This window comes from Microtus pennsylvanicus, chromosome 9 (genome assembly GCF_037038515.1).
Source record: "Microtus pennsylvanicus isolate mMicPen1 chromosome 9, mMicPen1.hap1, whole genome shotgun sequence".
NCBI lineage: Eukaryota > Metazoa > Chordata > Mammalia > Rodentia > Cricetidae > Microtus > Microtus pennsylvanicus.
This window is the reverse complement of record NC_134587.1, coordinates 16,117,248-16,261,426: the sequence shown is the minus strand read 5'-3', so window position 1 is coordinate 16,261,426 and position 144,179 is coordinate 16,117,248. Positions and strand designations below refer to the sequence as shown.

Here is a 144,179-nt window from a genome sequence, read left to right as displayed (position 1 = left end):
GAGGATCAAGACATCTGCTGCAGGATTGTATCTTCTACATATGGCAGGAAAGCAGTGCCTGTGAAATCTCAACAGCGTAATGCCTAAACAAGACCTGAACAGTGGCAAGACCAGTTTACATGTCAGTGTAGATGAAGGAAACCTCAGAAGGCCCTACCCTAGATGAAGCACTCATATACAACTAATGACTCCAGACCCAGGGAGAATCAATCTTCCCCCAAGGGCAAAACTCCTAAATAGGTATCCTGCACCATATGGCTAGCCTTAAAAACATGTGTAAGGGCAACAAGAGACGAAATCAGCAGGTTGCATTTATAAGTATGTGTACATACATGTCTGCAACGATAATCAAGAAAAAGAGGCCATGAACTTGAGAGGGTAGGTACGCTACAGGACACTGCACTGGAGCAGTTGAAGGGAGGAGATGAAGGAAGGAAATGATGTAAGGGCAAGACTCATATACGCAATTCTCAAAAACAACTCTTCAAAGCTACTTGGAAGAAAAAGTAGTACCTTTACCGTTCCTTAAAAGATTCGCCAAGCTACGGACAGATTTTGTGCCAAATTGGCAATGGTTAGCCTTCTAGAAAAACCCCTTTCATCTGTCACCAACAAAGACAGGTGGCCTGGCTTTGGTCCTTGTTGGTGTGTGTCTCTGCACACCTGGCCTCAATTGTTCAGCCTCAGCTGGAGGGGTAGGGTGACACGGAGCTGTCATACAGCAAAGGAATGGACTTGGAGCTGTGGTTTGCTCCTGCCCCCCCTCCCGGCAGCCTGACTGAGTGGGTGGGCGGGCAAGGACTAAGGGAGGCTCAGGAGGGAGCCAAACAGAAGCACAGATAATGCAAACAGAGACTTTAGAGTCAGAAATAATTCCTGGAATTAAGACCCAGTAGTTAAATGCTGGTTAACACCAAGGCAGGTGCTCCATCTTGGCCGGACGATTGTAAGCACTTGGATAAGCATTGGTTGCTGATTTATTCTCGCTGTTGTAAGAGTGTCGGTTTCCAGCCTTCATGGTGAGTTCACTAATTGACTCTGTCCAGCCCCTTCTTTATTTCTTTATTTATTTCCTGGTAAGATTGCAGCTGAGAAGGTAGCAGCAAGAGGTAAAGGAAGATTTATGGCCCATGTTGTCTGTGTAGGCTTGGAAATACCAGTAAAAGGAGATAGCCTGAGCAGCTCTATAGCTTCCCTATGGAAAACGGGAAGAATTGTCTTTCATCTCTGAGGTTTGATTATCAGGAGAAATCAAAGGGATCTTTTCAGTGTGTTTTGTGGGCAAACGAAATCATGTATAAAATCACTGGGAAAGGCTATACCAAGTCAAGAAAATTCTTTTAAAATGCCAGGGAATAATTTCAGACAGCGACGTGGATGCCTTGAACATAATTTTTGAGGCATTCATTTCCTCAAAAAAAAAAACAAAACAAAACAAAAAACGATCAAATAAGTACAAGATGGTGGCACAGGAGAAAGAGTGGCATGTTCCCTGGTCCCAGGGAGCTTGCTGCACACAGAAGCGGTTGTCAGCCTAGCCAGCCAGACTTTCAACATGCTGTGTGTGGGAAGGCAGTGTATGCACAGGTGTTTCAGGACCCCAGATTGGGACTGCTCCTCCCCATGTGTTACAGGAACAGCCTCCAAACTGGGAGAGCAGACATAGAAAATGTAAATGTCCTGAAGTCCGAGACACCGCAAAGGATGGTGTCTCTAAGGCATAATAATGTGCACGTCTACAAAAACCGCTGAAAGACATTGCATGCGTCTATTTTTGTATCTGTTGTATTTAGTGGCTTTGTGGACTGTAACTGGCTGAACCTGGATGCAAAAGGAAGAAAGAGGAAAAGTTAGAAAATCCTCATGGAATTAAAAATGACAGGGAGGGGTTGTACCTTGGACACATTCATGTCCTACCCTCCAAATGCAGGGATCAAGAGTTTATGAAGGCACAAGCCTTTAACCCCAGCTCTCGGAAGGCACGTGCTGGTGGATCTTTATAAGTTCAAGGCCAGCCTGGTCTATTTGTCTACAAAGTGAGTTTCAGACTCTGTCACAGAAATAGATATCCATTTCTCCCCATAGCTGACTACATTTTCTCCCATGCTTCCTTAACTTTCTGTGCATGGAATATTCTAAAAATCATGACTGATATCCAGCAAGATTGAAAAACAGTGAAAAATCCTACAAGTTACTACCACATGCCAACTACAGCCCCAGGAAACACTCCAGCTGAGTCAGTCTCAGAGGCTAAGATGATGTGAGACTGGCTTCAGATGGCCAAGCCTGGGTCATGTGACTATTGCAGAGAAAGGAGCAGAATCTGCTCACCTGACCAGGTGTTTTACATGCAGATAGACAGTCAGGAACCTGTTGGGACTGGGAAACTCTTCTTATGTGAGAGTATTTATTGAATAGTGCCTCATGGGTTTATCTTAAATAATACTTTTGATTTAAGATCACGGTGCACTTATATAACTTTTTTAAAGGTCAAATCTATTTCTCTTGTTAAAAAAAACTGCCAACTTACTCGAACTTCCTCAGCTACTCTGAGAAACTATTGATTTAGTGATTTGTTAAAAGAGATTTCCGATGCGTATTTGAAGTCAACAGCTCCGCTTGGGACGCAGAGAGAGGTTATACTAGTCTATCGCTTCCAGAAAATTGAACTTACATTGTGGAAAAGACAGATAGATATAGGGATATATGGATAGATAGAGGGATAGATGATAGATAGATAGATAGATAGATAGATAGATAGATAGATAGATAGATAGATAGATAGATGATAGATAATGAGTGGCTATAGAAAAAATAGATCAAAAGGTCAAAAAGCAGACAGACAGAAGAACAGCTGATATACTGACCAGCAGGAACTAGTTTGTGCAATTATGGAGGCGGAGGCTCCAGAGGGACAGCAGTGGACAAGCTGGAGACTCAGGAATCCCACAGATTCTAGTCCAGAAACAGGAAAGGAGCCCCACCCCTTAGATATTTAGGCAAAGTCAAAATCTTTCTTACTCAGTTTCTGTTTAACACAGTCGTTAATGAACAAGGGGGGGGGGCACCTGCATAAGAAAGCACAACTGCTTTGCTCTCCCAGTTCAAATGCTAATGTTATCCAGAGTTATCTTCACTCACAGACACACTCACAAATAATGCTCAACCCAACACCGGGCACCCTGAGGTCCAATCAGGTGGGCGCATGCACTTAGCCTCACAGAACCCCGGTTCAATTCCAGAGTTGCTGTTAAATCCCAAACATGAAGGAAAAGCATGGGGTGAAGAGCAGAGATTTCGACGGTGTCACTTTCACACATTCAGGGCGTTGTAATTAGGCCGCACATTGTACCTGCAGGATGCTTCCATGATGCTGTAAATACGCAAAACAGCGAGAAGTAAGATCGAAGTCATTTTCCTAGAAGCCCGGTTCATCTGCTATGGTGTGACCTAGGAATCACCAGAAGCAAAGCCCCATGTGGATCAGAAAAATTAAAATGAAATGAGGCATGATTGACATGATTAATAAGCCTTATTTGTAACTGAAAAGAATCTCAGGTGCTAAGATTGAAACTGCCTTCCCATTGTCATCACTGATCTGCTAGTGTTTCCCTGAGCACTTGGAGAATAAAAGGAGTGTGTGTGTGCGTGTGCGTGTGTGTGTCTGTGTGTGTGTGTCCGTGTTTAATATTATGCTGTTTCATTTATGTGGTTTCCTCAAAGTCTGATCAATTACATTAATAATCCACATCACTTGGAATGAAAAGACATTTGTTAGCCAACCTCAACTTATGATTTATTAATTCATATACGGGGCTGTGGCTTCCTGCTGGAAAGACTGCCCACTCTATTCCTGGTTACCCAGAGGCATATGTCTCAGGAACAATGGCATAGAATTAGAATGCCATCCAGGCCTTGACATTTGACTCCTGACATCAACAAGTCAGGGCTTTTCTATCTGTCCCGCTTCCTTTCGCTACTACTGAAAGCATCCTAGACATGCCCGCCTCTCTGACTCAAGGTGGTTGGCAGGAGCTTCAAGTTCAAGTCTTTATAGGCCTAGTCCATTGAAAGGAGAGCACACCTCACTGGAGCTGTGCCAATGGGCTGCTTTTCTGACCCTTTGTCTTGGGTTGGGATTTATGTCCAAACGTGAACCAATCTTGGCAAACAAAGGAAATAGATTCTGACCAAGTGGAAGTTACTCATGAGTTGTCTGAAATTGGAGACAGTGTGAATGAACATCACTCCTATGGTAGGAAGGGAGAACTTGATGAAATTCTTTAAAGAATTACTATGGACTGGACATTAGAAGGCGAGGGGATGACCACAAGGCTTCAAGGTTATCAAATGCCATAAGACAATCCTGGAAGGAGACAGTGATGAAGACATGGCATCTTAGGATGACATTGGAAGTCCTCAGGAAATGCCCTTCCTAGAAATGGCTTCCTTAAAGGACTGTGGCCATAATAAAAGTGTCTGTGGATGTTAAATATGCAGGGGAAGTGGAAATGCCTCTCTTTATCCCAAGTTCAGGCAATATCAGTAATGATGCTCTCACATAATGAGTTTTCCAATGTCTTACAATACTTGCGTTTAAAATTTCAATAGAAATTTCTAGAACCTGTAATTTCTAATTTTGTACATTTATTTATTTATTGTTTGTGTGGACTTGTACATACTACACCATGCATGTAGAAGTTAGAGGACAACTTGTGGGGTCTGCTCTCTTCTTCCTATGAAATGAACTTTGTATGTCAAGTTCAGATCATCAGGTTTGGGAGCAAGCACTTCTACCTACTCAGGTATCTTACCAGAATTTATAGTTTTTTTGTGATCGTTTCCCATTTATTCTTTCATCTAGAATATTCCCCAGTAACTCCCATCTCATCAACCAAGGAAAATTAACGTTGCATGAATAGTGAGTGGATAGGGGATGGTCTGTAAAAGTCTTAGTTGATATTTGTGTTAATTATCCATAACCATATATTTTATTTTTATGATGTAATTTTATTAAGCCTAATTCGTGCCAGCTTTTTTGTCATTGTTGTTTAAGACAGGGCTTTTCTTTGGACAGACCTAGCTGTCCTGGAACTTGCACTGTAGACCAGATTGGCCTTAAACTCACAAATCTGCCTGCCTCTGCCCCTTGAGTGCTGGGATTAAAGGTGTGCACCACCACTGCCTGGCTAAGTCACCCCATTTTAAATTGAATATTTCATTTTACTCAAATGAAATATTTTACTCAAAGCCATAGGCCTATATTTAAACCATTGTGTTGTCATCTCTTCATTTAAAAAAAAAAGTTGACTCTTTGTCCCCAGCAACTGAAATATTTTGAAGTCTATTCTGTTGTGAAATTTTCTTCACTGCATATTGCATTTTCTGAGGTTAAAACAAAGCTTCGATGACTTCCTCATCCTTTGCCATATTCTTCTTCACCCAAAGCCCTCTGATGATGTGGGATTCCCTTCTATATGCTGTGAATACCATTGGTTAATAAATAAACTGTCTTGAGCCTAGAGCAGAGCAGGGCAGAACAGAGTTAGGCGAGGAAAACTAAACTGAATGCTGGGAGAAAGAAGGCAGGGAGTAGAGAAGCCATGGAGCCGCCGCCAGGGACAGACACGCTGAAACTTTGCTGGTAGGCCATGACCTTGTGGTGATGCACAGATTAATGGAAATGGGTTAAATTAAGATGTAAGAGTTAGCCAATAAAAAGCTAGAGCTAATGAGCCAAGCAGTAATTTAAATAATATAGTTTTTGTGTGATTATTTCGGGAGTGTGGGAGGCTGGGGAAAACAAACAAGCAGCTTCATACAGCACTCTGAGGCAACATAACTACCCTTCTCAGAGCCAGGCTTGAGGGACTGGATCCTACCATACTTCCCATATGTTACTCTCTTTTAATGATTTCTAGGAACAAGAGAAAGTGGGCAATATTTATAGTGCACTTCTTTCCTTGAAAGATTTCAAGTCATGGGGAAGACAGGTGTGCAGTAGCTCCTTTGTTGATTGCAGGTAGAGGTGAACCTCCTAAACCATCTCCCTAGATGATCTGTCTCCCGTGAATCTTAAAAAACCATTAGGAAGAAAAAAATAATGTTTCTTTCTTCAACCTTCAAATGAGAAAGTTTCCAAAATATTCTCAGAGACTGGGGAGATGGCTCAGCAGGTAAAGCATTGTTGTATGAGTCTGACAGAATACTTCTATCCCCAGAAACCACATAAAGATGGAAAGAAAGAGCTACTCTACAAAGTTGCCCTCTGATCTCTTCGCACACTGTGGCAGGCACGTGCACACAGACATCATACACATGAAAAAATAATAAATAAACAAATGGTTGGGCCGGCGCTTGGGCTGGTCCGTGGTAGGCAGAGGCAGGTGGATCTCTGTGAGTTTGAGACCAGCCTGATCTACAAGAGCTAGTTTCACGACAGACTCCAAAGATAAAGACTCCAAAGATACAGAGAAACCCTGTCTCGAAAAAAAAAACAAAAAACAAAGTCAAAAAGTTAATAAATGAGCAAATGGCTAAAGGGCAAAATATCCAAGGCTCTTTTGTTTCCATCAAAACTTTAAACCAAGTCTTATTGGGTTTTTCTGTTTTTAGGATTTACCAGTAAGCTATAGTAATCAAGACAGAATGGCAGCCGGCAGAAGGAAAGATGAATGTGTCAATAAAATAGAAGCAACCACCCTGACCCTGAGCGAGGTGTGTTGCACCATCTCATCATCCACCCAATCTGTGATCTGTTGGAGCACTTGAAAAGGTTGGTCCTGAAGACCCAAAGTTATAGATCTTCACAACACAGGTCAGCAACAGGATCCAAGAGGAGACCCAGTGAGAGCCCAGTGTAGTTGGCTGTTTTGCTCTCTTTAGCTTTTTGGGTAGGCCTGCCACCTATAAATACACAGAGTTTTATAATTACTTATAAATGCCCAGCCTTAGCTTGGCTTGTTTCTAGCCAGCTTTTTTTTTTTTAACTTAAAAAAACTTATGCCATCTACTTTTTGCTTCTGGGCTTTTTCCTTTTCTTACTTCTATAACATTATTTTCACTCTAATTTCGTGGCTGGCCCTTTATTTTCTCGCTCCTTGATCTCTCTTGTTCCTCCTTTTTTGTTCCTTCCAAGATTTTTCCTATTTATTCTCTCTGCCTGCCAGCCCCACATATTCTTTCTCTTGCCTAGCTATTGGCTGTTCAGCTCCTTATTAGACCAATCAGATGTTAAAGACAGGCAAAGTAACACAGCTTCACAGAGTTAAACAAATGCAATAACAACAAGAAAATGCAACACATCTCTGCATCATTAAACAAATGTTCCACAGCATAAACTAATGTAACACATCTTCAACTAATATTCTACAACAGCCCAGTATTGATGATGTAGCAAAAGTCAGAAACCTCAAACCAAACCAGTGACTCAATGCAACTAACACTTGCAAATAACAATATATGCACTAAAGGACTGTGTCACATTACAAGTTCCACGAGATGTTTCTTTTCTTTTAAATTTTATTTATTTTTTTTATTTAACCTGGGGAGGGCTGCAAGGGTAGAGGGCGGATGGGAAGGGACAGGGAAATGAGTGTGATTGAAATACATGATGTGAAATCCAAAAAGAATCAATAAAAAGTTACATTAAAAAAAAATTAGAGTTTGGAGCCCAGAAATATACCTACATGCTTTTGGTCAAATGATTGTTTTTAACAAAATGCCTTTATTTCCTTTATTTCAAGTAACACAAAAAAGTGAACAGTACTTATGGGGTATTTGATAGTCCATTGAAAAATCAGCAGGTTCATTTCCCATTGAAAGTTTACATAGTGGAGACAGACAAAAATCTGTGTGCTTTACTTACGAGAATTTGAAAGTCTTCTGTGTAATAACTTTCTTAGGTATAGTATTAAAAATGTATAATATGGGCCCATTTAGATCCAAGATTTAAGATCAGTTCCAGTTTGAGGATGGTGAATAGGAACTGGGAGCTAACACAGTAAGAGACCTTTGAATTCTTGCCACTAGGGAATGGTACAGGAAGAGCACAATATTATTAATTAAGCTTAGGAACAATGGAAAGAAAAGTAAAAGTTGTTCAGACTCACAGGTGTCGTCAACCCTATAGCACAAGGATTGCATGTACTCCAAGTTAGCTAAAAATGTAGTCCAACACAAAAATCAACCTTTAAAAATCATCAAGAGAAGTTTTTTGCGTTGTTCTGTAACTTTGAATGAATCCGGAATAGGACTTTTGTATATAACAAGGTCATATCCCAATGTCAAAACGTTAGACCCATTAGACAGACGTTGTCTTTGGCCTGAGTACCTAGACAAATTGCCAGGGGACGCAAAGCAAAATGAGTCATTGATATAGCTCTTGCTTAATCCTTGATTATTGCAATTTGATCCCATCTCTCCTGTCTCCAGAAACCAATTTCCCTTGCGTTGCCAAAGTGCTACAGTTACCAAGCACAAGGTCATATTTTTACCCTTATGTTAGATGACGTTGTTGTATTATTTTGTGCTCTTGACTCATCGTTCTATGTAATTCTCCTCCCTGATGGCTTTGGTGACTCCATTCATCTTAATGACTGTGTTTTATGTCAACTTGACACAAGATAGAGTTACCTGATAGAGAAAAACTCAATTAAGAAAATGCTTACATAAGATTGGGCTGGAGGGAAGCCTGTAGGACATTTTCTCAATTAGTTATTGGTGTGGGGGAGCTCAGCCTCTTATGGAGGTACCGCCTCTCGGCTGGTGGTCTTGAGTGCTTTAAAAAAGCAAGTTCAGAAAGCCACAAGGAACAAGCCTGAAGGCAGCTTCATTGCTTGTGTTTCCGTTCCTGATTCCAGAGATGGACTTAAAAGCTGTAATGTGAAATCAACCATTTCTTCCCCAAGTTTCTTTTAGTCATGGCAATAGAAACCAAAGACAATGATTTTTCTCCTGTTCCTATGATCTTTCATTTTCAGATCTTTTCACCCACTCCAGAAGTTAAAATTTAGCGCTTACATGTTTTACTTTCTAAACATGTTTAATTATTTATTTCCAGACAGGGTTTCCTCTGTGTAACCTTGGCTGTCCTGGAACTCACTCTACAGACTAGACTGGCCTCGAACTCACAGAGATCTGCCTTTCCTCCGCCTCCTGAGTGCTAGGATTAAAGGCGTACACCGCCACCAGTCACCTGCCTGATTTTATTTTTGACAACTTTAATTTGATATGATTTTGATAGCACAAAATTTTAAAGTATACACTGAAATTCTTTATTTATTCATGGATTTTGTTGTGGTCATCACTACAATCCACTTCACATTTCAATCACCTGAGTGAGAAAACCCCTTGTTAATTGTTTTAAGTTCTTTTCCATTTCCCCAGCTTTCTTCTCTAGCTCATCCCTAACAACCATCCATTTACTTTGTATCTCAATCAGTTTATCTCTTCTGCATGTTTCAAATGAGTTGAGTCAATTTGATACGTTGTGGTATTTTGTGAATAGCTTCTTCCACTTAGCAAAATAATTTCAAGTTCATTCATAATGTGATGTGATAATTAGTCCATATTGTGTATGTATGGGGGTGTGTGTTCATGTGTCAGCCCATGCATGTATACATGCATGATGAATGCCAAAAGTTTTTCTTTGTCCACTTTATTTACTGAGGAAGAATCTCTAACTGAACCTTACTGGTTTAACTACTCTAGCAAGCCTGGTTAATCTAGTTAGCTGGTTTGTTCCAAGGATCCCCTCTCTCTGCCTCCAGAGAACTAGGAATATAGTCAAGCTGCCACGGCACCCCGTTTGTTGTTGTTGGCTTGTTTGTTTATGTGGATGTTGACCATCTGAACTCAGGTTTTCATGGCTATGTAGCAAGTACTTTACCCACTTGTCCACCCCCTCTGACCCCCTTTTAAAACCATTGAATGATATTCCATTGTGTAGACATACCAGATTCCACTTTCTCATTTATCAGTTGATAAACACTTAGACTACGTCTTCTTGTCTATTCTGAATACGACTACCAGTATTTGTTTACAAGTTCTTCTATGGATGAGTCCTCGTGGGCATACAGCCAGGAGTGGAATTGCTGTGTCACATATTAACTCTATGCTTAGCCTTTTGGAAAAGTTGCCTAATTTTTCAACAAGGTCACACAGGTTTATTACAATTTCTCCATATCATTACTAATACTTGTTTTTATATATTGTTTAAGCTTTATAATTACAAACATCTTAGTGTGTGCGGGGGTAGTTTAGCCTTTTAGTTGGGCATTTTATAATGTATTAGTTACATTTCAATGGCCACGACAACTTCTAGAAGAAAGGTTATATTTGGGCTTCTGGTTCCAGAAGGATGAGAGTCCAAAGCCATCGTGATGGAGAAGCATGGCCATGCAGAGGCACGGTGGCTAGGGCTGGAAGCTTGAGAGCTCACATCTGGAACACAAACATGAAGCCGAGAGATCAAACTGGGGATGGTAGGAACTTTGAAGCCTCAAGCCTAATCCAGTGACCACTTCTTCCCCAAGGTCACACCACCTCTCCCTCCCAAACAGCACCACCATGTAGAGCCCGAGGAGTATTCAAATGTCCTAGAATATGGAGAATGCCTTTTTCAAACTCCAACATCTAATGATTAACATTGTCCTTCTTCTTACATTTAATGGTCACTTTTATATTTTCCTTAAATAAATATCTATTGAAATACTTCAATTTGCCCATTTTAAATAGTTAAGCTGTTTTTTAAATTATATGTAAAAACTCTTTATTTGTTCTGAACACAAATCTCTGGTCAGTTCTTTAGTTTCTGAAGGCCATCCTCCTCTGGGTGCCCTATTTACTTTCTTTGTCCTTCTTTGAAGGAAAAAGGGGTCCCATTCTCACAAAATCTAATCAATCTATTTTTCTTTTGCCACTTGTGTGTTGTTCCACCTAGGAAAGTAGTTAACAGAAGTTTGCTGTGTCTTCTTCTGTCCGTTGTTGAACTTTAGTTCTTCTATCTAGGTCTGTGGTCTCGCTTCAGTGTTTCTTCATAGAGGTAGGAGCTGACTTTGCTCTTTCAATTCTCATATACACAGCCACCTTTGTGGAAGAGAATCATTTTCTCCAACTGTGCTTGGAGTGTGCTGTTATAGTAACAGCAGGCATCACGTGTGCTACAGGAATTTGTTCCTGACGCCAGAACACTGGAAGTCCAAGAGCAAGAAGTGGAAGTATTTGCCCAGGGAGGGTCCATGACTTTACATGACATTAGTGGTGTGTGAGCTCTCTGATGTCTCTTTCATAAAGGTATCAATGAGTGCTCTGTCTTCAAAGATCCCATGTCCAGGATGAGAATTTCACACTATAAAGCGAGGCAGGTGGATAGAAACAGTGTGTCTACAGCCTATCTACCACAAACATTCTTTTGTCTCTGATTTAAAGACCTTATTGTTGGTTTTTTTTTGTCTCTTTGTGTGTGTGTGTGTGTGTGTGTGCATGAGCGTGTGTGCACACAAATATACGTGTAGAAAGACAGACTACATTTATATCTGTATCTGTATGCATATGTTGGAGTGAATGTGTATAGATTACCCCTACCTTTAATCCCAGCGGGGCACACGTTTAATCCAGAACTAGAGAGGATTATAAAGCTGGAGAGAGAAGACAGATCTCAAACACAGTCTCATTCTAAGATTCCCTGCAGGCAGGATTGCCTTTTTCAGACTGAGGTCGAGGTAGGAGCCAGTGACTGGCTACTTTGCTTTTCTGGTCTTTGGGTTGAACCCCAGTTTCTCTCTCTGAGTTTTTGTTAATCGCGCTTCAATCTAGGCTATCATCCACAGAGCTTCCACGCCACACTTGGTCAATGTTCATCTGCTCTGGGCACTCTACTTCATCCTTCACCAGTTCTTCACAACGGGGATTGTCACATGTCCCTGCCATGTCACCTGACACAAGGAATATGAACCAAAGCTCTCCGAGGCACAGAAGTAGTACATATCTGGGCCAAGATTTCTCCTGTTCCTAATTCATACTCTCCTAGTCTACACACACATTAAAGAATTAGTCTATTCTGTACGTGTCAGAATCAAGGTAAAATGGGGTTTTTTTTGGGTTTTTTTTCACAGTTTAATGTAACAGTTTATTTTTTTTAATTTATTTATTTATTAAAGATTTCTGCCTCCTCCCCGCCACCGCCTCCCATTTCCCTCCCCCTCCCCTGATCAAGTCCCCCTCCCTCATCAGCTCGAAAAGCAATCAGGGTTCCCTGACCTGTGGGAAGTCCAAGGACCACCCACCTCCATCCAGGTCTAGTAAGGTGAGCATCCAAACTGCCTAGGCTCCCCCAAAGCCAGTACGTGCAGTAGGATCAAAAGCCCATTGCCATTGTTCTTGAGTTCTCAGTAGTCCTCATTGTCCGTTATGTTCAGCAAGTCCGGTTTTATCCTGTGCTTTTTCAGACCCAGGCCAGCTGGCCTTGGTGGGTTCCCGATAGAACATCCCCATTGTCTCAGTGTGTGGGTGCACCCCTCGTGGTCCTGAGTTCCTTGCTCGTGTTCTCTCTCCTTCTGCTCCTGATTTGGACCTTGAGATTTCAGTCCAGTGCTCCAATGTGGGTCTCTGTCTCTGTCTTCTTTAAAAAACAAGGACTTCTTGAATTTTGCATACAAATGCATGGAAATAGAAAACACTATCCTGAGTGAGGTAAGCCAGACCCAAAAAGAGGAACATGGGATGTACTCACTCATATTTCGTTTCTAGCCATAAATAAAGGACATTGAGCCTATAATTCGCGATCGTAGAGAAGCTAAATAAGAAGGTGAACCCAAAGAAAAACATATAGGCATCCTCCTGAATATTAACCTTCATCAGGTAAAATGTATTGTATAGCTAAGAAAAGCAATATGCAGTAAGATAGTCAGGAATAGGACCAGAAAGAGAAGAGGCAGGTGGGAATGGGGCGTCTTAGCAGAAAGACTAATGTGGCGTAAGGATATAGTCACTAAGTTCATCCAGCTGGGCCTCAAAGGAAATTGTCTTTTTGCTTCATCTCTTTGGGACAAATGTTCCTGCCTGATTTGACAGAAATGGTATTTTCTCTACAGATACCTCTGAGCCATAGTCTGAGACACAGAGATATTACTTACTGGAACCAGCTCTGTCCGTATGCTTGAATAAGCAGGATTGTTCCTTTAAGCCATCTGAAACGGAGCTGACTTCCCAATAAGCAACTCATAACCCAGGCAAATGGAAAAGACAAACACTCATTCCCTGCAACTAGTGCTTACGTTAATCTGATTAATTAAAGCATGAATGAAAACTATTTGCTTGTGCCCGTTATAAAAGAGCAGCATTAAATTACTTCTTCACCCTGGGAGACGCACTGGGATTGCTGCCTCCCTTGCTGTTTTTAGCCACCCTGCTTTCTCATGTTTCCCACTAGTTGATGCTGGGCCAGTGTAGACCCCACTGAAGAGGGTTGGGCAATTTTGTTGGTGATAAAGTTCAAAGAAAATCAGCGTGCGTTTTTTTTTTTTCATGTCAAAACAGATCAGAATACTTTCACCCAAGGAGCTCATATGGGTGTCCCCAAAGACCAACTAAAAGAAAGCAAGAAGATGGGAGTCGTTTTTACCTTTCTGAGGATTTTTTTTCCAGGTTTTTAGTTCCCCACGCAGGCTTGTCCCATTAACTCTAAGAAGTACTTCCGAGCAGCAGCTGAGTTCCGATATCCTGCCTGCTCCTTCTCTATGAGGCTTGCTAACCTGCCACGGGAGATAAAACTGTTTCTGTCACTCTGCTTAAAAGATGGAAGCTTCTGTGGCCAGTTGCCGTGTCATGTGCTTATAATCCAAGCCTTGAAGAAGGTGGGCTTGCTGCATAACCAGGCCTTGACTCATAAAAAGAAAAAAGGAAAGAGGAAGAGAAGAAGGAATGAAGGAAGGGGAAGAAGGGAAGAGGCTTCTTAAAAAGTCTTTGAAATATAGGTACCTTATGCAATCTGGTCAAAACTGTTCAACAGATGTTTCTTTTATCAGGGTTTAGTGCCGTCTTCAGAATCAATGTGCAACTTGGCAATATGTATCTGTAATAACTATACTAAGTATGAGAATGAGACTTAAGGTCACCTCTTGTCTTCATTAAAAAAAATCTTTATTTTTCATAAGACCATAAAATTAGCAAATTTTAAATACACAGTAATGAAAATAATGGCATAGGAAGTACATTACAATTAGAATACGTTTAATTCATAATTAACTTTGCCACTGAATGCCATAGAATTGAAACTATTAGACTGTCAAACTTCTTTGAAAGAAAAGCAATATGCAAAGTCATACTTAAAAATACGGTCAAGGTTTATTTTCCTGAACATCAAGTTTATTTAAGACTTAGACAGGGGCTCCAGAGATGGTGCTGACAACTAAAACCCTGAGATTTGGACAAGATAGAGGGCAAGAACAGGCAGGGGAAAGTTTGTTGGTGACCTACACCATGTTGTGGCTTTTCCCCCAAGACTGCAAGCTAGTTCCGGTTAGTCAAGTGGCGAATTCAGCGAACATATCAAGGAGTTTGCACTGGACATTTCTAGAAGTACGCTAACAACTATGGGGTGTTGTTTTCTTTATTAGGGAAGTCGGGTTTTGATCTCTTTCTTTCTGGTAACCCCGGAAGCTTATTATGCCTACTCACGCTATAAAATTTGTCCTATTTGGCCATTCGGTTGGGTTGCCTTCTCATCCACCCCAAGGTGACTTGCTTCCCCTGGGGAAGCCTGCATAGAACACACTGATGTGGCTAAGCTCAGGCACATGACGAGACAGGAACAGTGAGAGACGGTTTGTTCCTGTGTCTCCGGGTTAACACAACACCTTACTGGCGGGGCAAAGAGAGGAAAGGAGAGCCGGGAAGCTATTCCTGGTGCCGCTCTGATCCTTTGCTGCTGCCCACAGTGTTAATAATACTTCGTTCGGCACCCACACTCACACTTGCAGCCCAGCTGGGACTCTTCTGACAAGCAGTTCGCCTTTTGCTTTCACAGAGATTGAGTAAAACGGGGGAGGTGCTGCAGGGACAGAATTAAATAAATAGTGATAACTCACTGTGACAGGGCCTTACCTCCATGCCAGCGGGAGAAAAGACAAGCAAGTTGAGCCCTCTAGCCACTGTTGTCAGACTCTTCCTGGCAATAATGCCAAGACAAGCCCAAAGCAGTTGACGATTTCAGAAATATCCCTGCAAGCACCCTTCATGTGGTGGATTCTCGTGGCATCCTTGTGCGTCTAGAGGAGAGAGGATCGATCGTACTGTGTGCCAAGTGACTTGGCTTTTAGGTGGTTGTGGCAAATCTTCAGAGCTTGCTAAATGGATGACGCTGGAAAAAAAAAGACATGAAAGAAAAGAAATGAAAAAAAATGTTTCAGAGGACAGAGAGGGGTGTGTGTGTGTGAAAATTGTTGTTGTAACAAGAAGGATTCACCCATCTTTAAGCTAAGGAAGCATTGTGGAGATGAGGTAAGGGTCTCTCAGCAAAGACCAAGAAAATAAAAATGTTCTCCCAAAGTGCATTGCTAAGCCCATACCCTTGGACAAAAATGAGTTACAGAATGGCTTTTAGAAGGGACACCTGTGATTAGTTCTTTACTTAATAAAAATTATTCTGAAGAATGAAAGGATAGCTCAGCCATTAAGAGCACTGGCTGCTTTCCCGAGGACACAGGTTTGACTCCCAGCACCCAAATGGTGGCTCTCAGACCCAGGGTATCTAACACCTTCTTCTCACCTACACAGACAGCAGGCATGTACCTAGTGCACAGATCCACATGCAAAAGAAACACCCATATGTATAAAATAAGATAAAATAAATTATTGGGAGTCTAGTTATTAGTGGTTAGCACACAGCGCAGTTTTTTTCTCCCCCCAAATTTGCAGCTGCCGGTGGAGAACCAGTCCCATCATCCTATCCAGAGTGCAGTTTCCAACTTGCCAACTGGAAACATCTTTTCCTCTCTCAAAGAAGCCACGCTGGAGGAAAGTGAGTGGGATTGGGGCTAATATAGGAGAAGTCTTTAAAATACGATAGTGGACAATGAGGACTACTGAGAACTCAAGAACAATGGCAATGGGTTTCTGATTCTACTGCACGCACTGGCTTTGTGGGAGCCTAGGCAGTTTGGATGCTCAACTTACTAGACCTGGATGGAGGTGGGGGTTCCTTGGACTTCCCACAGGGCAGGGAACCCTGATTGCTTTTCGGGCTGAGGGGGGGGGGCTTAATTAGGGGAGGGAGAGGGAAGTGGAAGGCGGTGGCGGGGAAGAGACAGAAATATTTAATAAATAAATAAATTTAAAAAAAGTGTCTACAACTATTAACTAGCCCATTGGATATGAGGCGTCGGATCAATATTGGCTTGGATCAAACACGGTGCTCTTTACACTCAAAAGGCCCTTCCCATGTGGAGCTAGTTGGAGAGGAAAGACAGAGAAGCGTCGGGAGCAGATGAGCAGGAGCCTGCGCACGGGCACACCGGGGAAACCTGAGCTTGCCGTGTCGAGGAGCACAATTGCCATTCTGTTTGTCCCAAAGGCACAACTCCCACTCCTGTATTTTAGGCTCTCTGTGCTGGTGCCCTGTTCTAAACTTACGAGCATGGATGACTACTAACAAGTGTTAAAAATACTGATGTAGCTTGGGAATTTTTTTTTTTAATGTGTGGGTGAAGAATCTTCCTTCTTTCCAACGTTCAATTGGAGAAGGCTTCTTAATGCTTGTTTTCAAACACACACATTTGGGCGCTATGAGATCTGTTCACTGAAGTCATATGGATTCACCTTTTTTTATTATTATTCATTTGGGACTCATGGCTATAAATTCACGAAGTATTCTGACCATGCTTGAGGTGACAGAGACAGCTGTAGATCCCTGCATCCTTTTCAGGGCAGCTGAGCTACATTGGCTGCTCCCTTTATAACCAGAGCAGCTCAACAGATCAATGTTTCCAATACAGCATGCTGTAAAACATTAGTCTCCAGAGATAGTTCAAAGAGGGGAAATGGCTTCTTAAAGACGGATCTCTGCTAAAAAAATTTCCACAATTCATGTTAGTCCTTTAAAGACCTGAAGCATATTCCAGGAACAAATAAGTTTTCAGTTGATTGCTTGCTCTGCAATTCTCTCTTCTTCCCATTGGCCAGGGTATGGGGTTGAATGCCAGGTAACCCCAAATATAAAATTGAGGACAACATACGAGGAAGGAAGAGTCAGAAAACAGGCCCCAGACAACCTCAAGAAACTGAACCTATCTTAGTAGTCTCTTCTCCCCAACGAAAGTAATATTTTATCCTTTTTGAGCTTGGGTGTTTTCTGGTTTTCATTGTTATACTATGCAGCTTGCAAATTTATTTGTTATGCTCAAAGTTCTTATTTTTATTATTTTTCTCATTTTGTTTGATATTTACACTAGTAGATATAGCATGTTATACCAATACACGCATTTTGTTGCCTAAGGGACCAGCCTCCAACAGCACAGGGCTCAAAAGGAATCCATGGAGCCGACATACTATGGCTTCTTTATCTGAGGTGGTAAGGGAAAAGATACTCACTTATTCTCTTGATGGTTTCCCTCAGAACTTTTCTTTATTTTTCTTTTGTGTTTTGGTTCTATAGTCTGTATTCTCTTTTTTTTTAATCTCTATTCAGAGATGTCCCTTCTGTCTCTCTTGATTTTTCCTTCTAACTCTATCGTTATTCTTGATGTCTTCCTTCTAAGACTATCTTTGTTCTTCCTTATTCTCTCATTCTTGATGTCTTTCTTCTCCTTCTATCTTTATTCTTTCTCTAACAGCTCATATACCCCAGCAAATTCTTTCCGGCAATATAAAAATGAAAATGTGGCTACATTCTATTTTTCAAGTGAATGATTACAGTGAACACAAGCAAAAAAGAGCATGTTTTCCATATCTCTTACACAATTAAACATTTTATATATGACAGGTGAAAAGCAAATTATCCCCAAGAACTCACACTCATACCCAAGCAATTTGTTATAGATTAACTGTGTAAGCAAGGAAAGTATTCTTCTCAGCCAGTTCTTTTTCTGGCCAGCTGTGTTTTGTGGTTACAAAGAAAGGATCAATCACTTTATTACTTATCTTGATAGGTAATCGTATAAGGAGTCTTAAAGAAACCAGAAACCTAAATATTTATATATGAAAAAGAATCAGTCATCTTTACTTTAAATCTTTAGGGTACATACCTGCTCATCAATAGTGGGATTTTTTTTAATATCAGGAGATTGAGAGCAGAAATGGGTATAAGGAATTAATCATCACCTTTGGTCATCAATCAATCCTGGTAAGAAAGGCACATCAGCTAACGATAATTGGGCTGCTTTGTTCTCGTTCCCTGACCTAACAGGTTCCTCACTCAACTATGTGGCTTTCTAAAACTTAAGATTGTCTTCTTGTGTTTTCACCTCAAAGCTATTTAACAAAAACATCTTAGTCTAACTTTAAGTTATTTTCAAAACTTTGTTTTAGCTATCCATGCACACCAAAACCTGGGACATCTCCCAACATTAAGGTTAAAAGAATTCAAGTCAATCTGGCTCCTGATACTCAATTATTTTTCTTAATCATTAACCTAAGCCACAGTCTATAAAACTCCTAGATAGAAACTCATGTGTTCCAGCTGTGTTATACTTCCTTGTTTTATTTTTTTAATCATCAAAATTCTATTTAAAATAATGTAACTGATGAGAGACAAAAATTGAGGGAGGGAAAGAGGAGGAGAGGGAGGGGAGATGAAAGGTGGTGATTGGTGGTGGATATGTAGATAACAGATAGCTATAGATGATAGAGAGAGAGGGGAGATAAATTTAAACAGATGATAAGTAAAAGGCAGATAATAAACATCCATCCTGGCTTAAGGTTTATTATGAGAAGTGACTCACAAAAGGTGGAAGCAGAGGAGCTCCTGGCAAGCCATCTTCAAGTTGGATAACTAAGGAAGGTTAGCATGACTTGGGTTATGGACTAGAGAAGCCAACAGTATAAGATCTTAGTATGAGGTCAGAGGTTTGATAATAGGGTAGACCACGAAATCAAGTCTCAAAGTCCAAAAGTTGTGGAATCTAAAAAAACAGATATCTAAAGGTAAAAGAAAAGGGGTACCTTAGCTCCTGAAAGAAAACAGAAAGTAGACATAGGAGCCACCTAGCTCTCATTTAGAAATCATTTTAGCACACCTCTGACTGGTGTTCAAATTCTTGAAAATCCTGGGAGATTTCTGTCTTCCAAGGCAGCTGTCCACTCACAGAGATATAATGGAAATTCTCTTGCGCTGTACAGAGAGTTATAGTAACAACAATCAGAACCATTGTGAACCAGAAGCAACCTCTCTGAATCTCCCACTGTCCTACTGTCTATATGTATATATATACATATATCTTAAAAAATGTTCAGTTATTATCTTTCATTGTCCAGCATTTTCATATATTCAAGTGTTTTGTGTGTATGCGTGTGTGTGTGTGTGTGTGCATGTGTGTGCTCCACTTCCCCAACACACGACCTCATCATTAAAACTCTAGTTCTCAGTGTCAATTCAATTTGAATTTCAAAATTGCTATCTTGTATTCTCGACTTGCCACCATCTTCATTTATATTTCGTAATATAGCTTTGGACTTTGCTGTAACCGTGGTTTAGGATATTTCTGGTCATTATCCTTTTACCTTTAGTATGTACTGTACATATATGTGTGTGGTATATGTGTATATATACATATGAGTATGCAGGCGCACTACCCTGTTACTGAACATGGGCATGCCAGAGGTTGAATTGGGGAATCTTCCTCTATCATAGACTTCTATTTTTTTAGAGACATGGTCCCTCACTGAGCTTTGGGTTCAAGATTTATTTTTAGATTGACTAGCGACTGAGGAAGAGGATCCACCTGTCTCTACCGTTTTTGGATTATAGGTGTATTCCACCATATCTGACTTTTATGTGGGTTCTTAGAATCCAAACTCAAGTCCTCATGTATGGGGAAGTGAAGCTCAGCCCTGGCAGCACGAGGGATGCTTGTACATGTGTCCACACATCTTGTCATTCTATCACTTTCTGGTCTGAAGCACAATTAATAAAAATTCAGGGTCAGAAATTGGGGTCCAACCTGAAGATCAGGAAAGCAAAACAGCCAGCCACTGGTTCTTACCTTGACCTCAGTCTACAATAGCAATCCTTCCTCTAGGAGTCTCAGAATAAGACTGTATGTGAGAGCTGTCTCCCCTCATCTTTAGTCCTCTCTAGGGTTGGGATTAAAGGTGTGCACCATGCAATTTCTATGGCAACTAGTAAGGCTGCTGGGATTAAAGGTGTGTGTTACCATGATCTTTTTTGTAAGGCTGAGCGGTGGGACTGTTTTACTCTTAGATCTTCAGGCAGTCTTTATTTATTAAAATGCATTTGAAATGCCACTATCCTGGTCATTGATGTGATGCTATTAATTTTATCATCCTGCCTGTCACATTTACTGATTTTGAAAGGCAAAATGTTTTATATGATCTTTGAACAGATTTGAAGCCTTTGCTTATCCAAAAGATCTATTTTCTTCCACTCTGTTTAGTGGCCTGGATGGTAGGACGGGAGTATACTGGGAGGACATTGTTTTCTCGGAAAAACCCTGTCCCATTTTATTTATTTAGGATGCTGATTCTGATGAGAAGAAGGTTCTACTAGAAATAAAGTCTTCTTTGAGACCTGGGTTACCCTTTGATCTGTGTCACTAATTGATTATAACTGGTCACAGTCTGAAGGCATCCCTGCTTGTCCAAGGCCCTCCTAGATCCTTTTCCTGTACCAGTGTATATATCTGTGGCTATATATCTTGATAGTGACATTTTATTCCAGGAACAGACCCATTTAAGCTATTTCTTTTATTTCAAAATCACTATTTCTACTTTAGTATTTACTGGCTGCTCTTACATGGGGATTTTGTGTTAACAATTTCAGACCAAGAAGATGCCCACTTTAATCAAATCAGCAGAACAAACGATCGATTAAATAGACGCGTCTTAGTGACCTTTCTGTCCCTGTAACAAAATACCTTCAATAGCTAACTTATGAGGAGGTAAGTTGAAGGCCCACTTAAGAAAACCATGCCAGGCAGTGGTGACGCACATCTTTAATCCCAGCACTCAGGAGGCAGAGGCAAGTGGATCTCTGTGAGTTTGAGGCCAGCCTGGTCTACAAGAGCTAGATCCAGGACAGCTAGGACTGTTACACAAAGAAATCTTATCTTGAAAAAAAAAAAACCCCAAGGGAAAAAAAGAGAAAAAACCATATCAAACCAACCAGTTCAGGCCTTGAAGAACTAAACGCCTGTGATTTCATCTCTTCATCCTAAGGAGACGCTTCCAGAAGCTTTTGTTGAGATCAATTAGCAACAAGATTACTTTTTCCTCTCTTGTGTTCTCTAGACCACAGAGAGCCGAAATTGCCAGAAAGCAAAAGCAGAGATTTACCTAAAGCACACTAATCAAGTGAGCCTTTTTTTTTAAAAAAAAAAAAGCGCATAATGACTATTGTCAGCAATAACAAGGAAGACGTGCTTAGAAAAACACTGTCAAATGTGACCACAAGAACGATCAGAGAAGACAAACCTGACAATCAGTCCTCTGCTGGCCAGGGGGATATTTGTGAGCCTTGCTGGGTCTATGGTGGTGTACGGGTCGGCCAATGTGAGTTTGTATGACTGGGTCTTTACGATGCCAGATTTAGTTGTTTGCTCCAGGAAAAAAACACACCTCCCAATTAGCAGTGTCAGGACAACCTAAACGTACTCACTTATCCACAGCAGGGAGCTGCCAGCCAGCAGAACTGTATTTCTGGAGCCACACACAGGAGCTTGCGAGGCTTATGGCAACTGTAAGAACTCGTGGCCCCTGAGTCCTGAAACGCTGCTCTCTTTTAGGAACTTCTAGAAAAGGAAGGAACTGGGATGGAGGTTCTCTATGGGTTTTGTGTTTCTCCTTTTCCTTCACACCCCCCTCCCCCGTCTCCCATATGATCGTCTTGTAAGACCGTCCCAAGTCTCCTCTCACCCTCATTCCTTCTGGTTCCTTTTCTGCTACTCCTTCCATCCTTGGCAAACCTGTTCTTAAAGGCCAGAGTGAAAAGAGCTGTTCGCAAAGAGAACCTTCCTTTGCCATTTCACCCTCCTGACTCACAAAGCCGATGAATAACTTAGATGAGAACGAAATTCTAAAGGTCAGTGGAATCATTTCCTCAGTTTGCTTCTTTGTCTCAAGCAGTACCCAGAAGGAACGCAAGTGCCAAAAACCAGAGCCTGAGTGAAGGTTAGCGTGTGTCATTTTCTAGCTTTCTCTCCCTGCTTTTTAAACAAAAAATAATAATTATAATGAAAATTACTTCACAGACCTGTTTGAGATTTAATGACACAATTTGTGCAAACTGCTTACTCAGCACCACACTACCGCCTCAAAAATATACAATAAACTTTTTTTTTTAACATTCTCTCTTTCAAAGACAGGAAAATATGCTGCTTCTTCAAATTTTGTTTATGGAAATTAAAAGATCTTGCTAGCCTAGCTTCTGTCCTGTTTTTGTTTTTTCATCTCTCTATGTATAATAGAGAAATCATGTATAATCAGCTGTGCTGATCAGGTTTTATACTTTCAGAGAAACTAGAGTCACTGGGAAGGAAAGACTCTCACTTGGAGATTTGGGTCTATCAAATTGGCTTATGGGACATGTCTGTGGGGCCTTTTTTGACAGTTGATTGCTGAGAGAGGGGCCAGCACCTTGTGGGTAGTGTCATATCTATGCAAGCGGTCCTAGGTTCTATAGGAAAGCCAACTGGGCCAGTCATAAGAGCAAGCCAGTAAGCAGTGGTCCTCGGTGGTCTCTGCTTCAGCTCCTGCCTTCAGGTTCCTGACTTGGGTTCCTGCTATGACTTCCCTTCATGGTGAACTGTGAACTGGAAGGGGAAATAAACCCTTCCTCCCCATGCTGCTTTTGACCATGCCTTCTTCTACAGACATAGAGAGCAAATTTGGACATACGCCGTGAAATGTCACTAACTTGTGCTAAGTGCAACTAGTGTGGTAAGATTCTTACCTCATCAATATTAGCAGGCTGCGGACATAGCATGAGAGAGCTCCTCCTTGAGGCCTAGAAGGATACTTCAGAATTAATAGCACTTTATGCTTTTACAGAAGACCTAAGTTTGGTTCCCAGTAGCCATGTCAGGAAGCTTCCAACCTCCTGTAAGCCTAGTTCTGTGGGATTGGATGCCCTCTTCTGACCCCCCTTGGTACCTGCATCCATGTGTACATATCTACACATAGACACACAAGCAGATACATAATTAAAAATAGAATAAATCTGTAAAAAGTCTTCTCCTTGTATTGTGAAGGTCTGTGATGCTCTAATGAATGATAAATATAGGAGAAGCTTTAGACATGGAATCAGATTTTTCGAACTGTCCTGAATTGGCAATGAAGTATTTAAAAGATGCTAGCAGACTTCAGTGTGACTAAAACTGTATAAATTAAACCATGGCTGGGAATTTCGCATTCACTTTTATTTCCTTGATGTATATATTTTACATATGGATAACCGAGGCAAGAAAAAAGGGAAACAACATTAGGTATAAACAAGACTTGGAGTTTCATTGTTTTCTGTATCAGATGACTGATATGGGTAGGTAAGTAAAAAGAAAATATAAAAAAGCATGCGTGCCTCAATCAAGGGCCAAAATTTGTTTGAAGCAAAATAGGAAAGTTTTTCTTCTAATCTTAAAATAATTTTGAAAGTAAAGATATTAAAAATAAGTATCTGGTATCTATGGTTAACTCAAAGCAACACAGAAGGACCGTGTCACTGGGAAACCACGTCATGGGCTTATTGCTGCTAGCAAGGTCATTCTCAAACTCAACCTGATTTCCAAGGGGGGAAAAAGGTGGACTCTGTATGTAAATATGGGTATATATGCACAAATTGTTGTGCATAAACACACAAATACCTAGCACAGGAAACAGCGTTGATATTTTGCATATTTTCTTAAAACAGATAAAATGTTATAGATGAGAATAAAGGTTCAATGGTCACCTCAGAATCTGCTTATTCCAGGAAAGTGCAGGCAGGAAGTAAAATCTGCATAATGCTAATTTACCCATATTTGGCAGAATGCTGCTGAAAACAGCCCAGGAATATAGAACTTCAGTTCCAAGACAGGCATTATCAATTCAATACACTTAGCAGATACTGTATGAGTGTCCACGTGTGTGTGTGTGCATGATACAAACATATAGTTTAGATAGCCTAATGAAAGTGAATGCCATTTACTTCATTGATTTCACACTTTATGCAGGCATATTAAGGTGAACATAGAAATTAAAACACAAAAACAGAAGCATTTGTACAATGAAATTACAAAAATAATGCACGTATCCTTTTTCTGTACATTCATTCATATTTGGGCATAATTCATGTTTCAGATATGCATTTAAGACCCAGTCTCAGAGATGTGACCAAATAGAGGTTACTATAAAGAGATCAGACTAGAGAGAGCAAGGATAAGACCAAACTCAGATGAGAGACAAAGGTGTGAACCACACTCTGAGCACACGGCTAGGCACTGGTTTTAACGGGAAGGATGCAAGTAGCCAGTGGGATGTTTTGAGAAACATGTGACACAACCCACAATTTAGAGAAATTATCCTAGCCATTGCACCACATAATACCATGTCAACTGAACACTGGATTTTTAAAAGCTTGTGATGTTATGTCTATAGATACACACAGCTCAAAGACAGGTTAGGCATGTGCCCCTAAAGAATAAAATTTGCTCTAAAAAGTATTGGAGAAACACCTGCTTGTTATGAAAATATTTAAATACTACAGAGGTTATTGTAAAAATCCCATGTTTAGTATAAATAATAATTAAAATATTTTAATAGTATTTCATGTTTGGGGCAGCTCAGTATTTGATCATATCAGATAGGAGACATATTTAAAAAAAACCAGAAAACTTAATTGATGATGGCAAAATCTATGTAACAGAACTTCGGCACACAGACAGTGAAACCTAAAGTCATTTTTTTAGACTCGTCAACATTACGACTTTTGATTTACATACATGTATATTTTATGACTACAACTAATCACGTTTTAGATACTATTATTTATCAGGCTGATTTGGAACATCTTACCTTTAACTTCTGAGTTATATGTATATGTGTGCACACATGTGAGTTTGTGACCAAGACTGCAGTGCCTGCGGAGTCTAGAACAGAGCATCAGATCATCTGGAGCTGGAATTACAGGAAGTTAGAAGCCCCCTGACAAGAGTGCTGGGCATCAAACTCAGGTCCTCTGAAAGAGAGGTGAATGCTCTTAATCACCAAGCCATCTTTCCAACCCCTAAGTCAGAACTCGTAAGACTAAAACTTCTATCACATTTTACCAAGATTTTAATTATGTCAGTTAGCTTAAAACCTAGGACACTCCAAGAGAGCCTGTAACTGGGTTTCAGGACCACGGACAGCACCAGGTTCTGGGCCCTGATTCCTGACCCTGCTTAATCACATTGGTGTTGACGAAACACAGACCTACCTTTTTTTTTTTTTATTTCAAGTGGATGATGACCCAGGATTTCACACACACAAAAAAAAATGTATAAAATTAAGTAAGTAACCTAATGCATATTGAACTGATCACATACATAGTAAAACTTTGGTTTTCTGACTTGTTTAACGATCAGAAAATTTTTAATTCTGCTCCTACCCTCCTAATGAGACCTAGTTTCACACTATAGCACAACACAATTGTCATATTTCAGACTGCCTGTACACTTTGAAATGTTTCAGAAATCTTACGTCATTATTCTGTTAAACACAGAAGAAAACATACCTCTCCACAAAAAGATGACCAATAACAGTAAGATTAATTGTAACAATTATTTCCATATAGCAATTTTAGTAATGTCATGATAATTTAATTCTTATTTTAACGTAATACAAACAAATCCTTCAAAAGTTGAACTATAATTTTTTGAATTAATAGTATAATAATGACTTTTCTATGTTTTATTTGTGGCTAATTAAGGTAGTTGAAGTCAAATACATTAGAATTCTGAATGATATATACCATTTAATCTTATTTGTTGAATGCTGTTCTGCCAAAAGAACTTGAATTACAGTGATTCCACTTACGGCCAGGAGATGGAGCTGTCCCGCAAGCGGCTCCCTTAGATTTATTTATTTATTTATTTTAATTTAGCACGCTGTTTTCTAACAGACTGTGGGTACCATCGAGTGAGTGAGTGTCAGAACAGAAAGCTAAGGCAGAAGCGAAGAGGATGCAGTGAGTGTCCTGTCTTGGCTCTTCTTTTTTAGTAAGGACATTACACATGTGAGATTTTACTTTCTGCTGTAGGCTGAATTCTAGAGACCCGCATTGGAGACTGCTAGATTCATCAGGCACATGGATTCTGTGCTATGATTACCATTCCCTTTATTTCAGGTAAGCAAGCATGTTTCTATTTTTGTCGCCTTGGTGAATCATTATCCTGCCAAATGATGGCATTTGAATTAAGATGTGCTTTGTAATCTTGTATTCAAACCCAAAAGGTTCGGATGCTTTAATTCTGGTTGTGCTGCATTTAAAAAAAAAAAATCTCCCTATGCCAAAATGATCACTGGCTGGGCCATGCTGTATTTTCACGTTTCCTCGGCTTCTCGGGCATTCGTGTCGGTGGCTGGATTTGTTTGACTTGGGAAGATAAAGCTTTCAGAGTGAGGGATGGGCCTTCTCCTCACAAGGGGAATACTGATGCTTAATGTGCTGAACAAATCATAGAGAGGTAACGAAGCCGATTAACATGGCAGTGCCTCTGCCGGAGCCAGCGACTAAGCCCCCTGGGCACAGCTTAAGAGGCAGTCCAGCGTCCTGAGCCCAAGGCCTTTGGAACCATCGCTCCCGCAGGGATGTTGGGATTCTGTGTGCTTTTGTTTTAACCTTTCCGAATGGTATGTAAGTCACTTCTCTCCCACGAGTGAAGATTGATGTAATGTGTTTAATAGACTCCTAGCGACAGCGTTTGACTCGCCCTCCCCCATATGAGCAGAACATGAAAACTCATTAATGGTTGGGAGAAATTGATTTTCCTTTTTTGTGAAGAAAGGGTGGTAGACATTTAGAATAGTTCATCTTGTGGAAAGTGTTCACATTTTAAATGATTTTAGGTCATGTGATGTTAGCTGTGCCACAGAGTGGAATGACTCAGGAGGTGGAAATGGCATGCAACAACCTTTCTTCCTCCTGCTCTTCATGATTTCTCATAAAGGTTCTTCTATGGTTATCAGTATAATCAGGGAATGAAATATAGACATGTCATATTCAAAAGCCGGGGTTAAAAATTTGACTCAACATTTGGAGTGATGTGAATGAATTTTTAAAATGCATAAAAAATATTTTTGTAAGCCGGTTAGCTGTGTCACTCCCTGTTGTGGAGACACGTGTGGTGTGTGTGTGTGTGTGTGTGTGGTGTGTGTGTGTGTGGTGTGTGTGTGTGTGTGTGTGTGTGGTGTGTGTGTGTGTGTGTGTGTGGTGTGTGTGTGTGTATGTATGTGGTGTGTGTGTGTGTGTGTGTGTGTGTAGGTGGCAGGCAGTGGGGTGCATGCATCCAGGATGTTTCTAGCTCAGTCATCGTTTTCCTGTAAAGAGGTAGTTGGCTGTGTCTGAGGTTCTGAAAGCTGTGGGGGTTTGAGATGTTTAGGAATACTGAAAAATATATATATAATTTGACTATGTAGAATCTACCCAGAGTTCCCAGTAATGCGTAGGCGAATACATAGGTTGATTGAATCACAGATTTTTATGTAGCATGTATCCATATCCCATGTAGAGAAGAGCAACTGTAGCTGACAGGCTACATGGACTTGACATTAGATGAGTTGTTACACTCAGAAGTCTGGGCTCAATTAACAGCAGCAGGAAAGACTAGTACCCTGACTGGCAGTTTTCAGTTTCTTCTACAGCAATTATCTTCACTGTGAACATATCCAAATGGTATATTCCAGATGTGCTGATGATATTGACTCTTGAAGATGTTGACTTGGTAAATTCTGTAAAATAGTTCCTTTCAGTGTATGTTGCACAAGGGATTATCATATACAGGGCTAAATTTTCTCAAAGTTCTTTCCAAAAGCCACAAGAAAACAGCTCAATTAAACTGCTATGGAGATTGTATTCCTTAATACTGTGTTTTCAGTTTATATTAGGGATATTGTCTACCTTGTGCTCATGAATGACATAGGCAGCCTTCGAGAGGCTCATCAGTCTGTTTCCTGCCCTATAGGATACTCTGTATACAGAGAGAATGATATGTGGATGCTTACTTAGGTGGTTCTGGGTACAAATTACATACTTCTTCATTATCTGGAGAAAAGAAGGGCATTGACATGTGTCATTTCTACACACATATTGGTGGAATGCCATGTCTTTATCCAAGAATGCTCCATGGTAGGAACTGAAAAGTCATTACAGGAACTGGAGAGAGGACTCAGCGGCTAACAGGAAGTTCTGCTTTTGCAGAGGGACCTGCATTTAGTTCCTAGAATCCACTCTGGGCAGAGTACAATTTTCGATAGCTCTAGTTCCAGGGAATCTAACCCTCTCTTCTGCCATCATTGAATGCTCCATTCACATGGCATGTTCATTCGCAGATACACGCACAATTTAAAAATAAAACAGACCTTTAAAAGAGAAAATTTGCTTCAGAGGATATGACACGTTATCCTGAACTCTGTGGAACATCTACCTATTTACTTAAACACCATTACCCCTCCACACACACACTGACACACACATAAACATAACTAAGAAGCTAAATAAACTGGGCATTGTGGTGTACACCTTTAATCCAAGTACTTGAGAGGCTGAGGCAGGGGGATCTCTGAGAGCTCGAGGACAGCCTGGTCTACAAAACAAGTTCTAGGACAGCCAGAGCTACACAGCCAACCCCTGTCTCAAACAAACAACTAAAACAAATAAGAAATAAAATAGATTTAAAATGGAAATACACATGTGCAGATGCTGTCATTACTTAACATTATAATTATATAATAATAATATATAATTAATATAAAATATTATAATAAAGAAAGGAGATGAAGAAAAGGAGAAAAATGAGTGGGACCAGGATGTGGGGGCCTGGTTCATGCTAGGTACCATGCAACAACTTAGCTTCAAAGTTTCTGATGATAGAAATCTCAGGAAAAATAAATTTGAAATGGATTAAACATCATTAGATATTTTTTAAAAGTTGACTATAAATTTAACAACATATTTTAGGCATAAAGGTGAGATAAGCATATAGAAAAAATTAAACAGGAAAATTTTGGAGAATGAGCAATAATCCAATATGTTTATAGCTTCTTGTTTGCTTATTTTAGTTTTGTGCTGTTTTATTTGGGGCTAGCTACTAAAATTAAAGGAAGAAATTTGGTTTTCAGTGTTAAACATTCAAAACATTCAAGCAAACTTTCATGCTGAGAGAAAATTTGATGTCAAATTAGAGTAAATGTTAATTTAAGGCTGAACTTATGACATATGAAGTCATAGGGATTATTTAAGTCTCACACAAATGCAAATCCACAGGGTACAGAAGTACAGCTAAATTATTGGAGTGTAATCTTCAGGTTTGGAGAGCAAGGGAAATCTAGAAAGGATATTAATTCATCACAGGAAGTGATGGGAAAGGCTAGACAACTATCAGTATGGTAAGAGACACAGTGTATAAACTGTATTTCTGAACAAGAATTAGAAACAGTGGAAAGCCTGTGAAGCTGTTGGTTGGCCTGGCAGCAGGATGAAGGCAATGAACTTAGTTTTGATTAGTAAGTCCTAGGTGAACATCAAGACATTAGAAAACTGACCATGATCAGGGTTTCTGTGGAGAAATGAGGCAATGGAGAAGTCTGTTTAAATATTAGGGAACTGACAAGTCAAAGTTAAGGTGATGGATGCTCTACAGGATGGAGAAGAAGGTTCCTTGGACGAAAATTCATTTCAGTTAGGACCACAGAAAAATTAGTCTATAAGTCATTGGAGAGATTGAGGAGAGAAGCAACAATCACAGTGTAAGGAGAGACAGGAAACAAGGTTCAGGGTCTGTTTAAAGCATAAGACCAGATTTATGCATAAAAAAAAAAAAACATGAGACCAGGAGGTGAGGGGTACCGACTCTTCTTCCAGAGGACCTAGGCTGGATTCCCAGCACCCACGTGGCAACTCACAGCAATCTAAAAACTCCAGTTCTAGAAGATCAACCACCCTCTTCTGGCCTCTGTGGGCACTGAACACACGTACACACAGACATACACACAAGCAAAGATTCCATACAAAAGCAATGAAAAAGAAACAAATCTTAAGAAAAGAAACAAATCACAAGACCAGAGGAGATAGGTGATGTTTCAAAACAATGCAATGGCAGTCCAAAGGAGTGGTTTGCCCTTGTCTGTACAATAGAACACATGATCTCTTTAAATCTATTGATTGCTCAGAATGGGTTATTTGTGGCATATGGACTTTCTTGAAGGAATAATTAATCCTCAGTAGCAAAACACTTTCCTGCAGAACACAGTTTGGTCTCCTTAATCCTTGAATGAGCGGCTTGTAACACTGCTTCACAGAAAAGTACAGCACACATATCTCCATCATCTTTCTCAAGGATCACTTAAAACTTGCTCTTGGTTGCTCCTGTGCACATCTATTGCACACATAGTGGTTTGTGTGGGATATCCTCCGTAGGCTCAAATGTTTAAAAGCTTCACCAGGTAGTCTGTTCTTTGTGGAGGCTGAGGAAGTACAGCCTTGTTGGAGGAAGTGTGTCCCTGGACAGGCTTTGAGAGTTTAAAGACCATCTCCACTTCCAGTTCACTCTCTTTGCTTCATGCTTGCAGTTCAAGATGTGAGCTCTCAACATCTCTTACTGTTGCTATGCCTCGCTGCCTTGATTACCCTCTGGAACCATAAGCCCAAAGAAAATCTTTTCTTTTATAAGTTGTCTTGGCCATGATGCGTTACAGTGGCAGAAAGGTAACTAATACAATGCATCAGTACTCTGGGCTAGTTTTCCCACTTCTGAATGAATTCTTTAAGTTCTTTTACTCAACTATCTCATGTCATTGGTACTTTAACAAGATGTGTGTAAAGAGAAAAGTCTCCGTGTTCACAAACATCTTTTACTAACATCTACAAAGCTTCCTACCAGAGCTCCTCTTCCTCCTGTCGGCAAGCCCAGAATTCTCCTTGTTCTTCCTTAGAGTTGCTCTCTAGTCAGTCCTAGTGGCGAGGTGATGCCTTGAAGATGTTGAGGAAGAATTTTATCCTTCATCTTGGAGTTGTTCTCCTTGTTCAACCAAAAGCTTGGTTCAGTTTAGAGCTGACTGGATGAAGTATGGCATCTGGATTCCAGACTCACTGCATTCTGTGGGGTGAGACTGAGGTCATAACATGGTGTGTGAGATGTAGTGTGTCTATGCATGCCTTTCTTTCCCTCAGGGCAGATGCTAGGAAACACAGTAAAGGCAGAGACCTCCAGCTGCTCTTTGTCCTCTGCCTCCCTCTTGTCTTCTCCAGAAGAGAGTGTAGATCTCCTCACAAATTCCTCAGCTAATTTCTAGCTCTTCTAAGTGAGAGTATCTTTAGTTTAGTACCTTCTTAATAAAATAAGATAAAATTCAAATTGCATGTGTGATTCCTAAATTTCTTAACAAGTTTTGGTTCTGCGGTCATCTACAGGATTTATATCCTTGTAATTATCTGAATTTTGATATGACTGTCTTCTTTGAAGACTAACATGGACGTTTTGAATGTATGGAGGGGATCTCACTGTGAGGAACGGAAAGACTAACTCAGTCTCATCCCACTAACATCTGCTGAGCACAGGCAGTCGATTCTTCAAAGATGCCTCCATCTGGAGCTTCTGGGATAAGTATTCACCACGGAGCAAACCCAGTGATCATTTCGCAGCTTGGAGCACTTCCAGAGGGTCTAATTGCTTGGCTTGGTTGTTATTTACCTTTGTAAACATCTACTTTATTTTATTATCTTATTTTTGGTGTTTTTTTTTTGAGAGTAGGTTTCTCTGTGTAACAGGCCTGGCTGTCCTGGACCTCTCCTTATAGACCAGGCTGGCCTCGAACTCACTGAGATCCACCTGCCTCTGCCTCCCAAGTGATGGGATGACAGGCGTGTACCACCACTGCCCTGCTAAACATCTATTTTATAAACCTCTTTCTTTTAGATGGATCATAGAAAATGCAGAACAAATCTTACAATGACTGCCTTCAGCTTGCTGTTCCAGGCAAGCCTACTAAGAATCATCTCTGGGTAGTCTGAAATTCCATTGAAAACTCTTGTAATGAAGGTAACACAACCCTTGGCCAATTCAGGATTCTACCAGCTGAAAGCAAAAGGCCCATTATTTTTCCTGATGTCATCACTTTGAGCATAAATTACTAATACTTTTTTGTTAGATGTGGTTTAAGTACCAAAAATGTTTGCAGGTGAGTTTATTTCAAAGGAAAAGCAATCTGTTAAAAAAAAAAAAACTAAAAGATTCAGATACAAACTCTGCATTTTAAGATGCTGTCAATGTAGAATTTGCTGATAACTTCTTCACATACCTGCTATCTCTAGAATACATGCTGTGTTTTCTTCTCCAAATTTAATACAATAGAAATAGAATTTATTTTAAAAGTTCACTGACTTTTGTGTGATGATGAATTCTAATACTTGGAGTTCATAAATAAAATCACTCATAATGTCAATGAAGAAAAATGAGAGACTTAATAACACAGCTGCATATTATACTTATTTCAAGGTATGAAAGTTTTATTTACATTTTGAAGATAAAAGGGATTATCATTGGCAAAAGAGTGATACCTATTGAAATATTGTTTTAAAGTAGGAAAATATCAATCGAATCAGGAGCATGGGATAAAAATCTTATGAAAACCGAAAAGTAGATGGCTTTTCTTTGCTTTTTTTTTAGAGTTACACAACAATGTCATCTTCCCTTATAATCCTAAGCTGATATTTTCATTAACTTTCAATTAAGACCTTTAATTGAAAATTAAATACTTTTATTATGAAGATAGTATCATTACTGGTGTCTAATATGGACAGTTTTCAAATTTAATTTCTGAAACTTTCAGAGAGTTTAAGAGGCACACATATCTCTAATTTGCTAAATTTTTTGCATTAGTTTTTGAAACTAGGTCCTGGTTGATCTATAACTCACTTTGGAGAGCAGGCAGGCCTGGAACTCACAGAAATCTTCCTTCCTCTGAGTCCCAAGTGCTGGGATTTAAGGTATGTGCCATCATCATACCTGGCCTTGATGCAAATTTATTTCAACCCATTTTCTGTATCAGATTGTGGTAAAAAGGTTTTGATGATTAAAAATATATCATCTGAATATGTTAACGTTGCTTAAGGGTAAAATTGTAATGGACTAAAATGACCTAAGGGGGGTAAAATCGCCCTCAAGAAGTGTTTTAACTCTTTCAATCACTCTTACACTTTTGAGATCTTTTGTTGCTGTCTAGAAACGGCTGAGATTCTGTGTTCTCCATGTGAGCATGCCTGGATGGTATTAGTGGATAAGTGTGAAATTGTGTGATTGTGTAGCTTTATCTTACCTGGGTCTTGGGTTGGGAGCTATGTAGGAGAGGGCAACAACGGAATAACAGAATGCTTAGGAGGCTTGTGTGAGAAGTTAGTTGGACTGTCATGATAAAGGAGAGACTTTATCGTTAGAGCTTTTAAAAGATAACATGAGGAATACTGAGAACTCAAGAACAATCGCAGTGGGTTTTTGATCCTACTGCACGTACTGGCTTTGGGGGAACCTAGGCAGTTTGGATGGTCACCTTAGGAGACCTGGATAGAGGTGGGCGGTCCTTGGGCTTCCCACAGGTCAGGGAACCCTGATTGCTCTTCGAGCAGATGAGGGAGGGTGACTTGTTCGGGGGAGGGGAGGGAAATGGGAGGCGGTTGCGGGGAGGAGGCAGAAATCCTTAATAAATAAATAAATTAAAAAAAAATTTTAAAAAAAAAGATAACATGAACACTATTTCCTTTTCGGGGATAATTGACGTCTGCTGTTAATAATTAACATCAAATGTGAAACACCTAAGACTTGGAGCTCGCCATCTGGGGAGGGTGGTGATGCTGTCTTTTTATTATCCAGCATCTTCTACTAACTAGGATGTTCTTCTCTTTGACCATGTCTCTTGTAGACTGAAGGCTTGAGAAGTCTAGTGTTAGCAAAAACTCCCGTAAAGAAGTCTGCAGAAACTGATAGGTTGATTTGAATCACAATACGGAGGAGAGGTTGAAATGTTGCAGGGTCGGAGACTAATTACCTATCTTGGGTTAGTTCTGGCCCTCGGGAACAGCCATCTTTGCCAACCTATGTACGGGTACTAACATCTTGTGGGTAGTGGATGAGAACCTATTGGAATCTATTCACTTAACTGAGCAGTGGCTTCCACCAACCCAGCAGTTAGAACCTCATCAGACAGCATCTTGGGCCTATAGAGAAGCTTCCCACATCTTGCTATACCTGCCTCTCTGATGGACCCACCAAAGTATTTTAAACTTGACTTGATTTATGGCTTTCTCTGTTCTGAGAGAATGTAAAATTTTGTGAAACTGGTTCTGTTTTAGAATACAGAATTTGAGGTTACCTAAATACTATTCCCAGACCATGGTCACTTGAAACAAACTGCCCATGACTTCCTTTAACATGAAAACCATGTGTTTTTTTTTTATTGACACTTGTTACAGGGAACGGGGCCCCTTGTTCCAGCCACCCCACTAGTTTACACCCAAAATAATCACACAGAAACTATATTCATTTAAACATTGACTGGCCCATTAGTTCTAGCCTCTTATTGGCTACTTCTCACATCTTGATTCAACCCATTTTTAATAATCTGTATGTTACCATGAGGTCGTGGCTTACTGGGAAAGATTCTGCATGTCTGACCTGGCAGCTCCATGGCGGCTCTCTCTCTCTGCCCTTCTTCTCAGCATTCAGTTCTGTCTACTCTGCCTACCTAAGTGCTGCCCTATCAAAAGGCCAAGGCAGTTTCTTTATTCAACCAATGAAAGAAACACATAGACAGAAGAACCTCCTACACCAGACACTAACAGCTTCCAGACCGCTCAGATCTGCTGGGAAAGTAAGCGTTCAGACTCCATGTGAACATTCTTAGTCAAGAAGGCTTAGTTTATAGAGAGGTGATACGCAATGTAGCAAGTACCCAAGAACGCGATTTACTAACAAGTCTTCAAGAAGAAAGTGTGAACTGGTCACAGAAAACTGTGGATGTTTGATGGTCTTATTTCTATGGACCGAGAGAAGAAAAGCAGAAGAGGGGTCTACCGTGTCTTAAATTGAATCAGTGAACCCAGATCAATGAGTCATGATTTTAATCCCTAGGTGTCAGAAAGTTCAAATGTAAAGTAGCTTGTCATTTAGATAAAAAACATTCAGACAAGCTATCCCAGCCACTGGCTATGATAGACCAGCAATGTCCTGAGGGACACTTGAGTCCTTAGTTATGTCACAAGGAAAGATACAGTTCTGTAGATTTTGAGACGGCTGCCTATGGAAGTCAATTCTGTATAGAATAATGGTTAGTAAATTGTACTGACTACTGATCTGGACCCATAACAATCAGACCACAGGAACTCATTCTTTACCTGGTATACCTTGTCTAGAGGCCTTTAAGAAGGAATCTGTAATTGTGACTTCTGGAACCAGCCTTCTGGCCCATGGCCGAAAGCTCCCTAGATATCCAGTAATTTTCCCCTAGCAAGTTTTTTAAAAAGTAAGTCTGCTAAAGTAAAAATAACAATTCACAGAAATCTTATCACAATTTTAATTTCCCCCTAGATCTTTTTATTTTATGTGTAGGCATGTTTGTATGCAAGATTTTTTTCTGTGTACCATACGCACAAAATGCCTGCAGAGGCAAGAGAAGATAGCAAATACCATTGAGAAGGAGTGACTGACAGTCATGAGCTATCCTGCTGGTGCTGGGATCTGAGCCCTGACCCCTACAAAAGCAGCAAACGCTTTTAACTATGAAGCTATCCCTCCAATCCCATAATTTTTAGATGGGGCAACTTGGTGAACTAAATGAACAATAAATACTTTTTATCAACATTAAAATAATTTCAATGAAAAGTTTTGAAATACAAATTTAAGCTCATAACTGTTATGCAAACCTCAATATACAAAAATAATAAGAGAGTTGACAACTTAGATGACAGTCATGACCTCTGACCCAGGACTATGGGCAGACAAAAGGGGTGGATTTGTTGTTTAATTTGATGAATTAAAGTGGGAATTAAAGTGACTTTATGCTCTTTGTGCTTCAATTTCTTAGTTCTAGTAAAATTATTTACTGCTTTATTTTTTTAGAAACTACCATTATTTAATCAAAATTATTCAACTGACTCTCTTAAAGAGTCAATATTTGTGTATTATTCTAAATCTCAGCTTAGATACTTTTTTTCCTATTGTCTTTGTTTGTTTGGTTTAGTTTTCTTGTTTTCTTTTTTTTAGAAAAAAAATCTATGTAGTACTGGCCGTCCTGAAACTCACTTTGTAAATCAGGCTGGCCTTGAACTCATATAGATCCACATGCCTCTGTCTTCCAAATGCTGGGAGTAAAAGTGTGTGCCACCACCTCCTGGGAACTAGATGCTTGTTTTTAATAAATAGAAAACACAGAACTTTCCTTGAGCAGGCAAGATGGCTCAGTTGGTAAAGACACTTATCACCTAGTGTGATCACCTGAGTACAATCCTGGGGACCCTGTGGCAGAAAGAGAGAACCACTTTGGTGTACACTCACCCCCAACACACAATAAATAAATTTGAAAGAAATTAAGAAAGCATAACGTGTGGGCATGTGTGTGTTTGTTTTCATGTGTGCACGTGTGTGTGTGTGTGTGTGTGTGTGTGTGTGTGTGTGTGTGTGTGTGTGTAGATCAGTTCTTTCTCTACCTTACACTTTGAGACAGGATCTCTCTCCAAATCTGAAGCCCAACACCTCCAACCTGTGTGGCTGAGCTATGTCTCAGGCCATTTCCTGCCTTCATCTCCCCGGTGCTGTGTGGGCACACACTGCCATGTCCCTCCCCAGCGCTGTGTGGGCACACACTGCCATATCCCTCCCCAGCGCTGTGTGGGCACACACTGCCATGTCCCTCCCCAGTGCTGTGTGGGCCCACACTGCCATGTCCCTCCCCAGTGCTGTGTGGGCCCACACTGCCATGTCCCTCCCCAGTGCTGTGTGGGCCCACACTGCCATGTCCCTCCCCAGTGCTGTGTGGGCCCACACTGCCATGTCCCTCCCCAGTGCTGTGTGGGCCCACACTGCCATGTCCCTCCCCGGTGCTGTGTGGGCACACACTGCCATGTCCCTCCCCGGTGCTGTGTGGGCACACACTGCCATGTCCTGCTTCTTCATATGGATATTAGAGGCCAAACTCAAGTATTCTTGCTTGTGTCTTTTACAGTCCAGCCCTGGAACATTTAGCACGTCCCATATGAGCATTTACTGAAAAGTTTCCATTGAATGTATTTCTCTGTCTTATAAACTTCAGAGAAATATCTTATGACCTAAAATATGAACAAAACTATCTCCTAATTATATGTATCTCAAGTATTGCTTCCTTTATAGGATTCTCTGTTACCATGTGCAGGTTAAATGTCCATTGCCCTAACCCATCTCTATACTTGTTATAATATAGATTAGACACCTGTGCAGCCAGGTTATCATCCCTCAAATGAAATTTTGGAGATCAGTGAGACAGATATTGTGTCTTCTGTTTCCACCAAACTACCCAGAACTGACACACATGGATCTGTTATTCTAATTGCTGTGGGGAATGCCTGATATAAACAATTTAAAAAGTGGAAAGATTTCTTCTGACTTAGAGTGCCAGACATTCCTGTCTATGCTGGGCAGGTTGGTGGAGATAGAGTAGTAGCCAATCTGTAGCAGCCAGGGAGCAGAACAGTGCAAGAGTGGGGTGAAGGGAGGACAAGATATAACAGGCAGAGACACTCCCCAGAGACCTGCTTCTTCTAGCCAGGCCTTACCTTTGAAAGGAATAGTTCTGTCAAATCTTTAATTCATCAGTGGATTAAATAACTCATTAGGTCAGAGCCCACATCATCTGATCGAATCGGGAAGGGCTTTCACTGCCACACTGCGGTGTGCTCCACTAGCCTCATAGGCATCGCTCAGTTCAATCAAGATGGCAATCAAGATTAATAATCACAGCTGACTTCCTTTGGAGGCCATTAGCGCGCCTGCAAAGCTGAGTTATGAGCAGCTGCAATCCAGATACTGCTGGAAATCGTGTGTGTGTGTGTGTGTGTGTGTGTGTGTGTGTGTGTGTGTGGTGTAAATGTGCCCTGCCTCAGGAAGGTTACTGAAATAAGAGTCATAGTAGTTCCTTCTTATGCCTGTGCCTTTAATAGTTTAAGAGCCTCTCAATTTGATTTTAGTTCCAGTTTACTCCTGTTTATATGGGCAGTGGAGCAAACATACTAAACATAAAATTGTCAGAGGAAACTAATAATTATTGTTCTTGTATTATCTGTCTGTCTCTTGAGTGTGCACATTCTCTCTGGAATTTTCTAACTCCATAATAGAGTAACGTTTATACTCCATGTCTCAGTTCAGTTTCTATCACTATGAGTGATAAAGACCATGACCAAAAACAATTTGGGGGAATGGGTGGTTTATTTGATTTACATTTGCTGGGTTACAGTCCATTGAGGGAAGCCTATGCAGGAACTCAAAGGAAGAACCTGGAGGCAAGAACTGAAACAGAGACCATGAAAAAATGCTGTGTACTGACTTGCTCCCTGTGGTTTACACAGCCTGATTGGTTATACAACCCAGGACTACCTGCCCATGGGCGTTACTGCTTACAGTGAGCTGTGCCCTGCCACATCTCCCACATCAATCATTAATCAAGACAATGCTTACGGAGTTGCCTACCTGCAATCTGATGGAGCGTTTTCTCAGCAGAAATTCCCTCCTCCCAAATGACTTTAACTTTTGTCAAGTTTTAAAACACAAAGTCCTCCCCCCAACCTAGCCAATCCATTCAGCAATAGAGTTAACCAATCACACACAAACACACACACATACACCATATGCAGCCTATATCTCCTACCCTCAGAATTGCAACCTAAACAATACAAATACCTAACTTCCATAGGGGGAATGAAACATAGATAGCAACACTCTTTTGACATTTTAACTGCAAAGACTGTGGATTTGGGCAATAATTTCAAATCTTTAATTGATAATTTATACCACACTTGACCATGGCCACATTTGACATTAAAGAATACAAAGAAATTAGAAGTTGCATTGCTCAGTAGTCATTCAGATCAGAAATGTTCCTAGGTAAAACAAAATGCATGGAGATAGACATCAGATCTGGGTTTAGACTTTGAAATAAATGAATTCACGTGATTTTAAAGTGAAACACAAAGAACTAAAAGAAGTACCACAGATTTGGCTACACTATTCCTAGGTATATTCCTGAGGGGTCTAAGTCAATACATCACACATTCAATAATTCTTGCACATCATGTTTATTGCAACACTGTTCACAGTAACCAAGATGTGCTGGGACTGGAGAGATGGCTCAGTGGTTAAGAGCATTGACTTCCAGGATCCGGGTTTAATTCCCAACACCCACATGGCAACTTAGAACTGTCTGTAACTCCAGTTCCAGGGAATCTGACACCCTCACACAAATAAAGATGCCAAAAAACCACCGGTCAATGAAAATAAGATTAAAAAAATAAATTAAAAGCAATATTAAAGATCTAAACAATCTACAAGCTATCAATAAATGAATAGCTAAAGAAAATGTGATCTCCACCTATCCTAAATGTAACCAAAAGCTTAAAATTTCTTCTGAAATTATGAACTGTGAAATCCAGCATCAACAATGAGCAGCAAACAGAAGAAAGCTCATTTACTATGTTTCAGATATATTAATCTTGGGGTTGATACTTTTGCATTCTTGCATTGCTCTCTCTGAAAATGTACAGTGGCAGTTTCTCCAAAATAAGGTTTTTTAACCTCCAAGAGAAAACAAAAGAAAATGTTTAAAAAAATAATGAAACTGTATCATTCACTGGGTAATGGCTGTAACTGAGGTTACTATGGTCAGGGGAACAAGCCAGCATCAAGAAGACACACGATATATGTTTTATCTCTTATATTATGCTTTATGATATGAGAGAAGTCATATTGTGAGTGTGGAACAGGGAGTTCCCAGAGGTAGAAGAAGAAAAGGATATAAAGGAGGAAAAGGCTATATATATATATATATATATATATATATATATATATATATATATGTGTGTGTGTGTGTGTGTGTGTGTGTGTGTGTGTGTGTGTACACATATATATAGTGTCAAAATGATACCTAGTATTTTGCAAGCTAAGAAAAATTAATTTTCAAAAAGTTATACAGAAAGAATCATGTTTTGATGTATAAACTCTGCAAACAAAATATATGGGAAAATAGTAAGTGACAAATAAAAAAAAGTAAAAAACATTGAGCTCACAAAAAGTAAAGCACAAAGATCTGGGTTTAGAAATAGCTTATGCACAAATTCTGCATTACCTGGATGCTTCAGGATATTATTAAGTATAGCTATTTCTGAAATAAATGGAAAGAAGAAAGATAGCATCTTCTTTAAAATGTAAACACTTAATGATTCAAATGTATTTCAAAAATATCCATCTACTCCTTGTGATCGTTTCTATTGTTCAAAATATATGACATACTGAGGGTTGAAAACTATATACTGTCTAAATATTTATAGTTTGGTTAAAACTAATAAATTAATTTTATTCAATTATTTTTCTGAAAATGCATACTGTTCTTACAGAATTGTATTTTCATTTTTAAAATCCATTAATTGTGCAATTAAGACAAAAAGTTTGAGAAATTATTTTGTATTAGGATGTTTTATTTTGGAATATTATTTTTTATTGAAAATAGATTTCTTTCAGACAACAGATTCTGATAACAGTTTCCCCTCCCCCAACTCTTCACAGATTCTTCCCCCAAATCCTGTTTTGTTTTCACAGACACACTTTTTCTATGGAATTTCACGTAATTTAACACAGTTTTTCAAAGCAAGTTTCATTATTGCATTTGGCTATTGTTAGCTTTCTCATTTGCTGGCTGCATATTTCCCTTGATTTTTAAGTTAAAACTGGCAGGATTTTCCATTTTTATTGGAAGTTTCATGGACTAAGTCTTAAGATATATTCTGGGCTTGTTTTGTTTACTGATTTATGGATTTCTTATGCTCTTAAGTTATTGCTCTTTATTTAAGGTGATTGGTTCTTTGTCTTGAAAAAATCATTAATGGTTTTTTGCTTTAATACTAAATAATTAGGGAGTCATATAAGGTCTGTAAATTGTTTTTCTGAAAACCACTATGACCATAACCCTATAAGACTATATCTGTACTATAATTCTAAAATATTCTTTGAGCAAAGATTTTTTTTTGAAAGATTTTGGGTTTGTTTTTTTTTTAGGTTTCAGATTTCAAGAAGTAGGTAACATTTTAGAGAATGTTGTAAGTTTGATTAACGTATTGTGGCCAAAACTCTTGGGTAAAGTTTCCAAAATATTGACTTTAAAAGCTATCATGAGTGTGGTTGGTAGAATACTTGCCTGGTAAAAATGCTAGGCCACAGAAAGGCTTGGGTTTGATCCTCTGCACAGCACACTCAACACTATGACACACAACACACACCTGTGATCCCAGCACTGGACAGACAGCCAGGGCACAAAGGTCAGAAGATCAAGGTCTTCTTTGGTCCCGTGTTAAGTCTGTGGCCCACTGGCATACAGAACCCTATCTCAAAAATCATTTGAAAGAGAGAGGAGGGGTTATTCTACAGGATTTGGGCTTTTATTACTTTATTCTTTGCTAACTGATCAGTTCGATAAATTATAAAGCGAATTTTCATAGTGGAATGCTATTTGATTCATTCTTAGTAAAAAACTTCAATCACATCTCTAATACTTACATTCCATGTGCAGAATTTATCTCTTAAAAACTGAGAAAGAAGAGTTTTTATATCTTGCAATTGTAAAGAATTTATAGTAGTTTTATATAATGAGCCACTGTTGCTAATTTTGTCACCTTATGGATACTTTTATTAAAAGTATACCATTTTAATATAAAATTATCTTATCTATACATGAATTTTTTTGTTCCTTGATACATATTTTGTCTCAAGTAACTTTGCAAAAACCTACATCTTTGTTTATATCTGACTGATGTATTTTTGCTCTCATCTTATTTTTAACTTTCGCAACTTGCTCCATGCCTCTTCGGAATAAACAGCATCTGCTCCTCTTTTGCATTATGATCTAATTTGGTGCTTTTTATTAGTTAATGTGAATCAAACAGTTCACAATTTATTATAGCCGGTTGGTATATTTGGTTTCCTGTCTGGTAATTTTTTTTATTGTTTCTATTTTTAGTTCTTTTTTTTCTCATTTTTTGATTACTCTTATGGCTCTTATCAACCAGTCTTTTTCTTACCTCTGCTTTTTTTCTGGTTATTTATAATACATTCATATATTTATATATATATATAATTTTGTGGTTTTTATCTTAAAAAGAAATTATGAGGACCATGAATGAAACAGTAGCTATTAGCCTCCACTATGTAAGATTAAAATAGTAATTATTTACTTGCTTACCCAACAGTTTTTGCATATATATGGAATGTACTTCAGTCCTTCGTTGGTGGGCTTGAAGCCGCTGGTATGATCCCCAACACTGCCAACTGCAACCAGTCAGTCAATCAATGTACTTTGACATTTTATACAAAGTTCTGAGAAACATCTTTTGTGATTTACCACCGTTGACAATGATTTGCATGCAGCTCTCTGTGGACGGCACACTTTGCTAAAGTTCCTGTGTTATCACGTTCCCTTTCCTCTGTCTTCAGTAGAACTAAGTGTGCTCAGACTCCCTTTATCACAACACGCGAGTCGGTGGTGTATTTCCTCAGCTGTGGGAGGAAATGCCTTTATCTAAGAAACACAATTTCATTTAGTGTACAGATATTTTACTACAGAAATATTCCAATGTTTTGCTCTCCGATGTCTAATATGGGAAAAATAAGACAGTAAACTCTTTCTCTTGCTTTTCCTTCCATTGGAAGCTAGGTTTTTCCCTACCAGAGATGAAACTTTTTGTGTTGTTTTGTTTTGTTTTTCATTAATTTCTACTTTCTCTAGCCACAACAGGATATGTTTACATGTGCGGTTTTCCATTAATGTGGGTGCTTTTCCATAATGCCTTTTAATTTAAAATTTTCCTTGGTTTGACAACTCCATTCTAGGGAGGAAAGAGTGACTCAGTGCTCAGTGGGTAAATCTGTGCTGCCCATAGATTTAGACACGCTATACCATTGTGTTCATGGCGCTGGTTGCGTTTTGAAATAGAAATGAATATGATGTTTCATTCACACTGGAGTTGCTTTAGCATCTGTGTGGCTCTCTGCTATTTTTCTGGGGACTGGTTAATCCCGAAATGGGAATGGCCCTTGAGCACTTTGGTTACCTCTCAGGTGAAATGACCTCTGCGTTAGTTTCTAAGTACTAATTGTTAAAAAAATATCCCAAAGGAAACCATAATGCAAAGTGATGTTTTATGCACATGTTAGTCCTGTCTGGAAACAGAAGAAGGAGGCTTATCTCATGGGTGTTCTGTGTCCATTTACAACATTGAACATAGTCTTCCACCCTATCCCTTAATTACAACATTCTGTTGAATTTTAAAATGTTGACTTTAAATGAGTTTAAAATTTTAAAAGTTTTGGTTTCTTTGATAAATCTATAATTGGTCTTTTTCTTAAATGAAAAGTATGTTAATAAAGGCTTAACTTTGAAAATAACACATTTTAAATATAATGTCTTTTGTTCTTTAATTTTTTAACTCATATTTTTGATGTATTTTGACCATATTCACCCCACCCCCTTATCCAATGTCTTCCAGGCTAGAACTAATGGGCCAAGCAGTGTTTAAAAGAATACAGTTTCCGTGTAATTATTTCGGGTAAAGCTAGCCGAATGGTGGGACGCAGCCCCGCCGCTCCTACTACATCCACCCCAACTTTACATCCACTCTAGTTGTGTTTGTGTGTGTATGCATGTGTGCGCGCATTGGGTGTTCAAAGAGACTTACACATCTTAAATGAAGAAAGGTATAATGGGGGCTAGGAAAGTCGAAGAAAGTTTTTATCTTATCCACATCCAGTCTCCAAACTCAAGAACCTTCAAGTCTTCTTCAGTTTCTTCAGCAACTTCCCCAACAAACTCTTCAGTTTTAATTAGAGGGACTCTAGGAATCATCTCTTCTTAATCTCTATAGTTTGTGAATGGATTTAGAACCTTATTGTTTTTTCCTGGACTTTTATTTTGCTTTGATTATGATGCTGGTTTGAGCCATGTTCTTTGAAAAGACCCCATCTCTAGCACATGTGTTTTATTAAACATCCACATGAGGCAACTCTGCTCCAAGGACACAATATATCAGCTTGAAGGTCACCTGAATAGAAAATCTAGGGAGATGACAATGGTTCTCATTTGATCTGATAGTCTACATGTAAAATAAAAGTCTTAATCAGGAGAGAGAAGACAAAGTTTCTCATGTTCATAATTTCTACTCAGTGCAGTATTTAGAGTCCTAACCAAAGCCACTGGACAAGAAAAAGAAATAAAATTCCTTCAAACAAAAATGGAAGTTACCAAATATCTCTGCTTGTAGGTGATACAATTTAATTTGTCGAAAACTTTTGAGATGGCATTTACGTTAAAACTATAAAATTAATAACTAACTAATTTAATAAAGCTACAGGATACATAATTAAAATATGAAAATCAGCAAATACTGTATACTAACAATGATTTATCTGACAGAATAATTAATAAACAAATCCTATTTTAAATAGAACAAAATATTTAGGAACAAAAATAAGGAGACAGATAAATGATATCTACCATAAAAACTATAAGCGTCAATAAAATATATTGAAGACACAAGTATATAGAAAGATATACCTTGTTCACAGATTTGAAGAATTTTAAAGATTCCATGTGATCCATATTACTATTACAATGAGGTTTAACATAAAAATGTTTTTAAGTCCTAAAATTTTAGGACTCACTACACCCAAATAAGCAAAGTAATCCTGGGCAGAAATATTAAAGCTAGAAACATTATAGTAACTTGTTTCAAAATATATTGTATGAAAAAAATCAGTTTTCAGTAAAAGAAAAATAAAATAAAATATAAAACTACAGCAACCACAGCATCATGCATCTGACATAAACTCTGACACACTGACTAGTGGAAAAGAACACGGGACCCAGGAGTATGTTCATATGTTTACTGTAACCAATTCTGGTAAAAGTGCCACAAAATAGGAAAAGGACAATCCATTCAATAAATGACAGTTGGAAATTGGTTATCCACATGCAGTGGGATGATATGAGATCCCAATGTTTTGCCATATATAAAATCAACCTAAAACAGATTTACTTGAACAGTAAAACTAGTAAAACATGGATCAGAGAAGAGGTTTCCTGGGAATGACCCGAGGAAGGATCCTGTTGGCTATGATGGCCAAACACATCAGAAAGGAAGCTAAAAATCCACAAGTAGGATTACAACAGGTTAGAAAGCTTCTGTATGCTAAAGTCAGCAGTTCACAGAGTAGAAAGTTTTTGCAGGCCAGCCATTCGATAAGGGGTTAAGAGCCCAAATATGTCAGGGATTTCAAGCCATTAACAGCTAGAAAGTCAATAACTTGATGGAACAGTGGATAAAAATACCAACATGTGTATGAATAGCTATCTAAATTGATATTTATTAAGAAAACCAATGTCTCTAATTGTTTGATTTAACATTATTGCTGCTGTTAGTTAATTCTACTGTAAGTATTGAACAAACTCATTTCTGACTGATGATAATTCAGATGGTCTTACAGAGCTGGAGAGCTAGCTCAGCCATTAAAGGTATCCTTTTGTCTTTTGAAGGATGTGATTTCATTTCCTAAGTGCCCTTCTTATTCTCTCCAGCATTTCTAATTCTATCGTGTTTCTTCTATCCTGTTTATTTAGGATCCTTCTCATGGTACTATTGAAAAGGCCGAGGTGCACGTTGATGTCATCTTTGCATTCATCTTCATCCAGCCTCACGTTTCATCTGCTTTGACTTCCCCCACATGCTTGAAGTTATCCTTCTTGGTTTCAAGGATCATCTTAGCTCTTGAGTTCATCCAACCGCCCTTATTTTAAGAGAAATTCCTCTTAAACACTTTCTTTTCCACGTGGTTTGCTTATTCTCATTAAGTCCTCTACTTCTGTCTTCAATAAAGTGTGATTCTCTCGCGCAGAGAAATGTGTGTTTTAGTTGAGATTTGCTTTCCATCCTAAGCGGAAAACCACCTAAACAAGCTGGGCTCATCTCCTTTCTTTACTTCTTTGTTGCCCACTCACCACTTACTCACTTTTAATCAGAATCATAGATACACTATAATATTAATTTAATCCTGAATACTTCATGTGTTCTGTGGTACTTGTGTCTTGTTTCACTGTCTTCCTTAAAAGCTACGGCAAATCACTAGTGACCTTCTGTGTCGCTTTATCACCTTCCCACTCAGCTGCATTCTTTCCTGACTAAACCTGCAGCTTGACCCTCTATCCCTATCCAACCCATCTCCTCTTGTCCCCATATGCTTCCTTTTCTATATGTCCAGAGCCAGACCCTGCTGAGACCTGGGCTTGCTTATAATTTTTTTTTCAACTGCAATATTCTCTTACCTAGGCCATCACTGGCAGCCCCGTATAAGTGCCACCTCAGCCAAAAAGCCATGGGAATCACTTTGTATTAATTTCCGTTTCTATTACTGGTGGGAACAATCTGGCTAATGCAGCTTAAAGAATGGTTTATTTTGGTTCATGGTCCATCGATGTGGGGTAGGCATGTCATCAGGAGTTTGAGGCAGCTGTTCTCATTGGATCCATAATCAGGAAGCAGACAGATGAACGAGGATGCTCAGCTTTCTTTTGTCTTTCTTGCTAAATCTAGAGCCTCAACCCATGGGATGGTATCATCTTAATTCATTGTGATTCTTCCCACTCAATTAACCCAATAGAGACTCCCTTAGGGCCATTCCCAGTGGTTTGTCTTCTAGATCATTCTAGAGCCTATCAAGTTGATGATCAATATTAACTATCACAGCCCTAAGTGCCTGTAACCTTTTTCAAACAGAAAACAATATAGCTCTATGTCCTTTTGGTTGCAATTGAGAGGGACAAAATATAAGAACTAGTCTTGTGGTCAGTGACATATTTGATAAAAACATCAGGTTCTTCATCTAAAATAATGATGCTCTATACCCCATCTTGATTTCCCTCTCAGAACTGAAGTGAATGATAAGCAAAATAGTGTATATAAAATCACACTGATCCATAAAATAATTTACAAGCTGTAGATGTCAATTTTGCAATAGTTTTAGAAATTATAAGCTCTAATGATTTTGTCACTATCAAATTGTGGGTGGCCTTGTTTTGCAGTATTGTGTCCTTTATGTCATGACTGGACTTTTTGTTTCTGTCCTTTTTGTAGGATTATTGTGGCTGCTTAGTTCACTAGATGGGTTAGTAGCTAGTTCTTTTTTTGACTTCTACTTTGGGAGATCAAATCTAGTATCTTGCACGTGTAAGGCAAGAATTCTGCTATTGAGACACCCCAACCCTAATTATCTAAGTTTTTAAAAATTCTTTGGAGGCAGATGGTGTGTTGGAGTGGGCTCCTGTTTATTTGGGAGCTAATTATCTCCAGGATATGATTGTGTGCACTTCCTGTTAAAGTGTGAATCCATAAGAGAGAAGCTTAGTGTGTTCCTACTGGTCACACAGAGACAGCAAAAGGAAGGTAACTGAGAGGCGAGTTTGGCCAATAGAAAGGGAAAGTAGAAAACTAGAGAATGGGACAGATGGCTTGTTGTCTTAACCTACTCAGACCTGGCTTAGTGTAGCCACAGAGTCTAGAAAACTGGAAGTAGACAAAGGTAATGGAGCTAGGGCTCATGTTTTCTTTCACTGAAATACAATTTCATTGAAATTAAAAAAAAAACATTTCTGAATATACACTAATTTGAACCTGACCATTGTATTCCTCATCTGACCACAATCCCAATTAAAATAAATAACCTTTGTGTCATCCAGTGAGCCCCTTTTGCTCCCGGACACATCACTGTACTGGGCTCTGTCACTGAAGCATAATTTGCCTGCTTAAAAGCTTCATATGAATGGTACCAAGGCAAAATATTTTTTCTTGGTTTCTTTACACTTGCCATAATATTATTTCAAGTTAAATATTTCTTGTGCATATAAGCAGTCATAACTTTTTATTATCAAGGAGTATCGTTACTTTTTCATCTCCCAGTTGATAAGATTTGAGCTGTTTGGCATTTTAGCTATTATTTTAAAAAAATTAAAAAAGAAAAAAAATTAAAAAAGGTTCGTGTGATCATTCTTAGCTAGTCTTTTGGGAAGAAGAGACTTTATTATTCTTGTGACTGTCAGACATGAAAGATCAAGCTCTAAAGCTATGCTTTTTCAAGCGATGTATTTTATTTATTTTTATTTCTATTTTTTAAAGATTTTTATTTATTGTGTAGACATTCCTACTGCCCGTGTATTTCCGTGCCAGAGAGGGCACCAGATCTCATTACAGGTGGTTGAGAGCCACCATGTGGTTGCTGGGAATTGAACTCAGGACCTCAGGAAGAGCAGTCAGTGCTCTTAACCTCTGAGCCATCTCTTCAGCCCTCAAGCGATGTATTTTAAATGTAATAACAGGAACACTTTGAAAGTTAAACAGCAAAAGATGCAGAATGCAAATATTAAGTAAAAAAAATGATAGGATTCTACTAGTAACAGATAATGTACATTTCTTGTCAAAAGACACTATACAAAATAGTCACTGGATAGGGAAGAAACAATGCATTTGTTTGTGTGCCCATGTGAATGCGTGAGGATATGTGTCTAATGATGTATGTCTGTGTGTGTTTAAGTATAGGTTTATTCGTGTGTGTGCGCTTGTGTGTGTGAGTGTGTGTGTGTGTATGAACATGTGCCACAGTGAGTGAGTGTGTGTGTTTGTGTGTGTATATATAAAATAGTATGTTTCCTGTAGCCTTTTCAAACATCCCTTATACTATTTATCACTCCTTCCTCACCCTCTATATTGCCTTCCCGATCCCCTTCTTTCCCTTCTCAATTAAGCTCCTCCCATCATTTCCTATTTCCTCCTTCATAGAAGCTATGTCTAACTATTCCCTTCTGTGGAACTCTTTCCCCTGGCCTCACAATGGTACCTTTTCACTTTCCCAGTTTCTGTGGTTAGTGCAGGTAACATACTCACATCTAAAGATTTGGAACTAAGTAATCCACAAATAATAGAGGACATGCAACATTTGTTTTTCAGGTCTTGGTTACTTCATTGAATATAATATTTTCTAATTCCATCCATTTACCTGTATTGGATTACATTTTTTTCCTTTACATTTTTTCTTTCGATTGCATACATGTACCACATGTTCATTATCCATTCAAATTCTTTTCAAAAGAACTTTTTGCCACAAACCAAAGCCTACCTATAAACTAAGTCTTGATCCATTTCAAAGATTGTTTTATTACAGTGGGTTTATTGAGAAGCCACGAGCAATAATAAATGTAGAAAAGTCTGCTTGTTAAAGCGGAGCAGCACATGTTAAAAGTAAGCAATCCATAGATTAAACGAGGAATAGCAAGACTTAAAAGACAGCCTGTCCTGAATGATGATTAAAACAAAGTTTGTTAAAAATTCTATGTTGAAGCCCTTAATCAACGTTGTGTCAGGAACTATTTAAACAAATTATCATTTTATTATCTTCAGAAGGCATGAGGAAAAGATAGGCAGAAAAGTAGGCGGGGGACTGAGAAAAACAGAAATGATGCCTATATCAACCCATGTCTCCATCTTACAGCACGTGTAATAAAGTCAGGAGGTCTTAACTATAACATTAGGTGAATGCAAACAGAACGGAGAATAAATCTTTGAGCAGGGTTTCTCTGGAAATCCTTCTAGCCTGATATACAATGATGCCAGAAATGTTTGCTGCATCATTCAAAAATGTATTAACCGTGACAGCAATAATGACGAGAGAAAAAGTTAGATGGTGATTGCAGAGTTGGATAGGAAGCCTAAGACAGCTTTGAGAACTGCTTTGAGGGATGAGACAAAGCCATCTGCTTCTGCTTCTAGTTTTAATCCATAATGACTGTATGAGATTTGACTAAACGATCTGGTGCAGGTCCCATCCAAACAAAACCCATTGTTTTCATTAGCATTGACTCTGGTGCCAACAGAAGAAAAACTGTGCACGATCATAAAGAAGGGGACGGCTCTGATTCCAAATCTGTCGTGTGTTCTGACTTACAAAATCTTCAATCTGCAAAAATATTTTCTTTCTAGAACTCAAACCATTTCCCTCCCTGGCTCTCTTTTATGAGATGCCAAAAGGAAATTGGTTTGCAGTTTGTGATCATGATTTGAACTTTTCAGAAAAGGTGTGAGTCACCCCTTGCTCTTTGATAATTTCCAAATGACGAGGCTTTGCTTTTAGGGATCAGCTCGAGGTTTTAGTTATTTCAGTTTATTTTTGCTTGGTTGGGGGTGAGAAAAAGAAATGAGAAATGCCACTTATGAGTATGAGTCCATTAATAAATTCAGAGAAAGCCAAGGGTCACCTTTTGGGGACAGAAAGATGATTTTTCTAAAGCCTTTGCCCTTTTCCTTTCTCCAGCAAACTTTTTTTCTTTCTTCCTTTTTAAGGGATCTGCTATAGGTTTAGGATGGGAATCACATAAATCTAACAAGGGGTTGCTGCAGCTCTGAACCAACGTAAAAGTGCAGTTCAAAAAATGAGTCACATTATGAATTCCAATCGTGCTTTTAAAATTAATGTATATAGAATTGCTTCCAAAATATTTAAGTATGGAATGCAGGAGATGACTTTTGTTTTAGGCGCCCTTCCTCTACTCACTGCTATGGGAATAAACAGGAAATTTAATAATAATAATAAAAGAAAAAAATGAATTCTCAAATGCTTTGCTCTTCAAGAGAATGTTCTTCTAATAATCTGGATTGTTTCCAGTAGCAGCCCTATGGAGCTAGCCAAGACCAAAGATACTTCTTAACCTGGAAAAAAAGCAGAAAAAAAATGCAACCAGGCCAAGACTGATGGTCTGTGCCTGTCATTCTAGTCTTTAAAGAGATGAGGCAGGAGGATCACAATCTGTTTTAGGCCAACTTACACTACATAGTTGAATTCCAGGCCAGCTTGTGCTGTAGAGAATCAAAGGAAGGTGCATGCAAAAGTACCTGCCAATATATGGAATAGATAAGACATTCCCGACATGGTCAACATCTGTTCACTCCAAAGAGCAAGCAAACACTGTGTGTCAGTACCTGTTTTGGAGCGAGAGTCTTTGCTGTTGCTATCATCTATTCTGAAAGCTGCATCATGGTTAAAAATAGCATCCCTTCTCCCCTCGAAGATGTTGACAGTGTTAAAGAAAGGCAACACTTTGTCTGTGTTTCCAATGTGCAGCTATTTCTGTGCTAAATTTGGCTACTGTGCTCCCCATATCTGTAAGGCTGGTCCTGGACACTGGCCCAGACAGCCATGCAGGTTTGGATTTTTTTTTTCCCCTCTAGTCCTGGGCAAGGCTGTCCTGCATCAGCATCTCCTATGCTTGCTTAAGTTGAAGCCAAGGCAGCTGAATACCAGGGATCTTTCTTTTATCCGTTGTTTGATTGCTGGTTCTCAGGGCCTGGCTTGGGCTCTGATCTTGACATTTATGTCACAGGTGTCACTGGCGCAAGTGCTGTGACTCCAGATGGCAGGCCTTCCCGAGGTTGGCAGCGTCTGCTATTGTCACGGCTACCTGTTCTACTTTCTGCTTCCTGCTCGTGTCCCATTGCCTGTGTTGCCATTCCATGTGTTCAGTGCCATTTGCCTTCCTTCGGGCCTTTCCAAAATGAACATGAATACCTTCCAAAAGTCCACTCTGCCTGGATCTCTCTCTTCTGGAAAGATTCACAACAAGGCTGCCTTCCTCCCCTTCTTCCTTAAGCCACAGCTCTTCAGCAAGAACCTCCCTGACCACCCTGCTTAAAATTGCAATCTGCCTGCTCCCTCTTCCCTGTAGGATTACTCTCATGTCCTACATTATTTTTTTTCTAAAGCAGTTACCATCAACTGCTGGGTTCTATATTTAATTTACAGAGACATTACATATACCTCGTATAAGCCCACAAGGGCAGGATTTTGAGTGCTTACTCAATATTCTGTGTTGAGACAAAGTAGTCGGGAGAATGATGCTCCTCTATAGATGCTTAAAATTTTGCTGCTTGGCTCACACATCCCCAACAACAACAAATAAAATATGAAAGTACAATAATATGTAAACTGCTGAATTATTAACTGGATTATTAATATTGAGAATATATAAAATGATCGCTTTACATTTAATTTTATTCATATGTTCAGCATAATGTCACATGCATAAGACCTTGAAAAGCACAGGAGTAAATGAATATTCATAGCATTCAGTATTTTATGTGCATCGTCGAGCTCTTTTAACCCCGGAAATGACCTAAGCACTTTCATCAAAGAACCACAGCCAGGAAGCAGCAGAAGAAGGAAGCGAACAGTTGCATCTGCAGTGAAGTTGTTGTCTTTGTCCAGAGGCGTGGTTCTACCCAAGAGCAGAAAGCAAACCCAGATCTTGTGGATGGAAGATGCTACATAGGCACAGCTGGAAACAGAATGGCAAAAGCACACATGACTCTCCCACAGACAAAAGCAGCAACTGCAAAAGGAGGCATGCCCAAGTTTGGAGAGCCATAGCACTCTGAATTAAAAGGCTGCACTTCCAAAATCGTTAATCATTAATTTTTGACATATTCATTGAAAGTACATGTTTATATATTAGTCAACAGTGTAAAGAATATATTTTACTCCAGATGCTGGAGAGGATATCAGAGGATCTCATGGCATTGCTCTTGAATGCTTTTCACAATATAGTCCAAAACACTCATCATTCATTTCATTTTAAGATGCATTCTTCTGTCATATATTACACCTCAGCCACAGTTTCCCCTCTCTCCTCTCCTCCCAGGCCCTCCCCACCACCTCTCCTCTACCCTAGATCCACTCCTCCTCCAAAGGCAGGCTTCCCAGAGATATCAACTAAGCTGCATAACATATTGCAGTAAGACTAAGCACATCCCCTCATATTAAGGCTGGATGAGGCAACCTGGTAGGAGGGAAAGGGTCCCAAAATCAGTCAAAAGAGTCAGAGACAGTCCCTGATTCCACTGTTAGGTGTCACACAAGAACATCAGGCTGCACAACCATAACATATATACAGAGGACCTAGCTCAGACCCCTGCAGGCTCCCTGGTTTTCAGCCTCTGTGAGCCCCTATGAGCCCTGATTAGTTATTTAGTGAGTGATGTTTACTGATGAAATAATCCCTTACTTTGTCTTCTCCTCTGACATATTTAGATCTAGGTACACACATGCGAATTTGAATTCATTGTTACTTCTGCACCGTGTGTTTATGAAGACCTCACAGGGTGCAGGAATCACTAGAGACTAGAGTGTCCCCACCAAGCCTGCACTTGTCATCTGCTCTGGAGGAGGGAGTGGGCATGTGGGACTCTCCACTGATGAGGAGGATGACATGTTCTGGGGTCACCTCCAGAATTTGACTGAGGTCTTACCCAGACTTTATATAAATGATCTTAATAACTATAAAATTGTATTTTGACTTTTTATTTAATATGAGACAAATTGCTGATAAATTATAGACTCTAGAAGTAAAAAAACAAAACAATTGTAAAGATATATATATATATTCTGGATAAGTACATACATATAGCCAAATGTCCTGATAATAGTATCTGCTTTGTTTCAAGCAATGGGGAATTGCTAAATATTTTTAACCATTCATTTTATTTTGTTCAAGTCTTAGTATTTATCCATTATTACCCATATTTCTTTTTTCTTTTACTGAAAATAGATATTTTTTCATACAATATATTCTGATGACAGTTTCTCCTTCCCATACTCCTCCCAGTCCTTCTTCACCTACCCTCCCATCCAGATCTGTACGCTTTCTGTCTATTGTTAGAAAACAAACAAGATTCTATGAGATGAAATAAAATAAATACAAAACAAACACATCAAAAAACGACAACCAAACAAGAAAAAGAGCCAAAGAAATAGAACATAGATGCAGAGTTACACAAGTTCAAACACACAGGAATTCCATAAAAATTCAAAATAATTAGTCTGTTGCATATGTAGAGTATCACAGAGCCTGTGCCTGAGAAGCTATCCATTACATATCTATATACTTTGTTCTATCTATATATTTGGTTCCTGTTAGAGACTAGAGATGGTTCTAAGAGTAGGTGACATAGAACAAAAGAACTTTTACAGTTGCCTCATTTTGACACCATGTTGCTCCACCCAGTGCAGGACCATGATGGTCCTTTCTATTTCTTCTTGTGATCTCCCACCTCTCTGTAAGTTAATGGTTTTCTTCTAGGAAGCTGTATTTGTGCCACTTTTTGGAGAACTGCCTTTGGATTATTTGACTTTCTGTTCTCACTTAATAAGAATGCAGAAAGTGCCTGGGAGTTTCTATTTCATACATAGTTATCAGATGACTAACTACTACAGTTTCATGAAGAGTCAGGGCAGGATTTGGAAGTCAAATGTTTGGTTGGCTTCCTCTTCATCCAGATCTGCAACTCCATGAAAGACCTTACTGTCTCATCCTCTAGAGACTACCTTCAGTATCTGCTTAACCCAGTTCAGTATTTGCTTCTGGAGCGACTGACCTAAGATGTGAACTTGGCATTAGAATTGAGAGAGACAAGAATTATAAGTAATTCACCCATATAATAGTAACAGATGAAACAATAGAGGGAAATAGGGGAGAAGATGCTGTCATGGCGTACATTTGAATGCGTACAGATGGTTTGCAATTTTATGCAGTATGGTTGGAGAAGGAATCATCATTGAGGAAAAAATTAGCAAAGATTATGACATAGGAGGGGAATGAGTCAAGCAAACGACTAGCACTGTGTGTGTGCATGCACACGCACTCATGCGTGCCACTTCAGGCAAAGAGAAAACCAGTTTATGCATATAAGCTGAAGTTGTGTCTTCAGTACTTGAGAACAGTGACCATGGAGGACAGCAGAGGGAACTGAATAAAGATTGTAGAAGGTGATAGTGGTGATAGACAGAGCTTAGCAATTAGCATGCTTTGATTTTTCCTTGAAAAAAAAAATGGATTTCATTTTAGAAATTTTAGTAATATAATGCCTTGGTTTGTCTCGCATTTTAAAATAAGCTGGCTTCTATACTGAAAAAGTAAAAAATAAATCAGGGACAGCAGTTGGTTGAGAGTTTTATCAAGCTGGATTTGCAGGGGATCTTACTGACCTCCGTGTTTCAATCTACACCCCTGTCCCAGGTATCCCAAACTGGTTAGGATTCTTGTTCTCATCTCCTCGCAATAGCTATTGCCACACTCCAAGGAGAATACTAAGCTGCTGATGGGAAGAAATTCATGTTCTACTGCCGCTAACTTTGTTGGAATTTGGGAGACACAAATGCAGGCCAAGGTGCCATCAAGAGCACACTCCAGCCTGCCAATGCGAGGGCAAGCAAGAGACAGGGCTTTGTATCACAACCAACCCAAGTGTGCTCAGATATAAAGGCAGCAGCCCACTGGAGGGGAAAGTCTACCTCAACAGCTGTGAGAGCAGGGGGCTCACAGAAAGAGTAAATTGAATTCCCTGAGAGACAGAAGAGGCACAATCCCATTTTGAACCAAAGGAGACTGCAGACCAGTGCTTGCCCTGTATCTTCCTGCTTTAAATCAGAAGAGTGGTCACATGTTTGTGTGTGTGTGTGTGTGTGTGTGTGTGTGGTCATGCTTGTGTGTGCTTGCACACATGCACAGGTGCACACAGAAGCATGTGTTTATAGTTAGTGTTTTATATGCATGTGTGTACATATGAGGGGGTTGCAGTCACCTCTGTGTGCATTTGTGGACGTCAGGGACTTTCTTAGTTAGGGTTTCTACTGCTTTGAAGATACACCATGACCATAGCAGTCCCTAAGGAAAGCATATACTTGTGGGGTTCATTTACTATTTCAGAGATTCAGTCCATTGTCATCATGGCAGAGAGCATGGCTGCATGCAGTCAGGGGTGTTGCTAGAGAGGAGTAGCTAAGCCAGCTGAGACACTAGACGGTATCCTGAGCATGGGAAACCACAAAAACTGCCCACACGGTGACTCACTTCCTCCAACAAGGTCTGACCCACTCCAAAAAAGCCACACCTTCTAAAAGTGTCACTCCTTATGAGATTATGGGGGCCAATTCCATTCCAGCTACCAGAGGGACCAACTCTGGGCATCTTCTTCTATTGCATTCTGTCTTATTTTGAAGGGCAGGGTCTCTCACTGAACATGGATTGTGGAAATTTTGCTGGATTGCCTTGCCAACAAATTTGCTAAACACACGTATCTCAGCTTCTCAATGCTTGATTTCAGAAAGCATCACCATGCCCCAATTTTATGTGGGTTCTGGGAATCTGAATTCAACACTTATCACTGATGCATCTTTCCAGTCCTGAATATTTCCCTTGATAATTTACTTTTTCAGAAAAATTGCACGTATAATGATTCTATTTCAATCGACATATCTCACTGAGTTCATCGTGGTACAATTTATAAGGATTCTGTAAATCAAAAAAAATGTAAAGACATAACAATCATAAAAATGAATGTTTGTCTTTAATAAAAAATATTCAGTGCATATAAATATGAAGTCAATGAACTGAAAATGAATTTGTTCCATATCAGAATGCGTCTAGTAACGAAAAAGAAAAACTGACAGTTTTCAACATGTACATCCTGCACTCTGGTTTTTCATGGTGCATTGTGCTCCCTTCCTAATCTACCACAGAAAACATGGAAGTCTGGTTGTCCAGAACTTTCTCCCCCTTGGGGAAATTGTTCCTTACAGAAATGGGCTGGATTCAGGCTGAATAAAGAGAAAGGAAGCACAAAAGCACAGCAGGAGTCCACTGAAAAGCACAGGACAGACTCCAACGCCAGGACTAGCAGCGCTGAGAAACCTGGAGGGAACAAAACTTCAAATAAGATTTAACAAGTGTTATCTGAATTTTTGCATATATTGAAGAAAACAAAGTCACTATTTAAAAACAGGACTTAAAGGGCACTGCTAGAAACCCGTATTTCTCAGATTTTTCCCAACCTTCTTCACACTGGGGTGCCAAAATCTCTAGGATCTTAAGTTACCCAGAGCTATTCATTATAAATTACTACATGATTACATCCTTATCTACAGTAAATAATAATAGTCATTTTCTTGCTGTGTTTATCTTTACAGTACTTATTACATCATATAAATGTCAATTCTTTATGCAGAGGAATTAGTTATGCAATAGCTACTACGTAGCCTTGAGTTTATAATTGTCCCTTTATGGAAGTATAAATGTATCATTTATGTTCATATCATTACGTATAATAAAATGGCTTAATTTGCATTTTTATTTCATCAATGTTCCTTTGTACATGTGTATGTTTATACACATATAGGTTCGTGTGTCTATATATGCATGGTATATGCAGATACATGTGCACACGGGTGTGGAGAACAGAGGTTGAGCCCCACGTGCCAGTCCCCTTGTTTTCTCTGTGAGATATGATCTTCCTCTGACATGGAGCTTGCCTACTAAGATGAGCTGGCTATCCAGGAAGCCCCAGGAATTTTCCTCTTTCCATCTTCCTAGCAAGCAGATTACAAGAAAGCAGGACTATACCTAGACTATCTCACTAACTTTTTATGCCCTTCATTTTTATGATTTGGAAAACCAAAGAAAATAAATCATTGACAGAGAAATAATAGAGCAATGACAATAGAATTTAGAAATACAATTTCTAGTTCTTTCTTTTTCCAAATTCTTTATGTAATATTGCTGTCTCTCCAGTTTTTTTGAGTCTTCCAAAAATAAAACCTCACCTAAAAAGTTAGTACAAAATATTCTGCATGAAGAGTGACACAAATGAGTATAATTGAAGTCCTCGGATAACGAACTGTGTGTATATTCTGATACCGATGTTATTTACCAGATTTCCAGGCATTGAAATTTGACTACTAGTATATTACTAAAGTACATATTTGTGTTAATATATCCTACTACACTAATCACAATTCTGTTTTTTAAGATTTTTTTCATTTTTGTTTGTGTGTATGTGTGTGTGTGCATGTGTATGAGAGAGAGAGAGAGAGACAGAGACAGAGAGAGAGAGGGAGAGAGAGAGAGCTGGAATTATGAGAATTGTGAACCACGAACATAGACATTGGGAACCAAACTCAGGTCCTTTGGAAGAGCAGCAAGTGCTCTTAACCACAGAGCTGTCTCTTCAGATCTCTCCCCACCCCATGCTGGTTTGGGGTACTTCCATTTCACCAATATGACCTTACGGTTCACATGCCTTAGGGGAGGATTTTCTGTTCCAAAGCAAGTAGCTCAGGAAAGGCCTGTTCATTGGAAAGATTGCTCTGTACAAACTGGCCCTTTAAGACCTATCTAGAACTGGGGCCAGTGAGAGACAATAACAGCTTTTTGGTTTTTGTTGTTTGGGGTGTGTGTGTGTGTGTGTGTGTGTGTGTTGCATTGTTGTTTTTCCTATTACACTTGAGTTTGGGAAGTTGGCAATCTGGACTTTGTGTAGGACTAAGAGTCTCTATAAAGTACCTCTCACTATAAGAGCCGAAACATACAGTGTAACTCTGTGCTGATGACATCACTTGAGGTCCTCCTGACTCCCCCTATACTTAATGTTAGCCTTGGACAATAAACTGCAAACCAACAAATCCTTACTTTTTTCCAAAACTTTTCTTTTTGCTGTAACCTATTTGAGTCATTTTATCTTACAACCAGAAGATATATGCTCCAGTGAGTAAAATACTTTTTCTGGCTAACTTTCCCCCTTCTTCATTTCCAACAAGTACTATCTCTGCTGAAAACAAGACAAGAAAAAAATGTGCAAATATGTAGCATTAGTAGATTAACTTGTATTGTTCACTTTTCATGGAAGTTACAAAATGCCCGATTTAAGAAGGTGCCCAATCCATCATGGTGGGAAGGGCACAGAGACAGGAGGTGGCAGGAGCATGTGGCAGCTGGGGACATTGTGTCTGTAGTTTAAAAAGCAGAAAATTCTGGTAGTCCATTGGCTCTCTCCTTTTTTTTTTCCTGTGCTATTCAATCTAGGACTCCAAACCCTGTCACGGGGCCTCCCCTCTTCAGTGTGACTTTTGGTTGGTTTAAACCTCCCTGAAAACACACTCCATAAACATGGCCAGAGGTGTATCTCCTAGGTGATTCCAAAACCAGGCAGGTAGACAAGAAAGACAAACTTGCATTACTGCCCAGTGTGTGGTTTCCTGTTCCCTTTAGGCTGAAGCTGTGTGAGTGTTTCTTTTCATGACTGTGGAAAGGTTACAGGTTTTGGTGTCAGACTTGGGGCTTGAGTTGTGTTTACATGACTTCAGGAGACTTCCTGATCTCAGTGTTCCTCTCTCTTTTCAAATACTAGTTTGGAAAGCATGAGTTCATAGAGTTATGGGGTCATGCGTGCAGGCATCTTAGCCCAGTGACTGGCACATAGGAAATCCTCCATCTTATTATGTTATTAGTTGACAGAGCGCCAGCTAGGGTCTCAGTCTCCAGTCAGAACTACTTTTTTTTTCTGGTAGCTCTTCTTTTCTGTATATATTTTTCCTTTTGGGTTTGTGTACCTTGATGTTCTCAACCCATGGGTCACAAGCCCTCTGAAGGTTGTATATCAGATATCCTACATATCAGATTCTATATTATGATGCATAACAGTAGCAAAATTACAGTAGCAATGAAATAATTTTATGGTCGGGGCTCATGACAGAATGAAGAACAGCATTAAGGCATCACAGCATTAGGACAGATGAGAACCACGGGTACGGAGTGTGTATTTCAATGTGTGCGCATGTTTGTGAAAAACGTACACGGAGGGAGGCGTGTGTGTCAAGGCCAGCGATTGTGCTAGGTATCTCCCTTGACTGTTCTCCTTTGTGTTTATTGACCAGCGTCTTTCAGTTGAACCTGGAGGAAGCTGCTTTGGCTAGTCTATCTAGCTCAGCTTGGAGATTCACTGTCTCTGCTTTGGTAGCCCTGGGACTGCAGGCGGGCTATAACATCTGCCTGCATTTTTATGTAGGTGCTGTGGATACAAACTGAGGCTCTCATTTTGGTGCAGCAAGTGCTTTCTCCCCACAGAACCATCTCTCCAAATCCCCTCTGGTTCCTCTTCAGTGACCTAGTCAGAGGGGAAAAAAAAATCCTTGTGCATTATTATACATTTCTTACTGGAGAACATTTGCTTACACAGCACAAGGGTTGCCTCTTCATTATATCTGCAAACAATCTGTTGGAGCCCAGATATTCTGGAACGGAGAGTAATGTTAAATCTGACTGTGTATAATGTGTCCATTAATATGATTTCATTAATAGAATCAGCAACCAACTACTGAGATTGGAATCTTTTTAACCCTTGGCTATTGGCTTCTTTATCCTTTTGCATTATTTATTTTTGATGAAATGACGTTCTGGCTTAGAAAATAAAAGGAACGCACGGAAGCGTTGCGGTTCAGCTAGGTAACTCCGCCACCTGTCGCGAAGCTTTAGGTCTCCTGCAGTTTACAGACCCTCCGGGCTCCACCCCTGAACTCTGCGGGCTGCCTTCTGCCTCCGCGGTGTTTTTCTGAGAAGGTGTTTTTCTTCACAGCTCCCAGCCCTCTAGTGGCAGTTACAAAAATGTCACTTTGTAGTCCCCAGACAGGAAATGCCCGTTCTTACTTCAGTTACCAGAATCCTCTTGCAGGAAGTTAGGTGTGGTCTTTAAAGGAGAATTTGAAAAAAAAAAATTCTTTTTCTTTCTTAATTTTTTTTTTAAAGCATGATGGAATTTTAGCTGCAGGCGCCTTGGTTCCAGCTTCCCAAACTCTGAGTATAAAAGCTTCTGCAGGGGTAATGTGTTCCTGTTCTTACTATGCTTGTTCTCTGTGAGGTTTCTCTACCTTTGCAGTAGAATCCTTGGGGAAATCTATAGGGGAACCCTTTGCATTTTGAAACTGCTGGCTGCATGTTTTAGCATGTCTGTCCCCCTAGGCAGGGGTACAGCAGTGCACCCCTTGAATGTGGAAGGACCATCTTGATGCCTGTGCCTACGGCTAGGCAGGAGAACCTCTGGGATGAGTGAAGGAAGATGAGGGATGGTTTGGAGACCCTGTGATGCTGATAGGGCAGACTGACACCCGGCACCGGAAAGGTTCTGGTTAACTTCATAAAATTATATTTATGTACATTTCTTAACGGAAAACGATTCAGCAGCTTGTGTTGTTCGGATTTTTCTTGTGTTTTCCTAGGTGGAGACTGCAGAAATGATTTGGCAACTTGTGTTACTCCTAGAAGAGGCATTTCACATATGACACTGGCAACTCATTTCTGTAGTGTGGAGGTTAAAATGGATTTTTTTTTTTTAGAAAAAATAAATAAAGTGACTTTTGAAGAAATGGCATTCTAGGGTCAAAAATGTTGCTGTATTCTTTAAATAGCACAGAAAATCCTGTAACTGGCTGAGATCACATTTGCAACCACATCTGCCAAGTTATCTACTTTAATAAACAAGATGTGATTTGAGCATCAGTTAAAGCCCATTTACATCATCAGGAAAGCCCATGCCATAGGGGCTATGCTTAAAAGAGAAACTGTGTTAGGCTATTTTATTTTTCAAGTCCAAATTCTGAAATGGATATTTGAACTACTCTGCTAGATTTTTGTGAAATGGGACTTCCTTGAAAACCTGGTATCCCCCTGTGGTGTTTCTTTGCGGACTGCGAACTCGTTCGTTTAAGAAGCAATTACACTAGTTGGCAACAGTTTGTTAAGCTAGGAGGCCCAAGCTCCAGACCTCTGATGGGAGTGACATCCTGCCTGTGTTGGCAGGTGCCTGGTCCCTTCCTGTGCAGTTTGCCAGCAGGTCCAAGCACAGCCGGGCATCTCCTGCTCCTCCTCACCCCACTCCCCTCCCCTCTTTCTCTACCTGTTTCCACAGGCAGGTCTTGCAGGATTTCTCAGGTGACACAGTTTTGAATGAACACTTAAAGGCGATAAATTGGGTCAAAAGAAAACTAAAAAAAAAAAGAAAGAAAGAAAGAAAATGGAGAAAAAGAGTGGGGGGGGGGGAGATTACCACACAGCCCTGCTTCTATGATTTTGTGTGATTATTTTTTTTTTGCTCTTGTTTTGAAACTGACATATTTCCAGAAAGAACGCAAGAGAGGGAAATGGCTCCCCCAAAAAATATTCACACAAGTGAAACAGCAAGCATGCACCAGTATCTTCCATTTGCAAGCTCTGAGCAGGGTGTTTTCCCCCAAGTAGCACAATCATTTCAAACATTTCAGGAGTGGGAGAACGGATTACCTCATACACACCTACTGGATGCGAGCGAAAGATCCCCATGCAGGCAGAGGAATGCATGCACGGGAGAGAGAGCTCATGATGCTAGATGCAGCTGCCTTTGCGAAGTTCCCTAGCCGTTTGCTTTACGTACGTTTTATGCTCGGTGTCCTGTGATTGTCGCCCTCACCTTCTTTCTTAATGGTCATTGCTTTTTCCCCTCCTGTCTCTGTAGCACTTTCTTATGCGAGGAGCTAAGCAGTGATTAAAGAAGCAGGATGAGAAGATGGCACAATCAGTGCTGGTACCGCCAGGACCTGACAGCTTCCGCTTCTTTACCAGGGAATCCCTTGCTGCTATTGAACAACGCATTGCAGAAGAGAAAGCCAAGAGACCCAAACAGGAACGCAAGGACGAAGATGACGAAAATGGCCCAAAGCCAAACAGTGACTTGGAAGCAGGAAAATCCCTTCCTTTTATTTATGGAGACATTCCTCCAGAGATGGTGTCAGAGCCCCTGGAGGACCTGGACCCCTACTATATCAATAAGAAAGTGAGTGTGTAGTCCAGTTGCTTTTATTTTCATGATTTCCTTAAGATGGTGAAGAAGGAACCTCCTTCCGTCTCTTTAAAGTATCTCTAGGATGCTGGGTGTGCCTGATCCAGCAATGGAAGAATTAGTTATCATAAGTGTTTGTGAAAGCACTTGTTTGAGCCTGCCTTCTTGGGACAGGCGGATACTGAAGAGGGATCCTGCAAGAGGGCATGTGAGGAAGACAAAGAAGTTTATTTTTATTAATAAATAAATATTGTTTATTTTTATAATACTAATTACACCATAAGTTGAGTGCAGATTCACCCTGGTTCTACTGCGGTATGATGAGGTGAAAAGTGGAAATTGGGAGCATATGATTTTTATACTTCTAAGGGCAGGATCTAAGATACCCCTCTACCCAGAACTTGACAAAAGGCTTACGTCCTTAGCAGGCTTAATTATGCCTCCATACCACAGATTGTTACTGTCCTGTGGCTCCTCTCAGAAGAAATAATACTAGAGCACATGCAAATGCCCCCCCAAAAGCCTAACAAAGAGCACATTTGGAAAACCCCAAGGTCTTCATGAGAAAATTCCCTAAATGAGGAAGTGACTGAATCAGCCTCATTGTTATGTTTTGTGAGAACTATAGACATAGTTGAAAATACGAGTGAATGCTTGTCAAAGGTGCCAAGAATTCCTGTGGCGCTAATCACAAAATCATCTTTGTATTCCTTACCTCCCAACGTCCCTTACCAAGTTTGGAATATTTTGCCATGCCGAAAAACGCAATGCCATGTGTTGGTAACTGTTACAACATGTGGTGTTTTAGAGGGGTCTCTTACTCTCTTACAGTGGCCATGATGTGTTTGGTAAATCATGTTCCGCCTGTTGTGTTTTCTTTTTCAGACCTTTATAGTATTGAATAAAGGGAAAGCAATCTCTCGGTTCAGTGCCACCTCTGCCCTGTACATCCTAACTCCCTTCAACCCCATTAGAAAATTAGCTATTAAGATTTTGGTACATTCATATCCTTTTAGTAGTATGGTCATATAAATGGTACATTTTTTTCTTTGACTTAATTATAAAATTGAGCCTTTTCAACATATGTGTGACTGTCAGTGTTTCTCTCTCTCTTTCCTCTTCTTTCAGCAGTAAGCCTGTGGCAAGGGGGACAGCGGGAAAGCAAAGCTCTTATCTACCTTCTGAGTAGCTCTCTCCTCTCTGATTTGATGCTTCTTTCTTTTCTCTTCTGTTTCCTTTCCAATCCCTTGCTACCTCCACAACTTCATTCATTTTAACTAGACTGCCAGGATAGCCTTTCATGCCTCCAAAGTGTTATATTTGAGCAGTTTCTATGCAATACTTTTCCTCGGTAATTTATTGTTGAAAACACACAGGGACACAGAATCTGTGCTGTGTATTCTGTGTCTTTTTGGTCACAGTTGTACAAATTTCTCTTGTTATGTTAGCGCTTGTAAACTTTGAGTTCTTGAGTATTTATAAGTGAGTTAACACGCGCATGCGCACACACACACACATGACTTAATGTTCCTCTAGGTATGCTCCCCAAAGGCATTTGTACTGACTTTCTCCCCAATTCTGGATGGAAGAGAAAATCAATTTTGTCTTCCCCTGATGGAAGAAGTGTTAACCCTTATATAAAAGAAGGAGGCAGCATTCTGTTTCGAAACGTAAGGAGATCATATCTTCTGTATAACATTTCATAAAAGTTATTATCCTCACTTTATGAAAGTCCTTGAAAGTTAAGAATCCCAGGAGACAGCCCCAGCCAAGACATCCCCTAGTACAGGGCACAGGCAGTTTCAGAAGTTTTAGGAGAGAATCTGGCTGTCGGGACATGGCTTCTACTAGGATCTCTCTGGAGATTCAGATGATACATGGCTTTGCCTTTTATCATAAGGAACACAGCTGCAAAACGGGTAAGCAGGCTTATATGTATTAATATGGCTAAATGGAACTCATATTTTAATTTTTAGATTTGTTTGTGTTTGTTTATTTGTGGGAGAGAGATTTGCACATATAAGAAGGTATAGATGTAGAGGTAAGATGAATAGGGGGAGCAACTTCTCTCCTTCCGCCTTGTGGATGCTGGGAATGAAAGTGAGGTCATCAGGTTTGATGGCGAGCTCTTTAACCCACTGAACCATCTGGTCATCTTCAAGATGAACTTTTGGGGCACCCAGGGTCTTTTAAGTGATGCTGAGGCATAGATTTTTTTCCCCTTCTAGGGAATTAAATAAGTTTACTCCCAATTTCATGAATTAAGATGTTATATTTCAAATGTACCATCTTGAAGTAGAGATCCATGAAGAAAAGAGGCAAGAGGGCTCATAGTAAATGCAGACAAAGTCTTCTATCTTTTGGTGATACTGTAAGAACTGGACAGAGATCCCACCAAACACGATGTATGCAACACTGACCATCTCTAGCTGGTTTTTAGAATGCTGTGTGCTTCACGCCACACACAAGCTCAAGCCTTGATCCTGTGGTTCTCATAGTACTGCCTTTCCTGTGTTAAAATGCTTGGGTGTGGCCACAGGACAGTAGTTGACAATGGGCGAGGGAATCAGAGAGCCACCAAATTTACACGTATATTGCAGAAGGGCTGACAGTTTCCAGGGCAACTGAACGCTGGCAATAATGTAGTAAAAGAAACTAAAGATGGCACCAAGTGCTTAGTTTGGACCAGAGAGAAAACTGGAGTTCCTATGGACTGATTCTGGAGCAGCTCTGAGGACAACAACCTGTAGACAATCAACTGCTTGCTTTTCAGCACCGTATTTGTGACACCTGTTAGATATTAGGGCAGGGACTGAGGATTTAGGTACATATGCGAGTCTAAAATCCAGAAAGGATGGGGCTAGAGATGGTACTGTGTGGATGTTATGTATGGTCATTACACCCGATTAAACCACCAAAATCCTGAGACCCTCCACAACTAACACTGAACTGTCCGTCTTTCACAAAGGGGAGGAGAAGGAAAACTATCCTGTTAGCGATCAGAAACCAGGACTCCAATCCTACCTGAGATGCATTTACTTAGCATACTTGTTAGCATTTTATCTCAGTTTCTCCATTGGTAAAACTGCAGCCATAGTATGTAAATCATGACAATAAATTCATTGTTGGCTGGTGGAACAAACCTGTAACCCACATGCTCAGACAGATGCAGATGGCTCACAAGTTCGAGGCTATCCTCAGCTACAATGTGAGTCTGGGGCCAACCTGAGCTACATGAGAGCCTGTTACAATAAGAACAAACAGATTATGTGACAAGGACCTAGTACCAGCATCCATGACAAGCATGTAGGAAGTTCTTGAGGAAGAGTACTTAGGACAGCTGCTGGTGGTGGCAGCTGCAAATCTAGCTGCCATGCGACAATCACAAAAGAAAATCTTCCCATCACCTAAGTCTTTCTGAACGAATCCTGCATGTATCATCACTCTGTTCCAGCTTGTACTTGGAAAGAAAAGGTTCTTAGTCCTGCTTGGCATTTGACGCTTGAAATGGCCAAAACGCAGGCAACCCCCCCCCCCACCCAATACCTTTCTTTTCTGATGAGAAATGCAGCCGAGCAGTTTCTAATGCTTAGTCCTTATCTGAGACATAGTTTCCTTGCTCCCTGCCTCTTTTTGTATCTCTCTCTTTCTCTCTCCGTCCCTCTCTCTTCATCTCTGTCTCTGTCACTCTGTCTCACTCTGTCTCTGTCTCTTTCTCTCTCCAAGCTCTCACTATGTAGTCCAGGCTTGACTGGAACTTTCTGTTGGTGCTCAGTCTTTCAGGTATTTCAGTCACAGGTGTGAGCCAGCAGCCCCACATTCCTGAATGTTTTCGGTCAGTCCTGGGGCTAAAGGTTAAAACAAGTTATCCATTCTCAGTCAAGTGATGTTGGATTTTTCTTTCAATGGAAGAAAACCAATTTTGGAATTCATATCTAATACATTGGAGGTATTAACAATACTCATCTCTGTATTTTTAAAAGTTCATTTCCCTGATTCCAAATATTATATTTACATGATATTTGTGTAGACTTAAAAAATGTTTTCTATATAAAACAATGATACTTCTCTGTAGAAAACAGAATGATTCAGCCTAGTTATTTCCCTTTCTTCTTCCTTTAATAGTCAAAGGTTATTGCCTGACTATCTTCTAACAAGTTACATGTTTATATATATGGATATATATTATTTATGTTTATTACATTAATCAGTAATTTTCCTGACTTAGAAATATGCTCATATATCAAAAGAGACCTAACCGACTGTTTAATCTTCACAACAAGTTAGAAACTAATAACATGAAACATTTTTCTACCCATAGATTGTGAGTTTTTTAAATTCCTCAATTTCTCTGGATATACGTAAGACTACACATTTTAGAACAGAGTAGTCTTGCCTTCCTTGAGAGCAACAGCAAGGACAAAAGTTCTCCATATTCAAAAACCCTGATGATGAGTGATAATAAAAATGGCTGGTAATTGTCTTAGCAGATAACAACTGCATCTTATGAGAAAAGTGTTGGTACAAGCACCCACATTAATAAAATAAAACTGAGCCTGCTACTTCACTCTGCTGCCAGTTCAAACTGAACCACACAACTTGTGAAGCCTGCATGGCTGGTGAAGATTGAGTCTTATCCTTGAGTCCTGGACTTAAGGCCTCGTGGTCATAGAGGTGGGCCTGCCAATGCTCCTTGTCGAAACTACACAATCACTTTCAATATACGCTTTTAAAAAAGCATTTTCTTACCACATACACATAGAAATTATTTAAAAATTGCCAACTGCTGAGTTAGTATCTATTAATAGGTCAAACTACTTTTATAAGTTTTTGGTACCAAGAAACCATTAAATCAAAAGGATTGGTTTTGTTTTTCTTCTGATAGGATATAGATTAGTCTGCTTGTATTTTATTTTTATATAGCCAAGCTGTTATGGATGTATTCTTTCAAAATAAGTTAGACTTTTGAAAACTATCTTCAGTTTATCTCTTGGCCTTTATATTTAGAAAATCATATAGGATGTCTATATTTGCTTCTGGTTTTAGCTCATAAAAATGTGCCTTGATTTCATAGTTTCATAGTTTTTCAATATGTGGTCTTGCCAATGTAATATACATATCTATACTATGTCTTTAATGTGGTTTAAATTTTGATGAATCCTTACTATTTCAGTACTCATTAAAATCCAGAAATTTGAAAATTATGATCAATTAAAAAATAATAACTGATAATGATTAATAAAGTAGTCAAATTTGAAATTTTGTGTTTGCAAATAATGCTCTGCCAGAAATATATGAGCTTGATTCTATCTCTTATTTTGAAAGGAAAATACTTGTGTTTGTTCAGTGTCTATTATGATTATTAACAAAAGTACATATTTTGCTATCAAAGTGATAACTATATGATATTTACAGTTATTTTAAATGTGTTTTAGTATCTGTAATTTATAAGATAGTAATCATTATCTCTACTGTTTATCTTGAAATTTTTTAATTTGTTACATATAATTGAATTTTCCTGTTAGGAATAGCATTTTCTAAGAATTATAAGACCATGTCTCAGTCCACTATGTGACATAATTTCATGAGGGTTTTGGTTTTCACTTTGTGTCTATTCTACATGTTCAAACATTTAACAGTAAAGGAACCTGTATCCATTGTGTATAGAGACTTTGGTATTAGACTTCTATGGTAAAATAACACAGATAGACCTAATCAGATCAATCACTGTTGTGAATATTAAACAGTGTTCATATAATATGCTCATCACATCCCATAACTTTAAAACGATTAAAAATGATTAGGATTAAGCTAGTGCAATGAAAAGCAAAAGAGCTGAAGACATTTTAGAATCCTGACCCTATGTTAATACATTATAGCATCACATAGTGATGGGATGTATAGGTTAGTGGGAAGCTGCCCAAATGATCCTAGTTACATTTGGTATAGTATGTAGAATGAACTAATTCAGAAAGATTATCTCTGAGGAAAGCACAATAATGTTCAAGCATTGTAGCATGTATTGTTGGCCTTGGTGAACACTTGGAAAACTCAGTAAGATGGAAATGGAGAGTAATGGACTGAATCCAGATATAGGCAACAAAGCTGTAAATGTTCTGTGGAAGTTAGATATGGAAGTTCAGGAAGAAAGAAAAATCCAAGCTATCTCCTAGGCTGCTGACTAAATCATGAGAATACAGAGGTTGTAAGGGAGCTGTAATCCACAGTAGCAGAGGGATAGGAAGGATGTGAGTTCGGTTTAAGAACTCAACATCTTTCAAATGGTTTGGAAGAGCCAATGGGATACCTAAATGCAGACGTCATACACACAGCTGAGTGTATGGACCTAGAGAGATGTGTCACCTGGAGAGAAGGATTTGGCTCCTGTAAAGACACAGATGACACCTACAGCTTCCTATTGCACTTAGGTAGGATGCTGAGAGCAGGCAACAGGATATGGATTAGATTCTGTTCACAAAGGACAAGGAAAGATTTCGAACAGCACAGAAACGCTGTTGCTCCTGAGGCAGACACCATCCGGCAACTGGATAGAAACAAAAGAAGAAAGAACTTAATGTAAAGAGGAGGGGTCATCTTTGGTGCGCTCAGCTGAAACGCAAGTCAGACAATAGCCATATTATAGCTGTAAATTATCATTTTCTTCTCAGTGCAACAACATAGAGGTTTTCATCTTTAGACAGAATAACTGGAGGGCTGAAGATGAGATAGGTTTGTAAGGACAAGAAAGATAAATATCTCTTTCAAGAACTTTGGATGTGAAGTGTAGAAAAAGATGTGAAACCGGAAGCTGTGATGAGGGTTGTGGGTAAGAAGGCCTTCCCTCTCTCAAGATGGGGGAGACATAACCAAGTTTATGTTGGTGGGAAGAGGCTGAGGGACACAAAAGGTGGGAGAATGGAGAGCTAAGATACTCCTAAAACATCTAAAAAGGTAGCTGTCCAGAATACAGGTGGAGAGATGGAAATCTCCCCACTGTAACGGGGGAAAGAGGGCAAGTCCCGACAGAGAGAGCTTTGCCAAGTTGGGGTGGCAAGCAGAATCTGATGTTATCATTATCTCTCTGTGAAATAAGAAATGAGGTCATCAACTTGCAATGGAAAGGGAGGGGAGGAGAGGATTGGAAATTGAAGGACATAGAGAATGTTTGGAATTATCTTTGTGGGGGGTAGGAAATGGATCCAAGTCAGAACACACAGGACTGTGTTTGGGACCACTGTGGTTAAGGATCATGCATTTCAAATGTTGCCCATCTGCCAAGAAATTGTGCATCCTCGCAGGGCCCAGCACAGAGGGACTTCTACTTCCTTATACTGATTGTAAATTTCCATGTGTATATATTAAATAATATATATAGGTATGTATATATATAAATATACATATATATACATACACACACATATATATATTGGCGTTTTCAGCAATGAAGGAAAATGTGTTTCCTCTTGAAAATTCTGTTTTCTATTTCTAGACTGTTCTGCCCTCATGTAGTTGATCCTCATCACTCATTTAGAATTACTCTTATGTAGATATTTTTGAACAAACTGAGAATTAAGCATGAGCAAGAATATTATTAAAACCCAAAATCTCAGTTATTGCTTTGACTAATGCCTGTTATAAGTAAAAGCTGTCTTTCTAGATTAATAGAACACTACAGACTCCCTGGCCTTGAACAAGGCCTTTTAGTTTCATAAAAGAGATTAAATGATTTATGATAAAAAAGAAGCAAGAAAGAATATGAACACCATTTTCTCATCTATAAGATTATTATGATCATGTGTGCATTCATAAGAAATGGTGTTTTATGTAACCTAAATGTGATTTATGTTAAATGTGGAACACCAATCATTTCAAATATTTGATTATTGACCCTTTTCATAAGAAACTTTTTTCTGCTTGTTTTCATTTAGCCAAAGGAATGTAAGATGAGTACTGGCTATACATTCAGTGGTAATGTGGGAAGCAAATCAGATTATTATTATTATAATCAGTGTTTTCTCTGTTTGGGGGGTAAATAAAAAGAATTGTTTGCTGAGTATGAGCTCTCTGTCAGGTATAATGAGTTATAGGATATTTAACATGCTTTGCTAGTTTGGTTTTCACAGAAATTCTGTGATATTATTTTTTTTCTTCCTGTTAAAACCAAGTTGATCAATACTGAAACAAACTAAGTAACCAATTTGACTTAGTTGCGAACCCAAGAGATAACAGCATTATCAGCAGCCATATTTTCTTATATTTCAGGATTTTTTGTTGGAAGTTGTGCCTTTCATTTAGAAAGGAACTTTGTGTACAACATTCTCCCAGGGGAGACCCTTAGAATAAACTCATAATGTATTTCACTAATTCTTTTCTTTTGTCAAACATTTACGACCCTAGTTTATTTATAAAGTGAACTTGCGATTCTGTTGTTTGGTTGATTCTATCCTGAAGAAAATTTACATTGATAAATTATTCACCAGTTACCTCATGTCTTTGCATTTTCTATACTTAATTATGTTTCTTACTAGTCTAAAGAGAGTTGATGGTTTCTTGAATGTACATTTTGCATGTGGAGTTGAAGCACAGACACGAAAGAAAGTTGACGATAAAATGTGTTATTTAATGAGCATGCTCGTTTTTGAGTTAGTGGGGTGAAGACAGGGGCTTGCATGAAGGTGGTATTCTGCTGACTTTGTTTTCCTTGACAATATATTTCTACTTTATTCAATGTGCTCATCATGTGCACGATTCTTACCAACTGTGTATTTATGACCATGAGTAATCCTCCAGACTGGACAAAGAATGTGGAGTAAGTATGAAGTGCATGTTTCCAATTACTCACTTAGTACTTCAAGACATTTCCGGTTTCCTTACAACATTTTTTTCTAGCCATTTGAATCATGAGTTTCATTCACATTCATGCCCACCCCCGACTTCCTCTACGACAGTGGTTCTCAACCTTTCTAATGCTGTGACTCTTTAATACAGTTCTGCATGTTGTGGTGACTCCCCCAACCATAAAATTATTTTTATTACCACTTCATAACTGCAAGTTTGCTACTGTTATGAATCATAATTTAAATATCTGGTGTGCAGGATATCTGATATTCAACCCTTGTGAAAGGGTCGTTTGACCCTCCCTAAGGGGTTGTGACCTACCAGTTGAGAACTTCTGCTCTAGGTCAAAGATTTCAGTGTCTCGAAGAGCTGCATTGATTTGTCTGTTGATATTTGTGGACCCTAATCTGCTTTTTGAATTTTGTACACTGGAGACTACTGATAGCTGCTACCTTACTCATTTATGGATTAGCATCTATCTGCTTAAATCATACTGAAAGTCAGCCAGAGTAGTTCAGATGCTATCATCATACAGAGTAGTGTTTTTTACATCCTTAATGTTGAATAATATAGCAAGCAAAACATCTATTAATTTACAGTGGATGAGAATATCATTTGGAATGTAGTGGTACTTTTTGCTTTAAGCCCTGCCTAAGCATGCTATTAGAAACCAAGGTGGAGCCTGCATTCATGTGTCAGCCAAGTCAGGTTTAGGATATGTACCATCATGGCTTGGGAGTACTTTCTTACTATGTGTGAGGCCTTGGTTTCAGGTCTGGCACCAAAACATCCTTTAAAAATTAAATATATCTATGGAAACGACCTATAAAATCTTTAATGTGAACTCGGCTATTTTTCTCAGGTATACTTTCACAGGAATTTATACTTTTGAATCACTTATTAAAATACTCGCAAGGGGCTTTTGTCTAGAAGATTTCACATTTCTACGGGACCCCTGGAACTGGTTGGACTTCACAGTTATTACTTTTGCGTGAGTATTTTTGTAATGTTTTCTCTCTTGGTAGAATGAATACAATCGGAGCCTCTGCTGTAGTTCTCGGTTGTTGGCTTCCTTTGACTTAAAAACATCCTTATTAGTTATCATATGAATGTGGAATACTTTTTCCAGTCTAATTAATCAGTTTAGAAAAAGTAGGAATGATCCTAATAAATTATATGGCTTAGTTTCAATTAGCTGTAAAGTAGCAATAACAATCCCCAAGTAACAGCTCATTACCAATGGCAATGCCATTCTCTTCTTAATTGGGAAATCTGATGCCAACACTCACTGAAGTTGAAACGGTCTTGCTTGAAGACCAACATAGACTTAGATTTCCCCAAATTCTGAATAACTCTGATTTAATCCTACAGGTATGTAACAGAATTTGTAAACCTAGGCAATGTTTCAGCCCTTCGAACTTTCAGAGTCTTGCGAGCTCTGAAAACTATTTCTGTAATCCCAGGTAAGAAGAAACTGGTATAAGGTGGTAGGCCCTTATATCTCCAACTTTTCTTGTGTGTTATTGTGTTTGTGTGTGAACTCCCCATTACAGATATGTGACAGAGTTTGTGGACCTGGGCAATGTCTCAGCGTTGAGAACGTTCAGAGTTCTCCGGGCATTGAAAACCATTTCAGTCATTCCAGGTGAGAGCTAGGTTAAACACCGAGGCTGACTTTAGCTGCATTGGTGCTCTGCTTACAGCTTTTTGGCAAAGGCCTGGCTGCTTGTTGCGTACCACAAGACATTGGTCAAAAGCAGAAACTGACCCATCCTCATTTGGATCGGTTTGATTACTTGCTTTTGAACGGTTGCTTTCTCTGAATTTGTTCTAAATCAGCCTTTGAGTTTAACGAGTTTAACGAGTTTTGCATGAGGCACTTACAGTAACAGGCTACCTGATTTGCATCTTACAGCATCAAGCTTTCCGCATAGAAGCTGAAATGTGAGCCACGTGGGCCAAGGCAAAATTGAACAATTAGCTCTAAAACTGGCTGTCTCCTTAACTGGAGTTAAGTAGAGAAGCAAGACGGAGCATGAGCGCTGCATGGGGCTCAGCTTGCAGATGTCTTCCTTATTTTGGCCCATTCTCAAGCTTTCAAAGTTCAGAGAAATCTGCACCCTCGTCATTCAGTGGCTTCAGGATTTTTCACTATTTCTATAGATTTGTCTAAAATCCAATACGGGGTTAGAGAGTAAGACATCTGCAAAGAAAAGTGAACTCTTGACACAAGGTTGATGGTCCAGCATGAGTAACCCGATCGTATCTTTTGCTGTAAGGAGCGTGTGAAAACATTTGATTCATTGCCATTTGATTTTCTAAAGACCATGTAAGTTCGGCTTTCATCCATTTCCACCAGCTAGCAGGCTTTTTGTGACGTTTTTATTGGGCCACAAACATTAAACTAATATTGTTGGCATTCTGCATGACATTCATACTTCTGGGACAAGCTCATGATATTTTTTGGTTGGTGAATTCTCTGTTGAATTGGAAGTGATAAGCCCCTCCCTCTGGTTTTCATTGCAGGCCTGAAGACCATCGTGGGGGCCCTGATCCAGTCGGTGAAGAAGCTGTCTGACGTCATGATCCTCACGGTGTTCTGTCTCAGTGTCTTTGCGCTAATCGGGCTGCAGCTCTTCATGGGCAACCTGAGGAATAAATGCTTGCAGTGGCCCCCAGAAAATTCTACCTTTGAAATAAATATCACTTCCTTCTTTAATAATTCATTGGACTGGAACGGTACTGCCTTCAATAGAACAGGGAACATGTTTAACTGGGATGAATACATTGAAGATAAAAGTAAGATATACTCTTATAGCCATTACATTGTTTGGTTCCTAAAATATGAAGAATTGTACGTGGTAGAAAGTATCTAAAGTTGGGTATGAACCAAATGTCGTAGACTAATTTGCAATAGTTTCATACATGTCTTAAGCATACCAAATTCTGTCGTTGCTTTATCCTAATCCAACAAGTGACATAATGACATTAGCCTTTTCAAAGTGTGTAGCCTGTTCCTAGACCAGATGTGAAAGTTATCCGACATCATGATGTATATCCTCAAAAGCTTTTTGTTATATAGACATTGGGCAGGAGTTTTCAAACATCTTTTTTATAAATTTTTTATTGAGCTATATGTTCTTCTCTGCTCCCCTACCTTCCACCCCCCCTTCCGTCCTCTCTCATGATCCCCATGCTCCCAACTTTCTCAGGAGATCTTGTCTTTTCCTACTTCCCATGTACATTAGATCTATGTGTGTCTCTCTTAGGGTCCTCTTTGTTGTCTAGGTTCTCTGGGATTGTGAATTGTAGGATGGTTTTTCTTTGCTTTATATCTAAAGGGCCACTTATGAGTAGTATATATGATATTTGTCTTTCTGGGTCTGGGTTACCTCACTCAATATGATGTTTTCTAGATCCATCCATTTGCCCACAAATTTCAAGATGTCATTTTTTTCTGCTGTGTAGTACTCTATTGTGTAAATGTATCACATCTTCTTTATCCATTCTTTGGTCGAGTGGTATTTAGGTTGTTTCCAGGTTTTGGCTATGACAAATAATGCTTGTATGAACATCGTTGAGCACATGTCCTTGTGGTATGGTTGAGCATCCTTTGGGTATATACCCAAAAGTGGTATTGCTGGGTCTTGAAGTAGATTGTTTCCTAATTTTATGAGAAATTACCATACTTATTTCCAAAGTGGCCATACTAGTTTTCACTCCCACCAGCAACAGAGGAGTGCTGCCTTTACCCCACACCCTCTCTAGCATAAGCTGTCATCAGTGTTTTTGATCTTGGCCATTCTGACAGGTGTAAGATGGAATCTCAGAGTTGTTTTGATTTGCATTTCTCTGATTACTAAGGATATTGAACATTTCCTTAAGCGTCTTTTAGCCATTTTAGATTCCTCTGTTGAGAGTTCTCTGTTTAGGTCTGTACCTCGTTTTTAAAATTGGTTTATTTGTTCTTTTGATGACTAATTTCTTGAGTTCTTTGTATATTTTGGGGATCAGCCCTCTGTCCAATGTGGGGTTAATGAATATCTTTTCCCCTTCTGTAGGCTTCTCTTTTGTCTTGTTGACAGTGTCTTTTGCTTTACAGAAGCTTCTCAGATACAGGAGGTCCCATTTATTAATTGTTGCTCTCAGTGTCTGTGCTACTGGGGTTATATTTAGGAAGTGGTCTCCTGTGTTAATGCATTCAAGTGTACTTCCCACTTTCTCTTCTGTGAGTTTCAGTGTGGTTGGTTTTATGTTGAGGTCTTTGATCCATTTGGACTTGAGTTTTGTGCATGATGATAGATATGGATCTATTTTCATTCTTCTACATGTTAATATCCAGTTATGTCAGCATCATTTGTTGAACATGCTGTCTTTTTCCATTTTATATTTTTTTCTTCTTTGTAAAAAATCAGGTGTTCGTAGGTGTGTGGATTAATATCCGGGACTTTGATTCTGTTCCATTGGTCCTCCTGTCTGTTTTTACGCCAATACCAGACTGTTTTCAATACTGTAGCTCTGTAGTAGAGTTTGAAGTCAAGGATTGTGATGCCTCCAGAAGATCTCTTATTGTATAGAATTGTTTTGGCTGTCCTGGGTTTTTTGCTTTTCCATATGGAGTACTGTTCTTTTGAGGTCTGTGAAGAATTTTGCTGGGATTTTGATGAACATTGCATTGAATCTGTAGATTTTGGTAAAATGGCCATTTTTACTATGTGAATTCTACCTACCCAAGAGCATGGGAGATCTTTCCACTTTCTGGTGTCTTCCTCAATTTCTTTCTTCAAAGATTTAAAGTTCTTGTCATAAAAGTCTCCCACTTGTTTGGTTAGAGTTACTCTGAGATATTTTATGCTATTTATGGCTATTATGAAGGGTGATGTTTCTCTGATTTCTTTCTCAGCACATTTATCATCTGTGTAAAGAAGAGCTACTGATATTTTTTTAGTTAATCTTGCATCCTGCTACATTACTGAAAGTGTTTATGAGTGGTAGAAGTTCCTTGGTAGAATTTTGGGGGTCTTCAAAGACTTAATTACAAACATCCTAATGTGACATTAGTTCGACTCATTCAGTGCCTTATACTGCAGTGTCTCATGAAGACGACCAGGAGAGAGGCTGAAAAACAAGCTTAGAAAAATAATAAAGTGCTTGCCTACTATGCAGTTTAGTCCCTAGAACAGCATGAGCTGGACATAGTGGCATACATCTGCAATACCAGCATTAAAAAGGTAGATGAAAGGTCAGAAGTTCAAGGTTATCCTTAGGCACATAATGAAGCCAATGCTAGCCTGGGATACATGTTATGAATGGACTTATATCTTTTTGGTTGATTCAGTCCATATACTCTAGCTGGATAGAGAAAACATTTGCCAAGGTGAAATCCAAAATTGTGTACTGATCAGAAAGGTAAGCAGCCATGATTTAATCACACAATTACTGATAATTTAATATTTATTCCTTGTCATGAGTCTTGATATTTAAGTTGTGTATCGTTATCATTTGATTTTGTTTGAGGCAAGGATGTTAGAATAGGTTAATGTTACATTGTAAGTTATGGTTTTCTCTTATTGAAGCTGATGTCTCTGTCACTTGATAACCTAAACTACTTCCCCATGAACTGCTAGATTAGCCAAATTACAATCACTCTTGGTCACCTGTATTCCAGGGAGTTTTTTTACTCTGTGATATCCTTCATGGTCATCATGGTTTTTTATAAGAATATGAGATTTTATCATAACTCACTTGATACCACATTTATAGAGTTTACATTCTTATGAAGGTTTTACTTGAAAAGATTCATTGGGAAAAAAAATGAGAGATTTTAACAGCCCGAGTATGAGGTTTTCTACTTACTAATAATATAATAGATGATGAAGAACTTTGCCCATAAATCTTTTCTCTGCGTCTGTACTGCTACAGATGGATTTCTATTTATAGTGCTTCAGTGGGAGGGGTTGATTGTAGCTAAGAATGCGGAGACACAGTGTCCAATTGCTCTCCTCAGAGGCCACACCACTTCATAGATTATCCCACTGGCAGGCTCAACCCCCTGAACTGCGATGAATATAGATTCTTACCATATTTAAAAACCTTTCGGGAGAGGAAAACAAAAATGAGTACTTGACTGTTCTTTTTCTTCATTCCTTAATTAATAATGTGGAGAATTTAAAAGTGTGTTTTCTAGCATCGGTCGCACGTGATGTATTTCCTTCCATGTGGGATGCCTGCTGATGTTTGTACACATTATTTTACCAGGTGGTAGCATTTTGAAGGAAGCCATAAGGATTTTTCATTAGTGATTGTCTTTTATCACAGCAAGTCTACTTTCCAGCGTATTTTCTAATCTTACTGCTTGTTTGGGGATCCTCGGTTATTTTTTTAGGCAACCCAATCACCATATCATTTGCACATTTTTTTCCTATTTTCATGCTCATAAAATGCTTCTTAATAAAAGATAAAAATGAGCATTTAAATATTTTACCCGTACAACAACCAAATACATTTTTGGCAGTGTGTTAGCCTTGCCATTAAGTGCATAACAATTTGGACTTTTTATGGTTTTATGTAAAGATCTAAAAATATTTTGTAAAATTATGACCTCGTTTTTCCTACACAATCTATTCATGTATTCCTTGAATACAAGACTTTAAGTATTCTTAAGTATCAACACAGTAAATTTTAAGGTATGTGTAAGTGTGTGTGTGTGTGATTGTGCGTGCGTGTAATTCCTGAAAACATTTTTGCAATTCCATGCATGTAGTTCCTGAAAACATTTTTGCAACTTCTTAAATTATATATGTTGTACCTTAAAAATAAATTGCATATATTTAGACAGCTTACATTTTCCAAGCTAAGAGTTTATTTTGCTCATTTCAAAGAGAGAAATCAAGAAGAAAAAAAAAAAGCTGAACCAGGCATGATAAGGAGGGAACTAAGCCCACTTTTCACAAGAAACTAAATGACAATTGGCGGGGGAATGTCTGCATCTATATCGAGTCTGGGCAAAAAGTACTCGGAGTAAAATTCCTTTTGCATTCACCACTAAGAAGAAAGAGGCATTCCTGTGCTCTCATCCTGTGCCAAGCAAGCCGCCTCAATGCTAAAGCTTTCTCTTGAAGTGTCCCTAGACAGTTTGAGTTTGTTTTTGGTAATAAATGATGAACAGAAAGTGCTATTATTATTATTATATTACTTCTGGAAAAAATTTTTCTAAAGTAATTTTTCCAAGCAGTATTTAATCATATAGTTGTTTGATATTCAGTTCCTATGAAAAAGAAATTTAACCTATGGCTGTCAATTATTTTATCTATTTTTTATTACAACTAAACACATTTATAAACTTCCTTGCCTGAACATAATGATTAAATATTTAAAGGCCTTTTAATGAGTCTATCCTTTGCTCTTTAAATAGGTCACTTTTATTTTCTGGAAGGGCAGAATGATGCTCTGCTTTGTGGGAACAGCTCCGACGCAGGGTAAGTTACTCTTCTTATTGACGCTCAGTTGACCTCAATAATCTGCCACCTCCCACACACCTGACCCCTACTCACTCCTCATTCAAAGCCCTACATCAATTCTACTTCATAGCCAGGGTAAGTGTGGATTCTCACCTCCTTTACACACTCAGAAGTAGCAATTACTTTTCCATACCAGGTCACAACTAATCTTCCAAATTAGCACAATGGAAAATAGATACTCAGAGCAAAAGCATTAGAATTCATAATCACATACCAGTGTGTGATCATTTATTTAAGCTAATCTGATCTCCATGGCTTAAAATATGAAATTCTTGAAGATCACATCACTGTCTGAGACACACGGTGACTGTATGCCTAGTATATTTCAGCAAAGCGAAGTGCATACAATAGACTTGAGTGTCAGCATGGGTTCAAACTCTGACTCTAGGCAATTTTGCCATTTCTGTTTGCCTTGTGTTTTTCCCAAGTATAAATGGGTATTGTAATAATTCTATAGATTAAATGTATTAGTGAATTATAGCTGCAATACAGAGTTTTTAGTTATGCTTAACATCGTGGAAATATTTGTAATTAAAAAACATTATACATGGGGAAAAAAGCCTGGAAAACTTCAGATAAATAGGTGGCTTTCCCTTCTTGGACTGATATTACAAAACACAGGCAAAAATCCCATGTGTTTTCTTTGATACTCTTGTAGACATTTGCAAGTGATACATTTACCAAAGTTCTCATTGACAACATGGTTTACATTTAGTTCCTATGATCAAAACTGTGCAGATTTTATCCACAGTTAGATCTGTGATAGGTAAGACAAACATTTTAACTCCCCAACCGCATGGTACCAAAGGCTTGCCACATAGTATCTTATTGAATATTTAATTGTTTTGAAGCAGGTTCTTTTATTAGTCCGTGATGATCTGTGAGGTCTCTGAAGGCTAACAATATAGGGAAATTAGCCCAAGTATGCTCAGCCCAGAAATGGCAGCCCCAATACTAAAGGCAGCTTTGGTTAATCAGTAAGGGATGAAAGAGATCTCCACTGCACAGTGACATTCTCTCCTTTCAGGATGCCAATACAATGGTGCACACATACAGACACACATAGACACACAAACACACACATACCACTTATATCTCAAAACATCTTCATTGAAAATCACTGATCCTGTCTATCATCCCAAAATAAGTTGTTGAACATAGGATTTTCTCATATAGATGTGTGGTGAATATACTAGAGAAATCCACAAAACAGACTTGGTAAAATACGTTACTACATAGGAAAGCCCACCGAGTGCAGAGTAAGTGCTAGGTAAGGCCAAAGATACAGACTTTTGCTGGAGCTTGTACAAATAATTCACATCAGGTAAAATGAAAAAACAGACCAAATAATTCACAGATGCTGAGTTCCTCTTTCCTGTCTAATATAATTACAGCCAGTGTCCTGAAGGGTACATCTGTGTGAAGGCTGGGAGAAACCCCAACTACGGCTACACGAGCTTTGACACATTTAGCTGGGCCTTCTTGTCATTATTTCGTCTCATGACTCAAGACTTCTGGGAAAACCTTTATCAACTGGTGAGAGCAGATGCAATGACTCTTCTGGGAAGCAAGGGATGCAGTGGCCAAGGAAACTGCTGAGGAGTCGTTTATTGCTTAGAGAGGGAGCTTGGAACTGCCAGTGTGAAATTTATGAACACGTTCCTTCCATTTTTACAGACCCTGCGAGCTGCTGGGAAAACATACATGATATTTTTTGTGCTGGTCATTTTCCTGGGCTCATTCTACCTGATAAACTTGATCCTGGCTGTGGTGGCCATGGCCTACGAGGAGCAGAATCAGGCCACCTTGGAGGAGGCTGAGCAGAAAGAGGCGGAGTTTCAGCAGATGTTGGAGCAGCTGAAGAAGCAGCAGGAGGAGGCGCAGGTAGAGTTGGCGAGCATAAAGACCGTTGTGTTTATCTCCATTCTCTGATCGGCAGGTTTCTGTTGACATTGGAAAAACAAAGGTGTGCATGGTGTTAGGGACCTGTTTGGTTGTAAGCAGAATATTGCTTGATTTTGGTGGTTATGGCAAGCACTAAGGGCATCAAAAATACAGACAGTTACGATTGCTTTGTTGACACTTTCCTCCTTGGGACATTTTGAGGACGCTGACTATTAGTACTCACACTCACTGACTCTTTAAAGTAGCAGAGCAATGTGCTGGCAGTGGGAGTGTTTCCTTACTACGCCAGCAAACAGGAACTCAGAGTGACTTCTTCAACACAGCACTGCTAGAGGTGAGGGACGCCAGGAAATTCAAGTCACGCTGCAATGATTTCACAGATTCTAGAAACACAAAACCCCATTCAATACGAAATCAGGGTCACACTAACATGCTCAGTTTCTTGTTCTGAAAACTCAGCGTAGACTCAGTGAGCATGCATGCAAGGTGAGTATTTTTCTAAACATGCTTGCTTGACTTAATGGCGTTCACTAATCCAACTGCCTGATTTTGTCTTTTATTGTCCATTGGATTTAGGTCCCTTATGTCACTATCATTCAGGGCATAATAAAAGCCAAAAATAGTAGACTGAGATAGTAGCCACTATACTATTTTTTAAAGCCACTCGGTTATCATTTACAAATCCATTCCGACAACCTGGGATTCTCTATTATATAATCTGTGACATGCTTGCACATATCCTAACTAAATAAATAAAGTAAAAGGTTAAAGGTTTAACCAATAAATATTTTTTTTTGGATTTTTCGAGACAGGGTTTCTCCGTAGTTTTGGGTTCCTGTCCTGGCACTAGCTCTTGTAAACCAGGCTGGCCTCAAACTCACAGAGATCCGCCTGCCTCTGCCTCCCAATTGCTGGGATTAAAGGCGTGAGCCACCACCGCCCGGCTCCAATAAATATTTGATTGAGTTTAATTCCACAACTCAGTTTGGAAGTCATTGTTGAGTATTGATGAAGAACAAATACCTTTGATGGGTAAATAGGAAAATGTAATTCTTACATTCCTCCTTAAACCTTGTTTAGATCTCATGAGAAATGTGTTTGTATTTGTTGTGTTCAGGTTGGTAGATAATTAATATGCCATATAAGATCAGAATTAAAAGATTTTTTATTTGTTCATATGTGTCTACTTCCATATTGATTTTTATCCTCTGGTTTATGAAAATGTTGTTTTCTAAAGTGTGGAACAGAATTACAGAACTGGATTTCAGGATCACATTTGTGGTGTTCTAGATAAATGAAGCAGTAAATGCATAACGTTGTAGGCTGTACATAACCTATACTCACTTTGTGCCCTTCTAGGCTGCGGCCGCAGCCGCATCTGCAGAATCCAGGGACTTCAGCGGAGCGGGTGGGATAGGTGTGTTCTCGGAGAGTTCTTCAGTAGCCTCAAAGTTGAGTTCCAAGAGTGAAAAGGAGCTGAAAAACAGAAGAAAGAAAAAGAAACAGAAGGAGCAGGCTGGGGAGGAAGAGAAGGAAGATGCGGTGCGGAAATCTGCCTCTGAGGACAGCATACGGAAGAAAGGCTTCCGGTTTTCACTAGAAGGAAGCAGGCTGACCTATGAGAAGAGGTTTTCCTCTCCACACCAGGTACATCTAGAAGGAGACTAATTGTTCCTTTCTGGGTTGCCCAGACTCAAATAGTGACACAGAAACCCTATTAATTACAACACTGTTTGACCTACTAGCTCAGGCTTCTTATTAACTAACTGATCCATCTTAAATTAACCCATTTCTATTGATCAGGATGTGGCCCACACGTAAAGTTCCTAAGGTTTCAGTGTGTCCTTTGGCAGCTATCTGGCATCTCTCTGACTCTGCCTACTTTCTCTCTATGTCTCTGTTTGGATTTCCTGCCTGGCTTTACTCTACTAAGCCATTGACTGAAAGAGCTTTTTTAATAATCAATAGTAATAAAGCATATTTGTAACATACAGGACAAATCCCACATCAGGCACAGAAACAAACAAATTTAAAAAAAGGAAGGAAGGAAGGGAAGGAGGGAGGGAGGGAGGAAAGAAAGGAAGGAAGAAAGAAGGAAGAGAGGGAGGAAGGAAGGAAGAAAGGAGAGGCAGGGAGAGAAGGAAAGAAAGAAAGAAAGAAAGAAAGAAAGAAAGAAAGAAAGAAAGAAAGAAAGAAAGAAAGGAAGAAAGAAAGAAAGAAAAAGGAAATAGATTGTATTTTCATAACAGCATAATAGGATTTCCTTAAAGTCTATGCCAGTGTTTGGTAGGGCTGAAGCTGCCTTCTCTGTGAACTTTGTTGTGCTTTGACCACGGTAATGAGCCATCTCAGAGATCCTGTGAGTTTGATTAACTTTTTTGGAAGTACAGGAAGGCATTTTTCTACTGAGCTTGGAAAGGTTTGAGGTTTTGTTTAAGACTTGAGACTCTCTGGGCAGTGTTCCACATGGGGAAAGATCACAGATGGTCCCCATCCCTTCTTAGCTACTGTGCCTGGACCCAGGGAGCTGTAGGTTTTCTGAGTGGCTGGTGCCCAGAAGTGGACCAGGGACGCTTCTATGCCATCTGTGCAGTGTTCCCGTCCATGTGAAAGCTCTCGTGAAGAGTGAATTATTCACTGTTTCAAAGGGGGCTGAAGCAAAGTCTTTTCTAAACTGACAGGCACTAACAAAGATGCATGCCACTAACCAGCAATGACGTTTGATTGTACTTGATTTTCTGTGCCTTGTGTGTCAAGTACGACTTGAATTCAGAGAATGCACTGATTTGCATATTGCAAAAAAAATGTTTTCTGCATGCCTCTGGCTTATGTACCCGATGAAGCTGTTGAAATTTTACTATTTATGTTCCTTGGTTTTTAAAAATTACCAAGAGAATTCCCAGAATACACGGTTCCTTAGAGGATAATTTCACTATGAGTGTAGCTACAGCATTCATGTAGTACTTATAACAATGACAACATTGTTTGTATTGGTACCTGCAATATAAATTCTTAAGCACCTTGTTACAAACCTAAATAGCTACTAATTTAATTATTATGGCAAATGTTCAGACAGGAAGAGGGGAGGCTGTGTGTGGAGGCCAAAAAATGTGAGCCTATTTCCACCTTGTCTGATGGTCAGAGAATTTGGCGGTTACTCAAAATGCTTGACAAGCATAACTGCATGTCCCAACTCAGGATGTGATTACTTGGTTCTTTTGACATTAAGATAGCTCATACAAGTAGATCCATTCCATCCTGACAGATGGTCAGGATATGCAAACGTACTTCTGCTCCTTCTTTTGTAACTATGAGGTCACCTGGAAGAGGCTAACTTCAGGATAGTGGTCTAGGATGACTTTACTGCCTAAACAACAGGATGCTAATGGTTTGATGTCTCAAAGTATTGAAGCAATTTACTGTTCGAGTTGTCCTTTGCTTCATGTTAAGTCTTTTGTTGCCTTTTTCCCTGTTTTGTAATGGGATATAAAAGCATATGGAAAATTAAACACGGATGAATTCAGTATTCACTGGAATACCCTCTGGTACTGTTATATGTTTTCTATTTTATTATTTTCCTACATGTCTTCACATTCTTTACTAATATTTCTAAATCCCCACATCCCTACACTGGTAAGAGGTGTTTTTGTTGATGCTGATCCCTGAGATATGGCAATCCAATGTGGCGCAGTCACCAACAGCAGTTTTGAACAACAGCTTTGTTGAACGACTATTTTAGGTACATGTCATTCACTCATTTTGAAATTTATTTTATTAGCTTCAATTAATTATACAAAAATTGATGAAAAATTTTAACTGATATGAGATTGGATCTCAGTGTAATTTTGACTTCATATTTCCCTGATAGCTAATAACACTGAACATTTTTTTCATATATCTATTGGCTACTTGTGCTTCTTATTTTGAGAACTAGCTGTTCAGTTTATTTGTCCGTTTACTAAGGGTTAGGAATATTTCCTAACCGAGCCTCTCCACCTATGCCAAATAATCCCAATCAAGCCAAATCAGACCAGATTAAGAAGATATCCAGGTTTAATTAGATACCTGCACTCTCAGGTGGTCCCGAGGGAAAACTGGAAGGTTACCAATGCAGCTACCCACCAGAGAGGAAGAGGGGAGCAGTTTAATTCTAATCTGTCAGTTATGCTTGGGATCACTGCTGCTGTCCCTGATCTTTCTGTAGTTTCTCACAGAGACAGCATTTCCCTTGGAGTGTCTGTACATTTCCCCCTGTGCCTGTTTCCCAGTTGCTTGGACATTTTAAGAGATCACTGCCATACATGGCATGCCTTCATTTTCATATTTGTTTCTTAAGCAATCTGTATAAATACAGTTAGCTGCTTTTAGAATACTTGCCTGATTAGTCCACAAGTTGCAGAGAAGATGGAGAGGTGTTTACCACTCTCAAGATAGTGGGACCTGGGAGAATGGAGCCAACAAATGAGGCAGAACAAAGTCTCATGCTATAGTCAACTTTATTTAGAGCATCAGACAATTTATACTCTGAGGGTTAAGAGGAGTCACTTGAGTAAAATGTACAATCACAAGGGAAAGCTGCACATGGGGGACCTAGCCACATTTGGCAAAAGCATGCTTTTCCAAAGAGGCAAATAAACAAATAGCCAACTGTAGTGAATAATCTGAAGTAAAGTCACGTGTATCTGCTATACCTGGGAAGGGCACAAAAGCACAATCCTAGAACAAGTGCATGTTTTTGAAGAAACTGAGGTCACAAGACTCTTGTCTTGGTTTCATGGAGTTTTCTCATAAGCACTCAATAATTCCTCATAAGATTCCATTCTTGGACGATGTTTTGACAAAGAGGGAACAAGATAGGAGGGGAGAGGTAGAGAAGGGGGGCAAATAAAGAGGGAGATAGGAAGAGAAAATACCCAGATATTAACACTAACCCCACTTTGAAAAAAGTAATATTGAACATGTGAACCCAAGTAAAGAAATTTTACCTGGGTACAGTGGCAGGAGCCTCTTGGGTTTTGTGAGATATTTTCAGAGGTCAAGGACCACAAACTATTAAAAAAGTGTGCTTTATAATGACATAATAGATTATGTTGGTAACCACTTCTGCTTTCATACTGAAAAAATACATAATATAAACTTTTCTTGCAAGATTATAATTTTCAGAACAGAGTAGGTGGAAATGTGAAATATTTCTTAGACATCTCTGACTTGTAAGTGTGGGGGAGGGAAGAAGAGGAGAAAGTCAAGAGTGCAATCTCTATCAAGTCTCAAGGGAATCTAGATGTTTCCTTTAAAACTTTTATAGGAATCAGGTCACCTCTTTGTGTCATGGTAGCTGTCTATATTTGTGATGTCAGGAGTTATATTTTTTGGAAATTCACTGATGGTGAGGATTTGTTTTCTCAGCCATCTTTAATTTACATCATAATATTTTATTACCCAAGGTTTATGAAATCATTGTAAGCATGTCTGTAGTGTAAGCAGTGGTTCAAAGAGAGACATGGGATTCTGTTTGGCCCATTAAGAACCTACATTTTTCCAACTTTTGGGAAAGAGAGATGCTTCTACAATTGGGGTTGTTGAGATTGCTGGCTCTAAGAGCTACAGTGGGCATCTTACCGCATACAAAGAAGCAACCTGAGCTGATATATGGAGAAAGACACGGTTTGGTTTTTTGTAACATAGCTGGACTTGAATGGATTAGTGTGCCTTTTAATCATGAGAAATACTGTGTGAACTTTTATTGAAAATATTTCTCTCTATCCATCTATTATGTACTCCAAGTTAATAGACAAACTCTACTAAAAGTGTTACATATACATTAATTTTTATTATATTTCCTTTTAATTTTCCTTATACCTTTCTTTTTAAGCTAATGAAAAATAATAGTTTATTCATTAGAATAGGTAGTATTGCTGTGGCGACTTGAATAGGAACAGTTCCCAAGGCTCCCATGTTTGACTACTTGGTCCCCATTTGATGGAGCAATATAGGAAGGGCTACAAAGTATGCTCTTGTTGGAGATGTGTAAGTAGGGGTGGAATTTAAGGTGTCCAAAGCCTTCCTCCATCTCCTGTATGCTTTCTGCTCCTCTTTAGGGTTGGAGATGTGAGCTCTCAGTTTCTAGTATTGCTGCTTCCAGTTGTTGTCTCTGTTCTGCCATCAGGAACTCTAACTGTTTGGAACCATAGTTCCAAATAAATTTTTTCTTCTATAAGTTGCCTTGGTCATGGTGTTTTATCACAATAGTAGAAAAGTAACTGAGACAGTTGGCTAAGGGGTAGGGATAGTGACAGTAAGAAATAACTTCTTCAGTGGGACAAAGGTGTCTTCTTAAATGTTATTCTTATGTGAACAATCAATGAACACATAACACAAAATAGTATTTAACACTTACAGAATGTGGTATAGATATTACAAATATCTTTGAAGAAAAGGTGATTAGTGAGAAAGAAAATTGGAATAATACTTAGTGATCAAGGAATATAAGAACTTCATAGGTACAAAATTTTATTTGACTTTAAATTCTTCCAAAAGGAAAAAAGATCAAACTCATCATATTAAGTTATGGAATTTATTTTTATTAATAATTATAGACATACAACCCAGAATAGTTTAAGGAAAGAATAGAACTATTAGTTTTTTTTGTCTTTCAAAATGGGGTTTTCTATGTAGCTTTGGAACCTGTCCTGGAATTCGCTCCGTAGGACAAACTGGCCTTGAACTCCTAGAGATCTGCCTCCCTCTGCCTCCCAGGTACAGGGATTTAAGGTATGCTCCGCCACCACCTGTCTTAGATTATTTGAATAAGGTCTGTGAGGAGTTTTAGGCAAGTGTAGTGGTTTGACTTTACAGGAGGTTACAGTTGCCTTTGGTCTCAGAAGAGATTTTGGACTGTGGATATTAAGCAGTCTTGAGACTGTGACACACTATAGCGAATTTCTTTTTTTAAAAAAGATTTATTTATTTATTGTGTATACAGCATTCTGCCTCGATGTATGCCCACACGCCAGAGGAGGGTGCCAGATCTCAGTAGAGATGGTTGTGAGCCACCATGTGGTTGCTGGGAATTGAACTCAGGACCTCTGGAAGAGCAGCCAGTGCTCTTAACCTTGGAGCCATCTCTCCAGCCCCCACTATAGCGAATTTCGAAGTTGGACTAAATGCATTATACATTTTGATATAACTATAATCCTGTGAGCACAAAGACGTAGAGTGTGGTGGTTTGAATAAAAATGGTCCTCCTAAACTCATATGCTTGAGTGCCATAAGACTGAGATGTAATCATGAGATTACATATACATATCACATGAAAATGCATGGTAATGGGGAGATGTCGTAGCTGCTATTGCACAAATGAAATTACAGTTGAAAGCTTTCAGAGTGGTCCACAGCCTTGCTGGCAGGGTACCCCATCAGGGAATACTTCCTCTGGTGGGTTGGCATCTGAATTATCAGTTGCTATAATTGTGCCATGGCCTGCAGCAGCTCGTGACACCCACGCCTGACAGTACCTGAGATGTTGCCTTTCTTCCCATGCCAGGAATTAGATTAGTACCTCCTAAATTAAATGATTCGAGAACTGAGGAGCTTTTCCTAAGGTACAAGGTACTATCAACAACAGAGAAATGGCTATTGGTCGGGTAAAGACATGAGTCTTAGAGGTTATACACATAGACTGGCATAGAGGAGGCAATTCATTCCTGTTGTGCTATGATGGCCAAGAGAAGAACTTGATGTAGAGATAGGCTATCAATTAGAGAATGCTAAGTGACTGTGATCAGATGCTTAGTTGAAACCCGTTTTTTTTTTTTTTCTAATATCAGTGTTTTTCAGATTCCTTGAGACAGAAGAGTGGAAATCAGGAAATGAATCATACAGTTATTTCAGCTTGATTTGTCTAATTTATTCATGAAGGCCATTATAAAAAATGCAAAGAGAGGGAGAGAAACTGCTCCTGTACTATAATTATGCAGGTCTACCAGCAAGCTGGCTTTGATTCTCCTCTAGGGAAAATCGGCCTCAGGGTGTGGTCACTTGTGAGCTCTTACTGCGCCTATTTTAGGCTTCAAACGGCCTAAATGTAGGTTTGTGTTTAATTATTTTTCATTCAATATTAAGTGAAATTCAGTTCTAAGAGAATGGTCTAGCAAGTACTGCTGTCCCAGGCACCAGTCATAAGACCAGACGATGTTGTGGGAGGGCTTCTAACTAGACGGAGGCAAAGAAAATGAGTGGAGAGGAAGAAGAGGAAAAATAAAATGGAAGGGGTGGGCACCTAGCGCAGTGAAGGGAACCTTCAGTTCCTGCCCGGTGACTTATCCTGAGATAGCCCGCAGCTGTGAACTAACAGATCAAGCTGCTTTCTTCTGGGTGCAGGTTCTTCATTCCTTCATCTGTTGTGTTTCTTTTGATTGTCCCTAGTCTCTGCTGAGCATCCGAGGCTCCCTTTTCTCTCCGCGACGCAACAGTAGAGCCAGCCTTTTCAGCTTCAAAGGTCGAGTGAAGGACGTGGGGTCCGAAAATGACTTCGCCGACGATGAACACAGCACGTTTGAGGACAACGACAGCAGGAGAGACTCTCTGTTTGTGCCGCACAGACACGGAGAAAGGCGGCCCAGCAATGTCAGCCAGGCTAGCCGGGCCTCCCGCGGAATACCCACTCTGCCCATGAACGGAAAGATGCACAGTGCAGTGGATTGCAATGGTGTGGTCTCTCTGGTCGGAGGCCCCTCTGCTCTAACGTCTCCTGTGGGGCAGCTACTGCCAGAGGTGAGGGCACAGAAGGAGGCCCTAGTGGAGTCAGGACTGTGGGTTCAATGTAATTTCCCTGCGTCGGTTATTCCCAGACCAAGAGTTTTTTTGGTATTACCAAGCTATGAATTTATCCCGTCAAAACCTTCTACACATCTCGACAAATTAAGATCATACAAGGAGTCCTTAGAAACAATTGTCCTTTATCATTACTACAACATGAAATTTAACAAAAAAAATCACATTTTTTTTGCTGTGCAAATATGTAATTAGTATGATTATTATTATTATTTGGTTTGTTGAGACAGGGTTTGATAGCCCTGGCTATCCTGAAACTCTCTTTGTAGACCAGGCTGGTCTCGAACCCAGAGATCTGCCTGCCTCTGCCTCGCAAGTGCTGGGATTAAATGCATGCACCACCACCACCAGCCTGGCAATATTAAGAAATTCATGTGCATGGTTACACAAATATGCATTTCAAAGGTTTTCCCATCCTGCTCCTTTAAAAACACCCCCACAATTCCACTGACTGTTAAGCTGTCACTAATTGTATCTAAATCCCTTAGTCGCAATTCTCTCTATTCTCCGCAGTGTGTTCTTCCCCCCAGCACCAACTCAGATGACCCGGCTACTCTACATCTCTTAATTTTTTTCTAGAGGATTTCAACTTTTGTATCACTGCCATAAATTCTTGTTATATGCAAAGGTGCCCGAAATCAAACATATGGAAAAGACTTTCAGATTAATAATGTATATCAGAATTCATCATTGATGGTTCCTGTTAGGAATTTTTCCTAATGCAAGCTCTCTGCCGACACAAAATCACAATCAAGCCAAATCAAAACAAGCCAAATTAAAAAAATATTCAGGTTTAATGGGATTCCTGTGCTCTCGAGTGGCCCCGAGGGGGAACCAGGAGGCCATGAACGTGACCACCAGGAGGAAGGAAAAGGGACTCCTCTTTGGGGTGTTCACTTAAATACCCTATGGGAGTGGCCCTGACCTCCCCCCAAGGGAGGGGTCAGGACCTGGCATGCTGGGATTTGGAGTCCAGACCAATACAGCTCTCAGGCCTAGGGGCTGGAGGCTATGCTCCCAACTTAATATTACCTTTATAAAATAAGACACTCTTCATATTGGCATTAAATAAAGCATCATTTGACCTTTACAAAATACTCCAACCATGTTGTCTGATCATATCACAGTGTCCTGAGCTGGGTTAAAATCTCCTTTGTATAATTACTTTTATGTAACTTCATGTTTTAAGGGGACAAGCCCCTTAGGACCCCATTACAATGGTTCAGTTAGCTCTCAGTCACTTTTTAGAAAAGCATCTTGCCTTGGAATACTGCCATCACTGTTGCTCACCACTCATTTCCCACGGTCTCTTCTCACCCTTAGCTCCCAGAGAAGTTTCCAGGTAGCCTGGGAAAATAGCAGGCCTCAAAGCCGGCAGAACTTTGTTGTGAAACAGACAAGAAGTCTAGTAAGGAAATGTCATATCTCCTTAGAAAAATAATCTTGGCCAGCTATGTGCAACACATTGCTCAGAACACTGCAGAGCTAATACATTGAACCGTCACAACTACTCATTATAATATTTACTAATTTATGTCTGAGGCCTGTGCATGGTACAGCTAAGATTCGATTCCAGGTGTGCAGGCTAGAGTCCTTACTACATTCCATTCATAGTGAACTATGACATCCCGTTGAATTTTTTAAATGGGAAGAACAGATGAGTAAGAATGAAAGCAGTTTCGTCTAAATCAGAGCCACCACCCAGCTTAACCAGTGTTTCTTTTCATTTCTAAATTCTCAAAAGTTAAAACACAGTTTAGTTAAAATATCAGAGACCTAAAACAAACAAAGAAATAAACCGAATGCATTTGAATGTTCCTCAAGTAGGATCCGAAGAGGAATGAAGTGGAGGCACTGAGAAAGGAAGGCCAAGAAGGCAGTAGCAAGCTGGTACCAACCCAGTCCTGCTACTCTCGTGGAACACGGAACTATTACCACTTTTATGGGTAGATAAAGAAAAACCAGGTTTCTCAAACTGTGTTTCAAACTCTCTCAGAATGAGTCTCAGAAACAGAAATTTCATATCTTCTCGCTGCACCCAGAGCTACTCTAACCGAAGCTTTGAAGAGGGACCCTAGAAATCTTTTTCTTATGAAACTTTCCACATGGTTCCTGAATACAGACGTAGGCTTATCACAGATCTTGATACCACTGGGGTATAATTCCTAATTTTATTGCATTAATATAAGTACAAATCCATTTATCGGAAGCGCCCTGACATTGTTCAGGAGTCAACATAGATTTATCCTATCAGAAAAGGTAGAATACACAAATGAAGGTCGATTGGGCCTACTTTGAAGCCAAACTTATTGTAACCTGATAACCTGCAAATTCCCACCCCTGCATTCTTTCAGCCATGAAGTCAATGCTTTGAAGCAAGATTCCATCCTACGGAAAGAGTTGAAGGGACACAAACATGCAACCAGGAAACAAATAGCAGCAGGCAAATGGCCTGTCCCAAAGCTCACTAGTTCCTGTTTATTGTACATACATTCCATTAAGACAATTAACTTCAGAAGAACTATCTGAATCATACCACTGAGGATTTTAGAATCTACCATTAAAACTTACGTAGGTCTGGAATTTTGAATGTGGTTTTGCCAGAAGCCAAAGAGGTGAAATGGCGTTTATATGACCTCCACATTTTCCTTAAAGGAAGTAAAACATTTCCATTTTGTGAGCCCACCTTTACTTTAATGGTGTTACTTTCATTGAGGGATTCTCTCTTTTCTCCTTGATTCAACTTCTCCTTTATCTTGAAATTAATTTGAGGTGACTGCATCTGCCTTTATCGCCGCTCATGGTAACATCAGCTGAGTCGAAAGCACTTTGAAAATGCATGATTATGCAGATGAGTAAACCCAGCAGTCTTGTCCCTTGCTCGCGTCACAGTGAGATCCAAATTAATAAGCAGACCCCATGCTGCTTTAAGCAATGGCAAAAACTCTTGTAGCTGATTGGTTTTTACTCTTTTAGCTCTTTAGTCTTTTAGGGGGCCCGCCACCCAGCCCCCTACTACTTCACCATGCCTTCCCTTCTGCCACCGTGTCTTCCCTGCTGTGGGGGGGGGGGGGGTATAGCCACTTGAACCTTCTGTGAGCCAATACAAGGAGCTGATCTCTTGTGTTGCTTTTGTTTGGTATTTTCCCACAGCAATGAGAAAGCAAGACACTGTCTACACCTGTGGAAGCCTGGGAAACCTTGGTTAGGTATAGTGTCTACAACCTGAATACTTTCAGGTTTGTTACCCAAAAGTAGTGATTGTTTTGTTGTCTGGAATTTTGGTATTTCAGGGCACAACTACGGAAACAGAGATAAGAAAGAGGAGGTCCAGTTCTTACCATGTTTCCATGGACTTGTTGGAAGACCCTACATCAAGGCAAAGAGCAATGAGTATGGCCAGCATTTTGACCAACACAATGGAAGGTATGTCAAAAGTTCCACACCGTCGCTCATGGGTAGTGAATTGGTAATGATGTGACACCCTTTGCCTAAGTTTCAAGGCAATACTTCCCGAGCCAGTAGCGTATCACTAGTTCTTTTAAAGGGTAAGGTCAACTCAGTGCACAGCACATGGACTCTACGGTTGTGTGTGGACTTTTAAACATACCGCTAGGAGAGCGACAAATGTAAGGTACTTTTGGAATACGACTATCAGAGCTTAAACTCTAAACTCTTGAAGCTTGATGATAACATTAGTAACAGTGTAATGATCTATGCTCATCATTCTGGTGCTAACACAGTTCACAAGTTATAAAATGTAACAAGCTATACAATTTATTGACTCAACCAGAATTATAAATAAAAAGTGTGAGTGAAGGTGTCAGGCCTCTTTGAGGCTATATTTAAAACCTGACAGTTCTACGTTTGTTCTTCTCCCCCCCCCCCCCCGCTCTCCATCTATATATCTCTGATGAAATATTAGATCAGCTTTGACTTTGTTCAAAGATTATATCTGAGTCATTAACAAACTACTGAGAAGTCTGGCTTTCATACTACCAAAATGAAAGTTTGGGGAAGAGCTTAACTGGATCACGTTCAGGCTCTGCCACAGGTTAAATGTACTAATTTATGACTTGAATTTCACTTTTCAGCCAAAATGTGGACTGTAATGTTTAGGCATAAAGTTGCTTTAAGGATTAAATAAGGCAACACGTGTAAAGCACCCCCGTCCTTTGCATGCTGAAGACTGTCAAAAGATGCTATGGTTATTAACTGTTCTATCGTGCTACCTACGTAAATTCATGCGGTGTTTTTTTTTCCTTTTATATTATAAGTGAAATCAACAACAACTGTCAACTTCAATACATGGAAAATATATTCATCTACACTGTGTTCATCTGCAATCCCCAACCCGGCTGTTCATGTCTTCCTTTTTTCCCTTCCTGCTTTCATACTAAACCCATTCTATCACGCCATCTTTTACAAGTCTCCCTGATTCCTGTTCCCACATCTGTAAACGTGTGTTTGAAAATGTTAAGTCAAAAGAGAACGCTCAGAGGGCACCTAAGGGTGAGAGAAAATGAGTGTGTGCATGACTTTATTCTTTAAAACGCCTCTCAAATTTTAGTAGCTATATACACTGTATCTTAATCCTATCTCCACTTCCTCCTTCCCTCCCCTGGCCCTCCTCCCAGTATATCTCCCTTCCCAATTTTAGTTTCTTCAGAGACTGGATAGATTCTTAGAAAGAATTTTTTTTTAGTCATAATGTTATAAACCTTATCATCTCAGTATTGAAAATCCTGAAAATCATAACCAGAAAAAATTACCATAATAGAAGACTCTGTCATCATAGACACGATGTTGTTACAAGACCCAGTTTTCCCAGAGTCCTGATCTTTTCATTGCCTTCAATGGAATATTAAACTCGAGTCCATTCTTTCCCAACCTTGCCTGCCTAGCTCACACTCCTTCTTCCCCCCAGTTGCCAGTAGCTTGCTCCTCCCTATCCCTCCAGGTAAATCTTTTGAAGAATCTCTGGTCTTCTGCTCCTTGCCATAGCAAAACCACTGAGAGGAAGGGGCCAGTGGTTCTGCTTCCGATGCCAGCAGCATGGCTGCTCCCCAAAGCAGGAAGTAGAGAAGGAGCCAGGGTAAGTCTTAAACCAACAGTCACACTTTGCACTTCTAGTAGCGTTAAGTTCGGACTAATATAAGGAGTAACCGAAGGAAAAAGCAATCAAACCATTACAAATTCAATCTGCCCATGAACTGACATCCAGAGCTCAGAATAAACACGCACACAACTTTCTACACAAAAACATGCCTCCCGGAGTTGGCTAGAATGAAGGGGCTGTTCCAGAAGTTAGAAGAACTTAGGAAGCGACAGACTACAATATTTTGTTCTTAATGTCTTCAGAGCTTTCTGTGAATGAAGTTCATTTTCGTGAGATAGTTGGTTAAACTTCATTCTTCTATTTTTCCCATTTGTGATAAAAAAAAAATGAAAGGCTGATATTTCTTTATTCGGTTACATCTGGACAGTTTGAACACGACATTGGCCAAAGTTAGTTGGCGGCAGTCAGTCTTCCGCATACAACTTGGACAGTAAATTTCCTTTGATACAGCCCTGTTCTATTCCCATTAATGGTGAGGCAGTTTCTTGGTTGTTATTACCTGTTTATTTAAATGTCGTTTCTTCTAAAATTTGGTTCATCTTTCCTTTCATGAACGAGGCTTGTTAACGCGGCTGGCAGCTTTTGCGTTCCTTCATTTCAACTGCAGCCAACTCTCCATTATCCAGAGTTATGAACAGTCATGCCTAATGATGAGCAAGAGTTATTATGAAATGTGAAGTTGCATAGAAATGTTTCCAGGATGTACTTTGGATGCTGTGTATGTTGGGGCATAAGCTAAAATTACTGAAGGAATTAAGACGAATCAATAGCAGATAACAACTTAGCAGCTGCTGCCTCTTAAGGTGGGAAACCCCCACAGGAATAATGGAGACATGGCTGTAGCTGTCTTGGGTGCTTTGTTTGTTCCAAAGTGGGAAATAGTCCCATGGGGAATTAATAATTGAATGATTTTATTTTAGACTTAAGACAACTTTGCTCCTGCTTTTCCTAGTGTCAAGACCATCAGCACCTGCTGACTTTTCCCTGTGAATGTTCTCTGACTTCTTTTTGGTTTTTTCCTGTGCTATGCTCTTTGCTTTTCTTTTTCCTCTAAATCACAGCTTGTATAAATTAAAATGGAACTTCTCTGGTAGCGCATATGCAGAAACTCTGCAGCTTCTCTTCTGTCATTTGTTGCAAATTATATGATCTTTCTTAGTTTCCTGGGAGACCATAAATGTGTTTGGGAGTCCTGAAAGCACATATCAAGTAATAATGCATCTATAAAGTAAATAAATAAAAGTGAATACTAATTTTATTTATGGGATTTTTTTTCACTGACTTAAAAAATATTCTTTATTTTTGACCAACTTACAAATCTTAAGAGATGGAAATAAAATGTCCACTTAAGAACTTTAGTATCCAAAGAGAAACTTAAAGTGTCTAACTTTAATAGAATTCCACTAAAGCAGTTAAGAATAAATTGACTTGATAAAATGATTAACTTTATAGCAGAAATAAGTAGCAAATGTTTATTAGGAGAACAGAAATCTGGCAACATACTTCTCTATTTTCTATGCTGCTTCCTCCCTCATGAATTTTACTCTGTTAGAAACTATATCAGTGGTGAAGAAATAACCCTAGTTGCTGCAAAAAAATTAGTACCAATGTGGCTGGTCAGAAACCACACATCAAGGAATGAACAAAGAGGGAAGTTGCCTTCTGTTAATGGTAAGAAGGGATGGTCACGTGTTTGGCAAAGCAGGTAATCTTCTAAAATGGCATTGGCAGAAACCAACAGATTTGGTATCCTTTCCCACCGAAGACTTCACTAAGTGAGCATTCTACCAAAGGAAGATAGAGACAATGATAATATTTACTAAGCACGTGACATTTAGAAGGTCTCTGAGTTGCTTAATTTTAGAAGAAATGATCAAAAAGCCTTGTAGACAATAGTCAGAGAAATTTGATACTACAATGCCATTTAGCTTAAATCCTTCATAAAAGCAATGTTTCCTTAACATTTTAACATGCAATTTTATGTCATGTGTTTGATACAACAGTTACAGATTCCAGTACCTTAAAAGTAAAAATAAATAGAAAAATGTAAGAATTCTATGAATGTTTTTTGTATTAAATCTTGTATTTTATTAACAGTACCTGGATCTCATTTTTGTAATGTGTTAGCATGCTAATAGTGAGGACCCCAATTTATTCAATCAATTATTTCCTTTTTTTTTTTGGTACTTTCTGGTTATTGATGTATAGAGAGTACAAGAAACTCGTTGAACTTAATATGCAAGTCCATGTAACTAAAACTTATTATTAGCGTGAGAGGTTTTTTTCTTTTTTAACTCAGAGGAGCAATTCCATTAAATGTCCCTCATTAGACTCCCTCCAATGATATCTGAGAGACTGAGGTTCCCTGTGACTCACTGAGGTCGTTAGGGTGTCCTCTGGGGAATCATTGGTAACTACTCTTTGTTCTACCTGGAATATAGATGGATGTGTGTGTAATGAAAGTTCTGCCATTTTGTTTCTTGTAACCTTGTAGACAATTTTTTTTAAAAAGAAAAAAATCAGTATTGAAAATAGAGTCTTAGAAACTATGTTTATCTGAGAATCCCTGGGAAATTTATTAGCCTTTCTGTGCCAAGGCTTCCTGTGACTGCAAACACATAATTTTTCCTCTTTCATCAGATTATCTTCTCTTCTGAAAATACATTTAGATTATTTTTAAAGAATTGCTTTCATCTTAAACCAAACAGTGGTGAATAGAAAGTAAAGAGTTTTCATGAATATATTTCCTTTTTCCTCCCCAGAACTTGAAGAATCCAGACAGAAATGCCCACCCTGCTGGTATAAATTTGCTAACATGTGCCTGATTTGGGACTGTTGTAAGCCATGGCTAAAGGTAAAACACCTTGTCAATCTGGTAGTGATGGACCCATTTGTTGACCTGGCTATCACCATCTGCATTGTGTTAAATACGCTCTTCATGGCCATGGAGCACTACCCCATGACGGAGCAGTTCAGCAGTGTGCTGTCTGTGGGGAATTTGGTAAGACTCCTTGAGGGTTCTTCTTCCTACTGGTTCATGAATGGTTATACTCATTTTATGTGTTACTGTCAAATAAGATAACAACTTTCTGATCATCTCCTGTATCTTTTTTTAAAGCTATAAAAATGAGTTGCTACACTTAAACATAGTGCAAATGATTCAAGTGTAATTTGATTTAGAAATGAATTTAAGTCACTTCTTTATTATAATGATAATTATGGCCAGGCATAATGGCACATAACTGTAATCCCAGCAGTTGGGAGATGAAGGCAGGGAGGTCACAAATTCTAGGGCCATCTGTGCTACATAGGGAGATCCTACCTCAAAGCAAAAAAAGGAAGAAGCACAAACAAAATTAGTGCCATCCAGATGACTAGCAAGAAAAGGAGATTTTCACCAAATCTGATGACTGATGTCCTAAGCTGGACACTTGACCCCAAAAGGTAGAAGAGAACCAGCTTCTATAAGTTATCTACTGGTGTGCCATTTTAAACATGTGGTTCTCCAAGCACGCATGATAAGTAAGTGAAAACATTATTAAGAAAAATAAGATTATACTAGAAATTTGAGAATGTACATTCATATATAATATAAAATGCGTATTAAGAGCCGGGCGGTGGTGGCGCACGCCTTTAATCCCAGCATTCAGGAGGCAGAGGCAGGCGGATCTCTGTGAGTTCGAGACCAGCCTGGTCTACAAGAGCTAGTTCCAGGACAGGCTCCAAAACCACAGAGAAACCCTGTCTCGAAAAAACCAAAAAAAAAAAAAATGCGTATTAAGTTCTCGTGAGCCTTAAACAAATACCTTAAAACATAATACAGTTCTTATATTTGAATTGAACACTACATATATTGTTTATTTTATTTCTGATAGATTACAAGTGACTCAATAAAGTATGTGCAATAAACATATTTTATATGAAGTTCTGTATTAAATATCATACACATTCCATTTTTTTCCTCCCATCTTTTCCTCACTTTCCCAGTGGAGACAGTTTTGATTTAACAAATCATTTGAGAAAAAAAGAGATTGTGTATCAGGAAGTTTTCCCAAGAAGGCCTTCTTCCAAGTGCTCTGCCCCATTGGGCACATGCCTTTTGTTAGCCTGAGGAAAGGAAATTTCGTGCAGAAACAGTCTGTTTGTCTTATAGTTGACCTTAGCTTGGATTAGTCACCTGTGTTTCATCATCATCTTTTCAATTATGATCAAGGTTTTTAACATCTCTAGGTTTTTGATTGGTTTAATAGGTATTCAGTTGCTACAATTAACTGAGACTCAGTAGCTTGGTTATAGGGTACAGTCTAATTTAGTTGACCATTTATTTACAAATCAAACTAGGTTACAGTTCACTATGTATGATGGCAACTTTGGGCCAAACTTGTTCTCAAAGAAAGAGACTGCTTTAGGATAAATCTACTTTTCACCTAACATAAACACAATAATTTGAAAGAGCAGAACTAGTGGATTTTGATAGCGCACAAACTCTTCAAATGTATTAGTCATTAAGAAGATAATAATGGTAGCAGCCAAAAGGGCAACTTAAGGGCATGGAGAGTTTATTGGTTGGTAGAGGTGGTATTTTTAATGTGAGGGAAGGACGGGGTCTCTGTTGTTTTCTGTAAAATCCTAACAGGGAAATAGCCAGTAGTAGGAACAGATTGAGACTACAGGCCACTTTAAAAAGCAAATACCTCATAAAGTTCAAGAGACAGCTACCACAAAGGGGGAAATTAGCTCAGAACGGGGTGCAGCTTCCATTTTAAATAGAAGAAAAATGTCAAGTAGGGATATAAACACAATCTGTTGGGTAATGAGAGACAAAAATCAGGTTGGCTAACTCCAATCACCAGTGAGAAATAATGAGTGTAAAGGGTAAAGAAGTCGAGATAAGTGGAAGAGAAAGAAGGATTAAAGCAATTGTAGAAAATAGAAATGGAAAAGATTGATTTTATTTTCCAAAATTAACAATTGTTAAAAATGTTTACTGTCTTTAAAAGCACAAGTGACTATGCTTGTTACAGTTCCCATGAAGTCTCCTTAACACCAGTTTCAACTGCAGATCCATGGAAGGGGGCCAACCTATTGTACTTTGGCAACCAAAGTCTGTGCTTCTGGGGAAGCACCTGGTGAAGTTTTGGAAGACAAGAGAGATTAGCCACAGCTGAGCTCAGTATGCCGGGTGCACTTTTTCTATCAAAATCAGAGTGTTCGTTAAATATATGAATCTATATACTTTTATCACCTGGCAAACCTTAAATATAATGAGGAATTAAATATTAGGTTGCATGTAAAACATGCGAAAGCATCAGCTTGTGGCATGCAAACCAATCTTTAAAATCCAGAATTTGTGTTGGATTTGCTATTAGTTGCATTGTTTCTTTTCGAGAGTAGGCATTCTTATAATCCGCCGCATTTCTCATTTAGGTCTTCACTGGGATCTTCACAGCAGAAATGTTTCTCAAGATAATCGCTATGGATCCATATTACTACTTCCAAGAAGGCTGGAATATCTTTGATGGATTTATTGTGAGCCTTAGTTTAATGGAACTCGGTCTGGCCAACGTGGAAGGATTGTCAGTTCTCCGATCATTCCGGCTGGTAACTAATTAGCAGTATCTGTACTTAACTTTGTAATTAATTAGTCTTCTTTCTTTCCTAATGACAGGCTCAACATATTTCAAAAATATAATAATTTGAAAACATATGAAAATGTAGTGCCCTTCCGTGAAATGCAATTCTTTCTTCATGATGGCTTTGATAAATATATTGTTCTATTCCAATAAACAACCAATAATGGCTCTCTCTCTCTCTTGCAATCAAATGATGAGTTTGGTGGAAGAAAATGGGGAGTGGTCACATATCAATCCAGATTACAATCACCATAGTCAACACAGTTATCTGATTTGTGTAACCAAGCATGAGGTGCCAATGGGTCCTTGGATTGTCTACTTTATCCCCTGAGAAACTAATACTTGGTATAGGGTGTGGGGAAAGAGGAGAATAAAACAAAATCGCTCCTTGAATATTTTTCCTTCAACCACATCGGAAAGTTATCAAACCTACTCTCTGAGAAGCACTACCTGCAGTGTATTTTGATTTTAAATTAATTATCTTTCATTTGATCTTTTTACTTTGTAACTATTGGCTTCTTCTTAAATTAAAAGTCTACACATGATTTGACACAATTCTGGTAAGGGTTTGGTATATTTTATTGTATATGCTCTGACTGGGGCTTGGTTCTATTTTTGAATAATAAAGGTTGAGTATAGTTACATAAAAATTCTTATAGGTGACTTATTGCACTGTTAATTAATCTCGAGACATTGATTTAATGTTTATTTGGTACTTCCCTTATGAATTTCAGAGTTCAAATTTGAGCTGAGTTCCTTAGAACTATGATATCTTTCCCTAGTCTTCAATGAGAGTTATGGATCTAATCAGAAATTAGAAGGATGCAAGAACTGCAGAAAACAATTAGAATAGTTATAATGACAGGTTAATACAGACAATGACTTTCTAGGAAGAATGTTTAGTAAACCTTTGTGATAACTGATACAATGTAGGGAACTGGGGATCCCAGTATCATTATAATCTTGCATAATGTACCAAGTGCTTTTTCATAAATTATCCCTTGGAATGAATTAAGCAATCTGGGCTTCTACTCGCTCCTATGAGGCTCTTAGGCGGCATTAGATACTGCACTACTGTCTGCCTGATGTTTACTTAAGCATCGGAAATAAAATGCTTCTGCTATTTAACTGATGATGATGCTTGAGGGACCTCTGCCAAACAACACCACCAATTTGCCAGGTCCAGTGGCAAGGGGACAGGTACCCTCTGTAATGACTTCATTCTTAACTTACCAAAGACATCAAGGTTGAAAAAGCCTCCTTCTAACATAAATCCTAAAAAAGTATAGTCTAATATTACAGCAACTAAAGATACAGCTAGATGAAAATCATGCAAACCCTCCAAGAAACGCATTCATCTTTCTATTTTAACTTAGGCAGTGTGTGCCATACATCTTTCAACTATACTGCAAAATACGGTCACTCTGGGCTGTTAAAAACTAGCTCTGCTTCTTTGAAAGTGAGTCGCTGTGGATTGACCTACACAACCTTTAAATGTCTTAGTTAAAAACAAACAAGCAATAACAATAAAAAGAATGCAAATGCTTCTATAGCGCCCTTTCCCTCCTTACCACCTGACCGTGTGTGTGTGTGTGTGTGTGTGTGTGTTTGTGCGCGCGCGCGCGTGTGTGTGTACAGTATACAATATCTGCTACATCTGGCAGACAATTCTTTGGCACACGAATAATCCATCATTCCACAGTTGATAAATATTTGCCATATATTTCTGCTGTAAATAATAATACAGATGCTTCTGCAGGGCAAGGTGTTCACAATATTCTTCCATTCTTTTTTTCCAGCTTAGAGTCTTCAAGCTGGCAAAATCCTGGCCCACACTGAATATGCTCATCAAGATCATTGGCAACTCGGTGGGCGCCCTGGGCAACCTGACCTTGGTGTTGGCCATCATTGTCTTCATCTTCGCTGTGGTTGGCATGCAGCTGTTTGGAAAGAGCTACAAGGAGTGCGTCTGCAAGATTTCCAACGATTGTGAGCTTCCACGCTGGCACATGCACGACTTCTTCCACTCCTTCCTGATCGTGTTCCGGGTGCTGTGTGGCGAGTGGATAGAGACCATGTGGGACTGCATGGAGGTCGCGGGCCAGACCATGTGCCTCACTGTCTTCATGATGGTCATGGTGATTGGGAACCTCGTCGTAAGTAGTAAAATCATGTTTCTCCTATTCAGTCACAAATAATATGGTCTTACAACTGTTTGAATGAAGAATGTTTTATGCTTTAGGAAAGATGATTTTGGAAGGCTTTTATTTCCAGTTGCCTATTACATAAGATTGCAGGAGCCATGCATGATTTAGATGTCAGTGGTTTGCACACCCTCTTGAGCCAAAATGCCTCTTGAGCCAAAATTCTTCCCTACTCTTCTATGGTGAAGAATGCTCCTGGTTTTATGTTTCCATACAAATATGGAAGTATAAACAAAATAATTCATTTTATTTACAATTGTTAACAATGGTATCTTTGGAAAACGTTTTAATTTTGGGTCTCCTCAAAATTCAAGATGAAATCTTACTGAACCTCTCAACTGCAGACTGATATTCAGAGGCTCCTCATACCTAGGAATTACAGCATGAGTCAGTAACATTGACTTGAAACAATTAATAATTTATTAATTTCTGTATTTATAAATTTCAGTTTTTATAATATCTTTAGTAAGTCAACTATGTACTGGGTCTTCGAAGCAAGGATATGATAATAAGAAAAATGAAACTCAGTGTCAGGACATTAGCTAAGAGTACATGTTCAGAATTTGAAATCAAAGCACTGTATTTTACCTTCGCATAATGGAAATATTGTTTTGCTAGGAAGGCTCAGTTTTCATTAAAGAAGGTGGATCTGAAATAGCTGTGGTGTAAGATTTAAGCTATAGGGACAAAAACAATTGTCCCCAAACTAAGGAACAGTCAGTGCTCCCTGTAGCTGGCAAACAGGATAGTAGCAGGAGCAAAGCCTCATGCATCAAACCCTGAAAACTGGGCAGTTTCCATGGATGCAAGCTAAGGATTAAGAGCATCTGAGCTGTTGAAGCTCAGCCAGTCCTGAAATTGCTATCAAGATGTTTAATGCGGCCACAATCTTGACTGGGATGAGAGGAGCAGCTTCCAAGAAGGCTCCATATCTTGATTGTCAGCAAGTGGCTCCATTTCTTCACTGGCTGTTGAAAGAAGGCTATAGATTCTTTCCATAGAATTGTTGAGTGTCCCCATTCCTCAACAGCTAGCCTGTTCCACTTCAGACAGTACCAGAGAGAGGGCGAGAAGACAGCCCATAATCCTGAAAATCCTGAAAACCGCACTCACTGGGCTGTGATCTGTTTACAAGAAGCTACTTACTAAAAGGAATGTATATATCTCAAAATATTACAGTGTTACTCTACAAATACATGTTAGCATTGTATGTTGATTAAAAGTAAAACAAAACAAGAAAGCCAAGTCCAATATTGAACATCATATGGGAGGATTCAATGACATAGATAAAATTTTTCATGGTAGACAAGGACATCTCATTAATAAACCTTACAAAATTAAATCCAAATATAATTGTGGCACTGTTAATTCACCTTTCTTACAGATAAAAACTCAGATTGAATATTTAATATTTTTTTCTTATTTTATCTATTTTTTACCCAAGTAAGAAATTCAAAGGTGAGTCAGAGTAGAACAAAGATATTAATAGATGTCTGAAGTAGAGGGACAGGTAGGTCTCAGTACGGCTGTCAGAGCCACGGCAGGGTGATTGACAGGTGGTCAGTATAGACCTGACTTGCTTTCATCCTGGCTGACTCTTCTAACCTTACACACATCACTGCCATGTCACTGAAATTTTAACTAGAATCTTCCAGCGTCCACTTTTGTACTAATAGCCTTGCATTTCATTGCTGTCCTGTTTTATCCTGAATAATCAAGGGCTGTGTCACTCAAACCCTGGGGAAGAAATAAAGACAGCTATGTTCCCAACAATATCTGATTCCTCTGTTGCCTGCCTGGTCTACAGACTTAGAGATGATGATACCACAAATGTCATTTTCATTCAATATTAGCAACAATATTATTATATAGCAACTATGTCTTTACTGTATTTTTGTTATGTGAACACAGACAGCTACTACAAAGTTTTTTGAAACAAAATTAGGACTATCACTCCAGCAATAAATACAGTTTTCTGGAATTTAGCATGTTACCAAAGTGGAAAATGTTGCAATGCTACAGAAGCCAAAACAGATTTAAGTAGGCAGGAGTTCTATTTGGTTCGAGGAATCAACTTAGAATAAATATTCACTGTCCTAAGAAATACAGATTATATGTTCAAAATAGCAAGTGTCCGAAAGAACATGTTTCTTTGACTGCAGGGTTGTCTAGATTCTTCTGGATGTAAAGTTGATAAGGAAGTGCCATGCCATGGCAGCTTAGTGATTTTGAAATGAACCAGAAATAGAGTCTGAATAGTATTTTCTGTCAGCCAGCTGTTTGTTTTGACTTCGCTGTGTTTCGGGAGACTCCATCTTTAAGGGGATGTCTGAAGGGAACACCATGTCTCACAGTGGACGCAAGGAAAGCAGGCTGTCTGATCGCTCTCCCTCCGCTCTCTTGTAGGTTTTGAACCTCTTCTTGGCCTTGCTCCTCAGCTCCTTCAGCTCTGACAACCTTGCCGCCACAGATGATGACAATGAGATGAACAACCTCCAGATAGCTGTGGGCAGGATGCAAAGGGGAATCGACTTTGTTAAAAGGAAGATCCGTGAATTCATCGAGAAGGCTTTCGTGAGAAAGCAGAAGGCTTTGGATGAAATCAAACCCCTTGAAGATCTGAACAACAAAAAAGACAGCTGTATCTCTAACCACACAACCATAGAAATAGGCAAAGACCTCAATTACCTCAAAGATGGAAACGGGACGACCAGTGGCATCGGCAGCAGCGTGGAGAAGTATGTGGTAGACGAGAGTGATTACATGTCATTCATAAACAACCCCAGTCTCACTGTGACTGTGCCCATTGCCGTCGGAGAGTCTGACTTTGAAAATTTAAATACGGAAGAATTCAGCAGCGAATCAGATATGGAGGAAAGCAAGGAGGTAGGAATCTTAAAATAAAGGCTTATCTTGGTGCGTGCTTCTGTGGCTTTAACACTATTAAATATTTTATATTATACTTTCCTTCCCTGAAAGAAAACAGGAAATATCTACTGTAACATTCATGTAGTAGAGATGATTGATAAGTTAATGTTAGATTATCCTGGATAGGCAAATGTCATCATGGCTTAATTTTTCAAATAGTCGCTTTCCTAACTCACAGTATTTATATGATTTTTCTAAGCATTTTAAAAAGAGGTTTAGGATACTGCCTCAGTGTGTTTGCTTTCTTCCTTATAATTCTCCACAATAATGGTTTTCGTATTCCTGAAAGATAACTAATGAAAAATGGTTCTTGTTCTCATCTTGTTGTATTCTTGCCTATAGTGAAATACTTCATAAAAGAATAGTATCTAGTTTCTCAAGATCTATTAACTCGTGCTAAACTGACTTGGAGCTTAGCTTGATGGTATTTAGTTTTGTGTTTCCTAAAGTTGATTTTTTTTTTTTAAGGAAGAGACGTTTGTGATAGGGAATTGTGTCTAACCCAATTGAGTGCAGTCAACCCGTGTATGCACAGAAAGCCTCCATATCCTATTGAACACAAATTCTGAACTTACCAATGCAGTGTCTTCATAAGTCAGTCTTTGATTTGTGAGATGATTTTAGCAAAACCAGTGAATGCGTGTTGTGTTTTCTTATTAACCCCGAGTAAACGGGGAAAATGAGTGTCTAAATCAATGTATTTTTGAAGGGTAAATAACTGAATGGCCCAGAGGGTGTGAACTCTTTTGTGTTTTCCCCAAATTAGCTTGATTCTTTATCAGCTTTCTGCAGTACCTCGAATATATCATTTAAAATCCATGTCCTAATTCTGGGGGTGGTGGGGCTTGGACTATATTTAATGCAATTCCTGTTATGATTCTTGGATGCCTGTTTCTCTTTTTAACTTTTGGAATAATTCTGCATCCATGCTTGAACGATAACCTCCTTTCACAGAGAAATTTAGTGCTATAATACGGTGACCTTCACTTCTGACCATTCTTACTTCTCCCAGGCGTGAGACCAAGCTGGAGCCGACAAGAATGCCGCTCTGGTGTTTTTTAAGCCGCCAGAGGCTCGAGCCACCACTTTTACCCAGGTTACCAAAGCAAGTTGTGCATATATAAATATACTCGGTGTCGAAATGACTTGACTGGCCTGCATGTTACTCAGCTGCGTCCCTCGCCCATCCATTGGCAGTACTCTAAGGACATGCACAGCTGCTCCTAGGTTGGGTCGTTTAGAGCATGGTCAGGCAAGGCTGACAACCCCAACTTCTTTCTTTTGTTTGAAGGAAAATGAATTTAGCTGCTAATTTCTTTGTGTAGATTTTAATAGAAACTATCTACTCATTTAAAAGGGAAAGTGCATGCCTTTGCGGAGTTTGTGACTTCCACTTCATGTCACAAGTGTGGAACATGCTAGTGGCCTGGAGGAGGCTTGTAGGTGCTCAAAAAAAAAAAAAACACTGTAGAAAAGCTTCTGCCTCTTTGTTTTTGTATTTTTTTGTTTCCTTCTACTACTTTTAAAATACATCACCAGGAAGTGTGTTTTGTTGGTTATATTCTGCTCAGTGTCTGAAGGGTAATATGCAAATTAAAGCGATCCCTCAGCCACATGCAAATTTCCCAACAGACTTTCAATGTGATAATAATGTAAATGAATGAGAGTGTTCTTATTTTGTTGCTGCCGCCAAGGGTATAATTTTCATCCGCTTCATTTTTGGGGAAAGGGCAATGCTTTATTTAGAAATTGACCAAGAGCCTTTTTGCATTTAGAATGATTCCCTTAGAGAGTTTGTTTATGTTTACTCGTAAAATTCCTAGAAAAGAAATGTACTCATTCACCAAAATAAAAATCAGAAAGGAAGGGAAAAAAGAAGGAAGGATGGAGGAAGGGAGGTAGGAAAAAAGGAAGGAAAGAAGGAAGGAGAAAGAAAGGAAGAAGGAAGGAAGGAACGAAGGAAGGAAGGAAAGAGGAATTTTGTCTTCTACCTATCTTTATGTGGTGTGCTTATTGAGAAAAAAGATCTGGAGTCCATCATCCTTATCCCTTTACCCATTGTAACTTCCTTCTCAACCCCTTCTCCACAGCTCCTATCAAGCTTAGTCCATGGCACAGAGCACATGCACCATGCTTCCTAAAGACCTCCATAGGAAAACCACAGTGGGCGCTTGTCTCTGTTTGTATTATTGAGAGAACCCCATGACTGTGTGTAACTATTCTGTAAGCTCTTTCTATTGAACTTTTCATTATCTAATATTGAATTCCGTGCACAGATATTTAAGCCAAATTGTTTCTTCCAGTTCCATCAACTTTTGCAGAAATGTTAGTAGGATACTTTATCACTTAGAATTAGTGACGTTAAAACCGTAAAATAGCTCATAATAGAAGAATGTTGAGCCTTTTTGAAAGGAGGAAGTACCCTAACATTATCAAAACATTCTTTGATGCTTTGGAAAAGAATTCAATTGCTAGTACTCCTGTTTCTGTCAGAAGAATAGTGTATAAAATAGCTAAGATGCAGTTTTCTCCCCTATTAAATGTTAATTCTTTATTGTATTTAAGGTAATGATTTGCTTTTCCTAGTTTCTTATAAAGAGGCAAGGTTAGTTCCCTCAGCCTCTGAATATTCCACTTTCTACTTTCTTTAGGGAAAATGCACTGAGAGAAATAATAATCGAGTACATGACCTTTTAAAGTATTGAGGCAGGGTATCAGCAGATCAAAGGAGAACTGATTCTTGTAATCTTCAACTTTTTTTTAAGTCTTTTACAATCTCTTTTGGAAATATGGTTCAATCCCTAGAAGAACATACTAAATTTCCACATGAAAGGCATGGGGGAGTCTAAAGCATACGGATTAGATGTGAGCAAGCTTTGGTGGGAATGATATCAGTGGATAATTCATGATTTTTTCAGAAAATGAGTATCCCTCACTGGAAAAGTTTTCAGTGGAGTAGTGATAAAGAAAAAAACAGCTCTACATATCTTTACTATCAGACCAAAATGGGCCAGACACATTGATATCTGCTGAGGGTCGTCCACCGCAATATAAATCGTTTTTTGCAACTCCAAGGAAACTTAAAGTCTGTCATCTAGGATTTAAAGTTTGTAATAAAATATCCACCATAAATAATAAAATGTTTTTTTGTTAAATCACCCTAATGAACATGATATTTTGGTTTTGACAATACTTTGTAATTCCTGATTGTAAGGGAAATATCAACTCTTCCTTTTTAACGTCACTGTGTCACTGTGGCTGTAAGTCCATCACCCAATCAGACCATGATCTCCAATGTTGTGATGTTAGCATCACCCCTGTAAAATCAACTGGTGCTCCTGCAGTATATGCTAGCAGCAGGATCCAGGACTAAACACTCTCCATTCTTTGACAATAAAACCGTAGAAGCTGGAATACTTGATTTAATCTACATTTGAGGTAATACAGATTTTTAAAATCTTAGTGTTTTATTATTACTATTAAGTTAGAATATATTTTGTTCTCAAAATTTTGCACAGCACTTACTAATTACATTTAAAAATAACTTAGCTTTATAGTAACAAATGTGAAATAAAGTTTTCTTAACTTTTCTCCAATCAGGATTTAATTATTTTTAAAATTATTTATGTTCATTGGCTTTCTGGAGTGTTATTAATTTGGCACACTGCAGTTTAATAATTTATTGTTGATAAAGAAAATAAAACTTGAAAATGTAATCTTTAAACTTAAAAGATGGGTTATAGGGTCAGGAGCAATAGCTCTGATTGTGAGATGCCTGCTGTGCAGGCACAAGAGTGTGAATTTGGATCTCCAGAGTTCACATGTAAGCCAGGGACAGCAGTGAGTGTCTGTACCCCAGAACTGGGGAGAGACAGAGACAAGGGGATACCTAGGACTTCTCCCCAGTCAGCCTCTCCAAATCACTGAGTTCTGGGTTCAGTAAGAGACCTGGATTCAAAGACTAAAGTAGAGAGCAGTGGAGAAACACACAATATCAACCTGTGACCTTTCCATGCACACACAGATATACATGCACCAACATATACATATGCACAACATGACCTTGTACATACAATACATATATACATCCCAAAAACATGCAATAGTGCAGTTTGGTATTATTAGATCAGCAAGAGAAACGTGATTCTTCGCTGCTGAGTTTATAGAATTTTGAATAACTACTTGATAATAATAATAAGCATCATCAATATGAGCAGTTCATAAAATGTACCTTTTAACCCGAATATGTTTTATATTTCTAACGAGATTGATTGCTGCTGGTTTATATAGCTGCCCTCTATATATAGACTGTTCTTATATAATCTATTATCCCAGTCTTGTATTGTATTATTTAACTTTAATTAATAACTATTATTATTTAACTATTAGTCTTGTATTATTTAACTGGGCAAGTTTAACTGGGCAAATGTTGCTTCAACAATATCATTCCACCCATTTATTTCCTACTAAGTTAGGTATGGAAGGAAATTTAAATATTTCAGTATTGCCAGAGGGAAGTAGGAAACTCACTAAATGGTCTATTATAGCCCGCTTGTCTTTTGCTTTCTTACTTTGCAGCACTTTCCAATGTGTGATGCCCAGATCAGGGTGAAATAGAGGCACTTTGCTTAAGAATGTAAACTCCGCCTTTAATCCCAGCACTGAGGAGGCAGGTGCAGGCCGATCTTTGTGAGTTTGAGGTCAGCCTGGTCTACAGAGTGAGTTCCAGGACAGCTATGGCTACACAGAGAAACCCTGTCTCAAAGAGAGAGAGAGAGAGAGAGAGAGAGAGAGAGAGAGAGAGAGAGAGAGAGAGAGACTGACAATGATATACACTTGACAGCTCTAAGTGGCAAATTCGCATGGTAGCCGGGATCATCTTAGCTAGGAACTGATCTGAAGTTTATAGTTTCTATAGTTCTTAATTCATTTAATTTTGTAAGATTTTAATACATTTTAAGCAACATATTTTATCAACATGATAACATTTAACTCCTATACAACAGAATGATTGAATTGAAATGAGGAATTTTATTGATCATCAGTTTTTGTTGCTCGTCTCCAGTATGATTTGTGATGAAGGTTTTTATTCATGAGATATTTCAATGCATGTTTTCTTCTACATTAACATATACAGGAATTATGGATATGACTCGACACTGAGGTTCTTAGCTATGATTCATCTAAGTCAGCAGTATCATAAACACGATCTCGAATCTATAATGTTGAGTCATACATCCAGTCTGCTAAATGTTCCAAATTCACAAAGGTTGCATTTACTCGTGAATCATCAGAGAAATTTCCGAGAATGCGGTAGAGAATAGAGTACAGAAAGTCTAGGGCATAGCCACTCATTAACTCTGACATTGACAAGGTGAGTAAGCCCATGGATAGTGGTGTGGTGCCTCGCTGTGAAGCATGGTCTTTGCTATAGTAAATTAAACACCACAAGCGTAAGTACACACACTAACATGTGTGGAAGACAGTATGCTATTGCTCCTTGGGGAAGGGGAGGGGCAGCTGCTGCTTCAGGGGTTCCGTTTGCTCTGGAACAGTAAATCTACATATTTAGGGCAGAGAGAAGGAAACTAGATCGAAACCGACTGATTCAGTAGTAATTTTCCTTATAGCTGACCTCATGGGCTCCTCTTAATTATGAATGAATACTTGGCAGCCTGATTTCTAGAAGGCGCTCCTAACTTTAGGAATTGTTGATCATCATTTAACATCCCTGAATATCTAAGGAATCTTGATACTTTGCGATTAATTATATTCCTTTGAACCTGGAAGAATCAATCAAGCAGGAAGAAGTAGAAGTACTTAAGAGGCTGAAGTCCATATATAGGTCGTGAGGTCACACAATCATTGACACAAGAAACGTTCCCTAACGACAAGAACGGGTGATGGGTGCGAGGGATATGGTAATGACAAAAATACAGTCTTCTGCCCTTAAACCTTAAACTTAGTGAGGTGCATATCCCAGAATCACAAAACACACTTTAAGCTACACTTTGTATAAAAGTAATAAGCTGAGTGTTGAAGTTCATTGCAAAATTCTGCTGTTGCTTCTTTAATGGCACTGAAGGCCTCGATATAATGAAAAGGAGTTGTGTATATTTCTTTTTCACTATGGTTTGAGGAAGAGAAAACAGAGAAGGGCTTTGACTAAATTATCCACAGATTCAAAAAAACAGAAAAACACAGAAAGAGAATTCTTGTTTACTTTGAGGTATGATGAACTCTAAATAAAGCAAATTGACTTTATCTTTTTAAAAAAAAATTTAACAAGGTATTGAAAACAAGTGATTGGCTTGGTGACTTGTTCATTCAATGAAGAGCAAATTGAGACTCAGAGTAAGCTGTGGGGGCTCAACTGTATTGTTGCAACCTCATCCATATGGCTCAGGGTACTGTTAATGCCCCTAAATTAGCTCACATGTGTGTGGCAAAGACTTCAGTTTCTCTATCTGAAATACTTCTGCCCATCCTTCTTGAAAGGCCAAAATGAATGAAAAATCAGAAAAAGTTATGAAATGTCCAGAAAACTCAAGTTAGTGAAACAGTGGAGCGGAAGAAACTAGGAAGTGGAGGGACTCATACATTTAAGGTAGGACAAACGATGGTTGTGAAATAGGGAAAAAGTGATGGATTCTGGTGATGTTGGTCTTCATGACATCTTTTAAAATATTGACAACCCAGATATGTGGTCATAGGGGTGAGAGCTGGCGTTGCAGAGAAACTTTTGAAGATTTTGAATCCTATGACATTTTATGTGGTGACTACTTCAAAACATTGAGTACCAGACGTCATTCTGTTATGAAGCCCTTCATTTATATATCCACCCATCCATTCATTTCCAAGTAATATTTATTGAGTATCTAAGCCATACTTACTATTGGTTGTATTAGTTAATTTTCCCATTGCTGTGATAATATACTCACAAAAGCAACTTCAGGAAGCATGGAAGAGTTCAGCTCTCAGTTTGAGGATCCATCCATCACAGGAAGGAAGGCACAGTTATGAGCTAACTGGTGCCATGGCATCCACAGGCACAAAGCAGACAACATTGATTGCTGTCTCTCTGCTCACGTTCTCCTTTTATTTAGTGAAGACCCCACCCTATGGGATGGCGCTGTCCACGTTTGGGGTGGATCCTCTCACCTCTGTTAATTCTGTCTAGAAATTCTCTCACAGATAAGCTCAGAGGTTTTTTCCCCGTATGATTCTGGAACCTATCATGTTGACAATCAGATCAACCATCATGCTGATGTCTGTGCTGATACAGCCATTGACCTGTGCCAACATGAGCGCTGACATAAGGAGGGACCTGAATTTTTGTATTAGAATCTCCATTCTGCATTTCAGATATTATCCTCTTTATTTTTTTTTTAAAAAAAGATTTATTTATTATGTATACAGTATTCTCAGTGCTCTGCCTGCAGGCCAGAAGAGGGCACCAGATCTCAATACAGAGGGTTGTGAGCCACCATGTGGTTACTGGGAATTGAACTCAGGACCTTTGGAAGAGCAGGCGTTGCTCTTAACCACTGAGCCATCTCTCCAGCCCCTGTTATCCTCTTTATTAAGAGGAATGTTTTCCATTCTTACTATGTAGAGTTAAATCAGATGTGACTGAACTTCAGGTTGTCCCGCTACCTGTGCTGTGTTTCTAAACCCTGTATATGGCAAAGCCTGTATCATCTGACCTCTAAGGTGTAATAACTTGATGTTAGATGAATCTCTACAAGTAATGAAAGATTGTTTTAGGAGTCAATCACATGGCTACAAATCCAAGTGTACTTATGTAAGAAAGAGTCAAACCTAAAAGAAAGGATATGCAATCAGAAAAGGCCTCAAAACTTGGAATATTTATAATAAGTTTTAGTTTGGTGTCTCATCAAAGAACAAACTATATACAAATTTTAATTGCAAAGATGTTATTACCTGCTAATATAAAATGGTCAATGAGGAAAAAATCAGCTTATAACTTTTAACATTGTTTGGACAAATTTTAAGTAATCACAAAACTAATTCTTAGAAAGCAGGAGTATCTAATATTATTCGTATTGTTAAATTAGTTAAGACATTTCAATTTCATATATATTACATACATAATCCTTTCTTCATATGAACTCCAAACATGCTAAGTCAACACGTCATACAAATAAAATTGTGTTCATGCTAATAAAGAATCACCTTATTAGGAAATTATCCACATAATTCTTACCCGAAGTGTGAGTAGAGTCTTTCCCATCGAAACTCTAGCATCCATTTGATTCCAGTGTTCCATGTGTCAGTGTTCATTGTATCATGTGCTTCCCTCATCCTCTTGGTAAAGGTGCTCTCGGAGCTCAGCCACCTCTAATGTTATGCACTGATGGTAATAACATTGTAACAGGTTTGAGAATGCTGTGGCCTAAACTACTCTGGTTCCATGCGGCACTCACACCTGGCCCTGCACCAAGCCTGCGGCTTTGTAAAATCAGGCTAAAGACTGGGACCCTGCTCTTTATGCTGGTCCCAGGGATAGACTGACCTGGAGAAAGCGAATGCGTGCCAATATTTGAGACAACTTCTTACCTCTATCGTTTCCCTTGGATAATTTTGGTTGAACCCAAAGGAAACAACATAACATGCGATGATTTGTGTCTGCCGTTGCTAAGAGGACAGGCAAGAGTGCCAAAGCGACAGGTAGTTTCCAAATGCACAGTGGAACCCAAGAGTGCATTGGCCAAAGAGAATGCGAGATAGCTGCTCTTGCTGGATAGCTAACGATGTGCTGCTCTTCTCCAAAATAGAGAGTGAGAGAATGTCTCTAGTAATAACCAGTAGTCTATGTTTTCATGTCAATGAAAAGAGGAAAAACTTAGAATGTTGCTGTTTATGTGCATTTGACCCAACCTTTTCTACATTTGACATGAAAATACACTTGTGCAGCTTTCGTTGGGCGGGTCACAATTTTAGAATAAAACGAGTTATACCATTGACAAATGAATTTGCCAAAGCAAGATCCCAGTGACCATCTGGCTGGCAGTTTGCATAAGCTCTCTGTAGAATTCTATTTCAGAAACCTCATAGATGGGCTTAAACAAAAGCTATTTAAGTTGCACTGTGTTTAAGAAAAATATATATATATATATATTCTACAGTGCTGTATCTAATCTTGTGACCCCCACCTCTCCCAAAGCAGATTGGCATTGTATTTAAGTTATTCTTAAATTACAGATCAAGAGAATGCTTACAGAAGACTGGGGGGGGGGGGGGGGCACGACTTGGGAATCTTTGTTTGGATTAGAGAACGTGTTTAAAAGCTGTCCTGTGGGGTTGGTTTTCAGAAATTGAACGCAACTAGTTCATCCGAAGGCAGTACAGTGGATATAGGTGCTCCGGCAGAGGGAGAGCAGCCGGAAGCAGAACCAGAAGAATCCCTTGAGCCAGAAGCCTGCTTCACGGAAGGTAAGCAAGCAGCAGGGTGGTTTCAGTAACGCTTCTTTTGTCTACCCATCTTCCCTGCCAGCTGTCCTCATCTCTCTACCTACCACCTAACCACCTCTAATCACCCTTGCCTGTTTATATACCAACTGTTCGTTAGTTTGCTTTGTTTTAAATCTCAGCACAAAGGTACCTTTTCTTATTATAGGTTTAAATTATGTATTTTAGATCCTTTCACTTTCGAAGGTACTGATCACCTCTGAGATGTGCTGCTGTTGTATTAGCTTACTTTCTGTTCCTATGATGAAAACCCTCTGAACAAAATAAACTGAAGAGGAAAAAGTTCATTGGCCTTCCATTTCTATGTCAGAGTCCACCATGAAAGAAGTCAGGGCAGGAAGTCAAGTCAAAAACCTAGAGGCAAGGACTGAAGCAGAGGCCATGGAGAAATGGGGTTCACCAGCTTGTTCTCTGTGCTTCCCTCCACAACATGTGACTGTGGTCAAAACGTAGCAGCAGCACAGTGAACTGGGCCCTCTCATGTCAATCATGAACCAAGAAAATGCCCAACAGATGTGGATACACATCAGTCAGGTGGAGGCATTTGCTCAGCCAAGGTTCGCTCTTCCCAGATGAGCTGAGCTTGTGTTGACAAAAAAAAAAAAAAAAAACTCAGGCAGCACAATTCACTCTTCTGGTCTGCTAAACTAGCGAACAGGAGAAATAGCTAAGCCAGATGCATAACTGTTGAAGTTGTTAAAAAGCAAAGGAAAAGACAAGCATCTAAAATGAGTAAGGAAATAACCTGACATTTGCCGAGTGGCTGTGATACAGTGTACTAGTTGATAAAACTACATTTCAGTCTGGTCTGGAGTAATAGTTTCTTGTATCAATCAAGGTCCAATATTTTTGTGATTTTTTTTTCAGCAAAGACGAAAGATTTAAGGAAGCTGAAATATATTGCATACTTTTCTATGGGGCCATTGCTAGCATCAGAATATTTTCAAAATTATTCTCTAAAGAAAGCTAAAATTATGTCCTGTCAGATGAGGGTCAGTTATATCATCTGCCAACAGTGCTGAATATCAAGCCATATGAAATGCTCAACTCTAAGCGGATCGCCTGGGCTTGACTGCTACCACCTTGGGCATGATGTTCAGACTTTCCAGTCACTGATTTTTGCCTGTATATTTTAATTGATTCTTCTCACTTCGTGTTATCAATAGGACTCTTATGTAGCTCTGAAGATCTAGCCCCCAATCCATTTTACTCCATAAAATACAAAAATTAAACTTTATTGATAAGATTTTCATAAGACTTTACCTTATAATAGTTGTTTTTCTATGACTGAAAAGTCACCCCCACTAAAATGTACATTCCCCAAGGGCAAAGCCATTTTACATACTGTAATCTGATTATGATTTTTCCAAGTACAATTCTTTGAATCCAACAACTGTTCAATAAATATTTGCTGAATAGCTTTTTTTTTTTTACCTAGTAACTCACAAATTACATACAGGGGCTTGTTGCATTGTTGTTGGTAATGGTCAGCAACAAAGCAACCCAATTATTCAATAATAGTGAGCATTTATAAAATTTCCCATAATCTTATGGAGAGAAACGTAATAGAATCTTTCACAAACCTTATGGTTAGATGGAAAAATTATGTTATGCCATGAAATGAACTAATCAGAATTCAGATATATGTAATTCCTAGGTATAGTAGTAGTAGGAACGATTCATGGGACAAAGCCAAAACAGAAAAATAAGATGGAGCTTTTACTTTATGTATCTCTGCATTTGATTGTTTTGTGGTGTATTATAACATAGCTATATGCACATAAAAATCACCATCTAACAAACCGTTAAGAGGCTATCCTGTTGGTCTTGATGTCTGTGAAGTGGAAGCTAGCCTTCAAATAAAGTTGTCTCTAATGCACCGTGAGGTAATAGGAAAGAGCACGGCCCGCCTTCCCAAGGCACAGAGTGACTAATGGCCGTCCTCTCATCCACTATCCTGTATGTTAGACTGCGTGAGGAAGTTCAAGTGCTGTCAGATCAGCATAGAGGAAGGCAAAGGCAAGCTCTGGTGGAACTTGAGGAAAACGTGCTACAAGATAGTGGAGCACAACTGGTTCGAGACCTTCATCGTCTTCATGATTCTGCTCAGCAGCGGCGCGCTGGTGAGTGACTCGGGGCCTGTGCCTTCATCCTTCCCCTTTTCCTCCAGTGAACCTCACTTTACCCATTCATGACACAGACTGTTGGGAAAAGCGAAAGTTATGTGTGGAAGGGCCCGTGAGAGCAGCAGCTTATACTGCTTTCTCTGGAGGAACCAGATAGGATTACGCTTAGACAGTGTCTGTTCCCATACACTTTCGAAAAAAGTTCTCCCTGACATTTAGTCACCAGTGGCAGTTCATTTTATTTTTGCATAATAAGAGAATTTTATTCTTCTATTCTCAAGTCCATTACTATAACTTATCAGTGTCTACTGAATTTTAACCATATACTACAAACGTAAATGCAATTGTTTTCTTAGTTAAAAAGGTTTTAGCGTGTCCATGCAATGCCTCAACTGGCAAAGAGAAAGATCAATGGCACCTCTTCAGAACGGCTATGCAGATGTGATGTGGGATTGCCAGCTGAAGTGGGAGCTGCTTAATAGAGGCAGCCGACTGATTCACACCAATCCACTTGCCAGCCAAAGCCAACGGTGACTGACTGACTACCTTGCTTTCTGGAAGCATTACAAACCTAGTTTGCATCTGACTTCATTTAACAGGATGAATAATTTAATCAAATACTCATTCATATAATAAAATGGAACAATCCATTTTCCCATTTTGCAATGTGACGGTAGTTGCATTTCCTTGACTTTTAATTTTCTGAAAATGTTTGTGAGTGGTTTTCAATGAAAGGATGACCACCTTGCTTCTGGGGGCCTTTAAGCCCACTTCTGGCTTGACTGAGCCCTGCATCCTGCCATCTCCTCAGTTAGGAGAGTATCTGAGTCCTTACCAGGGTGTGGCCTTCCTGTAAGAGCTGTTGGCCCCCTGGTCCACTCAGCCATAGCTCACCAAAGTCCATGCACTTGCTCACACAAGAGCTGGATTCTGGGGCTTCCAGCTTGAGCTCCAAGCTAAACTCCAAAGTCCTTCTGCCCAGTACTGTCATAACCTTGGTTGCCCTCCTTCTCTAAAAAGAAAACTTTCTTAGCTCCTTGATCAAGGCCACCACACACTGTTTTGACGTTTCCTCTAAACAGTGTTGCGTTACAAGATCCTTTCATTCTAGAAGGCTCAGGGGTTCCTGTAAAATGGCCATACCCTTCCTTTCCTAAGAGCTGCAGAAGGATGGCAGCTTCTGTAGACACCCACACAACTGCTGGAGAAAGTAAAGACAGAATCCCCTCCCCCCTTCCCATGCTCAGGAGACTCCAGTAGCCTAGTTACACATTCCAGGGAGGGGACCACCAGTCACTCTGGATTCTGAGCTATTTCTAAATGACACCACCTCTTGATTGAGAAAGAACTATCTGAACATCTGGCCTTTGCTCACACATCTCACACATCCTCTTTGAGGATAGTCTCAATATCCAGATTTAAAATTGCGTGAGTCTCTTTGATAGGCTGCAATGCCTAGGCACTCCTCACATTCGTAGATAACTGTGAAGCCAGGACAGCGTGATGACCCTCCTGCCCCTGACTAAAGAAGGCTTGTTTTTGCAATTTTTTTCCAATACATAAAGTAAAATCTGTTCTTGACAATGACGTTCAATACCATGTCTTCCCCTGTAGGCCTTTGAAGACATATATATCGAGCAGCGAAAGACCATCAAGACCATGCTGGAGTATGCTGATAAGGTCTTCACTTACATCTTCATCCTGGAGATGCTTCTCAAGTGGGTGGCCTACGGTTTCCAGATGTATTTCACCAATGCCTGGTGCTGGCTGGACTTCCTGATTGTTGATGTGAGTACCCTGAGGTTCCCTTCTCTTTCTCAACAGGGGACGATGAGCCTTGGTCCTGGTAGCATGGAGCAGGCACTTGGGGAAAACACTGCTTGAGTCCAAATACAAATGCTATTTTCCACCTTTCCAGTGGAAGTATATCTGAGACACATTTTGAGGATTTATAATATAAGTGCCACCTTGTATTTAGTGAGTTAGTTTGAATATTCAAATCAGTATGAAAATCCAAGCTATGCAAGAGTATGGTTGTTTTCTAAATTTGTCTTTAATTCTCACACTTCATACAATTGCAGTTGTTAGAATTCTTCATGAGCATCTTTGGCAATAGGATTTGTCAGCAGTTGAGCCCTACTGAGAAATAAATGTCGTATACATAGAATATTAATTTTATGTAAATTCAAAAGTCCAAAACCAAGTGATACCACTGAATTTTTCTGGCGACTGAAAACAGATTGGCTAACCAATATTTTAAGGACTGATTAACTTGTATTGGTACTTAAAGATATTAAAACAGAATATCAGAATATAGAAGTATTTAAAATAATTGAATATGGTAATTTTTCCTAAATGTAACATTCAAAGGGTACGTGAAGAACTCCTTTAAAGATTTTCTTGAGCCGGGCAGTGGTGGCGCATGCCTTTAATCCCAGCACTCAAGAGGCAGAGGCAGGTGGATCTCTGGGAGTTCGAGACCAGCCTGGTCTACAAGAGCTAGTTCCAGGACAGGCTCCAAAACCACAGAGAAACCCTGTCTCGAAAAAAAAAAACAAAAAAACAAAAAACAAAAAAAAAAGATTTTCTTGAATGCAGAAAGACAATATATAAAAATTAAAACCAACGTATGTTTATGTTTGGCAATTCCAAACAATAAAACAAGCGTGTCAAATATGCTACCCGTCCTTCTTTTGTGTGACAAGTTGTAAGACATGATTCTTTTCACTTTTATGCGTGTACTTGTAACAGATCAGTAGCTTGATGATAGCATAGCTAATATTTAATATATATAAACAAGGCTAAGTTATTATATTCATATTAATGAAGCATAAAGAAACCCAAAAAGAAAGTTGACTTGCTTCCTGAACTGACATTGTCTAATCTAAATTGTCTAATATGAACTCACATTGTCTAGTATGCTTTGATATCTACTATTTTAGATTTGTGAATACTCTCATGAGTGTACATTAAGCTGGTTGATACTTTGTTTAAAATGAAATATGCTTTCCAGCCGGGCGGTGGTGGCACATGCCTTTAATCCCAGCACTCGGGAGGCAGAAGCAGACGGATCTCTGTGAGTTCGAGGCCAGCCTGGTCTACAAGAGCTAGTTCCAGGACAGGAACCAAGAAGCTACGGAGAAACCCTGTCTTGAAAATCCAAAAAAAAAAAAATCAAATATGCTTTCCAATAATCTGCTTCCTTATGGAGCTATAACTTGAAAAGTCACTTCTCTGGTCCTAAGGGAGTTTAAGTTTGACCAGTAAGGACAAATGTATAGTCAATGACTTCCCCTGAAGAAAGGTGTCTTGAGAGTAGAGTAAACCAGAGTTTGAGTGAAAACAATGCCAGTAGGTCCAGAGGTGGGAGGAACACTGGTGGGTACCCACCCTGAGAACCAGCGCTTGAGAGTGAGCTCAGAGGGCAGGGAGTAGGATGGGAAGGTTTGTAAGTGGAAGACAAACTAAGAAAGACAGCTGTTTGAGGAACTCATGATGCCATCCGAAGAACCATGAAGATAGAGAGGTTAGTGGAGAGGAAGATTTTTGAAGACTCTCTTAAATAAAAACCCAGAAGATTAAAGACTATTATGGTGTCCCAGGATGACCCAGATGTATCTCCTTTTCACGTGTCGCTAACCACTTACTGAGAGTGGCATGGCTTCCCACTTCTTCAGTTCTCCAACAGTTCTGCCCCAGTTCTTTTCTCTCCAATGTGTGCCTGTCCCTTGGATGCTGGCCTCAGAGAATGTGAAACACTCAGGTCCTCCTGGATCCCATTCCAAAGGCCTTCACAGTTCTTGAAAATTCCGACACTTTGTTCCTCGGTTATCTATGAGGAGAAGAGTTACATGGGCCTAAATTACCCGGATGGATGTTGTACCTCATTTCTCCCTTAAATTCAGACGCATTGCTTTCAGATAATCTGTACAAAATAGTTTCAATAAACCAAGGTTTCTGTAAAAGAAATTCTGTTCACTTCTGTTATTTTTCTTAGAAACCATTTTTCAAATACTTATAATACTCTTAAAAACTGTATTGTGTATTTATTTCTAGTTATCTGATATTCAAATTTTTGTGTCCTTTAGAATGAGATAACATTTATTTTCTGAGTTCATATAATATTCATAGTTTTCCAAGGTAATTGGGTATCTTAATAATGGCTATGACAGCTTTTCTTTTTTTTTAACTGAGATTTTTTTAGAATTTTTACCAATAGCACTAGTAACACATATATAAATGACTAAAAGAATCATAACCTTAAAATTCTTTAGTTATACTAAAATCTCAGTTTTCTTTCTTTTCATTCACTATTTGCTTTAATTAATGATAATTCTCAAAATGTTATTTATGAATCAACACTGTTTATTTTACCAGAAAATATAGAAAAATATAAATTCTCAAGCCTTTTCCCAAGCATACTAAATCAAACTTTGCCAACTCTCAATGTTTTTTTAATTTTTCTTTTCTTTTCTTTTTTTTTATTTTCCCATTCAAATATTTACACTTCCTTCCCTCCTCCCAATCCCCTCCCGCTCCCCCACACCCCCTCTTCCTTCCCCCTCCTTGCTTGAGAGAGGGCAAGGAAACTTGCCCTGTGGAAAGTCCAAGGCCCTCCCCCTCTACATCCAGGCCTAGAGAGCTGTGCATCCATATAGACTAGGGTCCCAAAAAGCCAGATCATGCCGTAAAAACAAGTCCCAGTGCCTTTATCAATGGCTTCTCAGTTAGTCCCCATTGTCAGCCACAGAGAGTCCGGTTTGATCACATGTTCGTGTTTTTTTAATTGAGAAGTTTTTTTTTTTCCTATACAAATTCTGATTACAGTTTCCCCTCCCCCAACTGCTCCAGATTCTTCCCTACCGACTGAATCCATATTCTTTCTTTCTCCATTTCATTAGAGAACAATCATCTAAAAAGAAGGGTAGAAAGACAAGACTAAAACAGAGGATGATATTCCTGCTGTAGCTCTCAGTGATCTTAAGTTCTGGATGATGTGGAAACTCCAAGTCTGAGAACTTCTTGCTTCTTTGTTGCACAGAGCAAGGTTGAGGGGTTTGTAGACATTTTTATCTCTAACTTTAATCACTTGTGTTCTCTTTTTTTGCATAGGTCTCATTGGTTAGCTTAACTGCAAATGCCTTGGGCTATTCAGAACTCGGTGCCATCAAATCCCTCAGAACGTTAAGAGCTCTCAGGCCACTCAGAGCCTTATCTCGGTTTGAAGGAATGAGGGTAAGACCAAACACCTTAGAGTTTGCTGGAACTATAGTTAAGAACAACCTGAAACTTTCTCCAGTAGGAGGGACAAATCCATCTTCGTGTTGACATAATCAATCAATCAGTAAGATGCATCCAGTGTCCCTAATGCGTATCATTATTTGACTCAACAGAACACAGTGCCGGATGCCTTTAATTCCTTTCCTTTTCATTAGGAAATTCTTGATCATATCTCGAAGATTGCTGATATGACCCAAGATTACTGATCTTCCCTCGATTTTAAAATGTGCAGGACATCTAACTTGATGTCATTTAAAACCACCTAATCATGAATCATCATTTCTTCCCTGCGCTGTATTGTGAACCTGGTGTCTGTTGAAGACTGAATCTGGCCTTTTGGTTTTTAAGCACAGACAAAGATGTCTAAAAAGTAGGTCAGCTGTAGAAATCTAATACTCCCTTAGAAAGGCAGTACAAAGGACCAGGAGGAATTCATGCTGACATTTGTCATCCACTGGGACAAAAGCCCAAGAACACATACCGTCACCACCTAGAAAATAATTGTAGCCCGTCTCCATGGTACTGCGTATCAAAAAAAAAAAAAAACCTGCAAATGGATGCTTTTTGTGATACTTAAAACATCTCCCTGTAATCCTAGCACTCAGAAGTTTGGGGTCATAGGATTACCAGCCTACATAGTCACTTCCAAGCCAGGCTTAGCTAAAAAGTGACACACTGTCTCAAAAACTCTTTACAAGACAAGACAAAAACAGAAATGAAAATACTTCCTTAGACCTCATCAGGGTATTACAAGCACAGCCATAGATGCCTGTTATGTGTTGGTGTGTAGGCACGTTGGTGCATGTGTAGCCATGTTTGGGCATGTCTAGGCATGTCCTGCTTTTCTATGTATAGAAAGAAATGTTTGGCTAGCTGTTAGATTTTTTTTCTTTAACGATTAAATAAATCCTTGTTTTGCAGTAGTAGGATGTTAAATGTTCTGTACTAGAACATGTTTCATATTTTCCATGTCAAATTTATCTTTCATATTCACCAGCTTCCTCTTTCTTGGCCTTGGGACCAAATCTGAGGTCTCGAGTGTGATATGGAGGTCTCTGTATCACATTGTACGCTCAAATGTTCTCTCTTGCTCTCAGTTTGGTATTGTACACTTCGTATACAATACAGCATTGCACACTTTCCATTATTAAAATATTGATTGTTCAGATGATCTTATACATTTATGTCATTATTTGTGGGCTTAGTTACATGTTTATTTTAATTATCTCCATTTCTTGCTGAAAATCTGTTACATACATGTGCTTACCCCCAAGAAAACTTTTCATAATGCAATTCATTTCATATTCTTCTGTAATTTAGAATTTTGAAATTCTAAATTTTGATCTAAAATTTTTAGACAAAGCTTTTGGGCACTTCTAACGAATATTCAACTTTGAGGAGAGAAGTATTTTTTCTATAATTCGACCATTATTTTCTTTGCTATATAAGGTTTTATAGTTTGTATTATGTGTATGGATAGTTGCCTACTGATATGCATGTGCACCATATGTATGTATGTTAGCCTTAGCAGCTAGGACAGGGTGCCAGAATCTCTGTAACAAGTTGCAGCCAGTTCGGAGCGCCTTCATGTTGATGATGGGAACCAAACCTAGATCCTCTCGAGCAGGCAATTCTATTAGTCATTCAGTGAACTCTCCAGACCTTTATTCTCTTTTCTTTTTTAAGGTATATTTGTTTATATTCAGTGTATGTTCATGTGACAGAGTATATATGGATGTAAAACACATGAGTTTAGATGCCCTTGAGACTAGAAAAAGGTGTTAGATCCCTGATACTAAAGTTCCAGGAGAATGTTCGCCACCTGACATTGGTGCTGGGAACCAAGTCTAGGTCCTCTTGAAGAGCCACAGTTGAGCCATTTTTCAAGCTGAAATCATGGCTTACTAATAACATTTGAAAGGAAGTGAACATAAATACCTGTCCTCTCATGGGTTTCCGCCTTCTCCTCCTGCCCAGGTTGTTGTAAATGCTCTTCTGGGTGCCATCCCATCCATAATGAACGTGCTTCTGGTCTGCCTGATCTTTTGGCTAATATTCAGCATCATGGGAGTGAATCTCTTTGCCGGCAAGTTCTATCACTGCATCAACTACACCACTGGGGACATGTTCGACGTGAGTGTGGTCAACAACTTCAGTGAGTGCCAAGCTCTCATAGAGAGCAACCAGACAGCCAGGTGGAAGAACGTGAAAGTCAACTTCGATAATGTGGGACTTGGCTATCTTTCTCTGCTTCAAGTGGTAAGTGGCCACCTTCATGTTGCTTGGCATGTGTCAAAAATTGTCTTTCTCTGCTGCCTGACAGCTGTTAGAATTAGTGTCATCAAAGAGAAGACAGATACCATGCTTGCAGCAACCTGCACACTGCTAGTGGAAATGCTAATTAGTAAGGCTTATGAGAAGCATTACAGGGAGCCCTCAATAATGTAGAAAAGAACCATCATGTGATCTGGGGATTCCAGTCCTGGGCATGTGTCCAAAGGAAATGCAATGCATACTCGGTGTGTGAAAACATGTCTACATTCCCCTCTCTTTCACATACTGGTTGCACACTGCACATGGAAATGTGCTGGTTCTAACTGCAGCATCACTTATGACCATTGTATGTGGTGTTGGTCTAAGTCTATCAGTGAATGAATGTCTAAAGGTAGAGGACATGCGCATATAGAGTAATTATCGCATGCTGATAATCTTCCCAAAGTGCTTTCCTAGGTTCCTTATAACAATCATTCTAATAATCATATTATAGCCAAAGGCTGTCGAGGTGACTTTTGTGATCGTATATTGTGAAGGAAATTCAGGATTCCATTATACATGTTAAATATGCGCCAAAAGATTTCACAAAATTTTGCTTCTATCACCAAATACTATCCACGGAGTTTAAATAATAGCCATAAACCACGTTATACAAATGTCTTTGAATGGATCTTGTTAACTACTTAGACATTTTTAAGTTGTTTGTCTCTGTAGAACACAATGGGATGTGTTAAAACCTTCACGCACTGTGTAATGTGCTGTCAAATGAAGCTTATCTATCACCCAATCCATTGCCATATTGTTTTGTGGTGGAAATATCTAGAGAACTGTCTTTTGGGGTTTTAGTTTCCTCTTTTGTTTGTACTTCTACCCTGATAAGTTATTTTCTGAATTGTAATAAAGAGGAAAAGTAAACATTTTGGCTGTTTTACAGGCCACATTTAAAGGATGGATGGACATCATGTATGCAGCTGTTGACTCAAGAAATGTAAGTCCATTTAGGCAAGAAATTGCTTGCTTTGATCAAATGAATGTGTCCATATTATTGTAAATCATCAATGGAAAACCACAGCAAAAATGATATAACTGCAGATCAATTTACAGGACACAGCTATTTTACCAAAAATGAAGTACTTATATTATTTCTTTAAGAAAATTTCTACAGGGGATCCCAGTCTTTACTTACAGAGTTGAAATTTTTTAACATGCTGAAGGTCTAATAGTAACTGTAGAAATAATTAGTAACCAGAGAGTTGAAACCAACCAGTTTTTCAAATTTTACTTACAAGGTTTTTCTCAAGTCACTATTAATTGTTTTTAAGATTTATTTTATTTTTTTTTTTGTGTGTGTATGTCAGTATTTTTTGCTTACTTGTATGTCTGTGCATCACATGTGTGTCTGGTGCCCATAGAGGCCAGAAGAGGGAACTAGATCCTCTGGAGCTGGAGATACAGACAGTTGTGAACCTCTTTGTGAGTGCTGGGAGCTGAGCTCTGGTCCGCTGGAAAAGCAACAAATACTCTTGACCTTAACCTTAACTGCTAAACCATCCCTCTGGCCCCTCACTGTGGTTTCTTCTTCTTTTCTTTCCTTTTTCCTTTTTCGTTTCTTCTTTTGACTTTTCTAGTAAGCTTGGGCCCTGATGCTTGCTTAAATTTTTATGAATTGTATTTTCAAAATGAGACATTTTATTTTTGTGAACAGAAGTCCTCTGGGCAATATTTTTCATCTGCCATAAGTTTCCTCCAGCATTTGATCTTCTCAGAGGACGGAAATGACTAATAATGACAAATGGCGGGGAACACAGGAAACAAAACAAACAAACCAAAACCTAATAGCGTCTCCTGCCGGAGGTGGAAGTGTGGGAGAGAAGGCGGAGATTTGCAAAATCTACCTTAGAAACACAGTGGAGATTTTTGCTTCAATTTTTGTTTATTTCACACAATTTATCAAGGAAGAAAGTGGCATTTTGGAATGGACTGGCTTCTGGTTTGCTAGAGCCCCCCGAATACTCTCTGTATTATTTCTTTTATTTTTGTATTATTTCTGATTTCTCTGCACCAGTAATTAGCTCTCTGTAGTAAAAAAAAAAAAATCCCTGAGTTGTTTATATCAGCCTCATAAAACCACGCATCAGAGCCAGAGAGCGCTAAACAGCCTGCAGTGCCTCAGGGATCCTAACAACGAGTGTTTTCTGAATCATGTTAGTAAGGTTTTGCTTGTCACCTAGGATACCAAGGGCTACCTCAACATTATCTCGCTTTGTTTTACACCGTAGCCTCGTGTGCTTGGCACTAACTGCATTATTGAAGCAGAAAGGTTCAAAATATACAATGCAGATGTTGATGAACTCTGACCAGAAGCTTGTCCTCTCTCTACCTTTTTGATTGGCTCATCCAGAGCTGTTTCTACCTTAGCAACAGCCTACATGGCACACAACTTACTGTGCGTCTCTGTTAGTAACCCAGCAGAAACTGCCTGCTGCTGAAGCTCTCACACTCACCCATATGGCGGAAGACAAAAGCTAACTGAGACAACAATAAAGACTTCCTGGCTTTCACTCTTACTTTCATTTTTTTATTTAATATATTTATTCAAGACAGGCTCTTACTGTGTAACCCTGGCTGACCTGGAAATCTCTATGCAGACCAGGAACTAGCCAGGAACTCATAGAGATTCACCTGCCTCTTCCTCCTGAGTAATGTCATTAAAGGCTGTGCCACCATGCCAGGTTCTGGCTTTTGCTTTCATTAATCATCCATGCACAAGCACGCACACACACATACACCACTAGATGAATAAAATAAAGTAGTTGTGCATTAAGATATTATTTGACAGCCAGGCGGTGGTGGCACACACCTTTAATCCCAGCGGTTGGGAGGCAGAGGCAAGTGGATCTCCCTGATATATATATATATATATTTGTCTTTTTGCAGCATATTCTTAAGCTATTTTTACGCCTGTACAAGTGTATAGGATAGTTAATCTATGTACAGAAGTGAGAAGATTTTGAAGTGACAGAACTGGAATTAATTGGAAAATAATAACAATGAGTAAATGTTATATAGTGGCAGAAATGAATGTGGATGCCTTAATGCAAAGAAACTGCACATACACCACAATTTTGTTTATTGGTTCAAGATTGGTACAAAATCAACCTACTGTTCAAAAATATCAAGGAATCAACTCTCAAAAGTGGAGGCTAATGTTGCCAGCAGTGATGGTAGTGGCTATGTTGCAGAAGAATAAACACATCAGGATTTGTGAAGTACCCAAATTGTGTTTTCTTACAAAAATGTATATCACTTAAGTTTATATGTTAGACACTTTAATATATTGCATTTAATTCATAAAACTTGAAAATATATTACTGTGTTAGGCATACATATACATAGATAAGTCAAATGATCAGCAATAATACCTAGTTTTGCAATCATTTTACATTTTACTTTATCATATTTCATTTAAAAATATGTTTGTTACACCCTCAGAATGGATGTCATTGACACAGTAAGCTGCAGTTTGCACTCTTTCTCAGCCATGATTGATTAACTGAGTTATTAGAAGTGTCCTGGGAGACTTGAGCTTTTGATATCAGAAGTTTTTGTTATCATTTATTTTCCTCCAAGGTCTGGACAACACAGAGGATCTTTGTAATGCAAACTGCCTATTGGAGAGAGTGGGTCACTATACGCACTATCAGGAAGGATAAACCCTACCAACCTACTCATGAGTACACGGACAATGTCATTTCTATGTGGCCTGGGAAGTGTGTACTATTAAACATTCCACACCTATCCATCACTACTGGCTGATCTTGGCCTTAAGCCCTTTTCTATATACTAGCATATTTAGCATGCACAAGTTACTCTAAAACGTATAGGGTCTAGTTTTTCCATTTCACAGGTGAGAGGACTAGGCAGAGAAAGTAAATATCAGCTGTTCTAAAACAGAGCAATGAGACTCTGACTTTGCTGTGGAATGAGGTGCCTCTATCCATGTTCCGTGCTGAGATCGTTGCTGTGGGATGAGGTGCCTCTCTCCATGTTCCGTGTTGAGATCGTTGCTGTGGGATGAGGTGCCTCTATCCATGTTCTGTGTCGAGATCGTTGCTGTGGGATGAGGTGCCTCTATCCATGTTCCGTGTTGAGATCTTTGCTGTGGGATGAGGCGCCTCTATCCATGTTCCGTGTTGAGATCTTTGCTGTGGGATGAGGTGCCTCTCTCCATGTTCCGTGTTGAGATCGTTGCTGTGGGATGAGGTGCCTCTATCCATGTTCTGTGTCGAGATCGTTGCTGTGGGATGAGGTGCCTCTATCCATGTTCCGTGTTGAGATCTTTGCTGTGGGATGAGGCGCCTCTATCCATGTTCCGTGTTGAGATCTTTGCTGTGGGATGAGGCGCCTCTATCCATGTTCCGTGTTGAGATCGTTGCTGTGGGATGAGGTGCCTCTATCCATGTTCCGTGTTGAGATCTTTGCTTATTGAGGAAAAGAATGTTCTCGGTCATTTAAGGATTTATTTGGTGAGATTACTATAATTATTTAAGCTTTTGCATGAATGTTTTCATTTTCTCAAGTCACTGAATAGTCTTGCAGGATTCAACAGGCATGTTAGACGTGGTGGTTCCTGAAATCTGGCCAGTATTTGTCTGTTTCATGTTTAGAGCTTTGAAAACTCAATGATGTACTTTTAATGAAACTTTGCAATCTAATGGTTACCATTCTCCCTATTTTAGGTAGAGTTGCAACCCAAATACGAAGACAATCTGTACATGTACCTTTACTTTGTCATCTTCATTATTTTCGGCTCATTCTTCACACTGAATCTTTTCATCGGTGTCATCATAGATAACTTCAACCAACAGAAGAAGAAGATAAGTATATCTAGACTCCCTCTGCACTGTGAAGCGCGAGCTGGGTCCAGCGTGCTGCAGAATGTCTTTGCCAAGGGAAACGACACAACATTCAGAAGTTCTTTTGAGATTTCATGAGTTTTAAGAGATTAGGTCAGCCGGATGTGGTGGTGCATATGCCTTTAATGCCAGCACTTGGGAGGCAGAGGCAGTCAGATCTCTGTGAGTTCCAGGCCAGCCTGTTTGACAGTGAATTCCAGGACAGCAAGTGCTATGCTGAGAATCCCTGCCTTGAAAATATAAAATTTAAAAAGAAAAGAGTTGAGGTCACTTGTAATTCAGATACAACGCTTTGAAGGCTCCAGTGTATGGATGTGCCTGTTGTGACCTACCGATCGTGTTGTCTGGGCGCATCATTAGCAGTGCTATGTCGTAATGAACGTGTTGACTGAGCACACAGCACTGCTGTGACGTAACGAATGTGTTGACTGAGCATACAGCACTGCTGTGACGTAACGAACTGTTGTCTGGGCGCATCATTGGCAGTGCTATGACGTAACGAACGTGTTGTCTGGGCGCATCATTAGCAGTGCTGTGATGTAACGATCGTGTTGTCTGGGCACATCATTAGCACTGCTATGACGTAATGAACGTGTTGTCTGGGCGCATCATTGGCAGTGCTATGATGTAACGAACGTGTTGACTGAGCACACAGCAGTGTTGAGACATAACGAACGTGTTGTCTGGGCGCATCATTAGCAGTGCTATGACGTAACGAATGTGTTGACTGGGAGCATCATTAGCAGCATAAGGGTGCCGCTTTCACACAAGCAGGCAGACAGATTTCCCAGCTGGTAAAGAACATGGTTTTAACAGTGCTTTGCTTTTCTCTCTTTACTTTGGAGGTCAGGACATCTTTATGACAGAAGAACAGAAGAAGTATTACAATGCGATGAAGAAGCTGGGATCCAAGAAACCGCAGAAGCCTATCCCTCGACCTGCTGTAAGAACAGAGTTCTTCCTTATTCGTGAGACAGTGAGCATGACGGTGTCTGCCATTTTCACAGTCAAAGTGCCAAGAGGAGTATTTTTCTGAATTTGCAACCCCTTGTTTATAGTCTTATTTGATAGTCTAAATATATGCCATGTGATGTATGTGCATATGTCAAAATTATTTAATATATAATATGTTATATGCAATCATGTAAAACACATGTGAATGATGTCTTTAATCTCAAATGGTGGTAGACCCCAGAGAATTAGTGACATTGAGAGTACTCTTATAATGTAGGGAAGCTATTATGATGTTTACATATGTCACGTGCACACAATGGACAGCCTCTGACTGTCTTTTCTCTTGATTGGCACAGCTTAGGTAGTCTCCCTGCCTGCTCAGCTTTGGAGGGTGAATGGGATCATGAATCAATCACAGTCCCAGGCTTTTTTCTTCTGGTTTTAAGTAAACCAATATTTCTATTTTTCCCAAACCCTCTGCCCTGAAGTGGGGCCATGCCATACCTTTTACGGCTTTCATAGCTCTTCCAGTTGCTCATTGGTTTGTCTTTCTTTTTTTCCTCTTTTTCTTTTCCTTTCTTTCTTTCCTTTCTTTTTCTTTTTTCTTGTAGAAGAGTTTACTTAGGGCTTTAACATTTCAGAGAGCTAGACCATCATGGCAGAGAACATGTCAGCAGACAGGCAGATAGACATGGTGCTGGAACAGTAACTGAGTAACTGAGAGCTAATACCTTGATCCATAGTATGAGAGAGAGAGAGAGAGAAAGAGAGAGAGAGAGAGAGAGAGAGAGAGAGAGAGAGAGAGAGAGAGCGCTAACTTGGAATGGTGCCAATATTTTGAACCTCAAAGCCCACCCCTAGTGACACACCTCTTCCAACAAAGCCACACTTTTTACAAATGGTTCCACCAGCTGGGGACCAAATATTCAAATATAAGAGGCTATGAAGGCCATTCTCATTCAAACCACCACAAAACTGAAAATTATTTTGGCTTATTTCTACACCTTCCCAAACTTTTTCTTTTCTCTACCTTCTACATGGGAAGATTATTTTTGTTAAAAGATTATGGAAGCATCATGGCATGTCTAGTGAAGGATGTAAAATGAAGCATTTTCTATACAGCGAAGTTACATTCTACAACAACCAATTACAACTGTAGTTTTTATGGATGCCTAAAGTGCTATCGTCCATTTTAAGTGACTGTTAGCTCTTTTTGGAGACTGTTAAGGGAGTCTCTCAGTTCTTCCATCATTTCTGAAGGACCACATCAGCTATCAATTCTTGGTGCTCTTCCAACTCAGTACCAACAGTTTAAGAACAATTTGTATTCTCCAAGATTCTTGATTTTATGAATCCATTGGCAGCAATAAATAACTAGGTTCAATAAAGTGTTCAGTATGGCAATCTGCCAATAACTCAGAGACAGTGAGTTGTCACATCAGACAAAAGATAAGAAAAGTAAAACTTGAGCCCAATCTTCAAGAAATAATACACTTTGAATAGTGGGAAACTGATGAAATATATACTCTTAGGAATAAGCTTATTACGAATAAGAGGGGTACATTTGAATTACTAAGTAGTATACTCAAGGTTCAAAACATAATTTCCTTAGTTAACAATATAACTAGAATCTTCTTATGAGAACAGAGGAATTGCATGAAAGAATTGAGGGTCAGAGCAGAGCACTGGACCTAGAAGTAAGTGCTAAAACAAAGATAACACAGGGCTAGTCAAAATACTGTCCAAGTAATGCATCGACAAAATGAACACGCCAGAGAAGGAGTAGAAGTGTTTAGCTGTGAATACTGCTAAGGAAAAGAGAGCTGACTAACCAGGGGAAGCTTTTCTTGAACTGATTCATTACTAAGGAGCCAAGAAGAATGAAGAAGTATCAGTTAGCTGCATGGTTGAGACTGAGCCTTGTCTAGGTGAAAGCCTTGACAGGAAAGCCACATGGAGTGCTAAGAATGGAAGTCCATCTGGGTCCTGTTGATAAAAAAGGAATTAAATGGGTCGGCATCTATAGGAGTTATCTCCATCCTAAGACCTCTAGGAAACCATTAAAGCGATCAAGTCGTTTGGGTTTTACAAGTTGGACAAAGATGGTGGTGTGTGCATTGCAGACAAAGTTTGGAACTACTTTGGAGACCATAGATAGCTAACACCAGAGGGAAAGCGGATGGGTTTGAGGACTGTTACTGAAGTGGAATGAAAAGGGGGTCCACTCCTCTGATATGGAAACTGTAAGTCAAGAAGAGGAGTGATGAACTGTCGCTGTACCCATGGGAGGCTCGGAGATGCCGTGTAGGATGCGTGAGGTGAAGTTCAGGGGCATCAGTTTGTAGGATTCGGCAGCCAAAAATGAATAGAGAAGAGAATGATTCAGAAGTAGAGCAAGGGTTTCCTAGAATTAAAACATTAAGTCTGAAGTGTAGTGAAAACCATTCTGGAAAGGAGAGAGTGGCTGAGCGCAAAAGAAATTGCACAGGATGTGAGCCAAGAATGAAGAGTTCAGGTTAGAAAAGAAAAGGAACTGAGTTTATCAGGTGATGAGCGACACAAGGAAGGAACATGGGAACCCAGCAAGTTTGAAATGAATAAAGCTGATGAAGAATATATTTATATTAATTGACTTCGCTATTCCCCCAACAACAAAAAAGAAAAAAAAGAGCATTAGGTAAAAGAATGGTAAAGAGGGACTGAGGGTTTGTAATTAGGGTTTAGGACCCAGGTTAATTTAAAAAACATGTGCTTCGGTTGGCCAAGTGATGTGGGATTCCCCTCTGTATGCTGTGAATATCATTGGTTAATAAAGGAACTGCTTTGGGCCTGTAGCAGAGCTATAGGGGAACAGAGCTAGGTGGGGAAAACTGGGAGAAAGGAGGTGGAAACAAAAGAAGCCATGAAGCCACTGCTGGCAACAGATGAGCTAAAACTTTGCTAGCAGGCCATGACCTCATGGTGATGCACAGATTAAAGGGAGATGGGTTAAATTAATAAGAGCTAGCCAAATAAGGGACTAGAGCTAATAGTCCAAGCAGTGATTTAATTAATACAGTTTCTGTGTAATTATTTTTGAGCTAAGCAACTGGGAACTAACTAGCAGCCTCCTCCAACAGCCAAGCCTCCAGGACTACGCAGTTTCTTTTAATATACCCAGTGCCCTAAGATTTGTATTGGTAGGGACTCAGACTTGATATTGGACATTGAGGCAATCCCATTAAGATGCTATATCGGCAAGAAATCTGAAGGAGTTTTGTCTAGTCATAAAGACCAATTGTTGCTTCTAAGAGAATCTGGATTAACTGATTATATCAGTTTTCTCACAAATATTCTTTTTCTTAAACTATAATTTAAAGCCAGGTGGTGTGTACACCTTTAATCACAGAACTTGGGAGGCAGAGACAGGAGGATCTCTGTGAGTTTGAGGCCAACCTGGTCTACAGAGTGAATTCCAGGACAGCAAAAGATATACAGAGAAACCCTGTCTCAGAAAAAACAACTGTTGTTAAATAATTAAATCCTGGCTTGGCTGTAAGGTAAAAGCGAAGGCGGTTACACTAGGAAAAGACACAGACACGCGGCGGTCCCACGTGGGTGCACTTTAATGGGGGGAGGGGCAACAGGCAGGGACAGGTGTGTAATACACTAGGAGAGCAAAAGGGGGAAGGGAAGGGGGCAAACTCGTAAAGACCTTCGCTTTTAACGGGGAATGCAAAGGCTTCTGGGAAATGTCCGTATCCAGGAGAATGCTGGGAACTGTAGTTCGGCAAAGGAACAACAACAACAAAAAAAAACAGAAAAAAAAACAAAAACAAAAAAGCACTTATTTATAATTTAAAGTCTAACTGTTATAAAGTTGACAATGGAAGATAATGAAGCTTTGAGACTAGAACATAGTTGGAGGAGGCTGGGGAGAAAGCAAGAGGAAATCTAAGACAAGTATCTATTCACTCTTTAAAAGTAGTATTCATATCCACCTCCCAGCACATGGAGTAAAAATGTTTACTATAACTGCAAATACTGACTGTCCATCCAAATCACATACTGATGCTTGGGATACTGAGACCATCAGCTATTCTTAATACTCTTCTTTATAAAGTTCATGGTGTGACTAATATTCATGAAGCAATTCACTTTGGGGAAAGTTGGCTATCCCAATACATAAAACTGTTGACAACAACAGTTGACAACAACAACTGTCATACAACAACAGTTGTATGACACAAGAATGGTATGCTTTCACAGAAGATAAGTTTGCATATTACTGAGTCAGAACCAGGTAAGTGGGGAAGATCTTCTTAACACATGTGTGAGTGTGCTTGTCTGTGCTGTTTGTTTCAGAACAAATTTCAAGGGATGGTCTTTGACTTTGTAACCAAGCAAGTCTTTGACATCAGCATCATGATCCTCATCTGCCTCAACATGGTCACCATGATGGTGGAGACTGACGACCAGAGTCAGGAGATGACCAACATCCTCTACTGGATCAACCTGGTATTCATCGTGCTGTTCACGGGCGAGTGCGTGCTGAAGCTCATCTCCCTCCGCTACTACTACTTCACCATTGGGTGGAATATTTTTGATTTTGTGGTGGTCATTCTCTCCATTGTAGGTAAGAAGGGGAGCATTTACCCCTTTACCTAATAGGTCCAGGTGTGGGGGAAATGCCCCATATTTGGGAGGTTCAGGCAGATATCAAATTCCAGGATAACATGGGCTGCATAGTGAGACCCTGTCTCAAAAAAAAAAAAAGCAAAAACAAGAAAAAAGAGGGAAAGAGTATTTAATAGTTATACTCCATGATTAAAAGTGGTAAAGATATTTCTTAAAATTTCAGAATTTTAGATAAAGCCTAATAGTCCATTCCTCTTGGTTTTCATATTTGCTATTTCATCTGTTCATACCTTTTTCTTTTTATTATCTTGCCTCAATTTCAAATCCAATAACTACAATTTAGGTTGTCTCCTGTACTCATCATGTTCTTATAATATAAACAGCTACTGCTCCAAATAAACAAGTAGGGCTGGAGAGATGGCTCAGAGGCTAAGAGCATTCGCTGCACTTCCAAAGGTCCTGAGGTGGCTCACAACCATCTGTAATGAGACCTGGTGCCCTCTTCTGGCCTCAGGGACATGTGCAGGCAGACCACTTTATACTTAAAATATATATATGTATATAAATCTCAAATAAACAAGTAACAATCACTTATGCATAAATCCTTAAAAGTAGTCAGATAATACATAGACATGATAGCTTTGATAACTGGAATAGTGTATTGTGCATTTATATACATATGACACACAGACTTCACGGTTTCCTGAAGTTCAGATAACTCTCTATAGCTTAGAGTTTTTCTTTTTACAAGTGGAGAGTGTATTCAGGATTCATTTTCCTCATAACATATTAAGTGTTCATGTAGAAGATATCAAATAAGAAGCTAAAAGCAAATATAACAGGATTTATGGAAAGTCTTGGTTCTTATTTTATTATTAACTATTAATTACTGATACTGAGAGGAACCAACAGGACCCTATCGTGTGAGGAGAATAATCTACCACTGAATGAGGTCCCAGTTACCAGGTTAGGCCTGCATGAGGAATAGGAATATAGATACTGAGAGGGAAAAAGCATGTCCAGGCGTACCTCGTGTTTTTACACTTTTGATATAATGTGCTCTGTCCACACTGCAGGCCATGACAGCCCCACACTTGGCAAGTCAGTTCGCAGCATTTTTCAACAGCTTAGATGATGATTGCATTTTTAGCAAAAGCTATTTTTAATTAAGATCCACAGTTTTCTTGGACATAATGTCATTTATATTTAAACTGAAGTATATTGTAATTATTAACATTTATATGCATCAATAAAACAGTCAGAATATTCATGTCATTAAAAAAATATATGTGTATGAGTATTTTGCCTTCATATATGACTGTGTGCCACACGCATGCAGGGCTCACTGAGGCCAGAAGAGGGCACCAGATCCCCTAGAACTGGAGTTAGAGACAGTTGTGAGCTGCCCTGTGGGTATTGGGAGTGGACCCTCGGTCCTCTGAGGAGGACTCTTCACCAGTGAGCATCTTAGCTCTTCCGGTCCTGTAATTGGTTTCCTTGTGTATGGTTTTATTCTGATTATCGGAAACAGGAACACAATGACAGGGAGGAGAGTGTGTATCCAGGTTTTTACCTCTCGCCAACATTGCCCTACTGGGACAGAGTTCTGTGAGGCAGACAGAGGGGAATACAAAACCCTGACCTCATAGGAGGTGAGAATGGATGGTGAGCCAAGGCTGCAGAGTATAAGGAGGGAGAGATGAAAAGAAGCTGACCAAGGGAAGCCGAGCTGCAGTTCATAGAAGCAAAATGTTCTGAAGCTCACTGCACCGTAGGAGTTCTACAGATAACTGTAATACATTTCATGTGTTAAAGAGGCAAGAAAGGATTCTGAATCTGTTTACTATCAAGATAACATTTTCAAGATAAAGATGTTAAAACGTTAGACAACATATACTTGTATAGAAATATGACCTGCTACCCCACAAATATGCATGGGGTTTTTGTTTTATTTATTAATTGAAACACTTTTTAAATTTTTAAAGACAGAATTGGGGGTAAAGAAGCCATGCCTCGAGGCTCCCTTCCTGGACTATTTATCAGCTCTCTTACCTAGGGCAAGTTCAGTCACTACTCCAATTCCTGGCTCTCCGTTGAATACAGTACTGTTGCCGTGTCAAAACGTGCAGACTAGTTCACGTGGCTCTCTGTTCATTATGAAGGAAAGACTCTGAAAATGTTGTTTAACGAAAACAAAAGTTGACATTTTGGTCATCTAGGCAAGATTTCGAGTTCTATTTTGGGTGAATCTGCCTCCCCAGCGTATGTTCTATGGTACGCGTGTTCAGCTACCTGAGAAGGAAATAATCTCATCATGAGTTCTCGTGTAGAACATAGAGCTGAAAACTACATGCTTCACCCTGTAGCCCTTACACAAACAATAGTTCTCATGTTTTAAAAGTATAAATCCTTTTCTGTGCTCAGCCACTTTAAACTTTGTTACATCTTTAGACCTCTAAGAGTTTGATTTTTCTCTGATAGAAGATATGTTAATGAAGAAAAATGGTCATCAATATCTTCATTTAGAATAAAGACCTCAATGGTACAGCACCAAATATTTTCATTATTTTAGTGAATAAATATTGTAGTTTACTTGCATACGTGATGCTTATATTTTTATATATGCATAAATATATATATACATTTCTATGAACTGTAACTCAGTTCTCATTGGTTAGAGTAGGCATACACACATATTCATATTATGACCATGTTAAAACTATTAATAAATATGTATTTGTTGGTATTTAATTCTTATATGTGCAGTTTGTAAACTAGATAGTTCTTGTCTTAATCGTATAAAACTTTTTTTTTCTGCTGCCCTTAACACTATTGGCTATCATTTTTTCCAGGAATGTTTCTGGCAGAGCTGATAGAGAAGTACTTTGTGTCCCCTACCCTGTTCCGAGTCATCCGCTTGGCCAGGATCGGCCGAATCCTACGCCTGATCAAAGGTGCCAAGGGCATCCGCACACTGCTCTTCGCTCTGATGATGTCCCTTCCTGCGCTGTTCAACATCGGCCTCCTGCTTTTCCTGGTCATGTTCATCTACGCCATCTTTGGGATGTCCAACTTTGCCTACGTTAAGAGGGAAGTTGGGATTGACGACATGTTCAATTTTGAGACCTTTGGCAACAGCATGATCTGCCTGTTTCAAATCACCACCTCGGCGGGCTGGGACGGACTGCTGGCACCTATATTAAATAGCGGACCTCCCGACTGTGACCCTGAAAAAGATCACCCTGGAAGCTCGGTGAAGGGGGATTGTGGGAACCCATCCGTGGGGATCTTCTTTTTTGTCAGCTACATCATCATATCCTTCCTGGTGGTGGTGAACATGTACATCGCTGTCATCCTGGAGAACTTCAGCGTCGCCACAGAAGAAAGCGCAGAGCCCCTGAGTGAGGACGACTTTGAGATGTTCTATGAGGTCTGGGAGAAGTTCGACCCCGACGCCACTCAGTTCATAGAGTTCTGCAAGCTCTCTGACTTTGCGGCTGCCCTGGATCCTCCCCTTCTTATCGCAAAGCCAAACAAAGTCCAGCTCATCGCCATGGATTTGCCCATGGTGAGCGGAGACCGCATCCACTGCCTGGACATCCTATTTGCTTTTACAAAGCGTGTCTTGGGTGAGAGTGGAGAGATGGATGCCCTTCGAGTCCAGATGGAAGAACGGTTCATGGCTTCCAACCCCTCCAAAGTCTCCTATGAACCGATCACCACCACTCTGAAACGCAAACAAGAGGAGGTGTCTGCTGTCGTCATCCAGAGAGCGTACAGGCGCTACCTCCTGAAACAGAAAGTTAAGAAAGTGTCATCTATATATAAAAAAGACAAGGGCAAAGAAGGTGAAGGAACGCCGATCAAAGAAGACATCGTCATTGATAAACTAAATGAGAATTCCACTCCGGAGAAAACTGATGTGACGCCTTCCACCACTTCTCCACCTTCCTATGACAGCGTGACCAAACCCGAGAAGGAGAAATTTGAAAAGGACAAATCGGAAAAGGAGGACAAAGGGAAAGATATCAGGGAAAGTAAGAAGTAAAATAAATAAGTAAGTAACAAAATTAAAATTGAAAAAAAAAATAAAAAACACAAGAAAATTCCATTTTGTGACCAACTGTTTACAGCCTGCAGTGGTGATGTACCGTGACTCCCTCAGGAGGTCTATGCCAAACTGACTGTCTTTACAAGTGTACATTTAAGGTCAGTGCCTATAACAAGACAGGACCTGGGGTCAGCAAGCCGGGACTCACTACACCAGACAAACAGCACCGACAGGAGGTCTCTGTTCTCACAACCAACTGTCCCTGCAGAGCGGAGAGCAATGGCTACTCAGACAATAGAAACGACGGAAACGGGGAGGGAAGTGAAATTTTTGTGTAAATTTACCACGTGACACTTGATAGCAGTAACTGTCACCACTGTTTGTGTTTTAACGGCCACACCTGCCATATTTCTACAAAATGTGTGCTGTGAATTGATCACCTTCTTCTTCTTTTTTTTTTAAATTCACGGGTTGTTTACTCTTATATGTGACTATTTTTGTAAAAAGGTTTATGTTTGGGGAGAGGGATTAAGGCGGGGAGTCTACATTTCTCTATGTATAACGAGATCTATTTTCAATGACGGCATGCTGCGGCGCTCATTCACACGTGAACATACCCCATCGCACACGGAAAGAGTTGACTTTCTTAGTTCAGGATGTTTTTAGATTTTTGAGGTGCTTCAATAGCTATCCATATTTTTAAGGTGTTTCATCCAGGAGAATTTTAACGTGCCTGTAAATGTTCCATAGAGTCACAACCATCAAAGAGTTGTTTTATTTTTACATAACTCATTATATGTACATGTATATATGTATATATGTATATGGCCGTGTATATACATATACATGTATACACACACGCGTACACATGCACACAGAGACCATCACATGCTCAGAGTCCTGGCAGCATGACGATAACATTTTTTGATAAGTGTCCTTTGGCAAAAAAAAAAATATCCTATCAGTCCTTTCTAAGAAACCCGAACTGACCAAAAAACCATCCCCACTGCCACTTTCTGAAGTTGATTCTGCTTTTTCCTGCAGTATTGTTTAGCCATCTTCTGCTCTTGGTAAGGTTGACATAGTGTATGTCACTTTAAAAACAAAAACAAGTCTGCTTTGTAAATAGTAATTTTGCCCCGTGGTGCATGTTTGAGCAAACGAAAATGACTTAAGCACAGTATTTAACTGCATCAAATATGTACCACAGTTAAGTATAGTTTGCAAGCTTCCAACAGGTGACATGGTGTCATTGGTTCCCTTAGAGTTTGAAGCTGTCTCTGCTGCATGTCTCTCTTGCTGATGCTGCTGTATCTTAACCCTTCCGCTGTCTATAAGGGAAGCCATATGTCAGGGTGAAGTGAAGCAAGTCCTTCCATCAGGAACGTATTCTTCATGACACAGCAGTGGGTTACAGTGAACGAAGAGGAGCTCCCCTGTTCCTTGTCCCCCCCCCCCCAACCTTAACTGAACGCTCTGGTGAGAAGTCAGACCGTGTAGACAAGTGGCAAACTGCATAGATCTGTTGAAAGCGTATGGTTAGAATTTTCTAAGAAAATATAAATATTGTAAAAAAAAAGGGGGGGGGAAGGGGTTCATTTTGCTTTATTTTTCAGCCTTTTGTACATAAAATGAAAAATTAAAAGTATCTTCAGGTTGATGTCACAGTCATATCGTTAGTTTTTGTTCCTAACACTTCTTAATTAAGACGCTTCACAAAGTAAGGGAGAAAGACAGAGAGGCAGTGGAAGTTTCTGCTCTCGCTGTTAGTACTGTGGACTTGCACAATTCTCAAGTCGAGTCTAATATTAATTTGCTTTCAATAGTAATGCCTTATCGTTGACAAGCAGTTTCAAAGGGAGCGGATGATACTCTTGGCATTGCTTGAATGGATGTCGTCACCTACCACTACCCCTAGTACTCATCATCTTTCCTAATGTTTGTTTACACAGATAGATAGATGGATAGATAGAATCTTACTGATGCACACGGCACTAGAGCTGTATCAGATATGACATAGGAGCCAAACTTCCTTCCTTTCTTCCTCTTTCCTTTCTTCTTCCCTCCCTCCCTCCCTCCCTCCCTCCCTCCCTCCCTCCCTCCCACTTTCTCTGTATTTCTTTTCTTTCTTTTCTTTATCTTTCTTTCTTTCTTTATCTTTCTTTCCTTCTTTCTTTCTTTTCCACAAAACCAGGTAGCGAAATGATATTACCAATTACAACAAAACACTTTGTTTCACAAACAACACTCAGTGTAGTTCTTTATACTAAAGCTATTGACTTGTAGTGTGTTGGTGAATGCATGCAGGACAATGCTATTACCGTGAAGAGCAGTAAGCCACATTACAATCGAGCCAAAAGAATAAAGATTTTGCTTTTGTTTCTGTATTTATTGTTTTGTCTGTGTTTCTATCTTCAAGATGCCATTTAGAGGTAAATTTCTATCCTGTAAAAATGATCTATCTGAAAATTTAAATGTAAAAAGTACACATTAAGTATAATAATTCATCTTTAAATTTTTCATGGGATGGAAACTGGGAAGAGTGTATTGGATATCTAGTTTTAATATTGGCCAAAATAAAAACAGCTATGGCACCAGGTACAGTAGTGGGAAGTTAAAAAATTAATAAAAAAAAAAACATTGACTAACACTTAAGTTGTGTCATCTCTTCTCCTCCCCGGCTGCGGATTCTCTCATCTTCTCTTCCCCTTTCTTCTTTTTGCATCCTTCCTTACATAGTACCAACCAACCGTCCTAGGTCCTTTTTCATCCCTCTCTCAGACACTGGCAGTTTTCCTGGAGACTCTTTTCCTTGGTTCTTTGCTGTTCACCAAAATTTTGTTTAGCCCTGTCCCCAGGACCCTTCCTTACCCTAATAATTTTTTGCCACTTTGAAGATGACACACACTGTCTGTATATCCATTTTGTTAATAATTTTCTCAGTCAAACATCTAAGAAAGCTAGATATCTGCTTTTCATACTATAAAACAGATCATCAAAATTCACAGGTTTGCCTTTCCTGTTTCATTATGAACAGTTCGAGAAGTGCCTCTCAACTTTGATTGCATCTTCGAATTGCTTGTGAAGCTTCTAATAAAAATGTCAGTGCTGGATGAGCAGGCCAATTGAGTTCCTATCTCCGGAGGTGTAACCTAGTCTTTTAGCATCTTTAAGACTCTCCACTGCTGATGAGTCATAGCAAGATTGGGAATTGATGTCCAACAGAAAATATTCTACACAAAAAGCATCTGTCATTTCCAGAGCCTATTATTTAACTCAGTATGTAGAGAGGGTGTTGGCATGCACCTCAAGTAATTTGTCTTCCAGTATGAGGAGTAGGAGGAGTTGATCCTGATCCACTTATACTCCTGCAGTATTCTGTTTGGTGGAAAGAATTAGAATATCAATATGATCCAGAGAATATCATCACATCACACATATGTGCCCAATATGACACCCAGTCCTCCACAATGTATACTGTGGGTAATTTGAATCTGAAAGTAGTTGAAGCAGTATTGGGAATTAATAAAAAAAAATCCCTAGGCAACTCTAACATGCCTGTTGCAGGAGAAACAGTAATCAGGATTAATGGACGTCCACAATGATTAGACAAGTTGTCATTCAAAGCTAGACAGTGGAGGCTGGGGAGATGGCTCAGAAGTTACGGTCACTTGCTGCTTCTCCAAAGGTCAAGTGTTGGGTCTCAGGACCTACATGGTGGCTCATGCTGGTCTGCATCAGGAATCCAACATCTTCTTTTGGACTCTGCCAGAAGAGACCACATGTGCCGACACACAGGTAGACAAGATATTCATATGCATTTCTTAAAAGACTAGATTGGAATGACTCCGAAACTCAACTACTCTATTCTTGAAGCTGCTCTTCTAATCAATTATTTTCCCAAGCTCCGTGGTATATGGGCCATAATCTATAGACAACAGGGAAGACAAAGGAAAGTGGAGGAAGAAATGGGAGAGGTTGCTTCCTAAATGATCTTGCAGAAATGCCTGCTGTAGGTCCCAGTCGCAGTGCTGGGGAAAGGGCAAAGCAAAGAGGAATAAGGAAAAGAAATCTTTCCTGG

At 39.3% G+C, this 144,179-nt stretch overlaps 1 protein-coding gene across 5 annotated transcripts; it reads left to right on the top strand.

The window, feature by feature from the left end:
* Positions 1–26,280: 26,280 nt before the first annotated feature.
* Positions 26,281–142,771, top strand: Scn2a (sodium voltage-gated channel alpha subunit 2). 5 transcript variants are annotated; one of them, XM_075985011.1, is made up of 27 exons: positions 26,281–26,530; positions 63,193–63,403; positions 64,295–64,413; positions 72,129–72,218; positions 73,110–73,238; positions 73,801–73,892; positions 74,774–75,046; positions 79,662–79,725; positions 81,162–81,303; positions 81,445–81,651; positions 83,032–83,319; positions 90,097–90,444; positions 93,798–93,930; positions 98,386–98,624; positions 101,051–101,224; positions 103,056–103,412; positions 105,867–106,346; positions 115,724–115,844; positions 117,849–118,003; positions 119,621–119,794; positions 123,119–123,241; positions 125,264–125,545; positions 126,495–126,548; positions 130,300–130,437; positions 131,315–131,419; positions 135,775–136,045; positions 138,900–142,771. In XM_075985011.1, exons 2-27 carry the CDS (start codon positions 63,353–63,355, stop codon positions 140,093–140,095), a joined length of 5,805 nt encoding a protein of 1,934 aa, XP_075841126.1. In that variant the 5' UTR covers positions 26,281–26,530; positions 63,193–63,352; the 3' UTR covers positions 140,096–142,771. The 5 variants fall into 5 exon arrangements, with proteins under 5 accessions (XP_075841126.1, XP_075841122.1, XP_075841125.1 ...); XM_075985007.1 differs by having other exon boundaries at positions 26,286–26,530; positions 63,086–63,403; XM_075985010.1 differs by lacking the exon at positions 26,281–26,530 and adding an exon at positions 26,910–27,036 and having other exon boundaries at positions 63,086–63,403.
* The last annotated feature ends 1,408 nt before the right edge of the window (positions 142,772–144,179 follow it).

Excerpts from the sequence above, each read along its gene's own strand:
- Scn2a (XM_075985007.1), top strand. The coding sequence starts at position 63,137 with ATGGCACAATCAGTGCTGGTACCGCCAGGACCTGACAGCTTCCGCTTC. Across the intron at positions 63,404-64,294 it reads CCTACTATATCAATAAGAAA|ACCTTTATAGTATTGAATAA; the intron begins GTGAGTGTGTAG and ends TTTCTTTTTCAG. Across the intron at positions 106,347-115,723 it reads ATATGGAGGAAAGCAAGGAG|AAATTGAACGCAACTAGTTC; the intron begins GTAGGAATCTTA and ends GTTGGTTTTCAG.